The 144,179-nt window shown below is 36.5% G+C and overlaps 7 protein-coding genes and 1 long non-coding RNA gene across 12 annotated transcripts in view; 4 read left to right on the forward strand and 4 right to left on the reverse strand.

Moving 5' to 3' along the window:
• Positions 1-10,699: 10,699 nt before the first annotated feature.
• Positions 10,700-17,643, reverse strand: cmc2 (C-x(9)-C motif containing 2). Its single transcript, XM_041222328.1, has 6 exons — positions 17,569-17,643; positions 16,938-17,015; positions 14,154-14,261; positions 13,662-13,732; positions 12,599-12,670; positions 10,700-11,476 (listed from the first exon to the last, which is right to left on the reverse strand). Exons 3-6 carry the CDS (start codon positions 14,224-14,226, stop codon positions 11,390-11,392), a joined length of 303 nt encoding a protein of 100 aa, XP_041078262.1. The 5' UTR covers positions 14,227-14,261; positions 16,938-17,015; positions 17,569-17,643; the 3' UTR covers positions 10,700-11,389.
• A 1,216-nt stretch (positions 17,644-18,859) lies between these two features.
• On the forward strand, positions 18,860-24,763 carry cenpn (centromere protein N). Its single transcript, XM_041221314.1, has 11 exons — positions 18,860-19,224; positions 19,575-19,752; positions 19,979-20,024; positions 20,358-20,417; positions 21,011-21,084; positions 21,381-21,554; positions 21,742-21,843; positions 22,154-22,208; positions 22,666-22,775; positions 23,409-23,532; positions 23,858-24,763. Exons 2-11 carry the CDS (start codon positions 19,582-19,584, stop codon positions 23,968-23,970), a joined length of 1,029 nt encoding a protein of 342 aa, XP_041077248.1. The 5' UTR covers positions 18,860-19,224; positions 19,575-19,581; the 3' UTR covers positions 23,971-24,763.
• A 2,350-nt stretch (positions 24,764-27,113) lies between these two features.
• On the forward strand, positions 27,114-38,730 carry atmin (ATM interactor). Its single transcript, XM_041222214.1, has 4 exons — positions 27,114-27,376; positions 31,238-31,366; positions 31,902-32,101; positions 34,464-38,730. Exons 1-4 carry the CDS (start codon positions 27,134-27,136, stop codon positions 36,220-36,222), a joined length of 2,331 nt encoding a protein of 776 aa, XP_041078148.1. The 5' UTR covers positions 27,114-27,133; the 3' UTR covers positions 36,223-38,730.
• A 2,247-nt stretch (positions 38,731-40,977) lies between these two features.
• si:ch73-103b9.2 (uncharacterized protein LOC100150067 homolog) lies at positions 40,978-44,948 on the reverse strand. 2 transcript variants are annotated; one of them, XM_041221332.1, is made up of 3 exons: positions 44,060-44,948; positions 43,390-43,607; positions 40,978-43,093 (listed from the first exon to the last, which is right to left on the reverse strand). In XM_041221332.1, the coding sequence occupies exons 1-3, from the start codon at positions 44,082-44,084 to the stop codon at positions 42,044-42,046; spliced, it is 1,293 nt and encodes a 430-aa protein (XP_041077266.1). In that variant the 5' UTR covers positions 44,085-44,948; the 3' UTR covers positions 40,978-42,043. The 2 variants fall into 2 exon arrangements, with proteins under 2 accessions (XP_041077266.1, XP_041077265.1); XM_041221331.1 differs by having other exon boundaries at positions 43,390-44,948.
• Positions 44,949-45,293: 345 nt separating this feature from the next.
• Positions 45,294-50,411, forward strand: LOC121296713 (protein phosphatase 1 regulatory subunit 3D). The gene is made up of 2 exons (XM_041222480.1): positions 45,294-45,367; positions 46,239-50,411. Exon 2 carries the CDS (start codon positions 46,294-46,296, stop codon positions 47,170-47,172), a length of 879 nt encoding a protein of 292 aa, XP_041078414.1. The 5' UTR covers positions 45,294-45,367; positions 46,239-46,293; the 3' UTR covers positions 47,173-50,411.
• A 4,418-nt stretch (positions 50,412-54,829) lies between these two features.
• On the reverse strand, positions 54,830-62,661 carry LOC121296154 (CBY1-interacting BAR domain-containing protein 2-like). The gene is made up of 9 exons (XM_041221407.1): positions 62,585-62,661; positions 60,896-61,130; positions 60,426-60,494; positions 60,018-60,119; positions 58,415-58,420; positions 57,360-57,464; positions 56,795-56,908; positions 56,573-56,680; positions 54,830-56,168 (listed from the first exon to the last, which is right to left on the reverse strand). The coding sequence occupies exons 1-9, from the start codon at positions 62,602-62,604 to the stop codon at positions 56,058-56,060; spliced, it is 870 nt and encodes a 289-aa protein (XP_041077341.1). The 5' UTR covers positions 62,605-62,661; the 3' UTR covers positions 54,830-56,057.
• A 7,861-nt stretch (positions 62,662-70,522) lies between these two features.
• On the reverse strand, positions 70,523-84,454 carry LOC121296460. The gene is made up of 2 exons (XR_005947066.1): positions 84,372-84,454; positions 70,523-74,270 (listed from the first exon to the last, which is right to left on the reverse strand). It is a non-coding gene; the product is annotated as an uncharacterized LOC121296460 (long non-coding RNA).
• The window catches only part of gse1 (Gse1 coiled-coil protein), a 243,310-nt gene continuing 182,402 nt past the window's right edge, over positions 83,272-144,179 (forward strand). For 2 of the 4 annotated variants that reach the window (XM_041222056.1, XM_041222059.1), the window contains exon 1: positions 83,274-86,135. In XM_041222056.1, coding sequence (XP_041077990.1) covers positions 83,697-86,135 — 2,439 coding nt within the window. In that variant the 5' untranslated portion in view covers positions 83,274-83,696. Of the gene's footprint in view, positions 86,136-144,179 lie in introns of all 4 variants that reach the window. The other 2 variants (XM_041222058.1, XM_041222060.1) reach the window with 2 other exon arrangements.

Consider the following 144,179-nt stretch of genomic DNA (forward strand, 5'->3'; position numbering starts at 1 on the left):
TACAATATTTGTACCATAAAATATTAATATTTCGTTTTCCACGTCCTCGTGGAAACTGTAACTAGAGGGGAACAGGACATTTGGGAAGTAGTCCCGCTGCAGAAGTTGAAAACTGTTGGTTGATTTTGAAGGATTCCCTTTAAAGCAGGGTTTCCCAATCCTGGTCCTGGGGACCCACTGTGTCTTTTTTTTTTCTTATATATAATATGCTTTTGCTTAGCAGTAAATGTAAATTGCAAAGGACGGGGGAAAGAACATATTATTATCTTACACATTTGAATTTCATGAACTGGGGATCAAAGTACAGTACCTGCTTTGCATTAAAAAAAACAATGACATATTTATTTTTCTCTATTTATTTGATCAGGAATATCTTTAGATAAGCAGAAAAAAGCCACTACAAGGTAACTATGCTGTTAGAAAAGACAGCAAGTTATGACTTGCCTTGGTTTACTTTTTAAAATTGTATTTATTAAATTATTAAATTTAGAATCTCCAGTTATTTTAAAAATTCTCCAAAATTTGGAATGCCCAATTATTATTATTTTTTCTCCTTCGCCGTGGCAATTCCCCGCACAGCTCAGGGACCTGAAGCTCAGTGGGTGTCCTCCAATCCCATGAGCCAATTGGTGTGTTTTTACACCCAGGAACCTGAGATAGGATGTCTGCAGGCTACTGGCCTCTAGAGGTCAAAGACCAGCTCAGCAAATCTCTACCCACAAGCTCACTTGGTGCACAGGGGTCACTGCAGAACGGTGACGAGAAACGGACTAAGCCGGAGCCCCAACCCCAGGAGCACCAACCCCACCACCCCTGGAGTCCCCAGCAAAGACAGGCTGCCTTGCTTTAGAGTTTTGTGAAATTAAGTTGTATGACATGAACCCAAAATATTTATTTTAAGTAATTATTATTTTGATTTAAGGACTTTTTCTGGTTCCAAAGAAATAACTTGGTGGGGCAACTTGTCAACTCTGCAGGCCCCCAAAGTAATGAAGAATGTGGGGTCAGCAGATTTCAACAGGCCCAGGATTTGATTTTATTTGGAATCAGAAAGTCTTCAGAATGAGCTGGTAACTAGGATTCTGCAGATAATGCCATGAGGACATTTGATGGTACTTGCCCTTTCTCTTTTGTTTATGGGATATATAATAAAAAGGAAATCCCCACAGCAATGGGGCTGTGAAACTATTATTTTCAGTCAATGAAAAAGCAGTGCAAATAAAAACAAAAAGAAAAGCACTGTGTTTTTGCTGACATTATTACATTGAGATAAAATGAAAGCTTTTCAAATCTACTTGAAATTTCTAAAGGAACTAAAAGCTGTTTTTTATGTGAACATTACAGGGAGTTCAGCTTTAGAATGCCATGTAGATGTATTATTTGTTGTAAAGCTTGTGTTGGTTCACAAGATTTAAACAGTCACACACAATACCCATGTAGATATAACAAGAGGCAGATAATAAACATGGCATTCTGATGCCCGCATGTGCTATTCTTAAATGTTGATTATGTTAAATACATAGGCGCATAAATTATTATTAAATGAAGTTTCTAAATATATGAAAAGTTAAAAGTTTATTTTAGTAGCACTTTTTCTTGGACATAGCACAAGTTCTTGGACATTGAGGTGTATTTTTGTACGTGTTTTGCCCCAAAGTGGTTTATTTTTTTTTCACTTAGCACTCTTATTTATCAACCATAAGGCTATTTGTCTTGCTTAATTTATATTGTAGGCTTTTGAAGATATAGTGTCGAATTGCATGTGTTGGTGGATACGTATATCATATAATATATTATATATATATATATATATATAATATGATATATATATATAATATATATATATATATTAATCCAGGTCCATAATTAATTTACACAGTGTTAGTAATATATTGTAGATTGGTTGTTAAGCATTTTTAGATTGGTTGTTAAGCATTTTTTATTACTATTTTGTGTAAATTGATTTTTATATCTTTAAAAAAAAATGCTATTCTGCAGTTGCAGATATCAAAAGGTAGGCCGTTTCTTTGTGCAGGTATGCATGTAAATATTTCTGTTGTAGATATTTCTGTTGCCTGTTATTACAGTATATTTTCTGTGTGTGACCTTTTTTGTTGCCGTAGTAGGTAATGTTAGGACCCTTGCACAATTAATATTTTTATTTTATTAAAATGGATTATTACATGTTAGGCAGGTATTATTGTGCCAATACATTTTCACATTCATAGACATCGTTTATATTTTGTTTTTTAAAATGAAGGATATTTTTACTGTTGAGCTGTGACATTGAAAATCTCATACTTTTTGTAATAAGCCTGACTAATGTTTTTTTTTTTTTATTATTATTATTTTTACTTTTGCAAATACTATGACACATGCAGAAACATTCAAGAGCCAAGACAAGCCAAACAGATTCAAAATCACTGCATTCTTTAGATTTTTTGAGTATTCAACCAATAAAAATATGTACATAGTAAATGGTGCAGGTATTGTTGTTTTTCTGAATACTGCCTGTGTTTTAATAAATTATAATTAGGGCTGTGCAGATACTCAGAGTAATTCCCTTCAAGATGTTTTTAGTTTTTAAGTAAATGGAATAAAACATGTTAATTACTCAACACAAAACAAATCACTCCCTTAGCTGCCCTTGCTCGCACAATTATTGAGTACCAGTCAATAGCAATCTGACAGTGGGATTTAATACAGAACCTGTCAAGTTCAAACTAAAACCACTCATATTCTATACTTATCAGTACTTGTTTGACTTGCCTTTCTTTTATCATTGTGACATTAAATCATTTTGATTTCACTCTGTGGATTGTAGTCCTGAGCATAATTTAACCTCTGATTAGATTTGACAGAGGAATACTATCCCAGTGTGCATAGCGGCGGCTCATAAGGTTGGTCACATGTACATGACGAATCTGTTGTACTTGCTAGTTTTATGATGTATTTTTATTGTCAGTTCATGGCCTCTGTATAACAGTAAAATTGGGTTAAAGAGAAATTTGATTTCACTTGGCTTTTAAAGCTAATTCCCATTGATTGGTATTCATTTATAAAGGTGAGAGAAAGGCAGCTTTTAATATAAACACATACATTTAAAAAGGTGTGTTTAGTTTCATTGAATACCTGCTGAGTACTTGCACAGCTCCAGTTTTAATCAAGTTATAATCTTATCACAGTTTGTCTCAGGCAGACATAAGCATAAACCTATTTACATAACAGTAACAGAACTTTTGAAGAATAAAATCAGGACACAATGTAGTTGAAACCCTAAGTAATAAATTGTGTTCAGTTTCTGCATACTCTGGTACCATTATTAACTTAAAAGATGTATTGAAATACACCAGCTTCCATACATTTTCAAATGTACTGGCCTCTATTCCCTGATATTTTCCAAAACAAAAATTAAAAATACATAATTTATGCCAATTTTCAATCACCATAGCACTGTAGTAGCTGAAAGACAAACCTAATTTCCATTTTGAAAGCCCATTTTTGCAATTCATATTTGTTGCGCTACAGTTTAGTGTATGTATGTAGAGTGTGTATGGACTGGACGAACTCCTGTATATTTCAGTTTCTATCTTGCGGTTGATAGTGGGGATATTTTATTGGATCAAGGGAAAAGTTAAGCCAGTTTTTGCTTGCTTTTAGTACAATACAGTACAGTTTAGTGTGCCTTTCACTAAGGTGCTATTTACACACAAAACTCAAAATAATGAGGTTACAAAAGCCTTTCTTGCTAATTGTTACGTGCACAGTAGTGTTTTTTTGTTTTGTTTTGTTTTTTAAACAAAAGCCACGAAGAAATCCATTATGCCTGTAACTCTAGAATAAGTGCCACCATTTTGAAGTTGCCACCTTCCACCCATTGCTCAGGTTAGAAATGGTCCGTCAGTGCCAGGCTTATACAACACACAAAAGTATAACTTTACAGCACAACCTTTTCATCTACTAATAAATATAATAGTGGAAATCGCACAACCTGCTGATTGCATTTGTATGCCATCTAGTCGGTTTATTCAAGGATTTATTGAACTACTGTATACTGGCCAAATCTCCAAACTGTCCATTTTGTGTAAATTGTCAGTCTGGCTTTTGAGGTAATTGGTAACTGAAATATTTATAAGAAACAGTCCTAAGTATTTTTTGGTATCGTATAATAGTTTTTTTTTGTTTGTTTTTGTTTGTTTTTTTTATGTTTTTCTTCAGGAATATAACGAAGGCTTATTACAAAAAAAAGGATAAAAGAAATGAAGCAGAGTACCAAAAAAAAATAAAAAAATTAATTCAATACCAGTAACATAAACATTCAATCAAAACACTGAATTTTAATCCTACCTTACAGTAGGTGTACATTTTTGTGTTTTAAATGGCTGTTGTCAACAAAGGTACAGGATCAATATGTGTGAATTCTAGGATTGCAATTTCACGCAAAAAGAAAAGTGACTTCTAACATACGGTACCTCAGCAGAGGGTTTTCTTTAATATTCTAAAGGTAGAGGCACCCCTGTATCACAGTGTTTGTAAATATTGTTGTGATATTTAAACCAATCCTGTTACTCCTCTGTGATGAACACTGTCAATTCAAGTGTGTACGGTATGTTAGTTGATGCTCCTGTAACTAGTCTTGAACACATTTCTGGGTGCCTTAGAAGTTGTATTTTTCATGTGTGTTAAGAATATGCAGTATTTATACATTGTGAAGAAAGCTGCTTTGAATAAAACTATATGGAATTAATCAGAACTGCTTTGATGTGCAGTGGCTTTTAAAAAACATATTTTGTCCTTCTGACCTCTTGCTTTTATTTCTGTAATTGCAAGATAGATTGAATCACAACTATGAGTTTAATTGTACACGATTCTGCATGAGTTACCATATATCAAATGTCACAAGCTTTTTAGCTGGAACTGAAAGAGGTGACTTACATTAGCTGCACTTTTAAAGCTAATGACAATGTTTTATATAATGAAACTATGGGGGGAACTTGTTTTGGAATATCAGACACGTTTGTGATAGTTCTGACCAAAAATGTGTTTAAGTGGTTTTAAAAAGACATTGCATCCGTCCCAGTTGCAACAGCACACCTTTTTTTTTTTTTAAATGGAAATGGAAGAACAGTGTGGTATTGACCACAAGACCAGAGAAGTTGAAAACAGAATCTTTGAAAATTTCAATATGGTTGGCATGTGAAAACATGCCAATATGTTCCCTTTTTTTCTTTACAAATACGTTTTATATTAATTAAGTACAATGGGGCCTTTAAAAAAAAAATCATTCTTGTTTCTCTTAAAAAGCTATGCCAACAGACAATAGAGTCTGTTATTTACAACTCTGGCAAACATATTACAACTTACTTAATAGTCATTTGGTATGAATGAGGGAGATACCACCCTAGTACAGTCTCTGCTTTTACTATTGTTCATGGTTGCTAGCAGTTTCAAGCTTATCAAGAGATCCACAGGTGTATTTTAATGAGCTTTGCATTGCTTTACATTCCAATGTGCCCCATGTTTCCACTATAAATAAAGGGATGTTTAGTGTTATAATCTCAATGCATATAGTATTAGTATTGATACTATTAGATGTAGGTTGACGAGAAGTCAATGAATGAGTGAGTTTGTCATACTGTGCTTTAAAATAAGTGGAATCTCTGTTGTACACATTGACAGAGGTCGAGCCGAATACCTGAGTCAGTCGAAGTAGCATGCTACTTTTTATTAAAACCCAGCACCTTACCGAAGCAAACACAAAACCTATCATGATATAATAGCAATATCTAGAGGATGCGTAGAGACTACATCAAGTGTACTTGATTGTGTTATATCACTGTTATCTCCTTGTACAGTTGGTGAGCCATTTCATTATCACTTAATTCTAATCCATTGATAAACTGTAAAACTAGGTTTTTTGTTTGTTTTCATCTCTATACCAACCTAAAAATAATTTTATAGTGTCCTACTAGAACAGCAGAATTTAATTCAACTGATAACATATGCGTTTAGCTTCAAATAAAGTAATATGGTTCTGCTAATGTTTGTTTTTACTTTTGACAGGCAGTGTAGAGACTAGATCAATATATATTTTCTACACTATTTTAGTTTTAATTCAAATCAATTTATTTTGGTCTTGAAGTAACAAACCATTGACACTTCCTGACATGAAATTGTTTAGGTAGACAACAATTAATCTTCTTTTAGCAGAATACTGCAACTGAACTATACTATTGAAGGCAACTGGGACAATCTCTCAGTAAAGGGTCAAGCCTCTGTAATTATAACTAAATATAAAGTGCCCAGAGCGCCAATTTAAATGTTTTTGTTATTAGCAAGCTAAATTCAGAAATTATCACATCTGCCATCACAGGTCGGGGTTGTTAATTTAATGACTTGAGATTAAGCAGGATTTTAAACAAATGGCACATTTTCAGCTTTGTGTGTTTATGAAGGTGTTCATAAACACATTTTTGATAAGGCTGTTCTGAAGCTTTGACTACAAACCTATTAAGGAAGTTATAAATTGGACTCCTTTTTTTTGTCATTTCGGTGTTTTAAATGATCTAAAATATAGTTAAAGATGTAAATATTGCAAAACCACATTCAATCATGAGGTTTTGTTTTTCAAGTAAAGTAAGTTTCACTTTTCAGTTCCTCATTGGCGTAGCCTTGACAATACATTTTTAACTTTTGCTTTCTATTTTGCTTGTTTTGTCACTGCAGTTTTAACTTCAAGTTTTAACACTGAATTTAATGAGTTTAATCAGTCTTACAATTTATTGTACTATATTACAAACAGCCAATTTCCATACTCCCCCACATTAGTCTAATTTTATTGTTACCTATTTCCCTTTTTTCACTTGCATAAAATAAAGTATTTTCTATTAACAATATGACATATCGCTGCCAATATTTTTATGTTTTTTCACACATCCACACTGATAAATGCACGTTTATTTTTGTTTGTTTTTAATAAATATAGAGTGCCCTAATGGGGTAGTCCACACAAGCATATAAAAAACTAGCAAACATGTATTTTCACTTTTAAAAATATATCTAGAAACCCTGAAGTCTGCATGCCAAGGCATTTTGCACACTGGATCCATACCGTCACTTAGAATCCGTCATCTGAAAGAGCTGTCCGTCAATCCCTTGCTCACCAGGTGCGTTAATATTGTACTTTGGCGGGGGGGGGGGGGGGGGGGGGTGTACATCAGCTCTGTGAAGTACGATATTAACGCCTGCAGTGTGCAATGAATATACACACTACTTTTTCAGATTAAATTATACTTTGAGATACTTTAGAGCAGTGGTCTCTGGAGAGCCCCTATCCAGCAGGTTGTATAAGTGTCTTTACATCATCAGTGGCTAAAGATCTGGAACACCTGTTAATCTTCACTAGTTAAGCCAATAATTGGTGCAATTAAGTAACTAAGAACCAGGCTGAAACGACAACAAGCAGACCCAGCAGCTTTCCAGGACCAGGGTTAGAGACCTCTGCTTTAGAGACAACTCTTATCCTCGCTTCTGTATTCTCTTTGAAAACCATGGTGTCTGCAAACAATGTACTTTCTGAAACACACACTATTTATGAACCATTATGTGTTTTTTTTTGTTCGTTTGTTTTTTTAATTAATTATTATTATTATTATTATTATTATTATATTATTATTATTATTATTATATTATTATTATTATTCCAGTTGGTGGCCAACAGAACGATTTTGCTTATTTTCTGATGGAACATTTACTAACCTGTGGGGATAGTATTGTTTTGTGAATTGTCTTTTCCATCACAGTGCTGTCTACATAACTGGAGCATCACTGTGAATGGCTCCAAGCATTTTTTTTATTATTATTATTATTACCAATGTCTCTGAAACCAGGTCAGTAGCCAGAGAACAGCCACACAGCTTTACCACTCTTATGATGAATGCTGAAGATGTATAAATTGGCACTTAGAGAAGCAATGGTAGGAGGAGAGCCGAATAGAACAGAGGTGTAAAAGTGAAGATTTCTCTTGGTAACAAACGGTGGGCACCAAGGAACTGGCCTTAACTGTTGCTGTTAATGAGGCACCTTTTATCTTGTGGAACACAAACAAGAATCTGTCTCATTTTAGTGTTGGGAGGGTCATCACACCTCCATACTTTTATACTGAATGTGAAATAATTCTGAAAAAATAAAATGCTTTGTGATAAACTACTTTCAGTAAACATGTATAAGGTAGGGTAGCTACTTCCTAAATAACATGGAGTTTCGTCATAGAAATCTTGACTGATGCGCAAAAGTTCATGCTCTCCAGTACAGCTGTTCCACGATACAATACAATGCATACACGGTAATGTAAGCCAGCAAAATGCTAAAAAAATGTTCTACTGCACACAAATAGAAACTGATATAATGTGACAGCAATGTTTCGTTAAATAAAAATAATCAATCAAATGTAGCCTAGAGGTTGTTGAGTTTATGAAATCCAATAAATTATTGTAAGTATAACCTTAGTGCATTTATATGACAGTGGAATTCTGAATATGTGAATATTCTGAACACTAGATTGAAGATATACTTCCCTGTATTTATTTAACCAATCAGCAACAATCACCAAGTAAATACATATTGATCATGAAAGTTCAGAAGTCAAGCATGTGCACTATGGGGCGGGGGGGTATTTAAAAAGTATGTATTTTCTGTTCTGAAGTGAGCATTCCAGGTTATGTATTCAATATTCGCCTTTGGAAAACAGCTTCTCATTGTTATACCTGTTCAGAATATAATGGATTTGGAAAAGAAAAATTGCAGCACGCTTTTACCAGGTGAGCCACTCTGGGACCCCTTTGAGGTTTTTTTTTTTTAACCTCCTTATTTGGTGTATTTGTTGGCTGGAACCAGACAGGACAGTGAAAGTCAGTGAATCTGCAAAGCTTTTTTCCATTATAACCAAGTCAAAAAACTACTTCAAATTCAACACACCAGCAATAGTATAATTTAGCCCCAATTAGTTTTAATAAGACAATGCCTAGAGGTTTTACTGTGTTTTTTCTCTTATAAGGCCTGCTTTCTTCACCCCCCAACGTTAATATTTCAGAGATTTTTTTTTTTTAATTCTTGAGGAGCAGGTGGTTTTTATTGTACAATTTTTATATTTATTTATTTTTTATCACATCTGAATGTATGTTGATGAAAATTGATACACTATGAAACCAACGAGTTGCTACTGCATGACAGTTTGATGCAACTGGAACAAGTGTGGGAGTTTGTACGTGGTTGCTGTCTACTGGTCTGCTAATTAGTCTTCAGTACGTTCACAATTTCATTGATGAAAGCATTAAGAGGATATAAGGTAGTTGTTTGTTTGAGACTTTGCTATAATAAGACTGAGTAGCCCATACATTTTATTCAAAAACACAACACACACACACACACACACACACACACACAGGGCAACGTATCATAAGAATGGTTTAATACATTTCTAAAATAAACCAGAATGAGGGTTTCATTAAACAAATGAAATGGCTCAAGTGTTTGGAATGTTGAAGACTTACAGAAATGTGAGGTCTAACTGGGGGTTGAACTAAACCTCAGTTTAGTATCAGACAGTGGTTTAAATGAGTATCCTTCCAATGTACGGTGTGTTCTGACATGATCTTGAGATGATCAATAGCTATCCCCTGCTGGGATAGCACAGAGGTTTAAGACTAGTTTAGGGTTGAAGGGATTGTACCCTAGATGAAAATGTAATGGATAGGGTACAATACAGTACATCCATCCATCTTCTTAATTAAAAATAAAGTGTTATTACTGTTCATATATAGTATTATATTACCCAACCTATTAATCACATAAGCTAAAGCCTTATTACAATTGTCTAACTCAGTGGTTCTCAATCCTGATCCTGGGGGTGACCACCGACCTGCTGGTTTTTGTTCCAACAAAGTGCTCAATTACATAATTGAACCCTTAGTTGAACTAATAATTTGCCTAATCGGAGTTTAATTATTTTAAACAGATGGGGATTTCAATTTAGGTATAAAAGTGTATAAGGAACTTAAATTCTGCAACTTTTATATGCTACACTATTTAAAAAAGTCAAATTACACAAATTATTAGTTCAATTAAGTAATTGAGAGCTTTGTTAGAACAAAAACCAGCAGGGCAGAGGTCCCCCAGGATCAGGATTGAGAACCACTGGTCTAACTTTAGTCCATTTGATGGAACCTGTGGTAAAGTGCTACAAAATAAATATGTCTTAGAATGACAAGGGAATTATTTCCCACAATGATACAGTCTGTCCTGTAGACAGTCTCTGTTTTTCACTTAGTCACACTAGCAACGAGATTTATGAATTAATTAATGGTTTATAGGTTAATTGTGTGATTGCAACATGTCAGCCACTTTGGTACACCTGGATAAAAGGGTCCTGAATGGTAGTCTATGTGGGTTGTGTAGGAAAGCTTTGGAAGCAAGCAAGTAAGAGAAGTTAACAAATGAATTAAAACTAAAAGTGTATCATCAAGTCCGGCTCAAGTGGGTGGAGGATGGCTTGGACAAAGACGCTTCTGTGTAATGCAATATGTTTTGATACAGGGTAAAAACCTATTGTTTTGTTTGTTCGATTTTGTGTCAGGTCAAACATCTTAGCGGGTCTGGCATTAGACAGGGAAAAGGAAACAGTGAAGATAGTACTCTAAAATGGAGTTGGGATTTTTGTCGTTTATTTTCTTTACCTGTGAAAAGAACCTGTGATAAAAAATAAAGCACCCAATGCTTTTAACGTCAACTGCAAGACTCCCGTACCTTAAACTAAGGAAAAGGTAAATGCTGGACTTCATAAAATATACTGTATATCACCAAGTAATTATTTATTTAAATTTAATTTGCCCTGGTATATTTAACCATAAATACAAGTAGCCTTGAAAAGTTCTAATACTGAATTCCAGTGCAAGTAGACATAGATTACAATACCTAATAAGTTATTCATACCAAAGAGTTAAGAGAACAAAATAATAATAAGCTTTGAATTAAAAGTACACACCTTATGACAGCCAATCTATTGATTTGTGAGAAACACAGTGAAATGAAAGTATTGACGATGAAGCCAGTGTAATTCTCTTTAGCAGGCTTCTGGCTGAAATATCTTTTGAAACAGCTTGTGCTGTCAATAACGCCAGCATTTCTGTTTATTTGACTTTTTATTGCTTCGTATTTTAAAAACCAACACATCCATCTGTCAAGAAAAGCTTTCTGTATCCAGATGGCTTGAAGTTTAAAAAATAACTACATCTACATCCCAGTCCCCAGTATCTTGGATCTTGAGCCAAGTGTCCTGATGAACTTGGATAATAGTCCTGCTGCAAGCCTGGCAATCGTACAAAACCAAAACTTAGTTGGCATCTTGTTTTGCAGGATGGGTCAGCTTATGTTGCATCTCTTCAGCATGTGCTTGGCTCTTGGCTCTCTTCACTTGGTACTAGCAGAAAAACAAAGTAGGTACTGTGTGTACTAGATGACAAAAGGGCAGAAATATAACATTCCTTGTTCTAAATACAAAATGTTCTTTCTGGATTTTCAACAGGAATCTAATGCCACATCATTACACAAACACTACATTCCACAACTTTGATTTAAGTTCTATTGCAGTTGGGCTTGGCTTTCCGGTGATCAATGTTAATGAACCAGTATTGTTTTTAACAGTCCTTAACAAAATCAAAAGGGGCAATACTTATCTTTTTTTTTTTATTTCTATCTAATTTTACATGGTTTTTCCTTAAAATATTTTCTGAAATTGTGACTCTGTTTGCTGATCTTTTTAAACTGGATTGATTAAGAAATTGTGTTGGTGTGTGTGTTTTCTTTTTCCATTTTAACCCCCCTCACACCTTAAAATATAGGTCTCAAATGAGCAGTTTCAAAAGAAATGTACCTTACTTTCAAATGACATCTAGTACAAGATTAGGTAAAAGAAAGTTCTCAGTTTGCTTCCATTGCCTTCCACAAAATGTTACACTTGCACTTCCTACATCATTTCACCTCAGCAGTGTCTCTGAGGTCAAAGCACGTTACTTGCTGCAAGGCGTGTCAGTCAATAGGGGAAGCAGCTGGTTGGTTACTGACAGGAAAGATGGCCCTGAAGGGGTGGGGATAATTTCACCCTCCAGGTGCAACGACCATGGAAGTGCAAAGCAATTTAAAAAGCCCTGCAAACAGAGATTTTTTTAAACCTTGTGTAGAAACAGATAAACTGTTTTAAAATACATGTTTTCTCAAAGATAGAGTTCTAGCTACAATCACTTTAAATAAATTAACACTTATACAAATTATCATGCAACAAATAAAAACTATTTCAATTGTGTTGCTTAAATCACAAATCCCTCCAAAATCCCTCCATCCTTCTCCTGTATATACAGTACTGTATTGTTCTTTAATTAAAGACAACACTGATAAAGGCATTGGGTGATTGTCTGTCACTGTATAATATATTTTACTTGATAAACCATTCTTTAAATCTTTCCTGAGAAATGAACTGTTTAGGAAAGCCCTACACTATTGTAAAATAAAATATAAAGTAATGCAAGCCAATTTTTTGCCTTACCTCCTTCTTCAAACACTGCCGCATTGCTCGATCAATGTCATTACACTTTCCGAAAAATCTCAGAACGTTGTGCTGTAGGTTAAAATACGTAATGTAATTACACAAAGGAAGGAAGGATGTATTCAGTTACAATAACAAACTCTCTCTGGCTAATTTTCAATTGGGACAGGTCATGCACAATAATGAGGTACTGTAACACTGCCAACTAACAGAGCCCTGCTCATCTAGTACCAAGACAATTTTCTAGTGTTTGGTCTTGGCTCAGCTTCTGGTTCTTAAATTACACCATTAAATGTAGCCCGGGCTTCAAACTTGCCTTGGTTTTAATCCTGACGTATGAAATTATTGCTGGTTTTCATAGTTATGCAAGCATCATTTAATCACAGCTTTTAAATTAAGAAATTGCATATAGACAATAAATACTCTGGTAAGAAATCTTCATAATCAATTGTAAATATGATTCCAAAGTATGAAAATCACCAGCCTCCTTACATATTGATAAAGGTTTTTCAAATATCCAGATTCATCCAACATGTGATGGCTGTATCAGATAACTGTATTCAGCTTTAGACATATGCAGATTTAGAAAATTGTTTTATTTTCAATGAATAATTGAAAACTGTATTATTAAAGTTCTAATTCATGACCACAATATTGCAGCCATCCTAGGTTACAGGTCACAGGCTACAGTAGAATTTGCCCAAAGAGTGTCCATAACACTGAAAAATTAATTTGGCAAGTTAATAATACAAACCAGCTCAAATTAAACTACTTGGGGTGGGTAAACCGTGCCATTAGCAGAAATGAATCACATTTTATCAAAGTTCAAAAGTACATTTCCCATAAAAATCAATGGAGCAATCATCAGTATTTTTTTAGGTTCTTTAGTTAAATATTTCAGTCAATAAAAGAAAAGACAGGCTGGTGTGTGTTTTATTAACGTCTGGTGGAATGTCCTGTCCAAGAAAGTCTGAGCAACATAAAACAAGCTCATAGTTTTCTTTTCTGTTCTACACAACAATAAATGAATATAATATTAAACATGCAGGTGCAGTTTTCTTACCTCTGCGTGGCACTGTTTGAGCTTTCTGATGAAGACATTACATTCCTCTGTGTGCAAGTGGGCAGACAGGTCTGGATGCATCTTGAGTTAAGGGCTTTCTATCCAGCAAAGACAAAGCAAATAAACGGCCCACCATTGTAAAGCATTACACAGTAATACAAGTATGGCTTGAAGTTTAAAAGAGCAACAACCAAGGCTTTGTGCTCGTTTAGATTCACTTTAGTACAAAGATTACATCTGGTACACCACAGTGTAACCAGATGTGTAAAACACTAAATGTCCCTTGGCTTAAAAATCTCTCTGTGGTATCAAATTTAGAAACTCTACATTTGTTAGACTGTTTAAACCCAGTAAATTTTTCCTCAAAACAGGACTGTTACCCTTATTGTCAACCCAAGGCGATTACCAAGAACTGTGCATTACATACGGTAGTACAGTAAATGTGAAGTTATAATTAAAATACATTGAACTAGTTTATTCATTAAAGGATACTAGCTCCACCCCAAGCCATTGAATCATCAGATTTCATCTCTGCTATAGTTCCAGCAGGGTTATAGGAAAACATCAGTTTATCTACAATTGCATGTGCAGTGCAACATACTAATTGATTAAAGACAAAAAAAATGCAGATATAAATAATACCTATGATGGGAGTTTCAAATTGTAGTGTATCTCAATTAGCATTGAACCCTTGAAAAGTATGTGTGTATTTTGTAATCTTCTTAGCGGGTATGAAACCACATTGCTGTCTACTAAAATCCTTCAGCCACATGTTTTTGGTTTCCTGGGACTGTTTTGACTGGATTCTGACCTTACAAAATACTAGCCTGCCAAAGTGGAGGGAGAAGCAAGGCCACTGCTGAAACAAAAAAACAATGCCTGATATTGCAGCACGATGAAATGTAATTCAGAAAAAGCAATAATGTTCATGTTAAAGCCATTAAGCATAATCAGTAAATTATTTCAAAAGCAAAAGTTTAATTTGGAAATGATTTAAAGTATCATAAAACTGTGTCATCTGTAGTATTATTTGTTTTGTAATCTGTTTATTATTCAATACCTGGAACATGTGTTATTAACCTTATTTATCATAAGGTACTGAGAGTATGAGACTGAAGGGGATATATGAGGGTGTCTCACTGTCTGTACATTTGACTATTTACATGCATCTTGAACGTAAGAAATTATTACAAACAGTTACTCAGTAATTTGTACATATCTAACATGACAGTTTTACCATGATACTGACACCACATCCGATAGCCTACTGACATCCAGGTCTTAAATACATTTTCATTAAACAGTTCATTGCCATTTCTTGTTTTATGCAATTCTCTGTATACTGTCTACTAGTTTAGAATTAAAAGCCATGGCAGGGGATGTACAGGTAGTGGACAAAAAAATGGAAACATCAATATAAAGTCACTTAATAGGGCGTTGAGCCACCACGTGCGGCCAGTACAGCCTGTATGTGCCGTGGCATAGAGTCTACCAGCAACTTGAATTCTGCAGGAGGGATGTGGCGCCATTCTTCCATGAGAAAGTAATCAACTCATGCCCAGTTGATGGAGGTGGAAGTGGAAAACGCTGTCTCGGGCGTCATTCCAGAATATCCCATAAATGCTCGATTGGGTTCAGATCTGGTGACAGAGAAGGCCATGACATATGGATAACATCAGTGTCATGCTCATCAAATCACTGGGCGACCACAGGTGCTCTGTGGATGGGGGCATTGTCATCCTGGAAGACACCCCTCCCCACGGCATGAAAGAAATGCTGCAACATGGGATGAAGATGAATATTCAGTACCATTAAGTGGCGATTAGCATTGACCTTGCCTTCTAAGAAAATGGGTGCACCCAAACCATGCCATGAAAATGCACCCCACAACATTACAGAACCACCGGAACCCTTCACTGTTGGAACCAAGCACTCAGGACTGTAGAATTCTTCAGGTTGGCGCCACACGTGCACTCGTCCATTTGTCTAGAACATGGTGAAGGATGATTCATCTGACCATATCACATTTCTCCACTGCTCGGTAGTCAATTGCCTGTGCTCTTTGCACCACTGGACTCGCAAACGTGCATTGCCAGGCCTGTGATGAGTGGTTTGTGCACTGCAACCCAACTATGGTGTCCTGCTCTGTGGAGTTCCCAGTGTACCGTTTTTGATGACACTGGATGCTCAGGCCGTGACTGAAATTTGCAGTCAACTGATCTGCAGTCGCTCGCCTGTTTTGCCTTGCACTTCGAATTAATGCATGGATACCACAATCCTGGAGTATGCACTTCCGCCCACTGTTGCCCTTTGCTGATGAAGTCTTTCCCTTGGAGTTCCATGCAGACATCACCTTTGACACCGTTGCTCGAGAAACATCAGCAAGTTGAGCTGTCTGGGTCACTGACGCTCCTGCCAAACGCGCCCCAACAACCAACCCTCTTTCAAAGTCATTGAGGTCTCCTCTTGCAGCCATTCTAGCCACAATTATAGGCAACCAGGCCTATCCAGCATTTTTATACATGACCCTAGGCATGCTGATGTTATTTGCTTAATTAACGCATGAGTCACACATCTGTAGAAGCCCCACTACCTGTAGTGTATTACTGTTTCTAGACTTCTAACAGGGCGGAGGCTAGATGTGAACTGGTGGTCCTTCACAGTGCAAGCATGCGTCTCAACCACTATGCAAAAGACACAATCTCATCTCACTGACAGGGGACTGAATCCATAATGGCACTGCATCACACAACAATGCCTGTTACACTCTTTGGCAGGTTTATCAAAGACATCATATTGTACATCTAAAAACAGTCTTTGAGCAAGGTGGAGGTGGAAGTTCAGTATACAAATAACCACTAGGGGGCACACACTCATTCAGGTAAATCTGCACGTCTTCAGAAAAATAGTGCTATGCATATCAGTTTGTGTACAATACAAACAACTGCCTCTTTTAAACCACTCTACAATTTCTACAGAGCCCATTTCATTCTTCCAAACACAACGTTGTCAATGTGAAATGTACCGAGTCAGCCTAGTGCCAAACATGTTCTATAATTACTGGAAACATCTAGAACCATCGAAATATACAATTAGTAAATTGTATAGTAATACTATAAACCTGTCGCTTGCCAAATTAAATCAGGTTTGAACCTATTGTTTTGCTTTAGTGATGCTCTATATTTCTTTTGCAAAAGTGCTTTTTACATTATCGTTGGGAAATCATCCATCACTACTGTATCTCTCACTAATATATTCCATACTTCATGTACTTACAGGAAAGAACTCCCAGCTTTTTTCTAGAGGCACCAGGTAAGTAATTTAATGTTCTCAGTCCTCCATCAAGTACAGTTGCTATTTTTAGAAAATAATAACAATACAATAAAAAAAATAACAGGTTTAAATTAATTCTGATCATGAATTCTATAATTCATCCTTATTTTTATTTATTTTTTTTAAACCAAAAAATATAACATTGGAAAGAACATATAGTAAAGGTCTTTGCATGCGGCTACTTCAAGAATGGCCGCATAGTACCCACACAACCCGATGCAACCAGAAAGTAAGCAACCTTCTTTGCAATTAGCCATGTGGAAAATCGGAGGGATTAATTGATAGCACAGTTAATCTCCAGGTCTTGGTTGAAACAGTTCCAGTTTATTTTTATTTTTTTTATTCCCCAGTAAAAGCATTTCTCCTTTAGCATTCTGACCTTGGCAGCTATGTACTGCGGCATGCTGTCGGTGACATAGCGGTAAAATTACATTTAAAATGAAAACCGTCTATTAAACAGTACCGACTGTACTAAATACTTGCTGTGCTTTGGTTTAAAAACATAAATTATAGTGAGGGCTTCTTGCAGTGATACGAAGCGTTAAATAGCATATAAACACACAGCGATACTTACTTTCCACTTTGTGCAACAAAACACCACACTTACGGAAGTTGTAATACAGCAATTGAGTGGCATTCGGCTGAACCACTTAAAAGACAGATTTCCCTTCTAAAATAATTCCTTGGCAGGCCTTCGTTGAGAAAGGGCGGAGCTGGTTGTGTAATTTTATCATTCTTGCTGCAAAGTTGAAGGGGCAAAGTACCACACATAAATAAATAATTCATAAAAGGGGTAGCGTTTATGTAGTGATGACTTTGTAAAACAGACTAAGAGAAACATTTCTTATAAATAAATATACTATTTGTATTTTTTTTTAATATACATATCTGTGACTGGATTACTGTAGATAGTATTTCAGTTACATAATCCTACTACAGTATTGAACATACGCACTCGCTCCAACAGACATGATCCAGCACAATTTCAAGTGCTTTGTAATGAGTCCAGAAAAAAATGTGTCACCTTGCTGTTATCACTGCGTAAACGCAGCGCTCCTGAGTCACCACAAGGTGGTGACAAATGCTTCTATTCAACTTTAAGAGCCATCCTGGAACCGTGGCAAAACCAATGGGAACACAATCCTAAGGGAAGGTTTTTGTTAAAATATACAGCCAAAGATTAGATTAGAGAGTGAACCGTTTAGAGGGGAAGTGAACAGGGCGGAAGAAACTATAATGAAGAGATTGCGAGCTGTACATACGGAATTGAGTCAGCATTTTATTAGAATAGGGAAACATGTAGACGGGTTGTGTGGGGATAGTCAACGTTTGGACACTGAACAACATTATAATTTGGAATGCAGTCAATTCAAACAACAAAGAGAGGTGTTAATAAATCAGTTGAATGCATTAGAGGTGGGTAATAAATTCATACATAGCGTAGAAGGAAGGAAAAGGAAAACAAAAGGGGAAAGAAAAACATGTAATACAGTATACTACTGTTAAATGGGGACGTATCTTGATGACATTATACTATAGAAGGGTGATAGAGGGCGCTCATCATCTGCTATTGTAGTATAATACCGTTTCTATAGTCAAGCCAACTCGAGTCCTTTGGTACCATTTCACTATTCGGGCCGAGCAGAAAATAACGTCACTAATCATGGAATCCCTTAACAACACTCTCTATAAAAGCCATTGGAATAATACCTAAAGAATAGCTTATCTGTAATATAAATATGTAAAAATAAATAAATAAAAAGATTTAACATGACAGCACGTTATGCAACGTGAAATCACGATGAAGCGTTATCAAGGATTACTGTTTGGAGAGATCGGGTCATTCAAAGTAAGCTTCAAGGACCTTTTCGAAATCATAAAGTGTTTCAGAATATAAGTCAAGTTCTATTTTCTATGGGTGTGAGTAGGAATGCGTCCCAATGTAGGGAAAAATTAAACCAGTAAAATCTGAATACAGGAAAATCAAGTCGAGTTTTGAAAAATTCAGGCTAATCTGGGAGCACTTGAGTTTGCTCTCGAGTTGATTTGACTAGGTAGCATACGCCAACTTCCTTTAACCAGAAGAAGAAAAACCCTCCTGAAAGGCTGTCTGGCCTACATTTCCCAGAAACCAACGGAACATACAACTGAGCCGGAAGGAACGCCCATGTGGTACTCTGTCTTTTCTGATTGGCTTATTCAAGCAACTGCAGGTTGGCGGGGAGAGAAGGTAACTGGTGTTTTTTTCTGCGTTTATTTATCTACTGTTTTTATTTATACAAAAAAAAAGAAAGCCTATACGCTGTAATGGTCATTTACTGTTATTGTTTAAGTTATAATCCTAGTGATCGAAAATAATTACCGTATTTGAAATTGTGTGTAATTATCCAGCAGTGTTTAGTCACGGGGAGGAGAAGTTAGTCAGTTAAGATACAAATAAATACAGCTGGCAGCGTATTTGGTACAGATGGTACAGATCCATAAAGTTTGTGTGTATATATATGAATGAGCGATATATAAGGGGTATAAGTGTTTGAGTTTGTTTACATGAGTTTGTGACACCTCTCTCCATGTTTACAGCCTAAACATGGAAGATTCAGTCATACCGTTTTTAGAAAAGGCTCTGCAGAGAATCCCATCTTCAAGTCTTAAGAGTATACTGAATGAATGGGGATTCTTATCAGCACCGCAGCTCCAAGATCTACATTTTCAGCAGTCCAAGCACATCCTGCACAATAAAGTGCTCGCCTTTTGTGAGGTAACTTGTTTCTCCGAGTAACTGTATTGTGCGTGTGCTTTACTTATGAACTGAGGGATACATGAACATTTATTGCAGCTTCTTTCGATGAAAGGTAATGGCTACAATGTGCAATACTATAGGTTTACATAAATATCTATAACGCTTTGGAGTTTCTTTATTTTAGAAGACTGTTGTCTGTAAAAGCTAGAGATAATAAACATTTTTTTTCCCTTAAAAATAACAGGAAAATGGTGTGAGAATTCGACATGTAATACAACTGGACATGATATGTGAGTATGGCTTGACATGGGTGTTTTTTGTATGGCATTTATTCATCACCTGCAATCGCATCACTCCATGCCCCCAAACAGTGGCTGAAGTAACAGTGGGTGTGACAACCTCACAGGCTACCAAAGAATCAGATCCTTTTGGATGAATAGTTTTTTAAAGCTTTATACAACCCATTATTGTGTTTTACCTGCAGAAAGTGGGTTTTCCTTTTTTTCCAAATTGACTTGATGATAACATTTTATAGCAAACCCCTACAGATATATTTCAACAGGAACATATATTTTCAGCAATAATATTGCCGGAAATAGTTACATATATACTTTCTTTTACAGACAACCGTGAATACCCTAATAAGAGAAACTGGAGTGTTTATCAGTTCTCAGAACGGCAAGGTAAATATATCGCAATAGACAGTTCTGTCCATGAACTCAGTTCTGCAACACTAATGTAAACTAGCATGACTTAAACTGCACCATGTCATTTGCAGGAAGCACAAGGGTAGGAATGGGTAATGTACATTATGGAAGTTTAACAAAAATTAGCATATAGGTTACTTGTATATTTTTTAAGGAATAATGGTGTTACTGTGGTGTTATGGGTGTAATAATGGAACTCCCAAGTCAATAAAGCCTGAGACCATTATTACCAAGGAACACTCCACAGCAATGCTGTTATCACTATTCTACTACAAGTTATTTATTTATCTTTGTTTAACTGAAATAATGATTTTGTCCACTGAAATAGTTAGCTTTTAGAGAGCAGGCTCGAGCATCCATGGCAAACAGTGTTATTAATTAGTTTAATCTCAGTTGTGCTTTATTTACAGTTCCCTAAACATATAACAAAACTGCTGACCGTCGTAGAAAACAATGGCAGATCAATATCCGGTTGTTATGTAATATAAACTAATGTACTTTTAATGAAATTGTGTTGGCAACTGTTCTACCTTTTTTGGTCTCTGTTTGTTTTGATATTCTTTCCACAGATGATGCCCTTGTCTTAAACATGACAGAATTTAGTCAGAAGTTCAAAGTAAATCTGAAAGACCTTATAAGACATGTAAGTATATTAATTATTTATTTAATGGACCCTGGCCACATGGATATAATGGTGACTTACATATACAGTATCTTGAAGCCTTATCCAATTATGAAATCCAGTTATGCTTTCAATATGATATTGCTTGATAAATGCAAATTTACTTGATTTGACTGTTTCTCAATACTGGAGAAACAGAACCCTTGACCACTGAATGCAAACACTATAAAATGGCTAATATTTGTGAATAGGACCCATATGCAGGTGCTGATAGAAAATCAGTTTCAGTTGTGATATGTGATGTATTTCCTTTCAAGGTATCCATTGGCATGAAGCAATGTGAAGATGATGCCGTATGGATCCGTGTTGCCTGGGGTGACAATTTTACAAAGCCCAACCAATTTAAACCCACATACGTAGTGTACCAGTTACACACTCCTTATGTGTTCATATCCAATTTGAATGTTAAACACAGACCACTCCTTTCTCAGGTAACTGTAAAGTCTGCATTAATTTATAATGTTTGCATGTAATTGATGACCACAAAAGTGTCTACTGCTTTTGAAATCATGACCAATGTCTATAAAATGATGATCTTCTTAGCTGATTTCATAACATTAAATATTCAGTGTACTAGCAGTTTATTAGAGTGTGGTATACTTTGTTTCTATTGAACAGGCACTGGTTATTGCAGCTAAACATGATGAGATCAAAGAGATTCAGCTGAGAGGACGCTGTTTGAAGTCACTGAAGGATTTAGTGTTGCGCCGATATAAACAGGTATATGTTATAAATCCAAGAACACTAGCAAGAAGTCATTACGGGCATGGTTCATACAGGTTCTTGAAGACCTGTCTTAGGTCATAGAAAAGATGTTCAGGCAGTTGTGTTACTTGTGTTACAATGTTACTTGGTTCGACAAACTGTATGTCAGGGAAATAGCTTATGTCCTGGATTTTAATGGTCAAAGATGATAAAAAATTTGGAGGGGTGGTAGAAAATAATTGCTCTGTAAGATTATATATTTAAATAATAAAATATTTCTCTGAGTTTGTGACTTACAGTGCTTTTTTTTTTTTTATATATATAGTCTTTTCAGACTTATCAGCCAAAACCCCTACAGGAAAGAAATTCTCCAGAAAGGGGTATGTAAACTGCACAGCTCTAGTTAGTGTTAGAGAACTCCCTGCAATGTTTTTATAAGAAACACATCACTTTTATCCCCTTTTTCCATACCACAGCAAATTTTTTTTCAACATATTCCTGATTTAATGTGATGTTTTTTTATTCACATATCCTAGGTTAAGCATCTAGAGTTTTTATTTTGTTTTGTTTTTTTGTGAACCGTTGCCAGTTGGCAACATATATTTAAAAACATAATGCTAAGATACAGACAACACGGGACACAGCAAAGGTAACCTAGTGCACATTCAAATTTGCAGGGTGTTCTATAACACTTTCCTAGTATATTTATCTGATGTGAATTTTACAGCTCATTTGCTTATCCCCTTGAAATCAAAAGGATTTATTTCAACTGTTATTTTAATGAAATATATATCTGGTAATATACTTAAACTGATAAATATGTTTTCTCTGTTTGAGATCAAGGTATTGTACATGAACATGCAAAACGTTTGGCTGACCTGAAGGAAGTAGCCACACAAACGTTTGGAGATGGGCCTTTGCCGAAATTAGAGACTGCGGTTTTTAAGGTTTGTTTTATTTTCAGTAAAGTGAGTCAGTTTTGCTTTTTTCAATGTTTTGCCTGAATTTGCCTATTTAGTATATCATCTAAGAATATGCGATATTTTAAGGGGCTCCTGAGTGGCGCATCCGGTAAAGGCGCTCCACGTGGAGTGTAGAATGCGCCCCTTATCCTGGACGTGGCCAGTTCGAGTCCAGGCTATTCCATTGCCAACTGTGGACGGAAGCTCCCAGGGGTCGGCACACACATGGCCGAGCGCCGCCCAGGGGGTGGACGGCTTAGGTCGGCCAGGGTGTCCTCGGCTTGCCGCGCACCAACAACCCCTGTGGTCTGACCGGGCGCCTACGGGCATGCTTGTAAGCTGCCCAGAGTTGCGTTGTCCTTCGACATGTAGCTCTGAGGTGGCTTCTTGATTAGCCTGAAGTGTGTAAAGAATCGGGCAGCTAACGGCACACATTTTGGAGGACAGCATGTGTTAGTCTTCGCCCCTCGCAAGTCAGCGCAGGGGTGGTAGCGGTGAGCTGAGCGTAAAAATAATTGGATATTCTAAATTGGGAGAAAATAATAAAAATAATTGAATTAAATTACAAGTGTGTATATATACTCTGGGTGTATCTCTCTTCTTCTCCACCCTACACAGCTTGAAACCAAGTTTAAGGATCCTGAGAACAGAATACTAACAAACAGACCAGAGCCTTTTAGATGCGCTGTCAAGTTTTCAAGCCCAAGCTTCCTGGAATCCTTAAAATCTTTAGTGACACTGGGTATGAGCTCTTTTAACTGTTTTCACAAAAAATGATTCCACAAAAGTTTAATATTTGGTACTATAATATTGAGATGCATACATCTCATTTTGATTTTGACCTTATATAGATACGATTTTCAATATAATTCTTGCATGTTCATGTCTATACAAGTATTTCTCATCATACAATATTGTTGTAAATATTAAATAATATTCATTCAAGGAAATGTGCCGTCAATTATTATAATCTAGTATTGAAGGAACTACACAGTAACCCTGTATTGGTACTCTGTACATTTTATTATAGTAACGGGTGTGTGTTTGTTTTTCTTCTGACCTTTCAGGTATTGCGAGTGCCCCTGTTTCCCCGCTGCTTTCATCCATACCACAAAAGGCAAGAAATCATTTTGTAATCTCAGAGAAGGGAACTGGAGTACCCTCCACACCTGGCCCATAACCTTTTGAAGACAAATATTGGACATTTATCAGCCTAATTATGGATAAGCTGCGCACGCACACACACACACACACACACACACAGATGGAATGGTTTCTTATTAAGAGGTTATAACTAATGAAATAGATCAATTTATCTTACCTGTCTAGTGCTTCCATTCTCTATGCCGATTTCATATGTGAAAAGAACTGCAAATGCACAACTTGGATAGTGAATGGAAGTGCTTGACATGTAACTTTTAAAGAAGTATTTCATTAGTTACTTTAAGTTGTTAATTGTGAAGTTGTTGGAGTTTTTTTTTAACAATTGCACAAGATATTCTCAAGTGCAATGGGGCTGAGAAACTGAAACTGGTTATTAAATGAGATTACTGTTGCTGGTAAGAACTCCCTTATTGCTTTTAGCTTTTTAATTGTTATTACACATCATTTGAATCGTTTAATTAAACTCCTGTATGATTAATAATTAAAAAAAAAATAAAAACTTTCTGCTGACTTTTGTTCTTACTCTGGGATATGGGGTAAAGTGCGGGGCAATGCATTGCACTATTTTTGTATAATTTTTTTATTCTAGACCCCTTAAACTTTGGGACATTTCATTTTCTGTTATTGCCATATTGCCCAATTCACTTCATCATTTGCCTAAGCTGACTAGGCTGCAGGTAGTTTGCAAGCTCCCATACTGGTGGGCGGGGTTTGGAGCTTTTTAAGAGAACCTTTAAATCATGTTGAGTAAACTGTTGTAATGTGGTACACTGTTTAATATTAAATTAAAAGAAAGATTCTCTCCTTTGTGTTTGTTGTACATAAATGAAAATGTTATTTTATGACAGATACTTATTGGCTAGTAGTTTGAAAAAGAAAATGTGTGTTCCTGTTGATTGTTTTAAGTATAATAGAAAATTAAAACAAATGTGGCAATATGATTTTCACAGGGAAGGAAGCATGTGTCTGGACTGTAAACATTTCAATCGTGATGAGCACCTGCTCTAAGTAGAAAAAAGGGAAGCATTTTGTATGCAGGTGTCCAGCATGAGAAAAATGCATTAATTACACAATATATTGATTTCAAAAAAAGTCATAATTTAATAGAAATTTTGACCCATTGTCTTTTTTTATAAAGTGCTGGTGCATACTCTGGTGGTTATTGTATATGGCTTAATGTATATGGTTTATGTGTATATACCAAACAAATATATATATATATATATAGATATTATCTATATACTATATTATTATATATATCTATATATGTGTGTGTGTGCGTGTGTGACTGAAAAAATTAACGCAACATGTAAAGTGTTGGTCCCATGTTTCATGAGCTGAAATAAAAGATCCCAGAAATTTTCCATATGCACAAAAAGCTTATTTCTCTCAAATTTTGCACAAATTTGTTTACATCCCTGTTAGTGAGCATTTCTCCTTTGCCAAGATAATCCATCCACCTGACAGGTATAGCATATCAAGAAGCTGATTAAACAGCATGGTCATTACACAGGTGCACCTTGTGCTGGGGACAATAAAAGGCCGCTCTAAAATGTGCAGTTTTGTCATACAACACAATGCAAATTTCAGATTTTGAGGGAGCATGCAATTGGCATGCTGACTGCAGGACTGTCCACCAGAGCTGTTGCCAGAGAATTGAATGTTCATTTCTCTACCATAAGCCGCCGCCAACGTCGTTTTAGAGAATTTGGCAGTACGTCCAACCGGCCTCACAACTGCAGACCACATGTAACCACGCCAACCCAGGACCTCCACATCTGGCTTCTTCACCTGCGGGATTGTCTGAGACCAGCCACCCGGGCAGCTGGTGAAACTGGGTTTGCACAACCAAAGAATTTCTGCAGAAACTGTCAGAAACAGTCTCAGGTAAGTTCATCTGCGTGCTTGTCCTCACCAGGGTCTTGATCTGACTGCAGTTCCACTTCGTAACCGACTTCAGTGGGCAAATGCTCACCTTCGATAGCCACTGGCACGCTGGAGAAGTGTGCTCTTCATGGATGAATCCCGGTTTCTACTGTACCGGGTAGATGACAGACAGCGTATATGGCATCGTGTGGATGAGCAGTTTGCTGATGTCAACGTTGTGAATAGAGTGCCCCATGGTGGGTGTGAGGTTATGGTATGGCAGGCATAAACTACGGACAACAAACACAATTGTGTTTTATTGATGGCAATTTGAATGCACAGAGGTACTGTGACGAGATCCTGAGGCCCATTGTGGTGCCATTCATCCGCCGCCATCACCTCATGTTTCAGCATGATAATGCACGGCCCCATGTCACAAGGATCTGTACACAATTCCTGGAAGCTGAAAATGTCCCAGTTCTTCCATGGCCTGCATACTCACCAGACATGTCACCCATTGAGCATGTTTGGGATGCTCTGGATCCATGTGCACGACAGCGTGATCCAGTTCCCGCCAATGTAGAGCAACTTCGCACAGCCATTGAAGAGTAGTGGGACAACATTTCACAGACCACAATCAACAGCCTGATCAACTCTATGTGAAGGAGATGTGTCGTGCTGCTTGAGGCAAATGGTGGTCACACCAGACACTCAGGTTTTCTGATCCACGCCGCTACCTTTTTTTTTTTTTAAGGTATCTGACCAACAGATGCATATCTGTATTCCCAGTCATGTGAAATCCATAGATTAGGGCCTAATGAATTTATTTTAATTGACTGGTTTCCTTATATGAACTGTAACTCAGTAAAATCTTTGAAATTGTTGCATGTTGAGTTTATATTTTTGTTCAATGTGTGTGTGTGTCTATATATATATATATATATATATATATATATATATATATATATATATATATATATATATATAAATAAAAATAAAAATAATAGTATATATATATATATATATATATATATATATATATATATATATATATATATATATATATATATATACACATAATATACACACATACACACTATAATTATTTTTTTTATTCAACATATTTATATTGCTATATACATTCCACTGCAAAATTGCATTTTCCACGATTCGATTTATTACAATAGTGGAAGAGTCATAATATGGCAAGCCCTTATTGATAGCACGTGTTCTGAGCCGGTTGTTAAGAATGGTCCACCGGAAGTGAGTAAGTGTTTTGCTGTTACTGTTTTGGCTGGCTCAGTAATAGAAACATGGCTGCCTCTGCACCAAGCCGCAGAGGAGCACATCTACAACGCAGTAACACGACTGATATTAATCCCAACAATGCAGAAAGCCGGGAGCCTCCGCAGCCATGGGAAATGATAAAACCCTCAATCACGGAGCTTACCAAAGAGGTACGGACAAATATCCTCTGCACCGTAGAAGGATGTGGAAAGATCTTGCCAAATACCCCTGCCCTCAACATGCACCTCGTCAAGTCACACCGGATTCAGGTAAATTGATATTTTAAACTAAACAAAAAGTTTATGTTATGTAACTTCAGTCTCCCTACCAGAGAGCTATCTGGTAATTGGCCTGTAGAGAAAAAACAAACAAACAAACGTGTTATCATAAATACGCAAGTCACTGTAGTAGATTTGGTTGCTAACGCAGTCATTTGTTTTTCCATGCATTTCTTTCTGTTTTGGAAACTATTCACTTAGTAATCATTGATTTTTTTATGGAAATATATACACCAACCTGTAGTTCTGTACTTGGTATATTTTGTTGTTACTCTGGTGTTTTTTTAATTGCATATCAAGTTGTATATTTTGTTTGACAACATGTTTAAAACTCATTGTGACAACAGTGCTTCATAATTAAACGTTCGATTCAAATTGAGTATAATATTCCTAAATCTGCAGAAAAAAAACAAACAAAAAAAACATTAAAAGGTCATAGCTATTCTAATAGTCATTCAATAATTTAATAACTCCCATTGCATTTTGATTTGAATTGTAACCAGGGTGCGACTTGTCTAATTTCCAGTGGGGAGGATCAAATAAACAAACGACAAAACATCCTGGCAAGCCTTGCTACGTTTGTAGTGCACAATTGCCAAACGCGATTTGCCTTCCTTGTCTCAAATCGAGCCTGCCTACACAGCCTCCGATTAATACTGCCTGCTCTTCAAGCCCCTGAGCTCTCCGGTAATAGTGCCGGTACACACGGGGAAGAGATCTGCATCGTTACTTTCATTTACCTTGCTGTAGCTGCCACCGTCACGCCTTTTTCCCCACTCTGGACAGCGGGTAACAGTCTTTTTAGAAGAAAAAAAAAAAAAACGTACCATTTGATTTTTGGTGTTCTCTCATGATTTTTTTTTTTTCTCATAGCATGGTTGCACTTAAGATACAAAATAATACAAAAAAAATAAAATAAATGTTAATACAATATGCTACAGATCTTAAGGTCTGACATGTTTAGATAGAGCTATTTGAAGTAAAAAATGCAGCATACATCTATCATTTTAAATATCAGGTTTTTAAAATTTCCCTAAAAGTCATTGTATATTCAAAAAATTTTATGGGGGTTCAGTGGGTGCATTTATCACCCCCTGGGATGACAACTGAAAGTGCAGTCTCAGGGATAAAAAAAAAACAGGGATTGTAGCTTTTAGTGCAGTACAGTTTCAGTTCTTCTTAACCTTAAGAGTTCTAATGGCTTTTTATTTATAAGATTACAAAAACAAAACGTCAACACAATAAAGTATATATCCAAAGTACTATAGAAAACATGGCTGGTTTCATTTACCATAACCTTATTAATCTTTCACTGCCTAATGTTACCTTAATTAATAATGTTGTCCAACGCAGGTGCTTGAGGAGTGAAACCAGCTGATGTACTATATCAAAGAAGTAGCTGCACATACAATTTTAATTCTTTTATATAAATAAAATCTCCCTTCCTATGTGTGCAGTTTGCAATCCTTTGGAATGATTCTGGATTCAGTTGCTCCAGGACACTGCCATGTTTCATTAAGTCTGCCTTCACCTGGTGCTGAGCTTGAATGGAGATGGAACAACTTTGCTCACTCCATTGAAATCATGTTTGGTGAAAATGATAGTCATCTGCATTTATGATCCTCCAAATCAGTGTTTTCACTGAAATGAATATATGTATACTTTACAATGTGATCCTGCATTTTGGATTGCTCCTACATTGTTTATATGGCGACCCCCTTGAATGCCTCCACACATTGTAACCATGTGTTGTATTACTTCCAATAATGAGTCTTTGTGCTACTGTTAAACAGTAGAGACCATTGAGAATCTAAAAAAAAAAGTGGTACAGTTATGAAGATTAATTTATAAAGATGTATTTGTCCAATAGACTGTGAAGGGTACAATTCCAACCTCTTTGTGCTTGTAAATGAAAGCAGTCAAAGTTAACAAGATCCCACAATCCTTTCCTTGTTTACAGAGACCGTGATTTCAAAAGCACTCTCTTCCCCCAGAGCTCGAATGATGCATTTTTTTATTAATTCAGAACACAATATTAAATCATTTTGTGATGATATATGCAGTGATAATAAAGGTTTGATTTTATCCTTGAATAGCAGCTTTGATCTATAATTCTTGCACAAGTCAAGGGTTCAGCTGTTTGGGCCTAATCCAAAAATAATTACTATAAATCATAATGTCCATCTAAGTCAATCAAAATGCTTCCCCTGCATTTCTGTACATCTTAGTTTGTCATGTAATGGCTTTTGGAGCATGAAAAGTAATTGTCACATTCTCATGGAAAGATGTGCTTGGACTTTAGATTAATTAGATTGGGTTGCAAGCCACGTAGCTCATGAACATTTCTCATTTTTTACAAATTTGTATGAAAGAAAGACTGTACTTGGATAATTTAAAGTGGGAATGAGGCTTGGAATTGAAATGACTGGCAAGAGTGCCATAGACCTTGAATCGTATTAACTGCTTTCTCACTGACCTTGGGCAAGTGAATGTTGCAGTAATACTACACTGGGCAAACATTTAAAGCCAAACCCCACCAGTGTTATTGTTCATTTTGAAACCTATACCAAAGTAAATAGTTTTTAGTAGCACCCTATAAGCAGGCTGTATCTGATGACAGTGCATGCAGCCGTAACCACATTGTCAAAGGCAATAAGGTTAGCCGAGATGAGCCACATTTGGAATTGAATATGTTGTTAATCTTTCTTTGCTACATCCTAGTATTGTGCCTTGGACCTCCTACTAAATTACTGTCGTGACAGGGGCTGTTTTAATTAATTATCAATGCAATGTGGTCTGCTTATTGTTCCTTGAGTATAGCTAACCTGATATTCACTGACAAAACTGAGCATTTGTTTTGTTATTCTCCATTGGTGCTTTTAAGGCTACAGAATCAATGTGGCCTGCAAATCGGGTCAAGCAAAAAATAACGTAGTGGATATATGGCTATAGTTTTATTTACTTATGTATTTATTAATTTGATATTAATTATGTAAAGCTAACTCTTAAGTAACTAATACTCATTAGCTGCTGTTTTCCTCAATTAGGAGAGTAAGATGTATGATGCAGCAAATATGTCATAAAAATGTAATGTACTGTATATCTGAGAGGACATATGTACTTTACCATTATGTGTACACTAGGCTTATATGATTTTAAATCATATAAGACTAGATTAAATTCAATCAAATTTGTTATTTGTAAGACGTTCCTGGTGTATCTTCTGACTAATACACTGTAAATCTCTGTTGTAAAATAGTGCTTCATGAATGATTGAAATGTGAAATAATTAGGGAGCACTGCAATTTTAAGATTGAAGTATTTATCCTAACCATATAGAAATGGTTCAGATTTCTCCCTTGATCTTTCATGGGGATGTGTACAGTAGGTTCCCAGAAGTCATAAGTGATTGACTGAACTGTTAAGTGCTATAAAATTCAACAGGCCTATATTTTGCATGCCCTTACAAGGAGTTATTCTGTGCTGTGAATATCTTAAACGCCTACTTTTTCCTACTACTGTTGATTATGAATTTTAAAGAAAACTGCTGACAGTGATACATTTTTAGGCAGAAGCTTGTTTGATTTTTAAATTTCATCTGTGACGTTCAGTACTATTTTTTCAACTTTGATTTTATAAATGCAGTAAACAATACATAAGCCTTTATAACCTTTTATTTTAAACTACTGTATCAGTATAAAGGGCTTTAATTAAATACAAAAACATAATTCACCATTTTGTAAAACCCTAAACACTTCTTTTTGAAACTGAAATTCATTGACCTGTGTTGACAGCAGTAACGTATGGCTGTTGTGAGGGATGTAACTTGCTTCCCCTTTAATTGTGTTCCAGGACGGCATGGTCAATCCAACTGTGCGAAAGAAAGATATAAAGGCATCGCAGAAACTTTACTGCTGTCCAATAGAAGGATGCCCAAGAGGACCCAGCAGACCTTTCTCACAGTTTTCTCTGGTTAAACAGGTATTTAAACACTACTGTATAGTTCTACAAAAGAAGCTGTAACACTGCTATGCAACCTGTGTTGTTTTCAGGATAAACACTTGGGTTAGGTTGTGATTATGCCACCAAACGAAGGCTATGCCCAGAGCTTTTAGTCTGTGTAAAGTCTTTTAGAATAAGATGCTTAACTAAGAGAAACCTTTTTTTTTTTTTTAGTTCAAGTTCTCAGCACCAGCAATTTGTTTTTAAGAAAAAAATGTTGCTGCACAAATCTAAATTAATCTTTGCCAATTATGTAGATTTTCTTAGTGAATTGCATACTGGATTTTTCAAGCACTGTATTGCAAGATTTCAGTTTGAGTATAATTCTTACCAGCTAGCTATACCAATACTATTTATTAATATACTTATTCTTGGAAATATGTATTTTTTTCTTTAATTGCATTGTAGTTGAAAAAAACATTTTACTACTTGTAGAACACCAACCATAAGTTATGTTATGACTTCTGTATCCTTTGCAATCACATGTAAGCAATAAGTTTTCTCCTTCTGGCAGCATTTTATGAAGATGCACGCTGAAAAGAAATACAAATGTGCCAAGTGCAGTAACTGTTATAGCACTGAGTGGGACTTGAAACGGCATTCGGAGGACTGTGGGAAGACATACCGGTGCACGTGTGGATGCCCCTATGCCTGTAGGGCAGCATTGTTGTCACATATCTACAGGACAGGGCATGAGATCCCTGCAGAACACAGGTCAGTATAACCAGGTTTTTCCTCCTGTTGTCTTTGGTCCGAAAGTCATGTGGCATCTCGGTCAGTCTAATTAATACACATGAACCCCTCGTATCTTTTTGAGCACCAAGAGGTTGTAGAGGATTTAAAGTGTTGCAGAACACCCTGTAATGTTTAGAAGAAATAGTGTTACCGTTGCTGTGTCCCGTGATTTTTATTGCTTCACACATTTTTACATATCGAGAGAACCATTTTTTGGATATTTCAAATGTTCAATTTACAGCAGGGTTGAGGATTCTTCTTTTTTTATAAGCTACTTTTTGGTTGTATGAAATACTTCTGTTGCTCTCCATTTAGGGCAGGGGTGTCAAACTCAGCTCCTGGAGGGCTGCAGTGTCTTCTGGCTTTCGTTCCATCCAAGCTGTCAAGTATTTAATTGGTCTAATTATTTGGACACATTTAACACTTCTCTTCAGGCCTCAAAGTGTTTCATAGTTAGTGTACCTTGAATCAAGTGCATTTTTAAAACCATGAACTGTAAAAGAACTTAAATATTAAATATGTCAAATTCAACAAATAATTAGGTCAGTTATGTTAATTGAGAGCTGAAGTTGGAGTGAAAATCAGAAGACCCTGCGGCCCTTGGATTGGAGTTTGACACCCCTGATTTAGGAGAACATCGCCATTCCTAACTTGTGTTTAGCCCTAATTCCAAGGCAATTTGTGAGCTAAATGCCAGTCTGCCAAGGTTTTTAAATGGCTTTAAAAAAAAGATTAAGAGTTTTTGACGATTTGATAATGAGGGCTGTATTTATGTTTCTTTGATGATGCTTGCACTCGCTAGTCATCTTTTCTGCTAGTGCTAAATTAATTCAATTTTGATTCGGTAGGGTCATTTGGAATATGACTTATACGATGTACACAACCCTGTGCATAAGAGCAGCTGATAGCAGCTTAAAAAATAAATACATTCTGTAATTATTCTTCAGGTGTGATTAGCTCATTTATCATTTAACTTGGTAATGATATTCATTTGCACAGTACAGTACTTGTGTAGTATTGGCAGTTTTCATATAAATATTGTGAATTCATGCAACAAAGTGAAAATATTTTAGGGATTTTTGATTATCAAAACCTGCAGTTAAATGGTATTGAATAAAATGTTTACTGTAGTTTTATATAGCAAGCCCAAAAAAAAAAAAAAAAATTAAAAGCTCAAGTGAAATGGATTATGTGCAGGCTGCAGAACGGAAATCTATTTAGGATTACGACTCCTAATTTAGAGCTTCTGCCCTCATCTGGTTTCTGTCATAGGTCAGGTATTCTAATAAGGTTATTGGTTGACTAAAGTAATTTTGGAGAATTAATTTTTTTTCATGTGTTGGATATGCGTACGGCTTCAGATTTTAAGCAACAACAAAAAAAAAAAAAAACTAACCATGAGGGAAGCTTGTATGTGTCTGTAATTTCACTGCCACTATTTAAGATGGCAACTTCATATTTTCAGTGTTGGAAACTCCTGGAAAAATCTAACGGCACACTTGACTTTGTCCTGTGACCTAAGATTACCACCATATTGGGATCATATGACCTGTTTGGTTTTCTGACAATAAGGACCGAATGCTTTGAGATACTACTTTCCTACTCAGTAAACAGTTGTGTTCTCTCACCTAATTTGATTGTAGGTGTTGTATAAAAAAAAAAAAAAAAAAAAAAATAACCCTTTTGTGCACAGTGTCAAAGACTTTTATCACAAACCATTTGAGGTAGTGACTTTATTTTTACAGGGTTACATAAACCCTGACTGTTCAATGTGTTGATGTCCATGACATTGACCTATGACCCAATAAGACTGCCATATTGAGGTTATGCGTTTTTTTTGTAAGCTTCTTTTGCATAAAGACACTAGGGTTAATGTTTGATACACAAACGTTTGATTTTCTTACTGAAGTTCCTTACCCCTTTCATGCCACCTCTGACCATATGAATTATATAAACAACATGCTTTGGTACATTGCCTTCATTTTTGGTACCCGGCTGTATTCTGTTATTTCATTCTTTACAGTTGTGTCCAGTACTTGGAGTATTAAACATTTCAGGATCTTTTTACATATCCATTCATCTTTGTTTTATTTTTGTACACAAAAGCTCTTGTTTTCAAGCTGAGGTTGACTGTAGTAACCCCACTTAATCTTGTAGAAGTCCTTGCTGTGTCAGGCCAGTGATAAAACCCTGCTTGAAAAAGTAGTCATTTATAGTCCAGCTTGGATTTTTATTATAGTAAATCATGAATTTCACTGGCTATATATTTGGAACTGGCTTTACATGGTTAAAAAACACATCTATGTACTGTTGTAGGCTAAACCTGTATTTTTTTTTGTAGATATCCACCAGTTAAAAAGAGAAAGATGGAAGGGTCATTAAGTGGAGCAACAAAACAAAGACCCAACGACCAGATGTTTCAAATTGTCAGCATAGAACAAGAGCTGTCGGAGGTTTATGTGGCATCAAGTGGTCCCTGCCAATCCACTGTTGGGAACTCAAACCCTACACCAAATAAAACTATTCAGAAGCTTCTCTTGCCAAAGCCCAGAGTAGCCTTGGTGAAAATCCCTGTGATGCAGTTTGCCCATGTGCCAATCATTGTATCCTCAGCGGACCACTCAATCAAGCCAGTTGTAGTGGCAGTTGACAATCAAGGATCTGTAATAAGCACTGTGCATCTCCTTCCCCAGTCAATGGGAACTTTGGACACAAAAGCTTTGACCTTCAGAGATACCATGCCTATGTCGAGATTGGCCCTGGAACCTGTCAGTACTGGAGTGCAAGTGAATCTGGAAGCTATGGCTTCCAACCATAACATTTTTACAGAAATGGGTCATAGGAATAAGAGCATTTCTACAAACATTCAGACCGATATATCATACCTTTCAAAGGGCTCCACACAAGCAAGTTTTTGCCCCATCAGTGATTCATCTGTGTCATCTTGTGCCCAAACAGATATAAGTGTTAGTGCTCAGGTGCTGTTGCCCATCAATGTACAGACCCAGACGTTTCCCTCTCCCTACAAAATTACTTCTTCCATAGGTGCCCAGACTGACGCTTTTGGCCAAACCTATTACCCCTCCTATGCTGTTACCAGAAAAACCCAAACAAACGCTAATCTAAGCGCTATGGAATGCAGAGAGCAGCAAATGGACCAAGCTGTAATGTGCGCAGACATTTTTGAGAACGACTCCTCTTACAGTGTCTCGACACAAACCAGTTTAAAAAGCAACTGCTTAACAGAGAATGTGAACCAACACTTGACTTCCAGTAGCAACCCCAATCTTTTTGATGAGAAATCAGTTGGTATTATGTGCTTCAGTGCACAGACATCTTTGCTCCCACAGCACCCTGTGGCAGACAATCAAACACAAACAATGAATTTATTCAGCGATCTTGAAAACATTCTATCAGATAGCATGACTGGTCACTCCCTGGACAACCGTGGCCCATTGTCAGATGCCAGCACAAGCTCTGAAATTGGCTTGACATCTGTCCAGGAACAAAATACAGGAATTGACTTTGACTTTGAGGAGTTCTTGAATGCAGCTCACACACAGACTCAAACTGAGGAGAGTGAATTAGGCACTTTAAACTCTGAGCCAGTCTTAGAATCTCTTGACATTGAAACTCAGACAGATTTTTTGTTCTTTGATGATCATGCTCCCAATTACAATAGCAGAGTTCAGTCAAACTACTTGGGGCTTGACACCCAGACACAAACTGACCTAAATTTTCTTTTGGACACCAGCAGTCACATACCACTGGGCAATTTTCTGAAACAATCAAGTTTTTCTATGAGCATGGAATCCTCTGATACAGAAACACAGACTGAGGTTCATCCAGCTCTTCGGTGTAACACCACCCATGAAAGCCAAGTGAAGTCAAACAGCACTGAGACCCAGACTATAACTAGCTGCTTTGGAAGCTTGGGAAACTTGTTCTTAACCAGCAATGAGACCCAAACTGTTATGGATGACTTTCTGGTGGCTGATGTTGCTTGGAACACCCTGGAATCCCATTTCAGTTCAGTAGAAACTCAGACATGTGAGGAACTCTCTTCACTCTTTCATCACTCTGACAGAACCAACAATTGAATCTAGCAGCTGTGATCCACTGAACTTCTTGGTGACTTGTAAAGTTGACTTACCGTGAACTGATGAACTGATTGATAGAACTACCGGTACAAAACCAGATCAGTATCTATTCATTGTGTAAAAGGCTATACAGTTCTGGCAAAGAGATAGTAAACAATTTCATAACTAACATGGACATTTTGCCACATTTCTATTATTGTACTGTATTTATGATTGAACTAGTAGTCAAGCTCAGTACTGCACTAACCCAAAAATGTTTATGGTTAAAGTTTTTCTATAGATCTCATTCTACAACTGGCAACTAAACCTACTGGAGTTAAGTAGGACTGAAGCAGCTACACATTCCCCACACCTTCAGCCTGTCTGTGCCTGCTATTCAATCACCGGCATCTTTGGCCATATCTGGTGTCGAAAGGTATCTTAAGGTCCGATTTCTGCCCCTCACGAGCTAATGCATGTGTTCCAGCCACTCCTTGTTTCCCGTCTTGCTATGCAAGACAAGTTCAGCTCATACACAGTTATACTGCTTTGTACCGTATGTTCAGTTACTACAACCCCATACATTGTTAAACATTATTGTTGCTTCATGTTGCCTAATCACTTCATTTGCTGTAAGTTCTTAATAATCTTGATGTATACTAAATACTTGCTACTACTAATATTAAGAACATGTATCTGCTTTGGTGAGAAGGTATTTCCACTGTAGAATATGATCCTGAAAATTTCTTTTTGCCAGTGCTGTATTTACAAGTAATATACTGAGGGATTGTATTTCTGATTTAAGATATGGTAATAAGTTATTGATTTCAGCACTAGAAAAAAAGACACCATAGAAAATACATAAACAAGTAATTTGTGTTTTTCAGCAGTACTACCACTGTGAACACAAACTGACCTGCTGATAGATTTCTATTTATTCATTTTGCACATATTGTATTGCAAACTGTTAAATTGAACATTTCTATAAGCACTAATTTCCAACCACAACCATGCATGTTATTCAAGCCTCAGTTGAAACCTATATTTTATGTATTCATCAGAAAAGAATACAGTGTGCACTTTATTTTTACCAGTATACCTGTTATGTGTTCAATGCATTTCAAAGATGCTATAAGGTTGTTCTAATATGTAGCATTTGCTTACAGTATTCACTATATGAATGGCTGTGCAGGAAAGCTGGTAATGCTCTTACATAATACTCATGGCTGTTTGTTTTTTTTAAGAAGTAGGTTCAAATGCAGGGCAGTAACAAACAAAACAGAAGAAAATGAAGACACATTTTCAAGAATGGTATGAGGGCACAACTCCTTGTATGTTTTAAAAAAAAAAAAAGCAGTAAACAAAAGCTGCTTGAGACCAGAGAGAAGTCAAAACTAAACAAAACCTTAGCAATCTATAGCTGTATTTTATACTCTTGCTGAGTTGCAAGTGTTTGCATTCTGTATCATGTACACACTTCTCTTATAAAATAGAAATATGCTAAGTCTTGTTGTTTTAATTCACTTGTAAACTATAGATCATTTACCTATACTTTAATGTTTACAATATGCCTTTTTGTATAAGGGGATTCAGCATCTTAGCATTAGGCCTACTATTTGAAAAGCCTTTTTATAATACAATACCATAATATTACAAGCAGATGTAGTTACACATTACAATCTACAAGAGTCCATTATACAAAAGTCTATTATCAAATGTAAACTTTGTGTTTTTAAAGCAAGCTTGCAGTAGTTTTCGCTCTTGCAATGTAGTAAATCCGTGTTACTTTTAGGCTGCAGGTCAACTATCCAAGTCAGTCAGACTCTTCCCAATCCCTATTAGTCTGGTTACTAGATGCTGCACTGTACTTTTCTATGAGTTTCTGGTTTTTTATATGCAACCACAACTCATTTCTGTAGAATGTTGCCATTCAAATAACATGTTCCCATTTAATCATTATAAAAGCTTTGTAAGTAACTAAGTACTTTCCAGATGTTGACTGGATGTCACTAATGCTATGCAGTACCACACACAGCATGATATATATATATATATATATATATATATATATATATATATATATATATATATATATATATATATATATATATATATATATATATAATTTGTAGACTACATGATTGTTTAATTGCTGTGCATGTGGAAAAAAGCAGGGAAACTTTAGTTTAAAGAAAAAGACATGCTGTACACAGCTACCATTGACACTTGTGTACATATTTTTTTCTTGTATATAACCATAAACATATAATACTAAAGTAGGTGGTTGAAAGTGTAAAACTACTGTGTGTATTGTAAGTGCTTTGTCCTCCTATGGGGGAAAAAAAATGCATGCAGATGTTTTTGTCAAGATTTTTTTTTTTTTTTGTTGTTGCATTTCAGTTGCCAAAATTTGATTTGACAGAATTTTTGAAGTAATGTATTTGTTTTTACTTTTGAAACATTCAAGATCCAGTTGTCTAAGCTATGCAGTTCAGTTGCACAAAATAAAAATGCATTTTTTTTGGGTCACTTTTTTGTGTGTTTTTCTTTGAACCAGTACAGTATTTACAAATAGAATGGTTTATTCAAACTGGTGTCATTTGACTTTGAGACGGTTGCAGGTACGCAGTAGCTTCACGTCAGATGAATGAAGCCGTACATTCAATACAAAACAAAGGTGTATTGACGTTTATAATCTAGATCTTTGTCATTGCAGTATGAGCAATTCTCAAGCATTGTAAAAGTGATGAGAATCTACATTAGGCCATGGTACTAAGCACAAGCTTAATTAAACAGTCCTGAATATACAGTAACAAAAAGCTTTCAGCCACTTAGATTTTTAAAAAGCATACAGGGCACTACATTTGTTGTTTTTAGATGACAATGTCTGATAAATGGAAGAAAACAAAATAAGATTCGACTCCACTTGCACAGAACTTTATCAAAGTTATTCATCTACATACAAACATTGCCTACATAGCAGGCTGTAAAAAAAAAAAAAAAAAAAAAAAAACCCATAGAATTAAATACACCAATGTAGTTCCTAGAATAATGACATTTGTTGACTGATATTTTGGTATACAGTAGCCAGGATATATATTCTGCCAATTTTTTATACGCTTTATCTAACAATTCGGTTGTTTTCTTAAACTACTTATTGCTGTCTAAGAGCAAGAACACTAACTTACACAAAACATCTAGTTCTGTAATGCAGGCATTTTAAGGTCTTGTGTGTGGTTTCACAGACCCTGACTAGTAATAGTCTTGGATAAAGTAGTCCAGGATTAGTGCTAATCACAATCCAGTGAAATTACCCATTAATATAATAAAAACACCAGTTTTATCAGTGGTCAATTGCAAAGAACTTGTAGAAAATGTAGTTCTTTGTTCATACTAAGCTGAGTTCTAGTTAGTACAGTACTCAATACAGACTTGCAAATGTATATTGTAAAACTTCAAATTAAAAATGTTTACACATGATTTTGTCTCAATGCTTGAGGTAGTGCATTTGTAGCAGTAGCCTAACTTTTGTCCTGTATAGTTGAAGTGTTTTTTTTTTTTGTTTTTTTTAAATGAAGTGAGGTAATATTACCTGGATGGATTTGCATGGCAGTAGCAATCCGTTACAATATATTTGTGTTGTAATTGTCGCCTAAGAAATAGCAGCACCCGATAACACCGTGTGTAACAATTTTATTTATTTATTTTTTGTTCCCGGGTAGTAAGTGTTATTTCCTAATTGCTTATGCCTCAAAAGTATAGAAAATTGCTATTATTCCCCACAAACTTTGCTTTTGTGACCAGGACAGTGATATTTCAAAATATCACTATTTCCAATGGGAAAACGGGCGAATGTGTGTCTTTTCGTTCACATAAAGTCAGAAAAAAACAACATATGAATCCAAATTAACATGTATTTATACTAAAGTAATACAAAAGTTAATTTGGATTCATATGTTGTTTTTTTCTGACTTTATGTGAACGAAAAGACACACATTTGCCCGTTTTCCCATTGGAAATAGTGATATTTTGAAATATCACTGTCCTGGTCACAAAAGCAAAGTTTGTGGGGAATAATAGCCATTTTCTATACTTTTGAGGCATAATCAATTAGGAAATAACACTTACTACCCGGGAACAAAAATTGTGTTACATAGTGTAATGGTATTTAACAAGAATTCGGAAGCATTAGAAAATGCCTTTACTAGTAGTATCTTTAATACACTAAATGTTATTGATATGTGTAACATAAATACACTTTAAAAAAAAAAAGTGCATGCATGCATTATATTTAGAGCCAAACCCTTTAAAAGTGGGAACTAACACAATTCAGTCATGGGCAGTAGTTTCTTACCTCGACAATGTAAAACCATGTTTTACAGTGCAGGATAATGAGTAATTGTGGTGAAAAGCAATGCATCTTTTAAATAAGCACATACGTGTTAAACTGACATGCACAGTGCTATTCTGACGTTAGAGGAATGGGTACTTAAGCTGTTCAACAAATGTTAACGAAGTATGTCATTGCTACAGTATTTCCGGCCAGAAAGAAGCTGCATCCTACAACTCAAAGCTTATGTAACAGTGGTGTTGCAAGATGAGTGTTTAAAGCAGCATTATATATATATATATATATATATATATATATATATATATATATATATATATATATATACATACACACACACACACACACCTCAAATATATATATATGTTCAGAAATACATGTTCATATATCTGGAAAATAACCACAAGTTCATATATCTCTTGAAATACACCGATGCAACAGTTTTCTTTGTTTACCAGTATAATGTTATTCTTCAAAACATTTGGATCTATTCAATTGATTTTAAGCAGTAGCGGATCTAAATACCGCTATCTCTTAATCATTCAAATAGGATTAGTTTTACAGAGAGAAATACACTAAATAGAATTATATTTTGTGTTTGATTTGATTTGTACAACCTTGGCAAAATAAAAAAAGGCATGTTTTAATTATCTAAAGACTGGCTGGCTTGTCCTTGTACAATTGCGTAAACCATGGCAGCCTAGAAGCATTTGTAATTTTTAAAAAAATATAATTTATTTATTTATTCATTTTTTACTGTTGACTGTAAAAAATATTGCTTAGTTATTTTTACTGCTAGACCTAGGGGTTAACAGTTCAGCGAAGTTTGATAACCGCAGCTCTATAACAGATGACATTTCCGTTCATCTTTGGGGAGCACGGTGGTTTAATTATTTTTATTTTATTTATTTTTTTAAACTAAGATGTTTGAGTTCAATAGTTGTTGGCACAATTTTAAAGTTGTAGTTTATCGGTGGTCTTTTACGTACTTGCTTTTAAAATTGATTCATAGCAGGAATTCATAATAAATAATCTTGAGAAATGAATGGTTGATTGCTACGCTAAGTTTATGGGATGGTAACATGTATTTTATTTTTTTAAATGGTGTTTTGTGCTCTAAGCTGCCTCTTTATGTTTGGTAAACAAATGTCAATGCATGACAAAGACTAAATATATGTGGAAAGGGTATTTATTGAAAGGGTATTTAGTGTGACGGTGAAACTACGGTTATACGGCTAACCGATAGAAATCAAATAGTTTAAACTGATTTCTTATTAAACAATATTTACATCCCTAATATTACATTTTACTTTGTTTATAAAGAGTGGTTGGAGTTTGAAAGCAGTTTTAACAAAGCAATACTATAGTTTCTTAGATAAATCTAATTATCTGGATTACCAGTTATTTCAAGGGCATAGTTATCTTAAAACAATGTTAACCCTTAATCACAAAATACGGTGTTAAAGCCTAGTTCCAGTGCCACAATAATAAAGATCACAGCAGTCGATGAGATGATACAGGTATCGGAACTCTAGTTCCTGATAGTACTGGCAATGCCTGTTGTGATGGTGGATTGGTTCCTCTGATTATATTTTTGGGCTTCAGCCCGAATAAAAGTTTGTGGTTCTGGCCATTCTTATTAAAAGTCACTGTACTTAAATCTTCTTGCCTAAGATTCCTTCCACTGCTCTGTGTAACCCGCCCATGCAGAATCCCAGTTGTACTGAATGAGGCCTCAGTTTTCTTTAAGGTATGAATCCTGTAAGCAGTCAGAATGTGTTTGCTTGGAATGTAGGGGGATTGAGTGTGCCAAAGCCCAGGTTCAGACTGAGCAGGGGACCTCGGCACAAGAGAGGCAACTGTAATCTCTCTGCTCTGGGGCTGATTCAGGTCCTTTTGTATACCGGGTGTGTCAGCTTTTCTCGCCTCTGCCTTGGGTGTTTTATCTGATCTGCTACTAGCTGTCCTATTGTTTGCAGTGCTAGCAGAGTCTATAATCTCACTTTTATTTGCTGAAGATAGCCGCCTTTGATAACTGGGACCAGCTGGTTTCACAGGTGGTAAGACAGCAAAACTGTTGATAACTAGAGCTTCCGAACGGCCCGTCTCCTTGGCTGACTTGCATCGTATAAGATTGTCATTTAACTTGTTTGCAGTTTCTTCAGGTGCACTCGCTTCAGCGTCTTCTGATTTTCCTTTGCACAATTGAGATTGTTCTTTTGCTTGTTTAGACAGTAACTGGTTTATAGAATTTGTGTTTAAATTGGAATTGCTTCTAATTGGAGTAGAAGCGGCAAATGATCTCCTTCGGTAAATTACAGGCGCAAGGAGGCTTTCAGTTGGAGCACTGTCAGCTGAACAGCAGGCCGGTTTGGAAGATTCAAAAGCTGCATTTGCTCCTTTAGAAGAATTTTGTTCTGACAGTTGTTGTACAGCATCTAAGCAAAGCAAGCAGTGGTACTCTGTGTCTGCCTGCTTGGATTTTCTGCTCTTTTTCTGAATTTGGAAACAGGCAAATGGAGAGGACAAACCCCAACCTTGAGTCTGTAGGGAAAGAAATAAGTAAAATTATATATTTCAGTGTGTTATATTAAGGAATCAAATAGCCCACTACATGTGTTGCAAATTATACATATATAACATGTCTGGACAACAAATTTATAAATATTTATAACTAAATCCACCATTCATCTAATACTAATTTTCTTACACTGGATTTTTAAAAAAAAGGAATGATGTGAATCAGAGTCTAATTTGGACTGATATTAAGATACATTGTGATTCAAAATCTAATGTTGCCTTAAAAAACAAAACAAACAAAAAAAACTAGCATTACTTACTACATCTCCCCAGCCTGAGTGAACGTAACATTCAAAAGGATCTTCATCCCTCCTATTCAGTTCTTCGCTGAAATCTAAAAGTGCATCAACACATTTTCTATCGAACTCATTCACTTCGATCTCTTCATCTTTCTCAGTTTTTGCATCGACTTCAAGGTTCACGTCTCTTTTGTTCTGGAAATCCATCATATTTTGAAACTGGGATTTAATAAAACTCACTAATGAAAAAGCAGAATAAAAATGACATGTTTGATCACTTTTACTAAATAAATCTTGAACACTCTCATAAACTAAACATAAAAAACTACAGTTTAGCAGTATGTGCATTGTTTTGTTCAATTCTGCAAAAATACACATGAATAGTTATAGATTTTAACCTTTTTTTTTTTTACCTAATGTATGTCAATGATACACTTTATGGAAACAACATAATACACGTTTTAAATTACACAACAGACAATGCATTGGTTGTGTAAAGATATGCCAGCAACCCTGTCCTATCCTAGCCCTTTAATTATGTTATTGTGAACATCTGTTTTCTTTTTTAATGTGAAGAACCGAAAAACACATACTACTATAAACCAATTTCACTGACAACTGTAGGATATACTCTTCAACAGTCAAAACTCAACTTTACAGTTTTTACAATTTAACACAACAACAAACTTACCTCCAGTCAAAGCGAAGATGGTCATTAATCGCACTCAGGTACCCACACTCATCAACAAAGGCAACCCGCTCTATACCACAGTTGCGAGTGATTTATCGCTACATACGTGTTGTTGAATTATTAATCTGACTAATATTAAAACGGTGTAAGAAACAATATCCGAATATGTTATATTAGAGTGGCAGAGGATACAAAAACATGTTCGGTGTCTAGTAGTGGAAGGTTGTAGCTCTGTTGCCACAGCAACCAACACAGCGAGAGGCACGCATTTTGGGTAGGAAGTGACGTTGAAACACCCGCAAACACACACACACACACACAAAAAAAAAACAACAGCAATGTGTTGTAAAAAACATTTGTTTCCCCACGAAAAAGTGGTTGTCATCAGATGTGTTACTGTATAGATGATCTCGTTATACTGTTGTTTGTTTATTGTTGCGGTGCTGGTATAATTTCGTTAAAACTTGAAATGAATACGGGTACTGCAGTTCAGCTCAGACTGATTTACTCAGTGGAGGTATTTTATTCATTCGTGAGGAGCAGTAATTCAGGGCAGGCGCTTATCCTCCTGATAGTCAAGTGGTATGAATACAGAATTCATGTTAGTTAAAGTTATTTAGCATGTGATAACAATATCTGTGTATTTACACATCTGCTGTTTGTAAACATCTCGAAAGCTTGTGATTAATTATTATTTAGCAAGTCCAATAAAAGGTATCACATGTCCTTCACTTTGTCTATCATCTTTGGACTAATACGGCTACCATTTCATATATCAATTAAATAGTGACTGCAGCTTCGATTACCTTGTAAGTGATACATTTTTTAACATAAGAACATAAGAAAGTTTACAAACGAGAGGAAGCCATTCGGCCCATCTTGCTCGTTTAGTTGTTAGTAGCTTATTGATCCCAGAATCTCATCAAGCAGCTTCTTGAAGGATCCCAGAGTGTCAGCTTCAACAACATTACTGGGGAGTTGATTCCAGACCCTCACAATTCTCTGTGTAAAAAAGTGCCTCGTACCAGGTCCCACAGCCACCTATAACTTTTCTTGGCATGCTCGTTTGTCCGTTTTTCACACATTTAATTTATATTATATATATATATATATATATATATATATATATATATATATATATATATATATATATATATATATATATATATATATATATATATATATATATATCTTATATATAAAAATCTTGGTAATCCTGGAGTGACGTCTCCGCAATTAGTTGCTGCAGTTCCACGACTTGCCGCTGAATGTTGAGCTTCCATACTTCCTGGATACAGACAAGACAAGGTAAGCTTTTAAATATTATTTATCAAACAATAAGAAAACATACAAATACAGTATATACGTGTTTATTATTGTCATTTTTATTGACTCAATTGCGTACAATTGTCTTATTAGAGTTAGAGGAATTAGAGTAACAAAAGTGACTAAAAATACAGGAAGTATAATGTCTTTAAAAAATGAAGGTATCGCAGTGAAACAGTAAACATTTATAAAGAGCCAAGTTATGAATCAGCTGTATAAATCTACAATTAGGAACGTGGCTGTTTATAGCAGGAACGATACACGCGGTGTATATTATATTTATATTACATTGCATACTATTTATACCACTTATGTTTACAATCATCCGAATATTTATTTAATTTAATTTCCCTAACCAAACTTAGTCATAATTAACAGTTATTACTGGGGAAAAAAAAAAAAAAGTACGGGACTAATGAGACAAAATTATTTTGAACACGACTGTGGTAAATGGCTTTTCTGGATACGCGGTAGAGCAATTGTGTTAATGACTGTGCGGCAGAGCCGTGCACGTTATCACGATTCTAAGCAGTGAAATACCCTCACTGACCTTAGGTATACATGAAATAACAACGTTTATGACGTTTTATATTATCGCGCAATTTTATTTATATTACAATAGATGCCACTTTTTGTAGATTGCTACAGATCAGTAAATTAAATTAAATCATTTTGAATACATGACCAACAAGAAAAGAAAAATAACCGGATTCCCCCAAACTCTGCAGATGCGTCAGTTGCCTGAACAATGACAGGCATCTAATTGGCGCAGAATACCGCAGTGTCACACAGCAGCAGCCTTAACATTCACTAAAATAAATGTACCATTTTTTCTTTTTTTTTAAACGGCTAGGATCTGCAGGGTCGTTTTTTCCCTCAAGAAGGCTGCGGCGCAATCTTCAGTAACCATGCCGCATCCGAGGGACTGCATACCGAGGAATTACAGCTGCATAGCAGCACTGTTTGGGAGTGTGTCAACCGCTGATCAAAGCAAAGAAGAGACGGCCAAAGAAGGCTCCGGGGAATGCACAGAAAACCATGTAGTTCAAGAGAGACCAAGAGGCAGAGAGACCGTCTATAAGCCTAATGTAAGTCCTACCTTGCGCAAGAGGGCCAAGTCCCTGCCGGCACCATTAGAACACAACAAACTTGAAATAAAACGGGCACCGAGCCCCGCTAGACAGAAGAAGGTCAGGTTTGCTGATTCTTTAGGCTTGGAGCTCATTTCAGTGAAGCATTTCTGCAATGCCGATGTACCAGAGGTACCAATTCATGTCATGGCCAGGCTGGAGCTGCAAAAACCACCCAACCACCTTTGGAACGTGGATGTGCTCAGAACACCTACGCAGTCCAACTTTTTGGAAACCCAGTTTGTTAACCCTTTGCAAGCCCCCAGATTCTTAGAAAGAGTACAGCAAATGAAAGTGTCTTTGGAAACAGTGGGCACAGATGACTTCAGCATCAACGGGGTAATCAGAGTCCTAAATATCTCTTTTGAGAAAAAAGTCTTCGTGAGGTATACTGTGGACAATTGGTTGTCTTTTATGGACGTGCCAGCTTCTTATATAAATAATTCCAGCAACGGGATAACTGATCGATTCTCTTTCAAGTTAATTATACCTACTTTTCTGGAATCGGGAGGTACATTGCAGTTTGCCATTAAGTACTGTGTAGGCGTAGAAGAGTATTGGGACAATAATAAGGGAAATAACTACGAGATAAAAAGCCACAGGATGAACGTCTCGCCACCAAAAGAATGGGAAAACGCTTGGATTCACTTCGTGTAATCCTAACACTTTGTTCAACGTTTGTATTGTCCTTTTATGCATTACCAAGTAAGTGAATGTTTGAGTTACCGATATTTGTAGAATGTATAAATGCATACTAGACGTACTGGTTCCTAAAACAAATTGTGCTTTGAAAAAAAGGGGAAATAAAAAGATATACATTTATATTTTTCCCAGCAACAAGTTAATTGTGAGATGTGTTTTTCCATACCATGCTGCATCCTAAGGGCCTGGCCCTGTTTAATAGCAGGCTGTATTTCTGGGTGTTTTATCTGACTTGTGGTTAAAGCCCAACAAAATTATTTAAGTTTATTTGTGTTGCCTAAAACAATTACATAAACGGTTTGTGTGTATAATTATTATTATTATTATTATTTTTACCACAATGATTGTGTTTTTAACAATTCTGCTGTACCCCGTTTGTCAATATGGGTCCATGTAATTATTCAAATGGATATTGAAATTAATTATGAACCATAACATGATATTTTTATATGAGTGTTGGAACCTGGAGTGCGTACAATATGCACTGTATGTTTTATAAATGTAAATTAATTAAATATAGCCTATACTTTTGTGATTGGGGAGCTACTGTATTTTGCCACCAATACAATACCGTTTTTCTTATATAATACCAGTTGAGTTTATATCCCAGACATGCAAAGGGTTTTGTTAATAAGAAGTAGGACTAAACTTCTGAAGTGTTGCTTGGTAGCAGGACCGAACATGTAGTTTTGAGTAATGCCAAATCTTTGATTTATAATGCTGTAATTATGTTAGTATTCACGGAAAAACAACACGTGTTAAAATATACAACACAGTAACATATTTTTTTAACAGATACTTTATTTTTCGGTGGATATTTACTTTTCATTGTATTGACTGTAAATGTTTTATGTTTTGATAGTACCTGAAAATGCATGTTCTCTTGATTACTTTTCTGTATCTCTTAACAGTTAACAATTTTGTTTTTTATTTCAAAGGTATATTTTTGGGAGGGGGACTATCATTTCAGAATGAATGTGCCAAGTATATGAAAAAGGGTTTATTGACAAGTGCAATATTAAAAGATTGTGGTATTATTTAGTTTACTGTAAGGATGCAAGCAAATGCTTTTCTTACCTTCTTGTTCCCTCATGTCTTTACCAGGGTATGGTATCTGATTTGTAAATATCAATTTTTACTAGGGAAGCAACGGTTAAAATGAAACTAGGCAATGCAAAATGTTCGTAAGAATTCCAAACCGGAAGTTACCGACAAAAGACCATATACAGTACCTGCTACAGCCATGGGTATTTCCATATCTGTTTCATTTCTTGTTGGGTGGCCGGGGGGGGGGGGGGGTTTAACCTGCTCAAAACCAGTGCAATAGGATATACACATTGTATATAATTTAAACAACATCTAATAATGGAGTATAGCATTGACAAGGCTTTCATTCTGCAGTATTTGTACCATTCAAAAGAAGTGTACAGGCATTGTACAGCACTGGTGCAGACAAATATTAAAATCTGACCCGACCTAATGACTCAGTTTAAGAATTACAACGTGATCTAGCAAATTTTTTTTTTTTTTTTTTGGCTAAATATAAAAAAGTTGAAAAGTTCTACATGCATTATTTTTTTAAGAAGCGCTTTATGATAAACGTATTTGTTACCGAAATCTGAACATTTGTAAATTTAAACATTTAGTGATGGTTACAAAGTTAATATTCAGAACGTATGTCTGGTAACAACTAGGCAAAGATTAATGCTAATTGGGATCTGATAGCAAGAGAGAAAACACAACCCTCTTCATATTTTTGTTTTATAAAAAAAAAAAAAAAAAAAAGTTCTCCACAGCTATGTGCTTTTAAATGTGGTTAAATATTTGGTTTATTATTTTATATGTCGAGTTTGGGATTATTTATTTTGTTTGTGAATCCTGCTGTTCTTGTATTCTGCCTAATATGTTTAGGGACATTTTGTGAATCATTTTCACCGCAATTTATATCTGTCAATGATATGTCTGCTGTAGTGTGGTGGAATGACCCTTCTATGGCCTTATCTATAGCAGAATTGTAGCCGCACATAACACATGTAATCACAAAATTTGTGTATCAGCAGATCTTACTTAAATCAATACTCTTCTGTAATTTCCTTTACATTTTTCTATTTCCTCTTTTGCCTTCCGCTGCATCGTATGTTCAAGGTTTTATCCATGCATGTGCTTGCAAAAAGTATTATACTGTGAATTTTAAAGAAGTTGGAGAGCAAAATGAAATTTAATGTATGAAGTCTTCCATGCAAGATTATGACTTGCAAGTTCATGTGAGGTTTCTGAACATGAAACTTGTTCCACGGTGGAACACCAGACAACAAAAGACAACATGTTTGTTGGTTAAAGGAAGTCAGTCATTGGCAAATGGTATTTCTCTGTACTTAACTGTTAACATGCAACTGTGAAACTTCTGTCCTCCTAAAGTATTTTTTATTGAGATGTGGCACTAGGGTGTGGTCTTTTCAAATGCAAATGAGTTTACCTCAAAAAGAAAAAGAAGAGGTAAGAAGACATGGTATAGTGCAAGTACGTAACTTGGGTGTGGGGAATGTGGGGAAAAAAAAATAGAATTTTTTAATTTATTTTTTTGTACATCACAGCTTCCCTGCACTACATAATTCCTAAGGAAGGGCTAACAACCAAAATATGATTTTTAAAATTAGTTTTGCATATACACTTATACAGTTAATTAAGATGAATATTTTTCTTCGTATTGTTATTTTTCTGTATAGTGTTTTAAATGTCCTCTTAATAGAAAGTATATTTTTGTGTGTTTATTGTTGCATATGATTGTAAAGCTGTATTTTTTTTTTTAACTATGCAAAACTAAAGAAAAACTTTCTTGTAGTAATGCAAAAATAATTGTTGGGTCTCTGTGAAGAGTATATGTTTGTTGTTTTTGTGTATGTAAGCTCATTGTCAACTGTGTGAATGTAAAGCAACATGTGTTCTTTATGCATGCACAGTAACCTATAATATGTGGAAAATCATTGTATTTTTATGGTGAATTTATAATGTATACTTCATATTAATAACATATATTAAAAGGCTTTGTGATGAGAGCAATTAAGAATTGTATTGAGATTCATTACTTATTTTAAGAGAATATATTTTTCTTGTATTCATTGACAAATTAGTTTTGGAGATGTTGCATACTGAGTAGATGTACTGTAGCGATTAACCCTGGGGAACAATCAAGCAATGGGGGACTGTGGCAAAGTGCCCGCCCCTGTGTGTATTTTGTGTTATATGTTGTATGTTAATGTTGGTGTATAGTCATTGGTACACAGGATTTAAACAGGTCTGTGTAACACAAGTGTTTAAAATGTATATTTGTATTTAGGCACGAGGATTGCACAGCACTTCACGTGCAAGTAAAAAGTAATAATATGTGAGCACGGGGAATTGCACTTATCTAAAGTAGAAGCAGTCAGTGAGAGTAAATAATTGGAGGTGAGAAATGGACTTGAAATTGATCAGTTCTGTCAGGATTCTCCCATGTGAGATTTTGTATTGCTCGACCTTGAGACGGAAGGACAAATGCCAAGAAGCCATGTCTATTCTGAGATGAAGACCTTATTTAAAAAAAAATTGTTTTTTCCTGAATTGTTCTCTGGTTTGATTTATCAAGGTATTTAGCAATTTGCGTCATGTATGTTAAAGGACAACACATCAGTAATGTTACAACAATAGGAAGTTAAAAAGATATATATATACATACATATTATTTTAGTTTTTCCTCTGTAACGCAAAGGCTAATGCAGTGCTTCCTACGTGCTTTAAAGCACCAGAATTTTTTTTAGGACAATCGTTGCAGAGTATGCTCACCAGCCATAGTTGCTGCAAACTATAGCAAATGCATAGTGTTGTTTTGGGGAAAGAATTGTAAAACTGTAAAATTACAGTGTAAATTTACCTTGATAAACATTTGTTTAATACAGAAATGACAGTAATTGTTGCTAAAAATGGTCATGAAGAATGCCTCTAATTTAAAATAAATGTGAAACTAGAGATACAGAGTAAAGTAAATCTGACCCAGATCTGGAGTCTGGTCTGAAAAGGATAGCTTTGCTTAAAAAACATTTTCAATGTGAGAGAGTGAAAAGCCCGATTTGCTTATTGTAACTACTAGCAGAGCCTTTGTGAGAAGCGTAACCTGACACAACAACATCAGAAACCGTGGACACTGTTTAATACACACCACTTAACAGTTAGACTGTGGCTGCTGATTGGTAACAAACAAACACATGCAATAATCAGGAAACTTAGTATACTGTAATGGCTTCAAACAACAGTGTAGTTTTGTTTTTATTCTTGCCATTCTCTGTTTGTAGATTCATACAAAGTGCTGGCACCTCTGTTTTGTTAATACAACCCCAGAGCTGTGGCCAGACTGGGTTTTTTAACTCAGCATCTCTTCAGTGTAATGCTTGTGGTGCCAACCGAACCCGCAGTTCTGACAGTAAGTTTGTAATTAAAATATATAGTCTTAAAGTTATGAAGATTTTACCAGATGAGTCGTGACTCCTGTAAATTGTCTTTCCATGTAAAATATTACAACATGATAAATGGTGTTGGAAAACATGGATTGAGAATTGATTAGGGGTTTGCTACGCATGTGGACTAGCAGAGCTATACTGGTGTTCTTTTCTGAAAAGAGACTAATATTGCAGATAGCAGACTGTTTGGTTCAAATTGCATGTACTGCTAACCACTGATAGAGACGATGCGTCTACAAACTGCCCAACAATGACTGCAAGCTAACGAGATAACAATGCTGTGGACTAGAAGGGAACAGGCTCTAGACTTCAGAGAGATCAAAAGAGATAATCCCACTGGCATCAATGGGGGTCGCAAGGAGATAACAAAAGGCAGATGTATGGACCTTTTGTCTCCAGGAGTGTGAAGAATGCACTGAGTTCAGAGGTTGTCACACTAGACCACACACACAGACACACACACATTAACACTCACACAATAAATTAAATTACCTTGACCATTGGTTAATGTCAGAGAAAGGGGAGGTGGACCATCTATACAGAAGGGTATTTAATGTCACGCAAACATTGTAATTTTGAGTGTTTTGTCCTGTACCTGGGACCAGACTCCCTGCATATTTCAATAAACCTGGCAACTGATTGAAGAAAAGGACTCTGTGCATTTTCTTGAATCTACTTACTCACCATCTATTTTTTAAGTACTTCAAATGGAATCATAGTATAGATATAATATATTATGCAAATCTACACAATGGCAAATTCTACTAGATCCTTATGTTATTTTCACTGTAAGCTAGCCACATCTAGGGAATGTCTACAGAAACCAGTATTTCAAGAGTTTCTTGTGGAGATAATATTTATCTTGCTTTGGGGGGACAAAATCTTCCTGTTGTTCTTAAATATGCTGTATTGTTATCGTATTTAGTGATGGCTGGCCGTATTTAGACTCACCACTGTTTAGATCATTAAAATAGACCCTATGGTCTTATGTCTTACTTACATTTGGAAAATTTTTCTGGTCTTTTAGAGGCTACATAGGCTAAGCACATCCATAACTATAAAACACTCAAGTGACATATTTAGTCATTTTAAAAGAAATTTAAAAAGTGCCATGTCAGACATTATGAAGACACTGAGAAACACTTCCTTTCAAACAGATGGTTTCATAGACCCAGGTTAGTTCCAATCTTGGATTACTTTACCTAAACTAGCATTAGGTAGTCCAAGATTAGTGCTGATCTTGGTCTGTGAAACCAGCAGTTAATGTTTGCCAGAGATCATCTCTTAGTATTACTACTTATTCTTAAAGGTAGGTTGTATTTATTACCTCACACAATACTGAAAATTGTGTTTACAGTGTTAACAGTGTACAAAAACACAAATAATGGAAACAAAGAAGAAACAACAGGTCTTTTTTTGTTTGTTTACATTTATATTTTGCTTCTCTGAGCTAGAATCACGCTTATGTGTGATTTATATTGTAGCAGGTAGTAGCAGGAGGATGGGTGTTTAATTCAAAGAGGGATACAACTTTTGTGCCGGCTGCAACTAAAACTAGTAAAGAAATCTTATTTTAGTGTAAAATTGAACGTGATTGTTGGGCATGGCAACTTTAATTTACAAGTCACTTTTTTAAATCAAGCTGTTTTTACTCCAGTTCCCTACTGAATCAGTTCTGTTCAATATCTGCTGAATTAAGGTTTCTATAAACACGGCTATAGAAAGATTCAAATAGAACTTAAAATACTGTGCACTTCTGACAGCGTTGCCCAGTCACACTGGCAACCCTTTAAAGGGAGTGAGTGCTAATAAAAGCTTGGACAATAATTTTTCCATGTCTTGTATACTGCAGTTACCTGGGTTTAAAGGGATCAGCACCAACTAAATTAGACTAGTTAGGGGTGATTCTACAGCAAAACCAAGCTTTGGGGTTTTGAACCATACTCTATGGCTTTGGATAGGATTACATAGGAGTTTGTGTGAGACATGAAGTTCCATGGGTTGGTTCTTGATTTTAGAGTGAATATGTAGATAAACTAGGCTGCATCTCATGGGAAAGGTAGCTTGAACTCATTTATCTGGGGCCTCAATTTACTTTGGGCAGCTTTTTGCTGTGTATTCTGGGAGATGCACATTCAAGCAAATGTGGCCTTATCTTTCAATATTAATGCCTTCCAAATAGCAGACTTTCTACATGTTTGATGTTTTAAGCCAACATAAAATCTACTCATTTACATCAAATTAAGCACTGTAAATGGGATATAGATGCAGAAGGTGTGTACTCAAGGTATGTCTGTAGACACTCTGCTTGGGTTTAGTCCCCACGAAGGAAAGGCTACAGATGTGTGGAAAGGAATATACAGTAAGCCTTTTTTGTGTGTGTAGCTAAGCCATCTAATTAGTTGAGCTAACATGAGCAATCTTAATTTGAAAGTCCCTCAAGACAGTGCCACCCACCACTCTCATTCCCAATGAAGAGAGGCACATAATTAGGTCCATAGTGCATTGCATTCAAAATAAAGGACAACTAATTAGATGATTTAAAAAAAAAAAAAAAAAAAAGAAGCAGCTGCTGCGTTGCTCTGGATGATCATAGTAAATTAGTATTTGAAGTTTTGCCATCTTGTGAATCAAGTTTCTAAGGCAACCTCTGTTTACCTCCCTGTCACAAATTCTCAACAACAGAACAGCACCTACTGTTGTTTATTTTCTGTTGCAGGTCTTCAGTGTGTGTGCAAGGATGGATATACTGTGAAAGATGTGGGCTCGCCCATAGTGGAGTAAGTGCGGGTGCACCCAATTTTTTTGTTTTAAAAAAGAATCTTTCAGTAACATATAAAATCTAATCAGATACTTTCTCAATAAAAAGGCACAGTACTATGTTGTTTTAATTAGTTTTGCAACACTTTTTCCTTTCTTCCAGTAAAAAAGTTGTGCAATTTTTGTCCTGTTACAAAAAGTTTAGTGAACATTTTAAGGTCAGTGCTCATTGGCAAGAGAGAGAAAGGGAATTAGAAAATAAACGTTGCATAATAATTATTTAGAGAATAGGAAAATGTGGTAATGCTTTATTTTGCATAAAATGTATTTAAAGTACCATATTTAATTGAAATGCAGTTACATATTTATTGAAGTTTAGATACGTGTTAATACATATTTATGTCTATGCAATATGATTGTTTTTAATTACTTTTTATTTATTAAAGGATTAGTTTGAATTACAGCACATGCAATGATTAGGTCCCAGGGAGAACAACTTTCCATATTTTGTATTGTAGTTGAAATAGTTTGAATTTTAAATAGATCCAGATATCTTAATGGTGGACCAACAAGAATTGATCATTTGATTAGTTTTGTTATACTGAGCGCATTTTACAGATAACAGTAATATTTAGATATTGATATTTTCAACATGGCTTGCATACCACGTGAACCACTATGTTACACTTCACAATGCCATTAAATTAAACTGTGTCGTGTTTTTAGACAGAGTGGCACAGTTTCCCAAGACAAAAGAAGATGCTTGTATTGTGATTTAGTGCAGTAGGACTTTAACAATTTAGTATCAACATGGCCTACGCACCAAACTACAGTAGTGACAAACGGTCAAATATCATGGGAGCACTGAACTACAACCAGCATTCTCATCCTGACAGCATTCATCCAAAATACATTATATTTAAAACAATTCACACAATTTGGGGGAGTATTGAACTATGAAATTGCTACAGCTTCATGGCTCAGCATTCATCTCTTAAAGTAAAGTATGTGAATGCCAGTCACATCAATTTGTGCGTTCTTGTCTAGCATGAACAGCGATTTACTAAAAATTAAGCCGATCCAGGATCAAACGTGGGATCCAGCTGTAGGAACCCAAGTTTCCACCCTGAACATGTTTTTTACAAGTTAAATATTAATGGTAGGTCTTCCTATATACAGTAATCTTGCTTAAACATATACACAACACATTCATCTTCATAAAAAATAAAACTGTTTTATTGACTTTCTGCACTGGTAAAACACACACAGACACAAAACAATGTTCCTGATGCTTTGATGAAACCTTCACACTACATATTTTAATTACAATGGCACCCTCTATAGGACCAAGGTTGCACCATTAAGCAGCATACAATTAATTGGGTAGCTGAGTAGAAATGTATCTGTCTCAATGTAAAAAAAATTAAAAAAAGATCTACTGTATGTACACAACCAAAATAATAATTGCAAATACAGATTAAACAAAGCATCATACACATTATTTTGTGTTTATTAATATTACAAATAATACTATAAACTATATATAAAACTAATTTAAATGCAATTGTTCTTTTCTCACAACAATTGTTATCTTCTGATCCGTGCGTATTCTTCATCCAGGTCCTCTAAATCATCTTCCTCTTCCGATTCATACTCATCCTCAATTTCCTGCTGTCTACGCAATGTACTCTGAGGGTTCTGTGTGAGAAAAACATTAATACAGTGTTACCAGGTCAGAAATGTCAGACACATGGTACAAAGTAAGTGCCAGCTGGCAGTACCGTTGGTAGCCAAAATGTGTCATAAAAGCTTGAAACATACACCCAGCTATATATAGGTAGTTTTATGCACCAATGGAATAACTAGGATAATAAAACAAAAACAAATATATACCAGACCCCTATACCTTATATATATAGGTAGGGCTTTGAAAATATTCTCCATATGGTTCTAGAGGCACATCTAGGTCATGTATTTCTATTTGTGAAGCAGCTTGGTGCTCTGTGGTGCATGTGATGATACCTTAGCCTTGGTATTGCATATCTGAACAGAGAAAAAAAGCACATGCTACTGTGAGGAATGGATACAGTAGTATTACTCACCCTCCGGGTTGGGCTTGGACCGCGTTGCATAGAAGAAGTGGATCTACTGGTTGGTAAAGCCATGGAATCAATGGTACCGTCATAAATATGGACCCTTGATCTGTACGTCTGCAAAATCAGTTACAAGCTAATTCAAAATGATCTCATTAATAGTACAGTACTTGCTTAACAATTTGTTTGCCATGATGTTTATAAATCTTAATTTATTAACTCTGCTCTTACCTCCAAATCTTTCTCCATATCGAAGTTTTCCAGGTTTTGAAAAGTGCTGGAGTAAATTTCCAGGGCTTTTGCATGGAAAAGCATCTCAATGGTTAGAAAGTCTGAGAAAATTTTCTGAAAGACAAGGATGCAAGACCAGCTCGCTGAAAACACAAAACGGTATGTAGGTACGAAGGTACATTAATTAATAATCTGATCCAACCCAAAGCAATAAATAAATCATGAAACATAAACAAAATGATTCTTCCTATAAATGTACAGTACGTTTATTTGTAAGCACAACAAGTGTTAGGATATGGAGAATTTGGCTAAATAAAAAAATGTGCTGAAGAACTGAGTGTCTATAAAACCACACGGTTCAATTATCATAAAGAATAAATTAATTCACGTAGAAAAACAGTTCATTCTTTTTTCTTAATCCAATAATTACTGTCATTACTTCAGCAGCATTTCTCTCCATGATGTTTTTCAACTTTCTTTCTTTCAATGTGTAAGCTACTGAAAAAAAAATGTTATTGTGTAATGATTGTTATTGTGTTATTCTTTCTTTTATGTTACACAGTACCTTGATGTCTTCCATTTTTTGTTTCTGGAAGTCATTCATGGTTTCTTCAAGCTGGCGCGTGGTGTGGGAAGCTTCAGCTGAGGCTTTCTGGGCACTGGCTTCAGCCTGGATAAAACAGGAAAGGATCGTAAAACTAGACGACTCAATACAAAGGAGGATATCATGCTTAATGTGCTACACTTTATTAGTGACAAGAAAGAAGAAAATGTAAGGTATTCTTATAACTGATATTGTTTATAACTAGTTTAATTGACAGGGTTATTAAATAATCTGGCAGGCAAAATGGCTTCTCTTTTTTTCAAGGTAAAGACAGAAATAAACAGACAGCCATGACATTTTGTCCTCCCCATTTACTTCCTGTGTTACAGGTAATAGGATCCTACTAGCCCCTGTATAGTTTTCTGTTGGGTCTTGTTAGCTGTAACACAGCAAGGGTTGTGACAGGAAAACTGGCTTCACCTCAGTCAAAGAGAAGTCTGGAAAAAAGCTCAACAGCAAAAAAAAAAAAAAAAGTGAGATTGTGGTTTGTTAATGAGAGGTAAGAATGTGTGTTTTTTTTAACTATTGGTAATGCACTTTTAAAAATATTTAAGCCATAATTCTATTTTTTTTTATCTAATGTTTTGTAACATTATATAGGTATTTTTCTCCTTTCTAACAAAAGGTGCAAATTTCACAGACTGTAGAAGTAAAAGCTTTGTCAACAAAGCCGTTTAAGGTTAACTACCATTGTATTAATGATTTGTTAATAAACTGTACTGGTGCTTCTAAACTCCAGGTCCTGTATGTACATAATGTAACCATAATGTTTGAATGCTTTTTGGGAACCAGCTTTGATGATGCATGCATCACTGGACGATGTGTGTATAAAATGTGATGTTGCTGTTTATAAAATCAAGGTAAAATAAATACAATCTTTTACATTAATTTGTCAATCGCTTTAAGAAGTCCTATAGTCTCATCGTTAAGGAGGACTGAACCTATATGCAGGAAAAAAAAAAGACTGGAAACTTTTCATTGCTGCCTTGGCATTCCTCATTGATCAAGATGCATACCTGGGACTGAAAAGAAAACTGTTAAGGAAAATCTATCCTTCTTGTTGTTAAACACAAAAAGCTGTTCTTTTGTTAATGCATATCAAGTAATACATTTAAAAAACAGATGCATACAGTAGTGTGCTGCACTTCTGGAAGGTAAAATGAGTAGCATGAAAGACACAACATCATAACAATTACAATAACATTATAATTGCAATTAATATAAAACAAAAATCCAACTAACACCAATCATCATTCAAACTAATTTAGCAATCCATTGATGTGCCTTGATTCATTAAATGCACCTGGCACATTGTGAACCACAAGTGAATTGATTCTCAACTGAACACCTGTAACTGAGCATTAAGATAATAAATAGTACAACCTCTACAGTCGATGTTGTGATCACACAAACCTCCTGCTGATATAATCTGTAATGTCTCATTAATATCTCATTCATGGCTACATTGATCGCTGAAATGATGATAATGTGAATTAAGGTAGCACTATCACAGCTGCTGCTTATGGTAATAAACCATCACTGATAATACAGAATTTGGCTTGTTTTCTGTTTAAAAAAGAGATGTAACCTTTTTAAAAGTAACTGAATTTTTTTTTTTTTAAATGCTACTGTATTAGAACAGTGTATATGCTTGTCTTTATAATTAGTCTTTAGGCATGTGATATTTGGCTTGGATTTGTACATTTCTGAGTAAAGTATTTCAATTATAGGCACCAACAGTTAATGTGAAAGTAGTGAACAGCAATGCAGCAATTTCTATTTGACACATGAGTTATCCTGTTCACACTTAAATGACGTTGTTGCACAAAACACTACACAACCAAACTACTGGCATCCCCCGATTGTGCAATTTGGACAGTTGGCACTGATTTCACTGGTTTCATCTTGTTTACAAATCACCTATTTGAGCTGTATTTGCATCTGTGTGTTGGATGTGCTCTGAATCATGCTTGTCTTTTGTTTTCAAAAGCACCTACTGTGACATCTGCCAAATCTTTTAACACATTTGGTTTGAGACCTTTTAACTTCCTCCTGGTTTCACGTTTTTTTTGTTTGTTTGTTTGTTTGTTTGTTTGTTTGTTTGTTTGTTTTTTCTGGTGTTCATCATGCTTCCAAAAGCAGACGACTGAGAAAACAGCCACCTGGAACATGTCACAAATAGACAACCAAATAATACAACCACCTGGAACAAGACAAGTAGCTAAAGCAGATCGCTTTGAAATAGAGCCCTGCTCTACTCAGCTTACCACAGTATTTTTGCAGTTTTCCCATGCTTTTCTGATGGTTATACTATGCATTTAACATAGTTTGCCATGTTTATTAATATGCTTTACCATACCTTGCTATTCTTTACAATGCTCACCTATGTCGTATCATGCTTTCACTATGCTTTCTTACACTTTGTCATGCTTTTAACTTTTCTTGGGGAGGGTGGACATCAATTTATGCAAGTTAGTTACCAGCAGAAAGTTCTGCTTTTCAACTGAACTCATATTGACAATGTCCATGAAATACAAATTCGTTTTTTTAATAAATAAATAAATAACACAACACAATACAATACACCAGCAGAAATGTCGTGAGTTTTCAAAAGGATACAATCCCATGTCTGTCTGAGGGGTTTTTCAGCCTAATCTTCTCCAGTTTTTCCAGTTCTTTCATCTCATGGTTCCGAATACTGTTGAACTTCTTCATGTCTGCCTGGAGAACATGACAAATAGACAATGAAAGAATAAATACAAATGTTGGATGTCCCTACAGAAAAGTTAAAAAAAAAACTAATGAAACTTGTATTCCTGCGCACGCCCCTGAGGGCAATCATTGTTAATTATCAGGCTGTACATCCAGGAGACATGTGCCACTATGTACACTGATCCCACTATTGTTTCATAGTGTATTAATGCAGAAGGGAAACAAGATTCTTCTGAATAGCTACTCAGTTACTGCTCCTCTATGTCCCTTGATGTTGCTAATGATAATCAGTCATGTAACCACGGCACCATTTACCCGTTTTTGTTTGATAATGTCTCCATAAGCTTTCAGTGGCATGACAACCCTGTTTTCCAGTCTCTCCACCTACGAAAACAAAGTCCTGCTGAGTTAAAATGTAATGCAATAAGGCCTAAGGCAGTTAGCTGTTTGTTCGTTGGCTATAAAATTGGTAGGAGCAAGACTAATCATAATTAGAAATGGGCCATGATAATGTCTGCATCGCCTTTGAAAATACAGTATTACCTAAATAAATTCACAATAATCCGCAGTAGGTAAAAATAAAGAGCCTTTTCCCATGGTTTTGAAACCAAACTTCTCTAACAGTACATGTCAATCTTGTCATTGTCTTTTTGTCTGTAAAACTATGTACGCCAACATTAGCAGTATTTAGATCCTCCACTGCTTAAATGAATTGTGCAAACTTCAGGACACAATCTCCTGGCTAACTGAGTTCTGATTCAGAGTTAATCAGTGAGCTGCCTTACCTCTGCCTGTCTGTAGTCCTGCACCATGGCTAAATCATCAGCTAGGCTCTTCAGACATGTTCTCAGCTCAGGATTCTCAGTATTGGCAAAATCGCTAAGCTGTTTAACCAACAGATCTGCCTTGTCTCTGAGTTTGGCTGTTTTCCGAGTGTAGGAAGCCATCAATGTGCAGAACTGGCCCAGATATTTCTCAGCATGGCCTACTGTGGTTTCCATGATCTTCACTTGGGATTCCCTTAAAAAATGTAGGATCATTCAGTGACTGATATGACATTCTAGCAGGCTGCTCATTGTGGTCACATATATACAATTAAAAACTAATTATTAATCTTGTTAATTGATAGATAAATAGCAACCAGGCTGTTGTTAGGAGGCACATATTTCGTTTAGTGATATGCATTGCATTGAGAGCAGTGGTTTGCGAGTGTGGGAGATGCAGTTGCATTATCAATACAAATTCCTGGAGGGCAACAGCTTGGCCTCCAGGGCGTATTGTGGGGATGAATGAGGAAAGGCATAGTCGTATTTTAATCTATATGATATAGGCATGTTTGATGCAAGATAGAAAACATGCAAATGTTCTGGCCTGTCAATCTGCTGATTGTATCTCTTTAATGAAGTCAGTGACCTGAGACATCATTAGCTAGCTGTACTGTATGTTTTTATTTCACTGGCTAGCAGGAAAACTTACAGAAAAGGAAAAGAAAGTAAATTTAAGTTTGATATCCCTACTCGCAATAAAGTAGAGACAATGCTGTTTCCACTTTGAGACAATTACAATTTGTATTTATTTTGAGTAAAAACTAAATACATTATCTAACAAAATAACAAATATCAATTTTGTTTGTTTTAGTGAATGCCCTAAAATACAACAAACTTGGAAAACAAACTTCTGCATGCTTGTTCCTGGTGTCACTGCTGGTAAAACTTCAATAGGGTCTCCCAAGGGACAGCAGAGAAGTACCAGTCATTATTGGAACAAGCAGAGAGGCATTTCAGGCAACCTTTGTGGGTATGTTTGTATTAATCTGTCCAAGCAGCCCTCACATTTCTGTTTGAGGAAAAATCTCATAGCAACCACTTAGCCAGGACGCTGCAGTTTTTGTCCTTGTGTTCAGGTGCTGCATACTTTCTGCCAAAACACTCGCTCGAATTAATGTGTCAAACAAGGCCTGATGACACCAGGAACGGAATGTCAGCAGCTCTATGGAAACGTGTATGAAATGATATCCCTGAAGTGCGACACGAACTTTAAATAAAGTATACCGTGGTTTTTACATGCTTTATGAAAATACTGTGCGTTTACAATGTTTGGCATTTTATTTGACAGCGCTTTACCGATAATGCATTTTTAAAAGTATCGTGATATACCACATTGAACTTTTTAACGACGCCGGGTTTGCAGCCAGCTGCAATTAAATTGTAGATGTTATTTAGAAGCCACCAGTGACGGTTAGAAATAGAATACGTGTCATTCTTCTTATATGAATAATTCTGCTATATTAAATCATTATTATGCACTAATAAATCAATTTGTAAACTCAAATTAACAGGTGTATATTGAGAGGTCGGTACTTTGCAAATCACATCTAAAAATAGATCGACATAATCGTTTAACAGAATAAACCTTACAAACGAATGTCTGACACTGAGTATATTTAAAGACATTATTGCAAAAAGTATGCTTACCTGGAGAGGAGGGTGTTCATGGTGCTTGAGCGAAAAATATACTTTTGCCTGAAATGAAATGCAACTAGCCCAACACCTGCAACAGGTAACGCTGCAAACGTGTTGCCATGGGAATGTCAACAACATTCTCAAGCCTCTTAGCTTATCATTTGAAGAATACATTTTCAGTTCGCCACAAGAGGGAAGCACGTTCATATCTTTAAAATGACTTGCAAGGTGAGATTTAATATAGGCTAAAAACAAACAAACACACACACACAAACCGCAATGAGCAGCATTCGTTTCAGTGAAATCGGGTGTAACACAGAATGCAACTAATATAATATACATGTGCCAGTATAGATTTAAAAACTTGTGGCATTTATTTTTAAACACGGTGAGTCAGATACGTAAATGCTAATGATATATGTTTAATCATTATGGTATACTGTAGCCACAAGTGTGTTTTGATATTATATACAGTATGCACCCTACTTTACTCAATGAAATACTAATCATACAGGAATTCACCCAACCGTTACCTAACAACTCTTCTTCTTCTTCTTCTTCTTCTTCTTCTTCTTCTTCTTCTTCTTCTTCTTCTTCTTCTTCTTCTTCTTCTTCAGCAGTGCAACAGGCAAAACAGTCAGACTTCATAACCCTTTAGCTTTTAATGTATTGTATCATACTTAGTTATAGATGATGCACAATAAATGGAAATGTATTATAAATGTTCTTAAAAAAAAAAACACAATTCTTCTGTTGGTTTATTTTCCTAATCTAAAATAATTGCATATAATAAATGTGGATAGCATTTTAAATGGATGATTACCAATTTATCAACATTATTATTATCATTAGTAGCAGTAGTAGTAGTCCTCATAGTAGTGGTAGTATTTTCAAGGTGAAAGTTAACAGTGTTCCTTGCCATTTTGTCTGTTTGCAACCTTCCCTTCCTTGATCTATCTGGACGTGTGAGTTACCATCAGTTAGGCGTGGAGGGGGAATTATGTTTTGATGTTTCTGCCAATTTTCCCCTATGGACAGGAGCTATAATCTGCCATGATATACGCTTCAGACAAGCAGCCTCAGAATCCTTCCCACCATGCAGGGCTTTTCCCTTCTCCATTTACATGGGGGAAATGGAAACAATACACTGTATTCAACTCCCTGCTTTATCAAAGACAGCAAGACCTACTTTTAAAGCATTAAGCTGCTATAAAAGCCATTACAATCCTCTGCATTTAGGTAACAATAAGCAGGAAAGGTCTACAGGAAGGAACCTCCAGAACATGACCTGAGCTTGTTTTAATTGTTCCTTTGAATATTGTCAGAGCTGCTCTCTCTCTCTCTCTCTCTCTCTCTCTCTCTCTCTCTCCTCTCTTTCTCTCTCTCTCTATCCCGGGAAGGTTAAGCTCTTTTGCACATGCCGGCAGCGTCTGTTTTTCTCATCTACCCTCCTGTGTGGAGATAACCCCCGACTGGGAGCTTGTCGCTGGAGCTGGCTGTAACTTGATGCTACAGATTAGCTGAATCTTAGCTATGTCAAGCTTCAGAGCAGGTTAGCTATGTTTTATAGCGTCTTCCAAGAAAGGGGGAAAAATCACATTATCCGATTCAAATGTCAAGAGTTAACATCCAAATTGCTGTATTATTTCTACAATACTTAATGTTGTAAGGTGTACACTTGGGAAAATCTAAAATTGTACATGCCACTTAACTTTTAAACAACATAGCTAGTTAGTATGGCAAGCATAAGAAAAAACGAAAATTAATAATGGTAGAGAACACATGCAATAGGAAAATAAATGGGTAAGAAATAAATAATATAACAATGTTAATGATACAAAGTATTTAAATGTAACTAATAAAGACAATGATTATTATATATATATATATATATATATATATATATATATATATATATATATATATATATATATAAGCATTATTATTATTTCAATAAGCATGGAAAACAAACCTTCTCTAACCATTAGCATATTCATCCTATTTTTAATATTTCAGTGGAAAAAATAATCTTTAACTTTGAAAGAAAAGTTCCAGCCATTCCCAAGAGCCTGTCTTTAGACCATCTGTAGCATCTCTGACTATAAGACAGAGTTCAGCCATCACAATCCGAGCCTTCTGCTTACTGAAGGCCTGGCTTGGGGCAGAGTTTGTGGTTGTTATAGCTTTGCCAATAGTAACAACTCAAAAGAGTTTCTGAAAGAGGGCTTTTCACAAAGACCCTGCATCCCTTCCAGAGGGAAGGATTCTAGTTAACCCTAGAAGGCTCAGTGTTCATTTGAAACCTTTGTCCCTTGTTTGAGATTGGCGACATTGCCAGGAAGCTCTCTGCAATGACAAGTTTGACAACCTATAAATCAAATAGTGAAATTATGACCTGTGTCAGCTCTTCAAATGAGCTCACCAACACCAGACCTTTCTGCCACTTAAAAAATGTATTGCAAAAAACCTAAAACAAAATGCTTTTGTACGATTTTTTCATAATAGGCAAGTTATCCCCATAAATACAGTTTTGGATGACACAAAAAATAAATGTAGCAAACTGTGGAGTAAACTGCTTTCATAAATGTTTGTTATTGCTGTACTAACTTTAGTTTGTGTATATGTAAGCTGTAACACATGAAGATGTGTGGTTGCACTGAGGCAACCCAGGTCTCAGATAAAGTAAATAAACAGTTTGAATAAGGAATGTAGCAGAGCAATAAAACTAAAGAGATAGCCACCCTGACCTCCAGAACTTTAAAACATAAAGTATTCTATGAGAGTGTATTCATATATCACTTCATTTGCGTGGTTTGTGGATATAGATAAGAAGGCTACATTATAAAAGAGCAGATAAACCAACGTATAGGCACTTTACAGACCACGCTTTACCGATTTTACAGAGCAAGAACTATTGAAGAAAACAGTGGTATTTGCTGCTGTGTCTGCAGTTTTGAGCCACAGTAAAGCTAAATGTCAATGTGGCTGTCATGGCCAAAACAGTGCATACCCAAGACTATTACTAATACAAGCAAAAAAAAAAAAAACACAACAAAAATAAGTGAAACTAATTAATTAGAACTATTTTGAAAAGCAGGCTTCTTCATGGTAGTAGTTTCCATATTAAAATGTAGGAAACTTTCTTGGACCTTACATCAGTATGTAGAAAATAAACAACCTTAATTGGCCTTGGAGCCTCATAATTCTAAGATTTCATTGACTTCACCACTAAGATGGTCCACAGAAGTAGTGGCGGAACATATTTCCATTCATAAATCCACGTCAAGAATTTGTGAACAGGACTGTTCCTTAATTGTAGCCCACCCACCTCCCAGGCCCCCAGGTATATTTTATAGTGAGCAGCAGGGTAGAAAACTGCATATTCAAGCCTTTTTGTTTTGTTTTGTTTTAAATGAGTTTTTACTGGGGTCGTCAGTATGGGGGTTGCATCAAACTTAACAACAAGTTCAACTACCCCAGAATGCATTGTTTATATAGCTGCTGATAACAACTGGACATAAAGCACTGTTACTTTTCAGTTTTGTTGAAAGGGATATAGAGGAACATGGAATTGAAGGTGGAGCGGAGAGCTGTGACATCATTGAGTTTAATTGCACTCTAGGAGCCAGTACATTGGGGATAAGTATTTCAATTCTTTAGTGAAAGTCTGTAAAATAAGAACTGCAGATGTTTGATAGCTGTATGTGATGCACAATATTCTGGATGAACAGTTTTCACAGAAAATCCTGCCAATGTGCATGCAAACGATTTCCCTCATAGATCTATTAAATGCCAGTGGGTGTGCGTTTCGGGTAAACACTGTTCTACGGTATTATGACAATCTCTCATTTTTTGTGTTTCATTCCCCCACCTTTATGAAAATAACAATTTATTTAATGAATCCAACAAGTTGTTTATAAGTTATACAAGTCACAAAATAGAAATTAAGAAAATAGTATGTAAAAAAAGGCTAAATAAAATAAGATTCGTATTAGACTGATTAAAAAATATCTCAAATACAAAAAGATACATGCCAGGCAGACACCATAAGAACAGCACTTTCATTTACTCTTTTACACATAATTGACAAACACAGGTAAACACATTTATAAACTGTTAATTGCATACAGTTGATACTGCATACATGATCAACTATAGACAGCTGTTGAGTAAGGATGTTTTCTAGACCCAGATGATTTCCAGACATTTAAAGCTTAAAAGCATATGTTTTAAAAGGACTTCAGGTAGAGAGGGTCTGGGATGAAACAGCATCATGAACTCCATTGTCTAGCGAGTTATAAATCCTAGGCAAGCTGTTTCCAGTGACCCAGAGTTAATTGCGTACACAGCTCGGCAAGGAAGGCAGCATGTTTGTTTTGAACTAAATGTATAGTCTCACACTTCTTGACGACCTCACATCAGCGTTGGATTGGCTGCCAGTTTCAATGGCTGGATGTTTTTTGATGAAAAAATAGCCATATGTTTTAAAAAACAAAGACGCCAGTCAAACCATTTTGAAATGTAAACAAGAGAAGGACGTGCTCTATTGTTTTAATCCTCAGTGAAATGTTGTTTCCTTCTTTTTTATTACTTTTTTATTACTCAGACAGCTTTTTGATCAGAAGATAGGCAGTGGGGTGAATTTATGTGAACCACTAATGCAGCAATCCAGACAGTGGCTCAGAAAACAGCAAACTTGCCTGGCAACAGGTTTTTAAGGATGACAAAATGTCACTTACATGTAAAACAATTCATGACTAATATTTTCTTTTTCTAAAACATGCCTAGTTAGCAATGTCCTTTCTTTTAAAACATCACTAAGCTATCAAGTTCAAGGATATCTTTGAGAAAACAAATTCTATTACTAAATGTATCTGTATTACTGCTATTAGACCATATATAAATATATAGACTTAGGTTTCTTCAGTTGGTTAAGCTGTATTACAGAAAAGTCATAGAAGCAAGACAAGCTGTGAAAAGCAAGATATTTCAGTGGCCAACTGAGCCACCAAGCTTTATGGTCAGCAAGCTGTTTCTCAACGAAGCATTTTTTGGGCTGCTGCCAATTGCCAAAGGCCCTGTCAGGGAGTGAGACAGAGAGGGGAGAGAGAGAGAGGGAACCCTTGACTGACATTATTTCAGTGCTTGGACAGTAGACTCTTGTACGTCTGCCAAAATCCCTCACATCAAAGGGAAGACCAAGTAAAGAAGTAATTTAGAGCTTGCTGTTCAGCAGAAGCACGGTCCCTCTCTCCCACTGGGAGCAGTGCTGATACTGCGGCACATGTCTCAGTTGAGCTGTTGACGCAGAAGATGTAACAAGCGGAGCTGTGGGGTTTGTTTGCAGTAAACTCTGTGGAAGACAGGAAATAATGGCATGCGAGCTGCAGTTGCAAGGAAAAGGTCATTTACAGGAAGACTCTAAACATACACTTCAGGTTTTATTTACTCCAATGTGTAATTTGCATAATTTTATGATAGTTACTACATTTGAAATGGACAACTGAGAAACCCAGTGCACACAACCAATGGTTACCCCACTAAATATCACTTTGAAAACTGAAAGCTTTAGGAGTTTCACAGGAAATATATGCATATTTGTCAGAACAACACTTCTGTGTTTTATTTTAGTAGGGCATTGGTAAACTCCTGATAAAGTCAGCTTATCGTTGTCATTTTTGTTTAGTCCATTTGAAGTAATTTATGTCTGAGTGTACTGAATTGTGAGTGAAAATAGGTACAAACTGACACATAGCTTTGATAATATATTTTCAGTAAATTTCTCTAAGATAAACCAAACAAAAGACCTTATTTATATGGGAACACACAATATTGGAATATGGATTTCTGAAAATTGTAATGCTTCTTTTCAGCTGCAGTAATCACTTAATATATCATATGTGTCTACAATTGAAAACATATGAAGCTATAATACTAGGAAACTTTAAAATGCATTAAATCTTTTAATCTCCCAAAAAGTAATCTGCCTTTGTTCGCTTCTTGCTTTTTGCAGGACTATTGTATTGATTAAAATTTGCTACTCAAATAATATTGTTCGGAAGCATTTATGACATCTCACTATTGCTCTCTGGCAAATCAAAAGTTCAAATCTTTTATGGCGACTACAATGAAATTAAACTGTCTGATCGCTGTGTTTGTTTCAGGGCGGAGTATAGGGGTTTAACCAGCCTGGAAGAAAAGTAACCTTTTTTTATTGTGCCTTTAACTGTGTATAAAAACTCCAGTGCAGAAATAATTTCTTTAATAAGAGCGATATTTAAACACAGAGCATTGGCTGTTTCTTAGCAGATATTTGTTTAAAAGGTTCATATAATTTCATTTGAAGTTAACAAAGCAAGGGAACTGAAATAAATTTACAAATCTGGCTGCTATCCCAGGTTTATGAGTGAGGAGATGTTGAGAATATGCTATGGAAATGATCTGGCTTATCACATTTCCAGTGGTTCAATTACAAATTAGTGTGCTTATCCTGGTATATCACTGAAAAGAGGGTTTCAAAACAATGTGAACTGGAGAATACATGGAATTTCAATACTTTACAAGGCACCAATACAATATATCTCACTTATCCTGTACTTGCATTTGTTACATGTACACACATGTATTTTCAGTTAAAAAATGAACTGGTACTATGCTAGGTTAAAGAAATCTCTGTTTGTAAACCTTACTTTCAGGTAATCTTCCACTTTTTTAACTATTGTAAAGCATGCTAACTGAGAATTTACTTTAACCTGCTGTGACGCAAGATATTAATTTTGTTTAAATAAAAATATCTTTCAGAACAGTGCATGTGAGGCCTACATAGTGAATGGAGGCTCACAGCAGATGCACTTCTATTGAGCTCTAGAAACGAAGCGTAATTTCAACTTGGTATAGACCGCCATCAATCTACACTCAGTAGAGCTGAATATAAAAAATACTTAAAGAAACTTAACACATTTAATGCCAAACGTTTTGACTAGAAGTCTTTTTCCAAAGAAGTCTTCCAAATATTTTATTTGATATATATAAGCTGCATCTCCCTGTTGCAGGGAGATCACGATGGGCAAATAAACTGATTACCACCTCTAATTGGAGGCAAACATAAGAAACCCATTCCTTTGCCCTTCCATAATTTCACTGGGGTAACCGGAAACCAGAATTAATGTTATTCAGATATTTAAATAAAAACTCCTAATAGCAATGGACAGAACAGCATTATCTTGGGATGTGTTTTTCAGTGTGGTACTGAACTTTTTCCTGGCTTCATATTCAAAGTACGCATCATTAAGACATATCCTGGGATTCATAGGATTATTTTCTGTGCCAAAGTTAACCAAAACTTGTTAAAAACAGTTTGGAAGTAGCTTGCTGTAATCAGAAACAGGCTGGATTTGCTGCATTGCTGTTGATTGCGGTGCTTATAAGAAGCACAGTCCTGCCTAGCTGGCGATTCATTCAGTCCTGTTTCTCATTCATGCAATTTAGCACCTTTGCAACTTCATGCTGGGACCACAGTTTTTAATTTTTTTTTTTTTGAGAGTTTGTTACAAACCAATTTCAATTCAAGATGCTTTATGTGCCAATTAAACAAATTGTTTTCATTTTCATATATTTTTTGGGGGGGCTCCCTGATTACTTTGTTATGATAGTTACAGTTTGGTTCTGAATACAGGCACTAAACTACTGTGACTAAATTTGTTTCATAAGGTAAGGCATTGAGTTCAGAAGCTGTTCTTCAATTGTTGTTGCCAGCCATAGACATTTATACATAGATCAGCCAGCGTGTCTTTACAATATGTTCGTAAACAAGTGCCATCTAGTTACCGTTAACTGTGAGTCCTTTTGTTTTGCTGGGAATACAGTGTTCACTAGATGGCGCTGGTGCTTACTAGTGAAATGAAACATTGATGTTACATGTTACATAAGTCCTAGAAACAATACATTAAAAACAATATGAAAATATAATTTACTATAAAGATAAAAATGGGAAAAAAATAAACATGTGGCTATGTGAACAAAGGCATTGCTTCCTCAATTCCCCTCACCATGTGGCAAGGTAGAAAAAAGGAACGGAGAACATACAGACACATAACAAAAACAAAACTGTAACTAAAATATAATTCAACGATACTAACAATGCGCACGTTCGGTAGCTCATGAAGGCTCCCCATAAAATGTGCAATAAGTCTGCTGTTGTAGATCCTGCAGCATGGAGGCCAAGCTGTCTACTGCTGTGAGCTCCTTCACAAATCAGCCTTGGTCCAGGTGGCATGGTGTGTGTATTCTCTGATAATTCTCTTTGAGTTGCATTAATCTGTTGTTTGCTGTGGTTCAGTGTTTTTCACATTGTATGGATAATGAATCTACAGCTGAGTAATGTGTATTTGTGTTTGCTCTACATAATGCCCCCTTTCAGTTGCTTTCACCACAGATTAATATGCTTTGCCCAGCATTTGCTACAGACAAGTTGTCAGCTATTTTCACTAACAGCTTTTAAAGATTGCCATCAGTAGTTGACAGAAGTGCTGACAAGGTATCATCCAAACCTAGCTGGGATTCAGATACAGTTTGTAGCAGATGCTTGGACTTGCTAGGCTACCTCATTTCTCACAACCTATCATCTGCACCTGTGCATTCTGTTCGTGGGTTGATGAAGTTAAATAAAGCCTTTCAAGTTTAAAGGGATAACTCTCCAGTTTCTCTTTGTCATGAAAACTAATAATCTTCCACTGAGGATATGTCACATTTCCATTTTCTTACATATCTCTAACCAGTTGCGATGAAACTATGGTTCTGTGATATCAAAATCTGGGGATAATGGAAATTAGGATTACACAAAATGGGGAGAAATCTAAAAATGTATGCACTTCATGTTTGTTTGTGGTCAGAAACAAGTATGCATGGAATGGAAATCCCTCTAGAAGGTCAATTATAGGGATATACCAGGTTGAAATAAATTAGCTAATTGATTTTTCTCTATTAGATAAAATCAAGCCTGTGGCTCCACAGCCCTTTTTTTTTTTTACCCAATTTCAAATGTCTAATCAGAATGTCTCCCAATACTGATTAGAAGGACTGAGGATCAATGGGCAACCCCTGTCAAGCGAATCACCTCTGCCAATCTTCTGAACCAAGCTATTCTGAACCTTAGAGACAAGGGCCCAGCCTGGGAAATCTCTGCCTGGCTTTGGGAAGTGCCTGACCAGTCATTGGATTCAAACCAGTGAGCTCCTGATTGCATGACTAACTCTTCACTCCGGCACAGTAAAACCTTTCCTGGATGTGTCACTGGGGATCATTTAAAGAGGAGACATATCCAGCTGTACATGCTAACAATAGAGAGACAGAGGCACATTCAGAAATGTAATATTTTCCTACTTCAGTAAGGCTCTGGGGTTTAAAAGCTGGCTCCAATGATGTGTTTATATGGAATCAAATTAATTGAACTATGCCCTTTTTAAACAGCTTGTGTACTTTCTCTTTATTTTGTTACACTGTGACTTTCCTGAAAACCTCCCCCTAGTTCTCCCTGTAAAGCATTCTGTGTAGGGACAAGATAACCTTTGTTTATTCATGCCGTACTATAGTTACACACACTGTATACAGACAGGAACAAAGTACTGAGCCTAGTGAACTCTGGCAGTGAGGGGGTACAGTGTGACAAGTTTATTGCACACTCAATGGCTGTATTTACTCTGATACTTTCATAGTGAATAAGAATTAATAATTGAAGTCATCACTTGAAGTTTCTAAAAGTCTATGATTAACAGTTTTATAATAATATTTCTTATTTACTTCAGAACTTGTACTCTGTGTATTACATGGCTGACTCCAGGTCTGTTATTGGGTGCTAATGGACTTGAAAATAACCTGCATTGCGAACTATACAATTTGAGGTTTATTATCACAGACGGGTGCAATGTGCTTCCTAAGGTATGTTTTTCCAGGACACAGTCCCTTATAAAGCTTCCCCATAGTAAAAGTATAATAAAGTGTAATAAAGCATTATAAAAGCATGAAATATCATCGGTAAGCATGGTAATGCCCAGAGAGGTATGCATAGACTTAATAGGGAAAACTGCAAAATGTGGTTAAACCTTTATGAGGGGCAAATGCAATCAAGCTACATTCTCAGCTCTCTGATGACATAAATGACCTCAGCTGTATTGGTATTTTATTCTGCCCTCGGTCAGCTGATACACTATTGGTCTTTATTCATATGGCAAAACAAGATGTTCAACAGATTAAATGTATGGTAACTGGTAATATTACGAAATATATTTAGAATATCAAACAAAAACTAAGCTACTCTTGGGAATGGACCAGTCCCCCTACACCAGTGTGTATGAATGGACTGTATAATTTATGTTGAACAGACTACCGCTAGACCGCTGAGGATGACTGTTTCATGATTGTTTCTAGGACCTTTCAGAAGGTGTCATGTCATCAGCATTTTCCTAGCACTTCTCTGGGAGGGGATTTTCTTCTAAGGGCACCCTGCCAACAATAACAGCAGATTCCAGCAGGTCGGCACAGGAAGAGAAGCTGGAAACTGATTTGCAAGTCTCCCGCTCTAGAGCCAGAATGCCTTTATTTGAGGAGGCCTCGGGAGAGCCATACAGCTTCAAGAAGGCACATTCCATTCACCTTATTTCTTATGTCCTTTATGAGGAGCTTGATTCTAGTTTCTTTTTTTATGCAGGCTAAACTGTTTTGTGTAAACCTATATGACAGATCCTAGTGTGATGTGATTCTCTTTTCCAAGACAAGCTCATAGTTGAAGCCCTAGAGGAGGAGCGTGACTTAATGACCTTGGTTCACAATGAAGAGACAGGTCATAAACATGGAAAGCGCCCCACGCACACTGTACCCTACTAATGCCAGGCTGCCAAGAACACAATTTTTACACCCTGATTTGAAATGCCCAATTAGATTGTTGCCACTTACTGATCAGATACTGAAGATCAACAGGTGACTTCTCACTGTCAAACTAATCGCTTCTTTTCACTCACCTAACACTAAGCAACAGGTTTTAAAGTGTAGAGAATGATATGTAGTTGAAACATTCATCAAAAAAAGTGTACTAAGCTTCTTTTAGTATTAAAACAGGTGACTTTCTTTGCAAGTTTCCCATCCAAGCATGGACCAAGCTCAACCCACTTAGTTTCTGAAATACAGGGTTCATTATTGTCATGTGTCTTTACTGTTGGCCTAATACATGTGTCTGGAAACGTATTGTAATCTTATTGATTGCCACTAACATGTGTAAGCCTCTGATTGACTGAATGGTTAAAGGGAAGGTTGGCTTGACATACAGTATATTCTATTTGCAGAGTAAGGGAAAACATGTACTAAAAATTTACAGTGGTAAACTTGGATTACAATGGAGAACCTGCTCAGGGGGCTCCTGAGTGGCGCATCTAGTAAAGGTGCTTCATGTGGAGTGCAGGATGTGCCATATAGCCTGGAGATCGCTGGTTCGAGTCATCGCCGATCAAGGGGATGCCGCACAGTTGGCCGAGCAGCGCCCGTGTGGGGAGGGTTCAGGTCGGCAGGGTAATCCTCAGTTCACCATGCACCAGCGACTCCTGTCACTATGGGTCTGGTGCTAGTTGTAATCTGGCATTATGGGTCTGGTGGCTTCGCTGTAGACCTGCAGTGCGGAAAAACCCAGTTTGGGAGGACATGTGTCTGTCTAAATTAAAAAAAAAAAAAAAAAAAAAAAAAAAGTCTGCTGAAAGTGAAATCAAAGACTTTTAAACCAGCAAGTTGGGGGTAATAATTTAAAAGTTAAAATTTATTACAGATGTATTATGGCTATAAAAATGAGCTGTTTTTGAAGTGTTGTGTTCCCCCACTACTATTAAGGGGCCTAAAACAAGGATAAAACCAGCTGGTGCCAGTGATAAGGTTATTAAAGTTAAGAGGAAAGAAAATGGATTCAAGCATATTTGATGTTACTCGATTATTGCACACACTCAAGCAGTTAATTTAAAAATGCAGTTAAAATGGTTTTATTCCTTTCAGAAAATATGGCTTTACTTTTGCTCTCACCTTATCCATTGTCAGCTGTTTCCATACTCTTCTTCATCTATTTAATACATTGCTCTGTTGCCAGTGTGTAGTGTTTAATGCTCTTGAGTAGAGCTTCAGGAACATAGGCCCAATATTAAGTAGAACATGTTTTTATTGAACAGATTTGTAAATACAAAGGGCAATTAAATATTTGACTTCTTGCCTGCTGCGCTAAGTGAGACGATCACTTTATAGAATTTAGGGTGATTTGAGACTCCCATTATAAACCTAGGGGCTGCTGTAGAGGCTGAGAAGAGGATGGAGAGATGTTGGCCGACTGCAATACTGTGAATCCATACCATGATGGGAATAATGCAGCACAGGGGAAGTGACGTAGTTACATCTCTCTTCCTGAACTATGCTCAACAAGAACCATTTTAACTTCTCTTTTTAAAACCAGTTTTGATAGAAACCCCAACTGAAAACTGAGAGCAATTTTAACTTGCAAAAAAGAAAGATTCACTGTACTTAAGTGAACATACAGTCAACTGTAAAATATCACTTTTTGTACAGCAAAGTAAAAAAAAAATTCAAATAGATGTTTTATGAACAGTGAGTATGACATGGCCATTCACATCACAACAGTGGACCTATTTCTATACATTGCATAGTGATAAGTTTCCAGAATTTACTGGGTACCCCCTAGGTAAGCTTTGAGAACTTTCAGGGTTCCCTGGACTCCAGACTGAGAACCACTTCTCTAGATACCTCTTGATTATTGGGGTCAGGGCATTGTAAATTTTGAGTAGTAAGTGATGCTGTGGTGGTGAAGCAGGCAGTGTACCAGCACTCTACTCTGTCATACTGTTCTAACCTTAAGAATATAAACAATATACACACAATTAATAATTAAAATAAATAATAGACAGACTAGATACAAATCACCAACAAAATACATACCTTCAGGCAGCCAGCCAGAAAAAAGGGCTGTCTCTGTGTTTATCCATTCTGGCATTTTCTTTTCATTCGTGCTTCTTGAAGGCACATTGCTGGTTTGCTTATCACTTTCAATTCGGTCTGTGGTATTTAAGACATAGCGAGAAGTTTTATAGACCCTGCACAGCATATTTTAAATACCCTCAAGCTGTCTGCAGATGTCAGGTAGCTGGATTCATTGAACACATCCTAGGAAGTTCAGTGCTTTGTTTTCTTCACTACAATGACAAGGTGTTTTCAAGCATCTAGATTTCATTGAGCTGCCGTCTAAGAATGCATATTGGGTTATACTGAGAAGCATTAACCTTGAGAGATCTGACCTTTCTCAGGTGTAATTCAATAATTCAGTAACACTTTAGTATTGGTTTTGAAATTCTTAACCTACAGGTCATAAGAGCCTGGGTATAATGAATCAGAAATCAGAAATGTAGAGAGCATGTCTTACTTTGGGGTTTTATCCCTGTTGTGCATCCTTTATGTTTTTGCTGTATTCTTCTTTCATTTAGACTGTAGATGTGCAGACTGCCAGCATACATTTTATACATGCAGGATGTTTCTACATTTTCTTTGTTTCTTCACACATACTGTAATAATAATTCCATATAAAAATGACTGAATTAATGTGCAAGGTAAATTTGCACATTAATTCAGCAGCTCCCCATGTAGTTCCCAACCCTATAATATACATTCAACATGCATTACCATGGTATCAGTTTACCATGTTTCCCATACTTTTACATTACATCTCTAAGTATTAACAGCCATTCAGTGTGTTTTTTGTTGCTAAGCGTTTATCATGGTATTTCATTCTATTGTATTACTTAGCCAGTGGTCTATGCTGAAGGGAAGTGTGTGCCTTGTGGAGCTGTAGTGGTTTTGAGGGATTTCACCATTATTAAACTAAACAACAGAATCAGCTTGACTTTGCTTGTGTTGTCAAAGCTGAGGCATTCCTTTGATCAACTCTTACCCTTCTGAGGAAGCAACATTCCTTAATAGAAAAAAAAAAAAAAACTTTGATAGTTCACTGCTAAAGCTTTCTGTTCCATGTTGAAGTGCATTACAAAAATGCATATATTTACCCCTTGTACTAAATATCTTGGCATCAATGAATATATAATCATCCCATCTTTGTATAAATAAAAATGCAATCTATCCCTTGTTTTCTATCCCTTCAAAAGCCCTTGTATGTACTCCTTTGCATTAAGATTAAACACACCTTCCACTGTGTGCCATAGTTAGGCAGAATAGAAAACCTGTCTGAAAGGAAGGAGGAGAATGTGTTGACAAAGCTGATGAAAGTTCTTTCCATTATGCAATGTTTCCTTGCCTCACTGTATGATTTGATTGCATTTTTTTTCATAATAGAATAGGGGAAAGAATGTTTTAAATTAAACATTTGCACTGAACTTGATGCGCTGGTTTCTAAAAATTGCCCTTCAAATCCTGCATGGCTCCAAGCAACAGCTGGAAAGAATAAGCAGTCGTCAGTTGCTTTGTAAACTAACAGTAATTGGACAGGATGCTTTAGTGTAAGCCATATATCTTCACTACTGGTTTGTCATCTCGTGCTAATGGAGTACCTTAACCAGCAAATGACATAAATCAGTTTGCTCTTGCACTTTTTCATGCCTCCTAGCAAGTTCATTTCTTCAGCGACTGTAACTCTGTGCCCAGGAAGAAAAACGGTATTATTAACTAGTTATAATATACTGGTATTGTTGTCTTGCTTTCAGAATATATTTTGTAGTGTGGTAATGCTGTGATCTGCTAATAGTTCTGCTAAGATTTATTTGGGGGAAATACACTGGTATCATAAGAGTGTTTTCTGTATATAAGATAAGATCAAGCTGCCACATTGATTTTTATTATATGTGTCTTATCTGTGTTTCTATTTGACAGCAATTGAATTCAACGCTTGAGTACAGTATATAGATATTGTACAATACATACACACTGTAGGCTCTTGTGGTACATGATTGTAGTTTGTTGTCTAGAGGATAGCAAGAAGATTCTTGATCATATGACAAAAAAGAGGTATTTAATTTCTCACAGATGAAATGTAATTATTTTAATGATACATGCACTGCTAAAATTTTGTGGCAAAGACTCGTGGCTTGAATTTCCTAAAGCTGACTTCATACAGTCGCTTTATTCAAACCCCATACAAGAACGTTTGAAAGGCTACGTACTTAATAATTACAGCCACCATATGCCTTTGCCCAAAAAACAGTAAGAAGGTAGAATAAAACACAACTATTGCTGAGACAAGGGTCATAATTTAACAACGGGACCTGAGAAATCGGCCTTTAAAACAAAATGCCAAACAATTAAGATATGGCCCTAACTAATGCTTGTGCTCAAGTTTTCCAAGGCTATACAATAATTATTTTTGAGTACATCTTTACGGCTTGTTAATTTTATTAAGTTCATGGTAGTTTGTACTGAAAAACAAACAACAAAAAAAGCAAAACATGCTTTGATATGTGACCATCATAGATGTCCATCTCTGGAAATATTTCCTGGTGTGGTTGGCAGAGTTTCCTAAGTGGTTATACTGAACTGAAGTGCTTCTGCTGGCTTCAGTTTTACCACCTACAGTTCCTCGGGTTGAATGGGGACTGTTATTTGCATAAGCCATAATGACACAGCTGCATGAGACAAGATTCTACAAACTCAGGAGCAACCTGACTTTCTTTAACACACAAGCTAATCAGATACTAGTTAGTAACCTCCTCAGCACTGAATGTGCCTAAAGCCAGAAAAGTAAAGCGACTGTGTATTAAGATAAACATAGTAAACATAAACAAAAGTTTAGGAAAAGGTTTTTTTAATATATTTATACTTATTACAGAGCTTTACTCCTCCCCTTCTGTAAATGCGGTAAAAACTTAGCAAGCTCAGAAAAAAATATTTGATTATTAATTATTCACCATGTTTCATGTGGAATTTCAGTAACTCATTATTCAGCAGTTTTGGGAAAACTGATGTTTAGCAGTAAGGAGAAATTTCTTTCACCATTTCATACAAGGTATCTTTTTAATGTGGTCCAGCTGTTCTAACAAGCAGATCATTGTACAGCATGTGTTCCTGTGTGCCTCACCATTAAATCCATCTCAGTCAAACACAGATCCAAACCTAGACAAGATTCAACGATTGCAGAGCTCTCTCAGAACAAGTATTCCGAAGGTTCCAAGTGACTTCTCTGCAGCAGATTGCCTTGGTTTAGAAATAAATTAGACTCATCTGTGAAGCAGGTGGCTCAAGACTAGATCAAAGACATTAGGCCAGAAAATTACCTTTACCAATTTTTACAGCTTAAAGAGTTTGTCTTTGTGCTGTTGTTTGTGAGTGATGGGTGTTGTAATAGAAGGAGTGAAATATGTGTGTGTAGGCAGGGACCAAAATTGAAAAGCTGAATGGTCTGTCTCATTTTGCTGTGTACCTAGGTGCTTTAAGACATGTCTTAATTAATCTCATAGAACACAAAGCTGCAACTGATATCATGAAGAGAAGATAAGACCCTAATTCACTTCCCTCAATATTTCACTATTTTTATTTTTTAGGTGTACATCAGATAGCAAACTTTAGAGCCAGCACTGATGGAAGGAAGCCTTTTTTGAGTTGAATGGTTGCCATATTAAGCATGAATAATGTTACGTTAACATATCGAATTACATACTGTTTTGTATCTTTCCATATACTGGAAAAATGTGAAATTTTGAAATCTAACATGAGATGCTGTACAACTATTATTGCTCCCGGTAGACTTTTGCGATATCATTTTGTAGTTTCTTTGATAAAATGATGCTAAATAAAAAAATCATATTGTGTGCTGTTCATAATCGTGAACTGTCCACGTGTGTTATAGTTCTCTGAATTTACTATATGGTTTCAGATGTATTTATGTTAGCCAGCTATTTCTCAGAAGTCCCACAGTGGCCTTGGTTAATTTCCTCTGATATTTTCTCAATTTATTCATGATAACATTGCAGTGAGTACTATGACATGGTCATCAAAGGCAAGGATATGATTCATGCAAATGGAAAAAAAAAGTGAGGTTGTAGTCATGTTGAACCCTGACCCTCCCCATATTTGTATTACAAATCACTGCAAGTATGAAAGTTCATTGTGGGCTAAAGTGAATGGTTTATTTTCAAAGAGAATGCAGGGGATTGCCAACCGGATAATGTTCTAGGCATTGGGGGAGGGAGAGCAACATGTTTGGTGGTGGTGATGGAGGGAGAGAATCCTGAAAACAAATGACAGGTTCAGTAGGTAGCTGAGGGAGGAGTGAGCATTTCTGGAGAGCAGGACAGAAAATTAGACACAGGATTAGATAAGATTATGAGATGGGGTTGTCTCAGTACCCTTCAGAACCAAGCCATGAATACAAATTGTTTTTTAAGATGGTTGTATTTGATCTACACCTCCAGCAGCAGCTTGCTGGTACACTGGCTCAGAGGGGCTAGCTAGTGCACCCTACAGCACCGACAGTCACTTTGTGCAGCCCCCAATTCTCCACAGAGCCCCTCCTTTCAAGTACCACTACAAAACCAAACCCAGTAATAAAATCTGGCTTTAGGCCTGTGCTCAGGCCTTCAAACATAATTACGAATGTAAAACAGTTTACACAAGGCAGAGTGTATACACTATGCGAAAAAAAAAAAAAAAAAGTTACCTGAAAGTCTGTTTCTTAGATACCTATTTTATTAATTTTTTTAAGTCAAATACCTATTTGAGGAACTAGCCAACTTTATATGTTTATCTTCACTTTTGTAATTAATCCAAGTTAGTCAAATTTAAAAATCTAAACTGTTGGTAAAGTGTAACTGCTTTCAATAGCAAACAAACAAAAACATGAAAGTTACCCAAGGAGTTTATTGGAAAACATAACCCAACAGCTCCTTAGTAAGTTTCTCATTACAGGTGGGTTCCAGTCAGTGCTATGGGGAATATGTAATACTGTAGTAGAGGTAACAGAAATACTAAATATGCTTACTATTGTGAGTCTTATGTTTCACAGTTCAGTTTGTTTGGGTGGCTGTCAGTAATTTTGAGCATTTACTAGAAAATCACTAGTTAACAAAGTGCTTACGCCTAAATTACATGTAAGATGAGAGTAATGGAAAAGTATAGCTACTGGAAACCAGGTTATATACAATGTGTTGATTAACAACAATAATAATATATTAAATAGAATACACAAAAAGTCTAATAGCTAAGATAGAACATTATTTTATTTTCCTGTGTGGGAGATGCATATCCGTGGTGACCTGAACATATAGAGGTGAGGTGCCAGTCTATACATATGCCACGCTTATATTTATACAAGCACGTATACTGTGAATGTAGGTCATGGTGGTCTATGTATTCATGTTATTGATAGCTCTAATTTTGCATTTACAGCTATGTATATTACTGCCTTATCTGAGTAAAGTTGGGACCTGCTTGTAGGGTACTGATATTCAGCGAACGTCTAAATCATAATGTAGGGTTAAAAATGTCACAGATACCATTACAATAAATATCACTACTCAGCTGAAGCACTGAACTAAAGGTTCAAGGTAGTAGCACAGCCAACATAATTGATTTCTTTGTCTCTGAAAGTGCCAAATAAAAAAGGGGAACAGGACATTATAGCTAGTGAAATAATTCCATACTCGCCTTACTCTTCCAAGATCTTACATTTTTAAAAGAAGCATGTGTTAATACAAAGTTGTAGATTCATTAAAAAAAAAAAAAAAAGATAGCTCGACGCAAAGAAAGCTCTGTTTGCGCCTCCTTGGTCTATAGACTGTCTGAAAGTAATGCACGCTTTCTTTAACCCAGTATGGGAAAAAATTGCAATAAAATAAAAAGGATGTGTTTTTATAACATGCGCTTCTTTCAAAACTGCAAAGTGCATGACAGGTTAAATTTTAGGAATTATTGAATTAGCTCCTTTAAAAATGCAACTGAAATAAAACAGTGATGTTCCCCTGTGCCAACCACTGGACAGAAGCACAGAAAAATCACAGACATGGTAGGAGACTGAAGAAAGACCATACTGGTAGTCCAAACTATGAGGTCTTTCTGGGACACCTTTGTGTGCCTGTTAAAGTTTGAGACAGCTAAAACACCCTTTGAGATCACACAACTACAGGTGGTAAAGCGATTGACCCAAACAGACACTTAAAACCGACCTTAGCATTCATGTATAAGCAATAAAGGCATCACGTTTAAGGTCTTAGAGCACACACATTTGAGATTTGATTATATTCACTAGAAAATGGAAAAGGAGCAGCAAGACACAAGCGTTGCAAACGGTAAACTAAAAGCTAATATGAGGACTAGTAGTTAACAAAGCTCTGGTGACAAAATAACCTTCCGTGTGTTTATGTATGATTTAAGATGAGAAAGAAAAGTGAAAAATCACTTTACTTTGGCCACACCTCTAAAGGAAAGCAATAAGGAGCACAGGAAAGATCCTGCAAGGGATGTCAAAGAAAACTTGCATTTGCTTATACAAAAAAAAAATAATAATAATGGTGTTTTGCTTAAAAATGTATTTACACAGACTACGCTGTGAACAAAGTATAACAAATTCAATTAATTTGAAATAAGCAGCACATATATTCGACATAAAATTTAAATAAACGCACTTTTGTCTTTGTTGCCACTACCAATTTATTAACAAAACGTTGTATTTTTGCTTATTGCGTTTTTGTGTCGCAGTTTATTAAGTGAGTTTTAATATACATTTTCTAATTAATAATACCATTGCTGTAATGAAAATGGTGTTGACAAAACACCAGCAACACACCCGTTAAATGTGTAAATACTTACTGTACACTAGGATTTTATTCAAACGACGCAGTCCAGCCTAAAAGCCTATTACTACCCCAGGACTGGAAATGAAATGTCACACCTTATATTTTCCATATATCTAGAAAACCTCTTATCCAATTTTCATGAAATTTGGTATCAACACAATTTAGCATCCGTTATTAAGACCAGTTGAGTCCGGGGATATATGACAATGTATATCTATCCGTACAGCCGTCTATCTGTACGTCATACTTACATCTTACATGCTTGCATAATCTGGAGAACCTTTATTCCAATTGTCATGAAACTTGGCATTAACATCGTTTTAATGTAATTCAATGAGAATAACAGATTCTGGAGTTATAGGGGTTGTCTGTCAGAGCCCTGGTGAAATATGTATGTTACTGAGATTTCATAATAATAATAATAATAATAATAATAATAATATAATAATAATAATAATTAATAGTGGTAGTATTTTTGTATCTAAAAATTATCATATCGATTCATATCGCCTAAAAAACTGAGTAGGAGTTGTGTTTTTTGCATTTTAAGAAGGCTTTTCTTTTTTATTTATTATTATATTTTTAACGTTCATATGCCGATTAACATAAGGCAACTAACAAAACAACAAAAGTACTAGACAGGTCTACATTATTAAAACGAAATTAAACTTGTTTAACTTAAAGATGTATTTATTTGATGTTTTTAATATGTCTAAATAAAAAAAAAAAGCCGGTTGCTCAAGTGAGGGGAAAGGCTTATGTATCACACCTCTTTACAGAACAGCTGGCATGATTCTGTGATATTAGAAAAGCCTGTGATACTAGATAGAGCCAGCCTGCTTATTTTATGATCAGCGTGGTTTGCTGGGAGTTGCATTGTGGGTCCCTGAAATTGATCCAGTAAATTGGAGATGGCGCTGCGTACAGTGTGAGTGAGTTAGCAGCCAAAGTTTGGAGAGCACGGGAAAGTTAGCTGGAGAAGCGATCTGGGATACGCATTGCAAATATTTCCAGCAATAAATGAAATTTGGACGCTGCTATCCAGAGGACAAGAACAGAAATAGATTAAAACATTCCCTGTCATAACTTGCGAATTGTACTCGTCTGGAAAACGCAGTTGCTTTGATAAATCCTGTCAGTGATTGCTGCTACATGGGTTAAATTAAGAATGTGCATTTTTAATGCAATACCTTAGGGCTGCTGCGGGACATTTGTGCACATTTTTTGTAAAACGGCATTAACTATATTTAAAATGAAATATCGACTAGGAAAACACCTCCGATTTGAATGAAAAAATGAACGACCCCCGAGTTGATAAAGACTTTACACCGATCTCCAGAAAACACCGACTCATGGCCGCAGTTCTGCCCGGCGAAGAGAGTGCTTTGCCCGGTAGCAGTTCCAGATCAGACCGTAATGGCACTGCGATAGTTTATTGCTTCGTTTGTGGTGGGGGTGTTACGTCTGGAAAAGAACTGAAGCTTCGAGTTAATTATCAGAGAGAGAACTTTCCGTTTTTCCCGTTTTTGCAGCACCAGGAGCCAGCGCCGGGGGCTGAAGAAGTGACTCCCGATGGATGTGTCACAGTATGCGCCGTGTGTCAGTGTTTTCTCGGGGAGCAGTGGAACTCCTTTGAAAGGACCAGGACCCCTATAGAAAAACGAATGTACTGGCTGAAAAGACCCTACCAGTGTGACTCAAGAAGGATTCCCCAGGAATGGAACACCTCCTACGACCTGGAGAGAAGGATGAGCGTGAGTAGCCAAAATTTTGACGCACATGATTCGGATTTTTCATCTCTTTCTGATAACGAGAATATGTCCGATCAAGAGCTTGATTTTGTTGACAGACCAGTTATGCATAAAGAAAAGTGCACCAGAATCCCCACTAGCAACACAACTTCTAAAGAAGAAATTACAAAATATAACGACATAAAAAGTTGCCATGATTCGCAGATGGGAACCCGGTACCTTGTTGGTGGTTATGCCGCCCAGGGCGCACAGAAATCGGATCTTGCTCTTCAGCCTGTCCGCTCTGTGCAAAGTATGAATCACGCAGCTCAGTCGTCCGTATCGCTGGCTCAGTTCCAGGAATTCCTTCCACAGCGGTCCTATGACACCCCTTCTACCGAGACACCTGTGCAAGACAACGGAATCATTATACGCAACAAGCAGTGGATACCAGAGGAGAATGCCAAGCATCCAGACTCACGCCAGCATACTGTCTATAGCAGCTGTAGTACTCGGGATCCCCTCGTTCTGTTACAAAGTCATAAAGCACCAGATGTTGCAGATGCAGCTGCTTCGTTATCGCCTGTGGGCGCCTTGAACGTTTCAAACCGGGGCACTGCTGACAACCAGTTCAAGTTTAATCACAGCAGCCACAGCAACCAAGGCGGAGGCAATAACGAATCAGACAATGAAATAAACATAACCAGCGATGATGACCAAGAAAAAGTGTTTGAAATCACAAGCAGCAGGGAGCATGTAATAGCGCTCAACAGACAGATAAGGGAGACTGGCAGTGTAATAGCAAAGTCCCTGAGCAACAGCACTGCAGAGGAATGTGCCTGCTATATCTGTGGAAGTAAACTATCCCAAAATAACCAGCAAAAAGTGTATGTGCAGAAACAGGAGAGCATCTCAAACCAGCCCTTTTTCCCCTTTCTGTGGCTCCACAGCCCGCCCCGAGGGGCCTTGCCTCTCAGCCCAGGTGGGAGCACCCTGGTATGCGCTTGCTGCCATTCCTCCCTCATGCAGCAGTGGCAGGGCTTTGAGTTGGCTAATGTGCCAGTTCTGCAACGCCTATATGTGGTCCCCTTGAACTCTGGCACTTCAGTTTTGGCATCCAGAGACAGCGAGAACCACAAGCTGGAGAAAGCCACTGCTCGTGAAGCTTGCTACCTGTGTGGTGAAGATTGCTGCAGAGATCTTAAAGTGACCTGTTCCAAGGTTTTCAATGGCAACCCAAGTACCATGCACTTTCCCTTCATAACTCTACTGCCATGCCCTCCTAATGCCAAAGCTGTTAAGAATGGGAAAGTACACTGCTGTCAGACATGCTTTAGCATTTTAGAGGATATATGGGTTACCTACAAAGCATGTTTAAGTGAGGAGCTTATCACCTCCGTTAATAGCTTTTTGAGTCGGTACCACCAGGCTTTCACAGGGGCAGCAACCCACTCAAGCAGCCTGAGCCACCAGTCTTCCAGAATGGGCCACACATCGGTTTGTTACCTGTGCGGTGTAGAGCTACCAGCAGGAAGGGAGTTTCAGCTGAGTGTGAACCCACCAGGCAGGTGTGGAGAGAGGGAGCCTTTCTTCCCCTTTTTGACTGTCCATCCTCCTGCACCCATGTCCAAGCCTGCTGACTCCACTGGCCTGGTGTCCACCTGTGTGCTGTGTTACCATGACCTGTTAAGCCAATGGGTTCAGCATGAAGGCCGAGGCAACCAGCCAACCAGCAGCCCATGGTCCAGGCAGTACAGCGTGGACACTTTTGTTTGCTTCTTCTGCAGACAGCAGAAGAAAAGGTGCCTGGGCTTAAAAACAGTGCAAGTTGCACGGCTGCCTGTCTTTCTGTATGCCCCTCGTGTGAGCAATGCTCTGGTGGTGGATGATGGGAAAAAACTGACCATTGGATCTTGTGTGGATTGTAAAGCTGTGGTATTGGCTGGCCAAAACATGAAGCAAAACTACCTATTGGACAGCGTCTCTCCTCCTGGGAAACACAAAGTAAGTCTGCTATAAAATTTCATTGAAACAAACATTGTAATGGGTTTTAAAATGTGGAAGTTGCCAGATATCTGTAATGAAGAGAATAACTTCTGATAAGTGGACTGAGAAATTCCCTTTTACTGATAAAAAGAAAGATATAGAAACAGGATTGAATTACAGTTGTTTGAACCTTTTTTTTTCTGCCAGTGCTGTGACGGAGGTAGAGCTAATCAGCATTGAGGGTCCCTAGAGGTAATTCAGCTTGTAGCATATGAGATAAGGTTTTGCTACACTAGTTATGCTTTCCATTAAAAGAGTTATAACTGACTTAATCTGGCTAAACTATGTAATCTAATACTGATACTGAGTTGCATGGACTATTTAGAGTAATTGATTTAAATTGTGTCATTTCTAAATACGACCTTTGTTTACATCATTCAAAAAAAAGAAAAATACAATAAAGACACATTTTTTACACTACAGCAGATGTCTTCTATAATCTTGCTATTCAGCTTCAGCAAGGTTGGCTTTATAAACTATGGTCTCGTAGATTGTTTGCTGTGTTTTCCTGACTGTTAAATTGGAAAATAATCCACTGTTTGACATGCTATATATTGATATTCAGTTCAATTTCCAATCTCTTCACCAGTTCTGAAATTTTTATGGAATCACCCTTTTGTTTAACATAACATTTTCCTCAAGCTGAAAGAAAGTAGCCTTTTCTACAGTATCCAGAGTAGGCTAGTTATTCTGATAGCAGCAACTCTGCTTTATATTCCAATATAGTTGAGTGTCTTATTGATGATTGTGTCTAGTACTGTAAGTACCAGGTGCCTGTATGTACGATTTGCAGCAAAGTAGGACCTCTGATTTTTTATATATATATATAGTGGCTCTCAAAAGTATTCACCCCCTTGGACTTTTCCACATTTTATTGTGTTACAACATGGAATCAAAATGGATTTAATTAAGAGTTTTTGCCACTGATCAACACAAAAAAAAGTTTGGTTTCTATGTGTCTTTGTTCTTAGCTGCAGTATAATCTGGTAAAAGCTTAATAATGTCAATAATGTAATACAAAGTAGGGCATGCTCAATGAAATAATTAAACTGTTTCAAATGTCTTTAGGTTTTAATTTCTAATTTAGCAGAAATGCATCAAAGTCTAAGTACTGAGGATCTTTTAATTCCTTGCTTGTTTATTATGCGTTAATTTAGGTTATGTAGATATTTTGAATAAAACTCCTCCCTTCCTGTGCTGTAGGTTAATTTTACTCCCTTTGACTAACTGGAGGTATTTTCATGAATTTTAAAACTTTTCATAAAAAGGACTGTCCCCACTCACATTATGCCATCCAATGTTTGCCTGTCAGAGAAAAATAAATGGATTAGTAGCCCCTATGTTGAATCTAGTGCATTTGCATCCCTCTACCTCCCCCCTCTTCACCTTTGTAACTACCCCTTGGTACTATTTGTCATGGGACGCCTACAGCCTCATCCAGTTTGCCAGGTGGTGGGCCCTCTAAATAAACATGCATGAGGAAAATATTTCACACAGTATGTTGTTTAAAAAACACTGTTATTCAAATTTCTGTGTTGTAATTTGTCTGGAACAACTGAATATAGAGTTGTACTAGAAAAAAAATGGTACAAATTAAAATATTTTAGCAAAAAAACATTGTAAAGCCTTGGTAGAAAACTTTTAAAGCCATAGCTTTCACTCCTTTAGGCATGGGGTGGAAGCACTGCCAAATGTCTGTATTTCAGGTGAACCATTCTGAATAAACTTTATTTTAACTCTCAGGGGACGTGTCAGCTTAGTTAAGGGACAGCCGTGTCTCACAGGCTGGGCAAAATGAGCACTGAAGATGAAGTCACTGTGGCCTTACTGCAAACTGCATGACTTCATGGTTTTGGAAATGTAACTGGGACTGGGAAACAGGTGCTCCGTCGTGGAATGACACGTGGTCTGTTGCAGAGCGGGTCTGTCCTCGCTTTCGTGTCACTATAAGGCACACATCTGCTTCCTCTGTTTCCTGGAATATTTGTTATCGGGAGAAAAAAAAATGGATTTAAGTATTGCTGACAGCGGCCTGCCTTTGAAGAGATCGAGCATTTCGTGCAAGAGTCAGTGCTGCATTCCACCAATTAAAAACAGACCCACTACTTTAAAGTGCTTTCCTTTAGACATTCATTTCCACTACAGTATAGTGTAGTGCTTGCCTTCAGTATGAAACAGACCTGTTCATATTTTTTTCTGATATGATTAGAGTGGCTTTTTTATTTGTTTCATATAACACCTACAGTCTCAAAATGAAATGTGATATGGTGACACACGGGCTCTGCTTCGATATTCATTTTGGAGAGATGTGACATGTTGCCTTATAAAGAAGCCCTACACACATGCAGCTGGCTTAATGCATCTACCCTTATAAAACTTTTCCTGTGGTAACCGTTTTTGGTAAAAGCACAGTCAAGTATAATGAATTATGCATAGTTATGGTAATGGTACAAAAAAAGTGTGTATGGATAGTGGTTTCAGTAAAGATCTGCCTAAGGGAGAACAAGAAATGGGTTGAATTGTTAGGTGGCATTGTTTCATGCAGTCCAGGTGATCCAGTTGAATGCCATGCTGTATGTGTGCAATGATATATATGTCCTGTACTTTAGCACAAGTACAGTCTGCAGCATGTGTGCCTCAAGGGGAAGGGTGAGGAGCGGTCATGTTGGGATGATGACTCAATTGGCAGGTGACAGAATCCAGCTGAACTGTAGAAAGGAACAACCAGGCCAGCTTCTGTTGAAATACTAAATTGAACATTGGACCAGACTCCCAACATTATTGACTGTTTTAAGGGAAGTACATTTTGATTAATTGCATCAAGTTTGCAGTTCTTGAAGACTTTTTGAACCGTTTCTGAGAGAGTTTTACTTATTTTATGTATTTTTTTTTTTTTTTATAAAAACAGTTTTTTATAAGAAAAAAAAAAGTGTTTTTTAACTACTTACTCTTTAAATGCCAAAATACATTGTCATGGGCAACCAAACACAATAAAATGTCCCTGATGAGAGATTAATTTAGGTTTCCTAGAAAAAACAAAAAACAAAAAAACTCTAGGCAAATATATTCTTTGCTCAACTATAATTTAGCAGAAGTTCCCAGGAGACAGGGCAAGAGGTCACTCTGGAAAACGGAAATGCTTCCATAACCGGTCATCAGTCATTGTTTATGCATAACAACAGCAAGGCCCCCAGAAGAGAGTAACCCCGTCATGTCTGCCAGTAAAGTACAGTGGCTGCCTTCTCTAAAGGAACCGGGTTTCCTTCTCTGGGTTGATGTTGGCTGACGTTCACGCTTGCTAGCCACATTAATCAGGGTTTCACGCAGGAGTCAAGCATTTGGTGTTGAATTTACACTGCTTTATCAAATAAATTGTGTCAAGTTTTTAAAAGGAAATGTTGTTTCATGAACGGAGCCTGGGTCTGTAGATTCATTTAAATGTGTATCTGGTAGCCCTGAGCTACCCAGAATTGCAAGGGGGTGGTGGCGGGGATACTAGACTGAGTTTTACTGACTGTCGCATTGAAAACAGAATTGTAGGACTTCTTTCAGAATAAAAATAACTGTGGGGTAACGGCTAGTGTGAGTATAAGGTACCTTAAGATATTCAACACCGCTGTCTGACAGTGTCATAGAGCTGACAGAAGTTGCTGCTGGCTGATTTGAAATTTAACTTATCTCATCATCATGGGTTAATGGAGATGACTGTCAAAGGTTGCAGTACTGTACAAATGTTGCTGTACTGTACATGTCAAAGATAACAGTGCAGAGAAAAAATGTAATTCAAAACCACTAACAACTCTGAAGTGGTTACATTTTACATCATGTAATATTGATTTGTATGGATAATCAAAAACGCATTAACAACAACTGTACTTTGTATAGTTAGTATACATTATATTAATGTATAGAATAAAGTTAACACACAAGTAACTACTGATTATCTATAGCTAGTAACCTATTATATCATGTTAGGCATACACTATTAAATAGCTTTACAAATCATTAAATTAATGCAATCCTGTAGAACTGTAACACCTACAGTTAAGGTAATGAAATACTGTAATTAAAAGGCAGCAAACTTGGTACTATTTGTTATGGGGCGAATCAAATACAATTCAGTACGACTTTGACACATTACAGAACTTTAAGAATCATTAAACTTCAAAAATTCAGTAAAATGTTTCTATTCTTTGATACTTACTGTTAAGGCATTGTAATAGCATGCAATTGAAATTAAATTAATACAATAAAAGTTCTTCTCTGCTTAATAACAGCGAACACCAGCCCTTCCTGACAAAATAGAAAAGTCAAGAATGACTGTTTTCATTTGCTTAACTGCAACAATTTAAAAGCACACAATGCTCCATCTAAGGTTTTGGTGTTGTGAATAATTCTGCAACTCACATTTTTCTGCAACGTATCTTTTTTTGGAAACAACACCTCCATGTGGATATATATATATATATATATATAGATATATTATTATATATATTATATTATATATATATATATACACGCATCACACACACACAGTGTGAGTCAATTATCTGATCAACCATACTGTTCAATCAACCAAAAGTACCTGTAATCACGTGATTAATTAAATGTCACCTATAATATATTATTATATAATAATAATAATAATATTATAATAATATTAATAATATTATATAAACGGCCTAACGATATACACTTTTAGTACTGATATCAATGTATACATACTGAAGTTGATATATATTTACAACTGATGTTTTTTTAAAAATTGCCCTTAAGATCGGGAAATAGCTTTTTGTAAAATTATAATAAAAAATAGATAACCAATTATTATTATATTATTATTTATTATTATTATTATTAATCATAATAATACTAATAATAATAGTACATGCACTGAAGAGATTTAGAAAGCAAGGGTCAGTTAATGGTCCTACTAGTATTTTTTAATCTTATGTTAGGGGTGACTATAGAAAACAACCAATAACCCTATACTGGAGTGCATTTCATTTTGTACTGCTTGGTATTTCAGTGCCAGCTGTGAAGGTGTTTGACATGCAGGTCAGTTGTATTAGAGGAAGAGATAGAGAGTTAGAAAAAAGAACTGACAGTCCTATTGGGTGCTGAAGGCTGAAGGCCTGCAGTTCACGTTTAGGTGACACATAGCTCTCCTCTGAACCATCTGGTTCACACATTCCTGCACAGGCCTTGTCAAAGTCTCGTCATTGGCGTCTGTGCAGTCTAACTGGGTAGTGTTGTCTAGTCAGTGTCTTCATTGAAGGCTACAGATAAAGCCATAACTCTGAAGAAAGGAACTGATTTGGGGTAAATGTACTGTCATAATTGAACAATGAAGCCCACTGAGGCAGTAAGGTCTTATACTGTGAGGGCAATCTCTTCAAGCCCTACAGGGGTATTTTTAAAAGTTTTATATTGACAATTTTATACTTACATTAAATAAAGTCACATTCTTTAAGTATGCTCAAAATGTGATTTCCTGCATAACTTTATAACAGAAATATACTTGACACAAGTTATCGATCTCCAAAAGCTTCCCCTTCACATAAAACCACACATAATTGCAAATGTAATTATTTTTACTATGCTTTCTGAATACCTAATTCTTCTCAAATCCACTTTTACCTGGTGAATGAACCTACAGTATGTGGTAGAGGTGTTGGATTACATTTAATTTCCTAAACATTTAAAACAAGTTTAAATGCTTAGACTTTAACATATAGGGGAATGTTGGTAACCACTTAACAAGAAGCACACTAACAGTGTATAAGGCTGCATATGTACAACACTAATGAATAAACTATGAATAAATAATGAATATTAAATACATAACATTACACTGTATAGATACTACAGAATAAACACTACGGACAAAATCTACATTTTACATATTTCTTAGAACATTTAAACGCTTAGACACAATTCAAGACATGTACATTTGGATAGTGAATACTTGCTTCAATGTGGCACCCGTAGTACTTGATCTTGAAAGCTAGTATTTTTTCAATGTCTATATGTTTGTCCAATAAAAGGTATCATCATTTAAATATAAACAGCGTGCCATTCAGTGAAAAACATATACAAAGTACAAAATCAGATAAAAACAGTCTACCAAACGGTTCCTGAATAATGAATTCATGTGATTAAGAACTGATATGAATAGTTCTATATTCTTGCTCCTCATGCAGAGTAACCCAAGAATCAGTTTCATGTATTGTTTGGTTTAGTTGCTTTAATGTGGAGTTACACTCCTAAAAGCATCTACAATAATTTTTCTTTTTTTATGTGTATGGAGGCTGAATGTCTAACTAGAAAGACATTATAATCAGATACCATAATTACGCATCTAAACAGAAACAGACAGCAGTACCCAATGCGTCTTTCGGTTTGTTCCCAAAGCATGCAACATATGGTTAGAATGTGGAAGCCTATGAAGATCCACTTTGCACCCTTATATCACCACTAATCTTTTGAACTCAAACCACAGCTGGCTGGCTCTGTAGCTCTAGTGATTCTTGATTACGTGTGAATCTTACTGTTAGTTCAGCAATTATCTATTGAAGTAAGGAGGAGCAGGAAGGCTTTTGCTACAAACTGGATGAAAGCAGACAATGGGCCAGTGAATGAGTTGGAGTGCTGGAGACTTGGCAGCCTCAGACAGCTACATATAGGTTCCCAGTCTCTGAACACAGCGTTTCTTTCTTAGTGTTGGTCGAGGGCCAAGCCCCTGTTTCTCTCTGCTTTATTATAGATGAACTGTTAATTCAGAGCAAAGCTGAATGAACACACTCTGCAAATGGAACACATATTGTTTACAGACAGCCAGCGCGTCAGAGATGCAGGCCCTGAAATGAGTTTCACAGCGTGAGGTGTTTATTCCTGTTTTGGCTTGTGGAGTTTTCTGGCACCAAGGAGCAAAAGGCTTTTAATTACTGGACAGGGTGGCGGCAATAACAAAATAAATAAAAAAATCTCTCTCACACTTTTCACAGGGAGAACGGAGCAAACTTTTTTTCATGGTTTCCCACCAGGGACCCTGTGTTTACAGAACCATTAGTCTCCTACCCCCTTTATTTTCACTCTTTAGAGTATCTTCTGAATTTGTCATTAAATGGGGGCACGTTAGAAAGAGTGTCTAAAATGTGGATGGACCAATACAGTTTTATTTTATTAATTTAATCATTTATGTATGTGTTTAACAAGACCGTGTTGAAAAATGTGATTAGGTTAAAAGTTATCTGTGGCATGCTGCTTCTAAGCGTGCTTCCTAACAGTGAAAACTACCTTTGGGGAATGTAAACAAAACAGAATGTCAACAAAGGCAAGTCACAGAATGTTAAATGATCAAAGAATATGATAAACAGACACCAAGGTGCATTCGCAGAGGGAAACCCTGTTTGTCAATGCCATTTCACCTTCACTTTTCATAAACACTAAATCCATTTTATATTACATGTAAGGGATCTAAGATATATATATATATATATATATATATATATATATACATATATATATATATACACACACACACACACACACACACACACACACACACACACACACATATATATATATATATATATATATATATATATATATATATATATATATATATATATATATATATATATATATATTATATTAGAGAGGTTTGGGGGAACCACTTTACTACAACACAGAATTGTTTTTCTTTATTTGGCCTTACATTGCATACTAACTAAGAAGCTGGATATAATTACTCTGTTTTGTCTAAACCTCACTTTTTTTGGTTGGATGCCATTTGGTTCCTGGAATCATACAGAATTTGTCTTGAGAAATAAAGTCTAAATTGCTTCATTTCTCTTCAGCGGTTTTCTCTATAACTACTGACTAATCAGCTGACTAACAAAGTGCATGAAATGTGACTCCAGTAAGAACAGTAAAAATTATGTTACACTGAGATTGGGATTTCGATGAACAAAGAACATGTTATACCTTGATTTACATGTGATGATCAGGCATATGGAGTGGGCTATAGAACAGCAGACCCCATTGTCTCATATACCTGCTGATACTGCTTGTCTTCCAGGTGTCCTTAATCATTTTCTGTACCCACATAGCTACAAATTGTACGGTTCCCAGGGGTTATAAAGTTTCTGGAGGACTAAACAGCAATGGTGGAAGGTATTGGTCACAGAGCACTGAAATCTGGTAAGCAGAGTTGCCACATTGCGCACTCCATATTGGTACTGGCATTCGCCTTGCAAACTCAAGTTTGTTTGTTTTTATGACCATAACATTTAAGTACCGTACATGGTTGCACTTTATTTTAATTAGAGCTTTTTTAAAAGTTTATTAACAGTTTACTAATATGTCAAAAAATATATATTTTTTTTTTTCTTAACGGTTAACTTGCATTTTGGGTTATGTTGTAGTTGAAAGGGTTATATACAACTTGTACATTGATCACTTTTCTGAGAATTACAGTTTTTTGTTTCACATCAATACACTGGGGGACAGTGAAGTTAAGTTTGTTCCTATTTTATTATTAAACAATGTTGGTATAGAGTGACTACAGGGTTTCTGAAATATTCAGAGAACAAAACTTGGTATTAATGGCAAGATTCTGAAAAGGGGATGACACTTCAGATGAGACATAAAACTGAGGTCCTATTGTAAGTGACTCTGCAACAGCAGTGGTTGATGCTGTATCATTAACCCCCTAATCTCTGTAAGTCGCTTTGGATAAAATCATCTGCTAAATGACTAATTAATAATCATTTTTGAAGAAAAAAATACCCTATAGGTTAAGGGTTAAAACAAATTCAGTGCTTGACTGGTAGAAAATGTGTACATTCTTGGAAAGAATTGACTCCGGTTCTCCTAACTAATGTTTTGACAGATGTTTCAAGTCTACGTTGGGATTTATAGTTTATGTTTGAAGCCTGCGTTAGGTTAGTGTGATTCATAGTTTATGTTTCAAGTTCCCCATATCTCTTTGACCAAGTGACCCAAATATTCCCAGCAGTTTCAAGACCTACAAAGGTGTAGGGAATGCCCCCAAACTTCTATCTTTAAGGCCTTTAAGGTTATTAGAAAAAGCACCATGGAGGACACCATGTTTGTATACAGCAGCTACAAGAGAGTGACATGAAAACTTGAGCCAAAATCAGAAGCTCTATACAGGAAAACCATATAGTAACATTAACTTAGGATAGGAAAACCATGTGAGATGGCTTGTCACCTAGAAATACAAACATTACTCTTCCTTACTTTGGTATGTTCATGCATGGTTACCTGTGGTGTAAATACTTCTAATATATTGAATTCAATACCTGTTACTATTTAACCTAAGGATACACAGTGTCATACAGACTGACAACGGATCCCCATGTTAAAAGTATTTGTACAGTAGCAAACAAAATAGTTTCATTAATCGTACTTGTTGTGCACTTCTATTCAGTATCAAATGTGCAGTTTTAAAATAAAAACATATTATATTTTACATTTGACATAGGGTACTACACTATGTAAAAGAAGGTTCTCAGTTTGCTTGGTTTGCCTTCTAGAAAATCTGTTACCGCTTCACTTCCTAGAGATGTCTTCTGAGCAAATGCTGGCTGCAAATCATGTTAGTCACTAGGAGAAGCAGCTGGCTGGTTACTGACAGGAAAGACAATTTCACTCTTCAGGTGAAATGACCAAGAAAGTTTAAGACTATCTGGAAGAGAAGTCTGCAAGCCTGAAATTCCATTGTATTTCTTCTCTATCTCTCTCACGCACGTCTGTTCAAAGTTCTCCCTACCAACTTTCATTTGCGTTCCAAATATAAGTTTTCTGTCAACATTTATCAGGGGAGAACAACCACTGTAATTATTCCTAATTCCACTTATCATAAATCCACTACCCTCCAACATGCATTCTAAGAGATAAAGAAGATGTAACTATATTTAAACAGGAAGAAAAAAATGAAAAGTACAATTGTGCTCATAAAGATTTACTTTGCTCCCCCATACTTGGAAAGGAATGCAACTTGAAGCTATGAAGACCGCTAAGAATAACTGAGTGTGTTTTTATGGGAGGGTATAAAAACAGTACTGGTTTCCTTTTGGAGCACACAATCTGTTTTTTTTATTGGCAATCGCTTTGGAAAATCACATTCTGGCTTGATGGCGGTGTTCAGCTATGTGAAACGACAGGTGGATTGACATGACAGAGAGGCATCTGGGAACTAGGGCCACAGTGAAGCTATGGAATCAGCACAGGCTGTGAAGTACATGATTGTATCTTCACAGAAAGATGAGGGCAAGAGTGGCATGGGGGCAAAAAACATTTGATACAATTTACATGTATGTAGTTCACATTAAAGACAAATGGCCAGTTTCACAAACCCTGATTAGCACTGGTCTTAGACTAATATTACCTTACACTAGGTAGCCCACAATTAGTGCTAATTGGTGTCTGTGAAAACAACTCAGTAAACCTTATAGGACTAACTCAAAGAAAGCCATACTTCACACAGCAACTTTAACACTACAGACAATCCTGTTTCTGTTTTTTCTTAATACAAAGAAAGCAGTAACAGCAAGTAAAGAGAAAACTTGAAATACTTTTTAAAACTAACAGCAAATATATGATTTTTGAATTGAACTGTATTTATGTTTGCAATGTATTGTAGGAAACACTAATTCATAATCTGTCCTACCCATTTGTTCATCTTAAACCCTAACACTGACAAAAGCCCCCTAGTTTTGAAGAGCGATACAATATTGCAATACAATTACTTGGAACGTCTTGATATGTTGAAGTTTACTTGAAGTCAGCTGACTTTATTGAAATAATGTGCTAAAATTATCCCACTCAAAACAAAAAAAAAAGACAAAAACATTCCATCATCTCGTTTCAAAGAGCGATTTGCGTCGCCTTCCCAGACAGCCAGGCATCCTGTTATCTTGGCATTTGTGTGGGACCACAAGCCCTCAGTGACACACCATGGAAGGGTCAAATTAAGTTGTCCTTTTTTGTTTGACAGAATTACCCATTTCTGAGAGATTACTCACCCTGACTTGGATTTTTCACTTGGAATTGGTTTAAATGCGTGGTCAAGTTTGAGTGGCTGCTTTGTGCTTTTCCTCTGTGATTTGTGAAAGCTTGTGTCATAGCTTCTTGCCCACAGGCCACAGCTTGCTATTTTTCTGGCAGCTGCAAGTTCTGCTCATGAACTTTCCCAGGGCTGTTCCCTAACTCTGCAGGGGTTGGGTGTGGGGGTGGAGGAGATTGTTTTACATCTTTCTTTTCTGTCCTTTAAAATAATTAGCCTAACACAACAACCCAATTACTCTATGAACACTTATGGCTGCTTAACACAGTTTCTATTAAAAAAAAAAAAAAATCTAAAACCTTAAATTATATATAAAAAATAAAAAGAATAGCCTGTGAATATAAAATGGTTTTGAAAAGAAATAATGCAGTGCAAAGCATCATCTAGCTCAAGTTTGCTCTTTTAAAAATGCAAACACCATAATGTATGAATATTTGAGTATTTTTTACAGTAAGTGTGAGCCTTTTCCAACAACACTAACCCTGACTACTTCACAGCTGCTCAGCTCAGCATTAAGACCACACACTTAAGAAGTCTGGTTTAAAATCCCACTTTGACCCTTGAGACAACGTGTGACATAAGGGTGCCCATTGACCTCAGTCTTTTCAGCTAGTAAACTGAAATTGGGCGTTTTTTTTTAAGTTGACTAACTAACCCTTTAAGTATTCCTGATACTGTCATTGGTGGTCCCTGTTTTTAAACCAAGTGCAAAGCCAAAAGCAGGTTTTCTGTCAGCAATGAAACAATTGTAAACAACAACAAGCAGCAGCTAATCGCTAATACCAGATTTAGTCTGTTAAAACTACTCTGAAAATGTGAATGTTGTTAATATAATCGAAACACTTGCTGGCTTGTAAGAATACAAAGAAAGCCTCATTCACGTTACTATGTTTAAAATAAAAACACACACCTTAAAACTAATTAGATACAGGACTACAAATGAAAAGTTTCTTCATAGTGCTTTTGAAAAATGACCATTCCAAATACATTATAAATGATACCAATTAAAACGTTTTTAATTGTACAGTTCTTACATATTCTTTTGACTCACAGCCATGGACAGAGACTTACCGCCATTCATTTCATTGTGAGTGCAATTGAAGTCGCATGTTAGACATTTCGTTCTCCAAATCCCAGCTGTATGTGTGTGTTTTTTTTTTTGTCGCACAATAATCTGTTTACACAACACTTTTAAAGAAGAGCTGCTACTTTGTGACTTCCATTCCAACTAGCACTGCAAGAGAGAGTGTCAGGTTCTCAAGAACCAAATTTGTATTATTGCTTTATTGTTTTTTTTAAATCCCTACCACAATTAATATCTATAGTACATGAAGGTGCTGGATGCACTTCCCTCAGTTCTCACTAGATGGCAATATCAATCCTTGTAACCAGTTTGCCTCAATATTACTTATCAGATAAGCTAACTGCAGGGTTCACAAAGAGTAAGAATGACATTTTATTAAAAAAAAAAAGTCACTTGTTTCTACACCTTGAAAATATATATGGATGCTTTTGAATGATTTAATTAAAAAAATAATAATAATAACATTTTTCACATGCAATGTTTCTGAGGGGATTACATTTGGTGTCCAAACCTTGCGTTGGCGTTGAGTTATGAGGTTCAGTTCTTAGGAGGAGTTTGTGGAACTTGAAACTTCACACATGGGACTTCAAATCCAGCAGGCAGAGGAGGTTCAGGGCTTTTAACAGAGGATTGTGATTGTTATCTACAGGGAGACAAGCTGGGAACACACATAGCTCTGCAGGGCATCTCTATGTTTATTTCCCTGACAGTTATTAAAAGGTATTTGAGTAGTATTCAGTACTTAGTGTTAATTATTTCAGAAGTATTCATTGTCTTGTTTATTATTTTGTAAATTCTTCTATTTATTATTTCAATTAAAAAAAAAAAAACGCTAAGCGATTGAAATATTTAATGAATTGTCTACTTCGAGTTCCTCTGTATGTTTTTGTAACCCTGTCACCGATATTTCAACTGCTCATATTGACTTCGGGGGTGGGGGACTGTGACCTGTGACCTAAGACCTAAGACCTAAGATGACATATTGTTATTTTGGGTTTCTGGTTCATTAAAACCTGTATTTGTGTTTTTCCATTGCCATTGTTCTCCGTGTCACTGATGCAGACCACACACTTTGAAATACTCGATCTAAACAGCAGCTGACCTATCTACAAAACTGCTATTGGGAGGATATCAATTTCTGTACTGCAGATATGCAAATCAAACACCGGACTGTGTATGTGAGTCTCATTAATGCAATCTGTACTTGTTCACACAGATGCAATATGAATGTATGGTTTATTAAATTAATGTCATGATGGAAAACTGAGCTGTAAAATTATATATCGAGTTGAGATAAAGATTTGGATTTTCCATCCATTACAACCCGCCACAAAGCATTCAAGTATGTTTTCCAAGAAGGCACTCACAGTGGCAAATATTTCTTTATAGCAGTCTGCCCCCGAAGTTGACATCTGCCTTTGACAATGTGTATCATCCAGGTCATGTGACAGAGAATTAGAACCAGAGGAATAGTTTCCGAGCGATGCGATGACATCATAAGAGCAGCACAGATTGTGAAGCCCATGAAGCCCTGTGAAGCTCACTGTCTGACTGATTTAAAGCCACAGTACTGCACACCCCCACTGGTTGCTATTATTATTATTTTTACACACTGTGAAAAATCCCCTTTGGCCACTGCTATAGCGTGCACAATTCTATATGACCAGGGAGGATATCTTAATCAGGCTACACGTTCATGCCTTAATAATAATTTATATAAATAGTTAAAAATGGTTTTCTGTAACCGCACCGTATTAACCTGAAACCAAATATTTTGTATGCACCATCCCAAACCTACATTTGTGCACTGCTGCGGTTCCACAGACAATTTACAATAAAACACAGTACTTCTGCAGATTACCTGCCAGTGGAAACAAAGCACTTTGCACCTGGAAGCTGGCACCTGTGCAACACCTGTGCATCATTTTAGCAAGTCAATTTATTACAATGCAACATAATATACAGGCTTGCATTTTTAACCCTGGCCTTACACAATGTTAGTGACATTCCCACATTACAAAGTATTCTGTAAACTGTCCTCAATGTAATGTATTTTAAAAATATGCGGGGGGGTATGGGGGGTGGGGGTGGGGGGGTCATATGCCAGTATCAGGCAGCTATACAGTAAGTTTATTAATTTAAACAAGGGAATAACATTAAAGCATGCTGAATCAGCTATCAGTAACACAAATGTCTATCACATTATATTGTGTTGCTTGCCTCCCTAGGTTCATAGTACAGCATTTCTATGGTCTAAGTTTGCTCCCCAGTGACAGGACTGAACTCCAGTAGCAGTGGTAATTAGTTTCTTGTTTACCTTGTAAGATCTGCCTCCCAGCCAGTTAGCCTACCCAGGAGTGTTTACATAACAGACATCAACATTCTCCTTAGTCTTTGCTGAAACAGAAATTATTTGATTGTTCTCTATGAAAATAGAGGGACTGGCACTGGCTAAAGTCAGGTACGGTGGTGACAGGCCTCCCCTCACAGCTCTGCAAGCACACCTCAAACCAAACCTTAACATCCTAGTGGTAATTGTGCTGAAAGTGATGTGGTTAAATGTCCACTAGGGGTTAGACTGAACCCGCAGAACTCAAGCCAGATTCAAACGCAGGCCTCCAGAGATGAATGACACAATGGTGTGATAGGTTTGTGATTTATTCACGTTAGTTTTTTGCAGTCTTACCTCAGAATATGTAAGAGGTGATTTAACGTTTGAAATTATTGATGAATAATTCAATACATGTATTGCCTTTCAGTATTATACAGAATTAAATATTATATGGATTTTATGATTAAAAGTGAAAACCATACAATATAGGGACCACTAAGAATAGCAGCCTTCTCTCTTTTTTTTTTTTTTTTGTGGGCTGCTGTAAAAATAGCACTTGGTTTGAATTAGGAGCCAGGGGTCCTGTTTCTTTCCTTTAGGAATTAGCAAGGCCACATGTTGCCAGGCCCCTTTTGGCTGGTGGAGGCAAGTGAAGGCTCCAGGCAGGCGAGCGGGCGGCCGTGCAGATGGAAACTTGATCACCCACGGCTCAACAGATTGTTTGATTTATTTTAAAGCCGAGCAGATGGCTGCAACAGGAGTTTGTTTAAGTTCGGTTCAGAGCTGGGCTTGCGGCCAGGATCTGCGAGCAGGACTGCCAAAAAACTGTTCAGTGAATCTGGACGCCAGCCCCCGCCCTTTATTCTCCAGTCTTTTCCTCTTCTTCGACAAACACACACACACACACACACACACACACATACACATGCACACACACACACGCACACACACACGCGTGCGCACACACACACACACACACACACACACAGTTTTTGTTTGTTTTTTTGGCCAAACGAAGGTTAAACGTATGTCAACAAGACATTCTTCCAGCAATTTGCAATCAAGAGGGCCTTTTGAAGTAATAGTAAATAATTGTACCCAGTAGTGGCAAACCCCTGAAACTATGTATACATATATTGTGTGTGAATCTTGTCTTTATTATCAGTTTGGGATTAATGTGTTTCTACTTTGTTGCATTAGAAAAAAAAAGGGGGTTTGTTTCAAGCTCCAGACTTGCTGGCGAGTTTGCTACTCTGAACAGCCTAATCAGTCACAATCATAGAAGCACACAGCCTTCTAAAGTGCAAGTCATTTTACTGAAATGTGCTGATGTCAAGTAAAAAAGGATTTAATTAAACCTTCTTAGACATGCAAGATGTAGGAGTTATTTAACAGCAACAGAGATTCCAGAGTGCTAACAGTATATGTGACATATCTAGAGAGTTGCTTATGAAATGGTGAAATGTTGTAAGGACATTCTTTGGCTGAAGTCATTGAGAAAATCAGAATCTGGGATTTATACAGGCAAAACTGACCACTTACATTTTTACTAATTGTGATGGAATTTGGTTAGGACAATCTTTAGCTCATGTCATTGAGAGAATTGCATATATAGCTGGGCCCGTACATTTAAACTATATCTGAAACATCCCTTGTAAAATACAGAATACCAAAGTAAAAGCATAGCAATACTGTAATAAAGCATCAGGAAATCATGGTAAAGCATTAGCATGCATTATAAAGCATATTATATGACGGTGGTAAACTTTTATAAGGGATAATCTATTAATTTACATTGCAGGTATTATGCATTTTCTTTTTCATAAATGCATCCAGCCTTGTCAGTTTTAGATTATAATTCTCCATCTTCTATTATTTCCTTTCCACTGCTACTATCAAAGAATGCAATGACCTGCTGTGTGGGGTTGAGAGCCACCGGGGTACTGGTGAGTGTGCCCACTGATGCAGACTCTAATACAGTCTTCTGTATTAGGTAGGAGCGAACCTTTTTAGAATATGTCCAAAAACATTATGGATGGATTATTGTGAATTTAGCCTCGTCAGATCTACCCACAACCCCTGTCCTGCAGTCAAGCTCTCTTGCAAGGAACCACAATTAGTCAAAAGTCCATGTGTTTGATTGTAGGAGGAATCTGATCAAAGGAGGTGGCTGTAGGGAATGACTGCTCTTTCCATATTGTGGGAATTTGCAGCAGACTGGTGCTAACAGGCCAGGAACTTTCTCCCCAGTGCCCCGTTTCCGAATATTGCAGTACTGTATCCCCTAATAAGTATTAATAAAGTACTGGGACATATTCTATCAATTTACTAGGAATGCAGACATACTGAAAGTACCCCACTCAGAAATTTGCTCCTTAAATATTACAGACTTCTGGGACTGGTCCCACATTGAATGTCATGCCACTCAGTCACAAATACTAAAATTATCTATTCAGGGTGGGGCAGTTAATAGTTGAATTAGTTTAAACTATTAAACCTTTGCCAAATGTTAGAAAGGCTCATACACATGGCTATAGATATTGATTTTCACCTTTATTTTAATGATATTACCATATGTCCAGCAATATTTTGATTAATTAAACACACACAACAGGCTTCTACACAAATACATGCTGCAGTCATACGTTCATGTGCTAAGGTTGTTGTTGGTCAGCATTAATCTTTCTCAACTCATGTTAGGGTTGTGTACAGTATGTAGTCTTTAGTTTTAATTTGTTCAGGGCTTTAATTTCTAAACTCTTTTCAGTGTGAGAATATAAAAAATATAAGACAGTTACATCTGGCTGTAGAAGCTTCATACAGTGGTGCTCCATGACCTCTCTGATTGGTCCATGCAGCTGCTTGAAATACATTGTCGAGTTGGTCAGGGATGAAAATTGATTCCTTATTAAAACATAACAACAAAAAAATTGTAGCACAAGCTTTAGAAAAAAACGGACAGGTTTCCTGGATTTAAGTAATTAGAGCTGAAAAATAGAATGGAAGTAATGCAGCATACTTTTTATATAGCGACCGCATCATTCTTTTATATAGTGACATCATCATTCTTTTATATAGTGACATCATCATTCTTTTATATAGTGACCTCATGTCCATAATTCTGATGTCCTTCAAAGCAAATATCACCTGTGGGAGCATTCAAATAAATTGCTACCACTTGTTTAAAAAAACAAACCGTATGCTTAGCCAGGGTAACAAAGCTGCAGCTGATGCAACTAATTGGCCTTAATCATTTCACTTAGAATTCACTTTTTTGTTGGAAAATAAAAAAAGAGACAAGGAGGCTACCAGGAGGAAAGGAATTTAGTCATAAGTTAGCCTCCTCTCGTCTAGATCACATGTATGCTTACCACAATTCTCCAATGAGGAAAGCTTATGTGTAACTTCCTTATAGCGAATCAGATTGTGACATATAATAGATGTTCATGCTGTCAGCATCTGCCCACTCATTTACAGATTAATGGAGCCAATGAAATACGAACAATAAGCTAATTGTCTTCATATGAAGTGGCAACGCATCTGCAACTGTTGCGCAGTTAACAGGTTTCATGAAGTGAAGAAACAGAGTTGGCTCCAAACAACAGCTCCTAAAAGGAGGTTTATTATGGCGTTCTTGGAATTTGTAAAAAATGAACCTGGAATAGTCCTTCTTACAAACTGCAACATTCCACTGCTGAAGGCACCACCCATAACGTTTGCCTGTTTGAGTTCTTATAAGGTTCACCTTTTTTACTGCCTGCTGTAGGATTATTTTACTTGGTCGCACAATGGAGGGGAACTATTGCTGGACCGAGTAGCCACCTCCTCGTATGTAGCATTTTTTTTATTTTCTGGACTTGGTGGGCTGTGTTGTTCCACCCCTCTCTCATCACACAAATAATTTGCTTAATAATATTCCTAATAACCATTGGCTCACAGTTTCCATCTCGGTAAGAAGAATGAAAAGAGAGTTGGTCATATAAACTCTTAGCTAAGCTGAACCTTTAGATCAATAATTATTATTATTATTATTATTATTATTATTATTATTATTATTATTATTATTATTATTATTATCCTGGAAGCTACTGTATGAACATGTTGAATAACCTGTGTTTACCGGTAGTGTATTACCGGCAATTCTGGCAAATGTTTAGGCTACCTGGTTCTTCAGCTAAGAGCAATGGTGGGAAATGGTGTTTGCTTCCCAATTTTATATGTGAGAGAGTGCCCCCTTCCATCTTGTTTTTCTAAGAAATAAGTATTATTTCGCTTTGTTTGTTGGAAAACCACTGAAAAGAGTGAGGCTTTTGGGGTCTAAGCAGAACATAATATTCTGAAGTCCTGTCTCTCCCCTCTGGAGTCTGTGGATCAAATCTGGGTTTGGGATGCAACCAAAATGTTTTGGTGGTCTCGGCTCAGTCCCTTAATTGGCCCATTTTCAAGATCACGAAACCACACTGTAATTTGGCAGTCATCTTTAGATAATGTTCCTGGTTAAAGCTTGTCTTGAAGGGGGAGGTATACCATCAGCTGCTGAACCATATATGAGGATTCAGCAGCATTTGCACAGAAGTACTGCATTTGCCGCTGGTTTGATAAAGAACTAAAAGTGTCCAGTTCTGGATCAAATCCAGTTTCCTCTCCAAATTCCAGTTACTTGTGAGAGGGTAAAACCACTAGATCAATGGACACAAGGAATAAGTAACCCTATACACAAGGAGTATTTTAAGGATTTTTTTGTGAAGGGTTGTTCTTTTTAAGTCTGTTTTGATTAATCTAAGAATTAAAAACAGTCCAGTTTTTATGATTTGCCTTTGATGTTTTCAACATGCAAGGAGTCACCCTTGCATGTTGAAAACATCAAAGGCAAATAGATACTCTTCCTTCTTCATAGTAGCCCAAAGTAAGTGCGCTTGATCGCAGGACCATAATGTGAAGATTTACTCTGGGGCTATTAATGATTAAGACTATAAAGGAGGTGTGTCCATTATTCCATGCTAAAGGTGAGCAATCTTGACCTGGCTTGCTTTTGCTTTGAGCATTTTAGAATGCTCAAATATAGTTTTAGGCTTGATCCTCAGACAAGTGGGAAGGAGTTTTTTTTTTTTCTTCCTCAAAGCGTTATCAATTGGTTGTGACAGTTAAGCACCCTGGCTCTGGAATTGTCAATTGTATAGTAACAGAACTGAAGCTTTTTTTGGAATCCCAGAAAGATGTCCACTCAAGGTTCCCGAATACATCCAAAAAATAAAACAAGAAACACCTGCTACACAGTGAAACAAGGTGTTTCAATTTCCCGGAGTGATGCGTGTCCATTCTTCAGTGTACACCAGTTTTAATTGTCTCCAGAATGGTCAATACTTTAGAATATAAGAACATAAGAAAAGTGTGAGAATTAATAACCAATCCATTTAGCCGTCAAGAATTGAATTGCTTTTTTAAAAAAATATTCCTAGTGTTTTAAATCTTACTAGTACTTCAGCTGCTCGGCTATTTCATGCATTTATAACTCTGTAGAATGATGCTTTCTACCCTCTATTCTAAACTTGATTTTACTCAGATTACATGTTTGCCCTCTCTTCCTATGGATGTTTGCCCTATGTGAATATATTTTCTGTTGTCATGTATCTTTTCCAAAAGCTCTTGAGGTAACAGTTGTTTCCTCAATCAGCTGGCAAAAAAAAGACTCCTGTGTAACAACACTTTCAGGCTGATATATCTGTCCCCTGTGTACATTTTATGCAGTAAGTTGAATGGTGACTTGGGTGAACTTTATCTTTGTGATGCGTAGGATTTTATAAAATATTACTCGTCTTTTTTCTAGGCTGAAGAGTTTTAATTATTTTAACCTGTTCTTTCCTCGTAGCTCACGCCATTGTACCTTCTCAAGTGCAATAATGTATTTTACTCAAGAAATCATTTTTGCAGTCGTGAATATGAAAGCTTCCTTTCCAGCTACTATCAAAGTGAATGTAATCTGCAGCCTTTCCTGGTTGAAACTGACATGCCTCAGGATTTATGTAATAAAAAGAAAAGTTTATTTATAACAATACTGTATAAGAGTGTGCTAAGGATGGCAGGTGTGTATTTTTTGACAACTGTATAAACCTGAAACAGCTGCTGTGTTGGCAGTGTTGAATTTGAAGAACAAACTGAATCTGAACTGAACAAAGAGTGCTCTGTCTGCACTTTGTAGCAATATGTGAAAACCTGAGATGGCGAGACCCCTGTAAAATCTGCAGTGATGCTGTCAGAGGAGTCACAGAAGATCATAAGGAAAGAGTGTTTGCTAGCTGCTAATCAGCAAACTCCAAACTCCTTTAAGAAGCTTTGCACTGTGGTGCCATAACCCAGGGACAACAGGGTGCCATGACAACAATATATTGAGTTAAACATATGACACACGTTGGATGACTATGATAACACAGGAGTTCAATGATTCATGCAACTAGTAACTGTCCATAAATCAGATTGTCCCTGCATTATTTATTTATCGGCTATACTCAATATATATCAAGCTTTTGGACAAAATCCATTGCATGGTCTATGTGAATATATTTTCTGTTGTTGTGTACCTTTTTCATAAGCTCTTGAGGCAATAGTTTTTTTCCCCAAACCAAATGGCAAAAGACTACTATATAAAACCTTTTCAGGCTGAAATGCTTGTCCATTCTATGATAATTTCTAAAACCTAGTGGTCATTTAAAAATCACCTCAGGAGTTGAAAAAGCCTGGTAATTAATGATGTAAGCAGAAACGATTAAAAAGACCTTTATACAACGTTCCCATAGTAAAAATATAGCAAAGTGTAATAAAATGTAGTTAAAGCACAGGTAAGCATTGTATAGCTCAGAAAGGCATGGTATAACAGATTTAAAAATGTGCAAACCACGGTGTACTATATTAAATATAACCATGGGTAAAGTATGGAAAAACTGCCAAAATTACAGTGGCAAACTTTCATAATGGGAATTATAAAATACACACAATATAATATTAAACAGGGAAGCTATTAAATATTCCAAAAATGTAGGTGATATTAAGTAGTACGCTGTACATTTGTGGTAAGATTATTTTATAATATTTTCAATATCGGCTAGTACATGGTTTGGAGTCCTTTGTGAGAGACAAGTTAGGGGTTTCAGAGTGATTGTATGAAACCCAGAGCTTTTTAAAAAGATCCTTTCCATAACAGGCTGCACAAATCATCTGTGATTTATAATGCACCCCTTTTCAAATTAGAATGGAGGATGTTTATAACAGACAGAAACCTTGTGGAGTTTTAAAAGCATTCCAAATGTAATAGTAAGATTACAGTTTACGTAAATCGGATTATTGTGGACTTTGAATTACCATTATACTGTACTTTTGGAATGTTCAGAGACATTTTACGAGTTAAAATAGAAAATCAGGGGTCAGAATACATTGTTGAAGGAATCTCATATCATTTGTCTCATCTCTGTAAATAGACTGTTCGTCTAAAATATATTTAAATGTGCTGTGCCCCTTATGGTTTGAAAAGAAATACACTTAAGAATTTTGTCACTGTATGGTCTCTTTTGAAAATGTGTTGAAATTTGCTTTGTTGAGATACACTATAATACATTGATAAAGGAGGTTATTTTAATGATCTAATCTAAACCATGGCACTGCCCTTTTTATTGTATATACTAATGCTAATAAGTAGGTCAATACATAACTCCTTGGGGAAAACACCAGCAGTAGTTAAATGGTAAAAGTTGACCCTTAAGAATTATAGTTGAAACTTTGATTATTTCTAAACAAACCACAAAGAGAATAATCTGGTTTCTGATTACTGTACATAGATTGAGCATAATTGAGGGTTCACTGCAGCTTTAAGAACCTGAAAAATTTCGAAATTGGCAGCATTTGATTTAAAAAAAATACAGGACCGCAATTGTCTCCTGACATTGTTTATAAGTGTTTTTTGGCTTTATTTTCAATGTAGAGTGTTATGAAAGCATTAATTTGCCCATGAAACATGTATAAACAATGTTTAAACAGTACAGACTTTCAAATACATTTCCAATAAGCAATTGTTTGTATTTATGAACAAATTAAAGCATATTCTGGAATCTTATAGACTACTATGTATGGCAAACAAGTCAAATGTACTTGGATTATAAAAAAAATAAATAAAATAAAATTTTTAAAAAATTGTCAAACTAGTGTTTTCCTATCTGCCTGTCTTCTCTTTTTGCATGACCCCTCCTCAGTTCCCTAGTTGTTATTGTTAACAAGGTGTTATCAAACTGACTGTTATAGCACGGTTTATCACAGGTAAGCATGTGGTCATGACTCTGTATTTACTAAATGAACTTAAGCATACTCCAGCTTTCAGGAAACCAGTTAAATGGTGCTTAAATGAACTAAAATGAAATGCATTTTTCATTAGAATACCCCATAGGCTAAGCAAGTGTTATGAATGAACTTGCTGTTTTCAGGGCAAGTAGGTCTCAACTTGGAAAAGTGGTTATGTTGTTTTTCTTACAAGGTTAAGATGGAACGCTAGGCCACAGACCTCATTTCACAGGTCCTGCCCTGACTGGCATTGCCTGTGCCCAAGACATGAAGGGATGTCTCCCAGGGTCAAAGAATAGGTCTGCATAACAGGATGACATGAAAGCTTAAAGGTGTTCAGTAGTTTCCCATACATTAGTTAAATATGATTTACATATGTTGTAGTATCATAAGCCTGTTTTAAAGCATAGGCACTGTTTATATTATATTGTCAGCACAGTTGCAAGACACCTGCAGTTTTTAAGCATCTTTAGTGTTGGCATTTACTCTAATTAGCACACATTGCATTGTTTTCATAACATCTAAAAGAGGCGTTCAAGTTGTGAGAGATTTTGTATTATTATTTTTTTTGATCTCAGGCATAAGGTACCTACCCTCTAAAAATGCCAGATTTGAAAATCTTTTTTTTCTGTTTTGTGTTACTTTTAGTTGGGAAACTAAAATTAGTCCAAGATTTTTTTTTTATTATTATTTGAAAAAAAAGGGAAACTTCTAATAAAAGTGCTGGAGAAAGGGGGCGGACTGGAGCCCCTTTCCCTCGTCGTGTTTGAGAAGCTGGAAGATTTCAGGAAGCTGGGAAGTAGCGATTGCCAAGTCAGAGCTGAATTCCTGCCAAGACCCTACTTGTTTGCTCGTCTTGCTGGAGCCAGAGCCTGACCTTATTAGTTTGGAGGGCAGCCGTCTTATTAAAACACATCTGGTGGAGGGGGAGCCCAAATAATCCTCATATTGTCTTCCTGTCTGCTCTGACCTTGTGTTACCTTGCAGGAATGCTGACAAGGGCTTCACGCATCTGTTGAGAATTTCTGTGTTTTTTTTCTTGCTGTCTTTTTCACTGGCGCCTGCATGATTTCTTTCTTTCTTTCTTTCTTTCTTTCTTTCTTTCTTTCTTTCTTTCTTTCTTTCTTTCAGCTGTTAATGGAGATGCTTGCCCAGGCTAGCTGTCTTTGTTCTTATTACACTAATTGGAATTTCCATTGTTTCAAGTAGGTAATTAACTCAAATGTGTAGCTTTTATCCTCTCCTTAAATCTCTCTCTCTCTCTCTCTCTCTCTCTCTCTCTCTCTCTCTCTCTCTCTCTCTCTCTCTCTCTCTCTCTCTATATATATATATATATATATAATATATATATATAGTATATATATATCTAGAATAATATATATATATATCAGACAATAGTAGAATAAAGTTGAAAGACAGGGACCGATATCAGTCTTGGGGTTATTTTCAGATACAGTATTTCTACCTGACTACTACCCCTCTTATAATATTGTTGCTGCTATTTTTACAACTCAATCATAGCACTTAGTTGCTGCTGCTGTTATTTCTTCTCAATTTTAGCACTTACCAATGCTGTTTTTAATAATTGCAGTGTACTGTAATTGAAGTACCATACTATGCATTGAGAAAGGCCTTGTCAGTGTTGTCAACAGAGCATGTGTTGATGATCAGCTGTGTTTCAGTCTCTATTGTTGTTTCACTCTGACCTTTAAATCTTTAACATTTCTTTCTCAAATCTATAGATCCTTCTGGCATCTGACCATTAATTACAAAAAAAGAAAGCCTCAGCTGGTTTTGATAAGAGCCAGCACTGAAACGTAAACTTGAGGGACGGCCTCCAATATATTGAAGACTGCAAATATATTGAAAAATAAAATGCAACATTTAAGATGTATTACGGTTGTACAATATGGATGCTGAAAAACCATAGAGAACTGTATTGGTTTAAGTATATTGGACAAAAAAGGAGGGGTGGTGGGCTCACATCACAAGGCGTTCTGTTCAGATTTTTGTATTTTCTAAATGGCTGTCATGAGGGGATAATTGCACAGAGAAGCAGTTAGAATTTGAAAAAAAATAAACATACTCTGTGGTGCAAGCTCTGTCCAAGTATGTATTGCCAGCAATAGAAAACTTGTATCCAAATTAGCTGTTCACTAGATGGCACTGGCTGTAAAGACTGGCTGATCTTGCCGCTGTACTGTATGTCAATGGAAGACAGCTAGAATTGAAAAGCGTCTGATCCCAGTTGAAAGCATGTTAATATTGACTAAGAATAAAAACAAAAGACAATATATGAGTATATGTCCAAAAAACGGTAAGAGGCCAAACTAGGAACATGAAAGTATGGTTTTGGAGTAACTTATTTTTTTCTATTTCATTAAACTGGAAAAGCCGTGCTGCCCTGCAGAATACATATTGTATCATTTTAAAATGTTTAGCTCTCACTTCACATTTTATGTACAACAGAATTGGAAGACAAATGTAATAATTTAATTAATTAAAGTGTTGTGATCATGGTGTGTTTACACCTCAGTTTAAGGGTGACAGAGGACATTTAGATTAAGTCTCCCCTCCACTGCAGACAGTGAGTTGTCCAAACAGTAAAACAAACACATACTTGCTAATATATCTTATTTATGTAGTGTTGTTTGTGTAGAGTTTTGGAAGGTCCCTGATGTGAGAATACCGGCTGTTTACCCGTGACTGTATGATCTGCACTGCCCTTTGTTCATTTAGCTGTGTTTTGAAATTGTACTTCGTGCTTTTTTTTTTTTAACAGAACAGGTCATTTGTTTATCTGTATGCTGGATTTTTTTTATTTTTTATTTTTTTTTTTTTAGCTGATTAAATTCCTCAGCAACAATTACAATTTGTTTGCCACCAGGCTTATTCAGAATTTCACAATTTACAACATTTACAGCAAGTCTGTTTTAACTACATTTGAACCCTGTCTTGCCTTTTTAAAGTGTTAGGTGCTACTTTATCAGTGAAATAATACCGACTCAGATGTAGGGCCGGTTTACACTAGTCGATGCCTGCCAGTAAATATTCCTCGTTATAGTTTCTGGTAATTATGTTTTTATATTACCATGTCTTCTAAATTTAACATGGCAGTGTTCAAGGTTGTTGCAGCAAACTTTCTTAGTACTCTCCACAATTCAGTGGCAAATTGGGTATTGGCAGTCTTTGTTAACAATAATAATTGTGGCAGCTGTTCCATTTAATTGTGGCTGAAACAGTAAAAAGATATACTGTACAATAGCAGTGCCAACGTTCAACATCTAATAGCAGCTTAAAATGAGGCATAAAATTGACTATAATGTGCTACCTCTCATTAGCATAACCACTCTCTCACAAGTCCGTAAGATTGTTTAGAGACTGTATTTTCACTTTGACTAAGATGTATGCAATTTTTTCTCCAACAAAAAAAAAAATCACTTTTTTGTCCAAGTTGACTTCCTGTGCAGCAGGTAATAGGGCCCCACCCTAGCTTCATGCTTTGCTTCATAAAAAGACTATGCTTGAAATCAATGGTGTCATTCACACGATTTTTTTTTTTTTTCTCTGAAAAGACATGTCTTTTAATGTTATGTTTATTTCAATGCATGTTTTTTCTCTTCCTAGATTTTTTTCCCTCTGTGGGGTCACTATAATTCCAAGTCGATGCTGTACCCAGTATTGTATAACCCTAGCATAGTAATTGACCAATTAGTAGATTCACTGGTGCCCTGGTAAGTTTCAATGTGTGACGCTCTGAGAGTTCTGGCTCCAGTGCGGACAGGGTTGTATTTATTTTGTCTAGTGGCTTGGGAAACACAGGGGGTGACTGCTGAGAAAGCCTCAGATCAAGATTGTTTTGTGTGTGAGGTACGCTTTGCTGTGGTAGTGGCCACAGGCAGTGAAAATTTAAAACAAAAAGTCTCTAACCCTAAACTGATCTTCCACTGTAGCCAGGGCCCTGCTAGGAGTTACAGGGAAGTTAGTTAACTGTGCTTGAGGCAACTTATCATTTAGACTAATTAATCTTAAAGGACGGAGGAAATAAATAGAGGGGGTGCTGGAAAGTAGCCACCCTTTATAAAAGAAATCTGTTTAGAAATAAGAATGCGCAAGACTGCTGAGGGCTGGGTGTGGTCTTTTTGACCCTGATGAAACCTTGACAGATTTTTAGGATTAGACTCAATGGAAACAGCAACAGAAACTGACAAGGCCATGACAATTTATGACATTTTGCTAAACAAAAAGTTCTGCAGTGCAAAAGAAGAAAGAAAAGGTAGTTAACATTACAGGCTAGGGTCTTGAGATGTGGCTTTTTTAGATGTTGGTAACATTGAATTGAGTTCTGCTTTGATCTATTTAGGTCAGCCAGGGTGTCCTCAGCTCACCGCGCACCAGCAACCCATGTAGTCTGGCCGGGCACCTATGGGCTTGCCTGTAAGCTGCCCAGAGCTGTGTTGTCCTCCGACGCTGTAGCCCTGAGGTGGCTGCATGGTGGGTCTGCAGTGTGAAAAGAAGCGGTCTGCTGACGGCACACGCTTCGGAGGACAGCGTGTGTTTGTCTTCGCCGCTCCTGAGTCAGCGTGGGGGTGGCGACGGTGAGCTGAGCCTAAAAATAATTGGTTATTCTAAATTGGGAGAAAATGATAAAAAAAAAAAAAACAACTGGCGACTACTACATTTTAAATTTAAAAGGCAGTTCTGAAAAAAAAGATGCTGACTGGATTAGTGGATTTCCTGACTCACTGAATTTAAGAGCTTTAATTTGGTCTTACCTTACCGCCTTGAGAGGCAAAAAGAGAAATGGCTTCCATGGAATGACAGTTTTAATCCCTCAGTAGGCGGAACTGAGGGAGTCATCCCAGGAAGGGGCCTATCGGCAACTCTGGTATAGAGAGCTCAGAAAATATCTACCAATAGGCAGGCGTATCCCATATATAATGTTTTGGTGGTTGTCTTCAAATTGAATGGGAAACACCAATTACAAATAAGAAACCACTGAAGTCAGTTAAACCTGATACATGTTTTAGATGTTTATTTCTAGTTTGATAACTAGGGTGCGTTGTGTTAAAAAAAAAAAAGATAAAAATAAATAATGAGGATTTAGAGTGAAAAACTTTAAGAAAATATTTGATTGAACTTAGATATACAACCACAAGTACCAAGCACAAAACCAATTCATATTCTTAGACACCAGTAAGGCACCTGCTAAAAGAAATTCCAATGAGTATAAAAAAACAAATGAACACACAAAACACTTTATGATCATGTTGCTTGAGGGGGTGGTGGTTCATTCTTGTGTCCCCCTGCACACGTACACACATACACACACACACGCACACGTACACTCATGCACACACACCACCCACACACAAGCTTGGATGGGGCTCCTCTCTGTCTCAGCGGATGGGAAGTAGAGGAATTCCAGTAATCCTGAGGGAGGGAGCTGCTCTGACATTCGCATTCCCTTCACTGTCTCGGATTTCCAGTGCCCCCCCTGTTTAATTGTTTAAAGTTGCTGAAATGATTTATCAGAATTAAAATTGCATGTGTCATGACTGGGTGACAGAAGAACTGCTCCTGCACTCTTTGGTCTGCATTTCCTCATATTTGGTGGTTGGAACTGGTTCTGTTTATTTTCTTACAGTAACCTTCCAATCTATCCTGAGCAATTCTCCTCCTGGCAGCCTACATATCACGAAGTACTGTAATGTTAAATTCGGAGGCTCATTAGAACTCACATCTATCTTTGAGTTCTTTTAGGTTTATAGTGTATAACAAAGTGTAGTATTGTAAAGCATTGTAAAGGTATTTTCACAGTAATGCTTTATTTGAATAGGAAACTATGATGGATTCATAACATCTTCACAAAGACTGCATAACATGATATTACAGTGTGTATTATTATTTTGGATCAAGGGAGTAAAAATATTGTGACAACATATTTGACAAAAATGTTATGAATGTGCAGGTTATGCTGGTTTTCAAAATGATTATGACGGAATATGTGCACAGTTTTATATAATCACTATAAAGTTGTTATTAATGCTGCGCACATAGTGTCTAATTGAATTGAAGCGCTACAATAATTTTATCCTAACCCATTTCAAACTAGCTTGCCAGATTCTGGTAAAAACATGATTCTAGCATTCAGTTGATATGCAAAGTAAATTCTTATGGGCTTTTCAATAAATGTCCATATACAAAGTTAACATATAAAGCTATTCAGTCATTTATCTTGTGCCAATGTGTCAGGCCTGGCTACAACAGAGACACATTACACGTCTCCATGTCTTGCTACAACTGTTTAAATAGCGTACCTGTAATTTTGCTTTTCATTGTTAACAACTTTTTACACTTATAACTTTAAAGTCTGTATCAAAGCTCTTTTCAAAATAGGCACGCTAGTGCACTGATTGTGTAAGGATTAGTGCCCACATTGTCAACCAGGTAACGCAGCAGTAACGATCCATGATGTGGTACCAAACAGAAAAGAGCGCTTGTTATGTTTTTTATTTTTTGTTTATTTTATCACTCTTCCTGCAGTGATTTAGAGGACAGATCTCAAACTCTAGTGCACTAGAGCAGACATTCTGAAAAGAGCTTTGAAACAGACTTGAAAGTTAGAAGTGTAAAACGTTGTCAGGATGTTGACAATGAAAAGAACAATTACAGGTATGTTATTTAAGAAGTTGTAGCAACATGTGGGGACGTATAACACTATATTTTTTGGTTCCCTGCTACTTACTCTTTTAAGGAGCTCATACAATGTAGAGTTGAAGCACTTGAGTTGGGATCTGGTTTTATCTCTAATGTCTAACCACAAGAAAGCTACTGGTGCTACTAGATAAGCAGTTCAGCATCAAACATCCACAGATCCTAATACTGTCCTGCTGTTGGATGAAACCCTTCCATCCCCTTGTAACAGCTGTTTGGCTTCAGTTTAAATTTCCTGAACTCCCCACTGGCTGAGATGTGGCCTGCTGATAAGGTGTTTTCAGCAGCACTGGGCCTCCCTGCAGTAACAGCTGCTAAGAGCATGAGGCACACATTGGTTTCATTAGCAGTGCCGTGACACCCTGACAGGGGCCAGGGCTCAGTGGCGACACCAGGATTTTTAATGCCTTGTCAGAGTCTGCCAGGAGCTGCGGTTTGGTAGGCTTTCCCTTGGCAATCGTTCTGTGAACTTTTTTTTTTTTAGTTATGGGAAACATAATAATCCCTAGTAGCCCATAGCTACTACAAACAGTGCCAAACAATATTAAAATTCATGATTTTTGTTAAAGTCCTGTAGAGTGTTTGCACACAGCTTTTGCTTTATTGTTGGAGAAACAATTACATTCTCTTGTAGGTGGTGCTTTGGACAATGTGAAAATCTTTTTTTTTTGGGGGGGGGGAGGGGGGGGAGGGGGGGGGGTTAGGGTTAGGGGGGGGGTGGGCCGCACCTTAAAGATGGAAACAACTTATGGAGACAACAAACAATATTAAAAAAAAAGAACCTTTCTTATTTCTCATATCAAACACTAAAGACGGCTCTCACTTTTATTTTTTTTTTTTTCCTGGCCACTTTTCTTTTTATCTGTTGACTATTTATTCAGCCTTTTTTCCATTTTAGAATTGGGTGAAACCCATTTCTCCTACCAAGTACATGCGCTCCCTCTTCATCAGTCACCACTTCAAGCCCTGTGTGCAGCCAAGGAAGTTTTGTGTTTCAGGTGGGAGGGAATTGGAGGGAATCTACTGGAGGGAATCTATAGTATGGCAGCAGGTTAAATGGACTTCAACAGGCATAGTCAAAGTAAGAAAATAAAGTCTTAACAACTAAGTGGCATACAGAAGATTATTGCAAGAAATGTGATAATGTTTTTTTAACACCTTATAAATATTAATACTCCCCATGACTATAAATACATTAAAAAACTCCATGGAACAGTGACTGGACAAAAAATTATTCAGCAACAGTAATGGGAAAGCAAAATGATCTCTTTGATCTCACAAGTGCCATGATAGTGGGTTCCCATTACAACTAGTGGTGGCAATGACCAAAGTGTCCCATCACGAGAGTTTCTAGAATAGCGCAGCTTGCTGACCACCGGAAAACTCAACTACGGTTGCAAACTTGAACAACGTATTTTGACAAGCAACAGACATGAAACAAGACTCGCCTGTTTCCACTTGGAACAATGAGCCACATTTTGTGGCTTCAGTTGCAGCTCACCTCTAAGGTTTTGACCAGTCCGTGTATATAGAATATAAGATTATGACCAGGCACTACTGATATTTTATCTATTCATAACAATGAAGCTAGACCTTCTATAGCTATTCTGACTAAATGTTTCGTTTCTTATACTGGACTTTTCTCGTTAGTCTATTAAATGCTGCTGCCAAAAGGTCATCCTTATAAATTAGAGGATATTTGTCAGACGGCCTATTCAGTATAAACATCTCCGATCCATAAATAAACAAGACTCCTCCTAGTATGCAAGCTACTGGAGGGATCCAAACTTATTTTTTATAACCATCTCTTGCACATGTCACAGTTGTTAACACCTACAGTCAAACAATTATATAAGTTTACAGTTGCTTTTTTCTTTTGCTTTTCCCATAGTTATGGTATGCATTTACCATAGTTTACCATGGTTGAACCTGGCTAATGGAATTTAATAACCACACTTTTCAGTGTTTTATATGTTTGCATTTATATAGAAAACAAAATAGCAAAAGGGTATGGAAGTACAGTAGTTTATTTATTACATGTTGCTACCACAAGGTGGCACTACCATTCAGTTGCCGAGCAAGAATTTATTTATTAATTAAATCAGGCCACTGATGGACATATTGAAAATTGTATTTGCCTTTAAGAGTACCTGCACACAATATAAGTTATCATGTATGTAGTGTGTCTTTTATTGCATAAGAGATGTCATGCAGTTTGGGTGAGAGAACTGTGAGGTTGTCTGACTGCTCAAACTGAGAAATGATACCTCGTACTCTGCTTTAATAGACACCCTACCTACACAATAATAACATATTATAAATCACTAAGAAACACACTTTGTACTCAGGAACTGCTATTAAACAACAAGTTTTTTTTATTTTATTTTAATTTATTTTATTTATTTTTTCCATAATGGTGATGAATTGTTTTCTTATATTGGTTTATAATTAATTTGGGTTACTTTGATGGCATTTACACGTACCACTGATGAAACCTTCACAGAACCATTACAGACCATAGCATTGGCAACTCCCACCTACTCTGGAATGACATGGTCAGTGAGTAGATGGGGTTGGCAGAGTTGAAGGGTCGTAGTGTCACATGATTTGTTAGGAGGAATGCTCAGTCCCAGACCTTAGGATTCTCCAGTCAAGCTCCAGTTAAAGGCATATATATATAGCTTGATTTTTTTAAACATTTACTTTACTGTTTTATGATGCAGGAGTTGCATTCACTGTTTTAGTGGTTCTGGGATTCAGTTCGAGGCATTCTCCAATTCAAGTATAGGTATATATTATAACTAAAAAAATTTTTAAAAGAGAAATGAAGCATTCAAAATACACTATAAACGTAAGTGAACATTCAAAATACAGTAAGATATTAAGTGATGTTTCGATATATATCTATATATCATTATATATTGATAAATATATACCTATATAATAGGTGGACATTGGATATATATTATATATAACCTATATAAATATACTATGAGAATCCCAGAACCATCATAAAACAGTAAAGTAAATGTTTAAAAAAATCAAGCACATGGCACATGCATTTCAACCCCTGAGTTGGAAAACAGAGCATCATTGATTTGAAAAAAGTTGTGCACAAATACACGTTTTCTTGAAAGTGTACTACTCCCTCCACCAGGTGGTGCTAACACACTGCTAGAATTAGATAGAGCCGTTCACAGAGAACATTAAAACCCAACAATTCAGCGAAAGCCACTCTATCAGCTAAACCTACTAGTTCATATCTGGGATCCTTCACTGGCTTCTTTCCAGTATTCAGTGATACCGTGTGTTTTTATAAGGTTGTGTTTTTGGTTTTCATTAAACCATTTGTGGTAAGTGGTACTGTATATGGTACATTTGGTTGGTAAACATGGATAAACACAGTAAGGGCATACTTCAGCTTGAAAAAGACAACATTACATCAGCAGAGTTACCATGCTAATAGTTTGGTACTGTATCTGCATACACATTGGATGTATGTGGAAAATATATCAAAATAGATTTGCTTGCTTGTCATAACAACATTTTGTAACAGTTTTTAAATGATTTGGCCCACTAAACTGTTGTAACACTGTAATCCTATTCCTATCAAACAGTGCAAAATATTCTGTGAACATTTACAGCCGTCTAGATAATTGAAGAACAAAAAATCCTCACCAATTGAAGAACAAACAAAATCACAGCATTTTTTGCATTGAAAAATAGATGTCTAAGATATACATTGTTACATGATCTTATCAGAATTTTGCAGTTTTTGCATTGTGCTTATAGGGGCTGGTAAATTTCCACAGTAGAAAAAGAAAAAGAAAAAAACAGGCAAAGCTTTTTTAAAGCTGCAGTGTCCCATAATCATTTTCAAGTTTACACTAAAGTGTTACTTTTCAATTTAGCAACATCAATAAATGATTAAAAAACATTGCTTTTTTATTATGCTTATAAAGGGAGAATATTAACCGCTATACAATTGAGCCAGGCTTGTTTGCATGAACAACAACAAGCTTTTGACCTCATATCACAGGCAGGGCCATCCTGTTACATAATTATGTCTCAATCCTAAAATTCCAGGAGATGCTAAACTTTTGGCCATAACTACATGCGTGCTTTACACTGTGATACTGTATGTGCAGGAGATAATCAAGGGACCTATTGGAGGTAAAACTGGAAGAAGAAATGTAAGAAATGTGTGTTTTCTTCATCAGTGTCCATAGGAGACACAGCAAGCAACAAGCAGTCACTGTGTCCTGAGTCACTTATTTAAATGACAAAAACATTAATAAGGTTCCTTCTATGAAGCTGCTCAATATAAATTATTTCAGTTCTTGTAATTTAATTCACAAAGATTTTTCCCCTCTAAATATAATTTAAAAAATTCACAGCCATTTACTCCAAGTTGTCATTGATGAAAAAGCACCAACTGAAGTCCCAAAACGTGAAACAGTTCTAATTGCACTAATGACGACGTGTCTCAAAATAGCTTTGAGAATCCATCTTAGTGTATATTACTGTGTGTAAATAAATACACAGTATGCATAGTCTGCTTTACAGTGGGTCATAAAGTATTTACTTATAAGTAATAATAACAATTCCGCTAACAGTTTATCTCTAAAAAAAAACACAATGAATTACAGCACACATTTTTCTGACCTCTGGGGAAGAATATTCCTTAATTTAGCTCGGCATCTCACTTTAACAAAGTTTTAGAAAAGGGTTTGTGCATCCTAAACAAATTCCTGTGAAAATGCTGATCTAGTAGAAATCTGATTGGGGACTCTAGGGAATGGGAGTGATTTTTTTCTAATTGGTCTCGATGGAGAACTAAGTATCAAAGATATATACCACAACTTATACCTCTATAGAGCCTGCAAAGCTTAGCAAGCAAAAACCGAACCTGGATTGTTCTTGTCTTGTTTTTTTCTTTTTTTAATGCAGGTTTAAATATCTTGGTTCTATATTTAATTTGCTTGTGTGATTATTTTCTTAAAATGTCATTTTTACCTTCTGGTTTTTATATATATATTATATATATATATATATATATATAATATATATATATATATATATATATATATATAGATATCGTATAATATATGGATGGCTAATATGATATATATATATAGACTCCAATATATATTATATATATATATATTCCCTCGCACCGCATAAATACCTATTTATCTAGATGACACAATTATGCCAGCGGGACTCAACAGAAAAGAATGAACTAATTAATTCCAATAAATATATAAAAGTTAAAAATAATTAAATAAACAAAATTAATTCAAAAGTTGTGCATGCTGATACGCTGGGGAGACCATATCAAGGCTGATCCTCAGAGCCAGCATTGCATGATAATATAAATATAAGTTTATATAAAATAATGTTAATTAGAGTTAATATAGATTTAAAGATATAAGTGAAAGTGATGTCACATATAGAACACCATTACATCATGGAAGAATAAATCATGGATTTGAATATAAACAATAACAAGTAGTTGTCATGCCGTCAAACACCTATAAATACCTCCAATGTTTTGATTCAAACACAGGCTCCCTTGAGAAAGATATGCACAACATATCGAAACGTTGGGCAGCTGGCTCTGAGCTAATATATATATATTAGTGCTCTTTTTGCAGAGTAGCCATACAAATGATTGTATTACTCCAACTACCTGAGAGAATTCATTACTTTCTCTCCCCACTTAATCAAAAGAGCAACCACACCCTTATCCACACTCCCAACATTGCGGGACCATACAGCGGTTCAGTTTTGAAATCATCAGTCTATTGTCACACGAAGGAGTAATCAAACAACAGGTAGTTAATAGTCAAAGCTGGGATTTTGTCGAAACACTGTATTTTTGCAGTTTTCTGCCTTTCCCATGGTTATATTATGCATTTACCAGCTTGCCATATTTTTTGCTTTGCCATACCTCTGTGTGATTTACAATGCTTATCTGTGATTTACTTACTGTCACTGTGCTTTTTTACACTTTGCTTTGCTTTTACTATTGAAAACTTTTATAATGGCTGGGGTTGGGGGTTGCACTACGCATACTGTTTATCAATGTTTTCTTGCACTGTGTTAGTGAAGGATTGTGATCGAAAATGTGGATGTATAAACCATGCACAGGTGCAGATTGATTTAGCAATGTATTGGTGTTGGTGTTCCAGTTTCATTTCTACTTTCCTCTTAGGCTTTGTTTCATTGTCATGGTTTCACCCATCGATCTCTTTTCCATTTGGATTGTAAGTAACCCAACAGGGACTCTTTACAACATCTCCAGAGACCTGGTGCATTTCCCAGCAGCCCTGGCAGTGTATTGCTATTCTATTAACCTGTCGTTGGGGCCAACCTTTTCACTGCTCCTTACACAAGGGATCATGATTTACATTGATTACAGTCCAGATGAGGAAGACAATCAAGAGGCATTTATTTTGTGTAAAGAAACAAGATAAAGGGGGGCATAATTAACCCTGCATTTAAAAGAAATAACAGTGTTCTTTTGTTGGCCTGTGTGGAGTAGCTTTAATGCAGTCCTTTGCAGCTCCTGTGATAATTAGATTGCCCATTGTATCTTCCAATGCAGTTATTTTTCCACCCACTATTGCTTTGCAGATACACATAAAAAAGAAAGAACTGGTTTGTGTGCTGTTACAACTCTCTATTATGGGCACCAAGGAATACATGAATATAGTCCTGCTAATCCTCTATTGGACCTTTTGCGCTGCTTTTTATTTGATATGCAGTTACATTTTAATAAGCGTAAAGCCATGGGATGATTAAAGGTCATACAATGGCTTCCATTAAAAAACAAAAAAAAACTTTGTCTTTGTTGAGCGTTTGCTTTGACTGTGGAGAAATCCATTTCAAGGGCATCTCTTTATTTTCTACATTAGAAGCCTAGGGGACGCAGAGAATTTATCTACGTCTCTAACCCTTGACCTTTCACCTCCTAACCCCGGGTTCCACATTCAGATCATCAGGGGTCAAGTACATGTCATCACTGTTTTTTATTGCCCCATCAAAAATTTCCGTCACTGAGTTTCCTTTGATTGCTAGTCTTATTACAGATGGCCCAGCAAGTAATATTAAATTAGGAATAAAATTGTTTTTTGATGGTGGCATAATCTACCCAAGTGCCTAATTCCCCTCTCTGTGTAGCATTCTCTGTTGTTTAAATTCAAAGTGTCAAACTCAATTTTAACAATAATTGGAGGCCAGAAAAAAAAAAAAAATGTTATCTAGACTGTTCATACAACACATACACTGTACAGTTTGTCATACACAATTTTTGCATCTACAGGACCTCTTTGTTTCAGGCATACTTGTGTTTATAAAGGCTATTTAATAACAGTTCATCTCAACAGTTCATTGTATTGTTGCAGGTCAGTGTGTACATTTCTATATCATATGTTTTTTGGCTATATATTGACGTCAGTGTGACGCTGACGCACGCAGTCACGTTTGTACTGAGACCCCATGGGGATAATGAATGCTATTATCATCCTCTTACTGGGGAACTCAGAATGTAATGATAATTTCACTGCTGTGTAACAGATGTTTTATAGTTGTGCACACTCGTGGAAATAGGTATTCGTTAATCTTTCTATTGTATGCAAAAAAATCCAGCTTGTGGATTGGAATGCACACTATGCGTTTGGATGCATATCAACTAAGTTTTCCCAACATGGTTTTCATAAGTTTCTGGTTAGCCGCAGCATTTGATATTTGTTCATTCGTTTGTGAACTTAGAAGGGAGTTTCCAGTGAACTCAGGCTGCCTGGATCCCTCTTGCTGAGCCAAGCCATAGGTAGGTGCAAAGAGGAGGTCTGAGCTATTCATACCCACGCACAAGTGCGGTATATTAAGGTTTGAGAGGCGTGAGAAGAGGAAAAACCCTCCAACACACAGGTCATGTTTAATTAACCAGTAACCAATGAGCATCACACAGTTGCCTACCCTTTATTGCATCCATGTATATATCTGCCTTTGAAAATGAGATATTGTACCCCCTAGCCTAATGTCCTAAATAAATGTCTTGTCCAATGTCCCGAGAAGATTTGAGGCAACAGTTTCATGCATAATCAGTTCATACGTACATTTCTGATTCATGTTGTCCTGTATTACTGAGAATGTGTTGATGGCACAACACTCTGGGCTTCAGGGTATCAACCCTCCTTAGCATTAACTTACCAGGGAGTTACTCAACTTGAGCTACAGCCCCAGATTTAAGTCATATTGTTGAACTAGGAGAACCAAAGTCAGGTGACTGACTGAATGGATACTTAGCTGAGCTCTGCAGAAGAGGTTTTCCTAGTAAAGTTCTACCTTAAGGAAGCAAGCAGGGAGCTCATTAATTCAGTCTCTGTGGGTGAGTCATCACAGACCACAGAGTGCCTCACCTTGTCTGATCTTATTATCACATTCTTGCTTTCTGAATATCTGAAACAGTGAGGCAGTGTAGGAGGTCATGCTTCTGAACCTCCCTATGCAGGTTCACCAAGGGGGGAGCAGAAGTGTACATTCCTGGTGATGGGTGGCAGGTGGGGAGGGGGGAGTGAGTGTATGGTGTGTATGATGGTATTAAAAACACAAATACAGCTGAGAAAAATGAGGTGTTGCTTTTCCCATATTTTGATAATTAAAAATCAGCACTCCAAATTAGCCTTGTATTTCACACAGGAAAACACAACTGGTTCAGGCCTTCCAGGCCTTTCCAAACAGAATCAGCAGAATGTTCTAACTAAGCTGACACTAAACACTACTTTTTAATTAGTATTGAAAGAATTTTTATATTTGGCTTTTTTACTTGTTTCCTCATCTCATTGTTGTATTGTAAGTGTAAAATACAGTTTTTACATTTAAAGATGGTTGTTTGCTTATTTGCTTGAAAGTAATGAGACGTTGATGACCCAGCAGAAACTACTTTTGTAAAGTAGATTTCATCTATTTAAAAAATAATTTAAAAAAAGGAATAACACAATTAAACCTAATATCAGTGCTAAGCATTACTACACTACAGTAACAAGGCTAAATTGAAACAAATTGTGTGTTTTATTTATTGCAATCATCATTCACGCAAAATGAACAAAATGTGTTTATGTGTTAGTGAGATCGCTGTTATCAATTAATATATCTAAAATGGGACTCTTGAAATAGAAGTATAGACTGTACGTGAATGACAGATAAATGTAACAATTCAGTGGTAAAACTGAACACTGCACGTTTGAAGAACATTATATCAAACCAAAGAGCTACAGTTTCTCCACATGTATGCAGCACAAGCATACAGACCATTCTTCAAAGTGCAGATAAGCATGTCGGACGTCATTGGTTTATATCTTTACCGCATTCACTGGGCCCCTTCTTTGTTACCATTAGAGGCTGTTATTGGCTTTGTTAGTGTCTTTTTCAGTTGCTGCTGAAGATGCGCCCTGTCTGAAAGGTGACCCTTGACCCTGAGGTAATGTGAAGGGCACAGCTCATTTTTCCCAGCCACATTCCTGTCAGCTGCCCCTGACACCACTTGTTTCCATGGAAACAGGTTGCCTGACAGGGATAATGCTTTCTGCGAAGGAACCTTCCCCCCTCACTTCTTGACCTTAAACAGATAAAACACATTAAAACAAAATCAAAATGGTTATAACAAACTACAACTAGCATGAGTTTAGCTGGGTTTAATTTAATCCAGAGATGAATTCCTTTAGAGATTCCCTGAACGAATGTCTCATTAGTGTTAAATATTGGTTTTATGCAGTATATTTGCTGTCTGACTCTGTTTGAACTATTTTTAATGAATCTCTACTTGTACTCATATGCGCAGTACACTATGTTGTGCGCCTATTGTATTTAAGCTTTATATTGGGTGAATTGTTTGTATTGCTAAACTTCTGCATTTCTCAGCTGTTTTGCACAGTCTTCAAATGATGCCTAAAGCAATAAACTAATTGATGTTTTGTGTAAAACATATTACTCTGTTCAAGCAATGACAGTTGTGTGCTATTAAACCTGAAAATAAATATAAAAATGGACAGTATGTTCAATATGAGCTCATCAATAAATAGGTTGCCATGACAATACTCTCTAGAATGTATGCTAACAGACACAAATTAGATCTCTTTCTAGGTATACAAATCTAAGTGTGACAAAGGCAAATACAATCCTTCTTTTGCTTAAAGGATCAGTGAATCTCACCCTTTTCAGCTGACCTTAAGTATAATTGAAAATAAAAGACAAAGTAATAATACAGCATCGGCACCTTCCATTTATAGACTCAGATACCTTTTCTACATCACATCACACAATACTAATTGTAATTGACACATAAATTATGAAAGTAACTATCCCTTTTAATTACTGAGATTTAATGCATGACAGTAACAAAATACAACAGAAAGTCCTGTAGTAAACTGAAAATAGCCTGAAAAAAGAAGGCATTAAAGAATCACTTAAAGGTTATCTGGTGTCAAATTCTCCTTTATGATCTTATTGCCTGGGTCCGCGTGGGTGCTGTGTGTTTTAAGCATTGTATGGAACTTTGGAGACGCTCCCTAACAGGCTGCCAGCGCCATCTGAGATGTGAAGAGAGCAGCTGCTCATACAGTCTCCCTTTGGTAAACAGAACCTTTCCTCCGACCTAACATACCGTTTTGACACATCAAGAATAAAACACATTTGCATGTTTATCCTGCTGCACAACAGGCAGCATCTGTTGTGGGCTAGGTTTCTATTGTCATCAGCTTTTTAAAAACCCGTAAAATAGACACACACATGCACGCATACACATATATACACGTTCATCCGCACACACACACACACACACACAAACAATATAATATACCAAAACAAACACAAACCTGAAGGGATTAGGGTGATGGAAACACAGGAATATTAGGAAACAAGCAAACAAGAAAATTCATAATACTTTAAATACAGAGAAATGTATAATACATAAAACAAAACAAAACAAAACAAAAACAATGCATAATACATTAAATACAGTGGAAAGTGCATATTACATGATAATAGCATAATACATGAAATAGTACATTAAATATAATGGAAAGTACATAATGCATGATAATAACATAACACATGAAATAGTAGCAGCAACACAGCAGCTAATAGCAGATATCAGGCTTAAAAAGCAAGAGAGCACAGGTGTGTCTTTCAAGTTGATTTAAACTGAACGACCGTGGGAGCATAACACACCAAAGCTGGGAGAGAGTTCCAAAGAGTCGGAGCCATGAAGCTAAATGAGCGTTCTCCAAGTGTTGTGCAGTTATGTTTGGAATAACAAGCAGGCCAGAATCAGAAGACCTCAGCTTGCGGGTAGGGACATAACGAGTCAGCCGGTATACACACACACGCGCACGCGCAACAATGTCTATAGCCATAGCGCATGAGATCTGGCAGTGATTCTCATTAGGCATATTCACACTCAAATCCCTTTTTTTACACCAACCATTTGGTTAAAAAAGAAGCCCAAAGCTGCATGCCATGAGGCTCATTAAAAACCTTGTAACAATGGGTATCAGACATGCAAAACATTCACCCATTAATAACAATACTGTACACGTCTCCAGAGATTAGCCTTCTGAAATGGTGGCCCTGCTCAGCCCATCTGTGTGTGGTGTTGTTATGCACCTTCTCTGATGGGATCTGCTGGTTAAGCTCTGGCAGCTTGAACAGTTAACCATTTATTATATTAATAGCACTTTGCATAACCTAGAATGTAAATTTGCAATATGTGTGTGACTGGACTCTATTAATCAAAAACAAATTCCTTACTAGTAGCATCAGTGCAAATACACCACTAAACATGTACAGTATTGTGAAGCCTTCAGGGCTGTCTAAATTCTTGTTGTACAGTATGCATTATTATATTTATATACTGTATGTATTGAACCTCTATTTTGCAATGATTTTGTTTTGTTTGCACTTACTGTAACTTATTTAAATAATAAAGCAAGAGGCTTCTCAATACATTACTAGTGACTGTGTTTTGCCCCTTCTACCTTTTCATCATTGTTTAAAGAACAGAAAAAAGAACTACAGCGACAAGTGCCGTTCATCATATTTTGTGATTTTTGAATGTTAATATATTCCTGTAACACCCAGTGGCTTAGGGACTGCGCCGCTGCAAGGTAATTCTCAATGGGCTCATGCATTGCTGTTGCTATGGGACTAATCCTCCCTCTCTTGGCATTGTTTTCACATCGTTTTTTATCTCCCCATCTGATAGCTGGCTAGCAACAACTAAGTATTTAATTTAACTTCTGGGAAACCATACTTTCCAATAAGCCTCTTGTCTCCAAACCCACAGTTACCTATGCTAGCCAACTGGTATTGCTTGCTTTGATTGTATGAGTATGCCTGGCAATGTTGATACAGTGGAATGTCCACACTTAATATTACTGTTCTCACATCAATATAATGTTACCATCCAAATTTGATTTTACAAACACCTGGTTGGGCTAGTATATACTGCTGCCTCACCTGGCATGTTACATCATTGCCTGTATTATTATTATTATTATTATTATTATTATTATTATTATTATTATTATTATTATTATTACCTTTAATGACAGAAACCAATTGTGTCTTTCAATTAAAATAATTACAATATTTTGCCACCAGGTGGTCCCAAAGTCTCAGTAAATGCAATTGGCATGAAAGGCAAATAACCCCCCTTTTCTGGTCAAGGCAGAATGATTTCTCAGTGAATAGAATAGCAACTGCTTGAATATCCTTTTAAAGGGGGGCTACTTTTAGCTGCAACAGACCATATTCCCTGCTCTTATTAAGGCTGAAGTCATCGTATTTTGTCATCGTTCTTAACTGTACTGTAATTCTTGATATGTATTTTTTGTATACAGCTGTAAGTCACCCTGGTAAGGGTGCCTGCTAAGAAAATAAATAAATAAATAAATAAATAATAATAATAATAATAATAATATAATAGTAATAATAATAGTAATAATAATAATAATAACACTATGTAACACAATTTTTGTTCCTGGATAGTAAGTGTTATTTCCTAATTGCTTATGCCTCAAAAGTATAGAAAATGGCTATTATTCCCCACAAACTTTGCTTTTGTGACCAGGACAGGTAAATTTCAAAATATCACTATTTCCAATGGGAAAACGGACAAATTTGTGTCTTTTCGTTCACATAAAGTCAGAAAAAACCAACATATGAATCCAAATTAACATGTATTTATACTAAAGTAATACAAAAATGACTACAAAAGATTTAGAAGTGAGTAGTTTTTCGAGATTTACGATTATACTGTAAATTTACATTTTTCTCATTGGAAATAGTGATATTTTGAAATTTACCTGTCCTGGTCACAAAAGCAAAGTTTGTGGGGAATAATAGCCATTTTCTATACTTTTGAGGCATAAGCAATTAGAAAATAACACTTACTACCCAGGAACAAAAAAAAGTTTGTGGGGAATAATAGCCATTTTCTATACTTTTGAGGCATAAGCAATTAGAAAATAACACTTACTACCCAGGAACAAAAAAATAAAAAATAAAAATTGTTACACGGTGTAATAATAATAATAATAATATAAACATAATATAATAATAATAATAATAATAATAATAATTTTACTTTAAGGACTGTTTTAAGGATTGTTTGAAGGTTTTGAATGAAAATAAACTAATTTGATATGATCCCTAATTATGCCAGATATGGATAAACAAATGAAAACAAAGCTTGGTTTTGAGTGACTTTTAACAACTTTAATCATTGAAAAGTAATTTAAAGCTCTCACCTCACCTTTAGGCGAGGCTTATTTTTATTTTCATGTCTGTCACGGCCTACACATCTCTTCAACCTCTACCGTCTTTTTGGCTGGGAAGATGTATCTGCCTGAAGCAGCATGCCTCTATGGCTTTCATAGCACAAAGATAACCAGTCAAGCAAGCCATATCCTGAATGGGTGAAGTAACTATTATTATGCCAGATATGGATAAACAAATGAAAACAAAGCTTGGTTTTGAGTGACTTTTAACAACTTTAATCATTGAAAAGTAATTGGCTTCCATGGACTTTGTTATAATGAGGTAGAGCTGCACTTCAGTGGCTCTATAAATATCTTTTATTTTCAGTACTAAGTAACAAATAAGAACTAATTAAAAGGTGTCTCATGATGAAATATAAAGTAATGCAATTGCATGCAGTTTTGAGTGGAGATTTCTAGTCCTCTAGGCAAATTTGAATGGTTAATGTGTTCTACGAATCTCAAGATGTGTCATGGTATAGTGCTTCACTTATTTAACTAAACACTGGGATTCAAGAGAATGGCAATGCAATGTTCTCTACTAAAGAGTACAAGGGCAGGTCCAATGGCATGAACCAACCAATAATTGACACACAGTGGTGCCACATTTTAGTATTTGTGAAAAGAAAAGCATGAAAATAATTTGAACCAATACCCGTGTCTAACCGTATCAGCACTTAACTGACTACTGCAAGCAGCAGGCACCAATAGGCCAACCATGGGGAAACGTGCAACCAAGCAAATTGCCACGGCAAGGAAGGGGACTATCTGGTTGCCCTAACGACTAAGTGAATTAAAGCACAGGATGGATAGACCCTAGTTTACTATCTCCTAGTTTAAAGGTGAAAAATTGAATTTCTCTGAATGATCATAGAAGAGCTTGCTCACTAACTTTCATTTTGCGCCAGAGCAATACCCCACAAATCACATCTCCTCTCCTTCGTGCGTGGGTAGGAATGGTGAAATAAGCCAAGAATGCTTCACATATTGTACAGGTGCGACACACCTCTAGGGACACAGACGGCCTCTCTTCACTTGTTAAACCAGAACTGTAAGTAATCACCAGATCAAATAAACTAATCCCACAGATTCCTCCTGCTGTGTGTGCCCCTACCATATACCTCCTGATAATACTGACTTATGAGGAGTGTCAAGGCAAGGTCATAAATAGTGACTGGAATCCCTATTTTGAAAGCAATACAAGGACAGTAATAGCAGTGTCTTGCACCGGTGGCCAGCAGGTAGAATGATATGAGCCATTTTTTTATGTTGTGACAAAAAAAGAATCGACGCAAGTTTTCTGGCTAAATATTGTAATATTGATACACCGTTGTATGATACACTCTCAACCCATTTAACCCTTCGCTGAACATTCAAAACAGCTCATTTCCTTCTTTTCAATGTCCTAGCAACTGTCTGAGGGGCCGTGTAAAAACTGTATCAGACAGTAAATTACATTTCAACAGTGTGTAAACAGACAGGCGAGTGTTTGTTTGTACAGTATCTCTCGAAGCAATGCTTTATTTAAACAGACGGTCTGTATTACCCTATATACCCTACAGTACATACATCTATTGACCAAACTCTAACTGCCAAATGTAAAGTTATGGATTTCCTTGGTCAGTATTTTCACATATTTCGCATATTTTCAGTTTATGGATATTCATTGTTTGTCCCCCAAGATCAGGTGAACAAAATAATTATATCTCAGCAGTACTTGCCACTTCAATGCAGTACAATTACAATACTCGGTAATAATGATTTTCAAATATTATAATGATTTTCAAATATTAGAGCAGAGTATAATGTTGGAATCCAGTTTCCCTCACCCTGAGAAGCAGCAGTAGAATCTGTTCAATCACTGTATAAAAAAAGCAATCAGTTCCAGCAACCTATTGCTGTTAATAATGTGTTAATCAGACCGAGCACCCTGGTATGAAAGTGAATCTAATCCCCCAAAGTTACCTGCCTTTTAAATCAGTCATTACCCAAACAGCTGCTCCCCCCAATGACATGTATTGCAGCCAGAGTGACAGAAAAAAAATGTGGTATCATTTTTATAAATATTTATTTACTATTATATGTGCTTTCAAAACTCCACATGTAAAACCTACTGGAAATGCCCAACAGGTACAGTTTATGCAGTTATTTTATTAGCTGTAATCTCCCCCAAAAAAGAACAAAGCAACTGTTTCATAGCAGAGTCCAGAACAAAGGAAGGTCAAGGCCAAAAGAAAACAAGGGGAAGGGGCAGGCAGACGGATAATAGCAGGAGAGGGGAGCACTTACCTTGGTACTGCATCCAGCAGTAATAAAGAAATTTTGTTTCATGTTTCACGTCAAAGTAAGGCCATGCCAGATAAATGCAATCAGCACTCTAAAAAGTACTTAAAATGTAAGAAATTGAGGATATATATATATATATATTATATATATATATATATATATATATATATATATATATATATAAAAATTTGTGTTGTATCTGATAGAAATTGAGTACTGGGCCTTAATTCCCCGAGCTCTCGACTTTATCGTCGAGTGGTCACATTTACCCCAGGATCACACTTATTCTGTATCACCACAATAAACATGCTCCACATGAATATAATTGGTTTGAAAGTTTGAATGTAATATAACTGGGCCGTAATAAGTCTTTGACCATTTGGTTTGATATTATCCTCTAGATGCTGTGTTCTCATAATGCTATTGTGAAAGGGACAAGGCTACCTGGAGCAGGACTGCAGCTTATTTTTTTGTTGTTGCAGTTTTTTCGTTTTTTGAAAAAAAATGGACCAAGGTCAGGACGTCAGCCTGTCCTGCCAGTTCCATGTCCGCGTCCGCTCCTGGCCTGTTCCACACCGCCCGGGGTTGCCTGTCCCACACCGCCCGGGGTTACCTGTCCCACACCACCAAAGGCTGCCTGTCCTGCTCCACCCGGGTTTGCCTTTCCTGCCCCGCTGCCAGCATTTACGCTGCCACTGTTGCCTTTGCAGCCTGTACATCCTGAGGAAGCAGCAGCAGTTCCTTTGCCACAGTGCCCTGCATCGCAGTCATCATTGCACTTGTTGGCCACACATTCGGAGGAAACAGCCTTTATGCTGCCAGGATTGCCCCAGCTGGAGGAGCCAGCTTGTGCGCTGTCAGCATGGCCGCTGACAGCATTGCCGCTGTGAGCTTTACAGCTGCCAGCCTGCCCACCGATAACATTGCTGCCCATGGGCCACTTGATGCCTGCACTCATAGCCCAGGACTATCGGCAAGACTTTTTGAACTTTAAAGGGGGAGGTGGCTGTGGGGGCTATGTGGGCTACACACATGAGGGGAGGTGTATAGCAGGGACAGGGTTAATGTCTCCGCCAGCAACTACAGGTGTGGCCACTCTCCAGTTAGTGTAGATTGGTGCTAATTGGGGAGTTGCCACCTGCATGAAAGCAGGCAGAAATCATGTGTCTGGGAGAGGGAGTTTGGTGAGTTTTTTTTTTTTTTTTTAAATCTGTGTGACACTGTTTGTTTAAATCTGTTCAGTGAAGGCAAGTACCCAGCCTGACAGCATATTTTTGTGTACATCTGTGTATTTTGTTTAAACCTTTTTGTTTTGGCCCATGTGCCTGTTTATTTGTTCCTGTGTTTGGTTTGTGTTATTTTGTTTATTAACTGTGCGCTTTAGCACTTACACTGCAGCTTTCCTTTCCTCTGAGTCTCTTTCTTGCCACGACCCTACTACAGCTACCGATTTCATTAGATTTTTTTAAAAAGCAAGCATATTATGCGACATGGACGTACAAGGTGTGGACGAGCAAGATGTGCAGTGTTTCTCAACCTAATCGTCTCTGAAGTCTTCATGCTGCTGCAGATTGTTAGCTCGTGCTCTGGGGTTGTCTGAGCAGATTTTCACCTCTTTGTTTGGGAGGTGACAAGGACCAGAAAGGCAGGGACCTGTGGCTGGGTGCAGTTGCCAAGAAGCAGAGCGTAAGCAGAGCTGTCAGTCCAGGCCAATCAATCACATACAGAAGGCCACAGCGATGTCAGCAGTATGCAAGGAAAAAACAAGAGAGTCCCCTGTGATAAATGAGTAAGAAATCCAGAGATTGAGATGTACATTTTGAAAATACCCAGTTTGACATTTTAAGCAGCATATCACTCCTCTGTTGTCCGCTGGCAGTAGTGCTTCTCTTGAGCATGTTAGCATGCAATGCTGTAGTTTCTTTGGCCAGCGTCAGTGCAGTCAGGGTCACAAAAATCTGGTTGGCTGGTTCAGCTGCATGTAAGAGCATTACCAAAAGTAATCAAGAGTTACAAATGCTGGCATTTAGTTTATAGCTACAGTTATTGTCTTTATTAAATGCATTGTGCTCATAATAAACAGACCACTCTAGTAGAAAAAGCATTTCTTGCTTTATGATTTGTAGGATTACCAAGTTATTTAGTATAATTTCATGTTTTACCCTACTGTAATTTTAGCTCCAACCCTTATCCCAGTCATAACTCAATTCATTATTTAAACTTATTATTATGAAAATTGAGAACACACTGTTATTTTGTGCCTTATAAACATGACCAGTTATTTAAGTGAAATACACGCTTTAAAAATGATACCAATGCAATGCTCTTTCACTCCAGTTAAATCACATTTGTTTTTCATGTTTCACTTCTGTGAAATAAATTAGCAGCTTCTTTGCTTCTCTTCTATATTGAATCCTATTTAAAAGGGTGTCCTTTATTTTAATTGGGTAGACATCAGCTGTGCCGAGCAACAGTTCACTGTTATAATGAGCTTCAGCACCCAAGTTTTATTAACGAACACACCTCCTTCTCCAGAGATTCAAAAGTTGTTAATTGATTTCACAGGAGTGTTCGCCAAGTATTAGAGAGACTGCAAAACTTGTTGTATTCTGTCTAACCTTAGTATATCAAAATTGAAGCTAATATGTATTAACTTCTTGTTTCCTCCATGGATTGTATTTCTAAAATATTCATATATGGGGTGATTCATTAACAATGCTGGAACATGTTCAAATTGGCCTGGGACTTGTTCATTAGTTGATTTCAGTTAGCTAGGACATTACCCAGAATGTTTGTGTGCTATGCTAGCAGTGTTCTTTGGTTTGTCAGTGTACCCGTGGTACAAGTCCTTGGTTTGTCTACATGCAATATTTCATTTTTTAAACTACCTGCTCCAGCAGCATCTATACATAAACTGATGATGTCATGTCAACTCCAAAAATGCAAACCAGCCATCAGCATGCGTCCTGGAATATCTTACCTTTCAAGATTTTTAATTTGTTAATTGTTAATTCTACCTTGTTCCCTTTCACCAAACTTGACCTCAGTAAAATACAAGTCAAGCAAAACAAAGCAAACCTTGGCTTAAATGTGTTTTTGCTTAGAAAGATGTTGAAACTAAACCTGGCTGTGCAAAGCCATCGTTCTACGCTGGGGATTCCACAAGGAATATTGCATTGGCTGTGACTGAGTCATTTCATCACATTACAATGGCCCGGCTTTCGGTGAGATCAGAGGATGTCTGCTGACCTTCAGTAGTTCTCTTGAGCTGTTTTGGGGAGTTTCTGTGGTGAGGGAACATGATTGGACATTTTAAATCGGAGAGAAAAAAACAGGGGTAAAATAATTGGGCACACTAAATAAACAAATAGATGTATAAATAAAATAATCTTGAAACTGAGAAGAGAAAACAGTAACCATATTTGGTTGCCTGTATTTTTTTTTATGTAAGCTGTTAGGTTACAACTGGCATATCTTAGGTGATATGCGTTTACCCTGTGGAGCCAGACTCCACCTTGACTTGTTTGAAGTAATATTTACATCTTCAATGTTAATATTAAGAAGACAGTGACAGATTAGTTTGCTTTTACAAGAGAGGGTATTTTACAAGCACCTGCAAACTGCACACAGCAGGTGCGAGAGGTTTGGGAATTTAATACCATGAACTACTGTGTTTCAAAGCTCTACCATTGCCAACAACCTGCTATAGTAACAGGACCACCAATCATTCATCTTATTATAAAGGAATGCTCTGAAGAGGTAGTTAACTAATCTCTCGTATGAGTACATACGTTTATCGAGTGAATGTTTTTTACCATGTATCTTCACCCAGTGGGCCATATTTTGAAGCAAGGTTAAATTACTGAGAGAAATAAACCAATTAAAATCTAGCAAGACAAACATTTATTATTCTGTGTATCTTGTTAGTTTTATACTGTTTTTTTTATTTTTCAAAGGCTCTATGTGTGCAGGATACAGATATAGTTAAGTATAGTACTGACAAATGGTATTGCGTGGGACTTTCAAGTGTCATTAACATCTTTCAAATGACATCCAAAAATTTAACTTGATGAAGACATTTTGCAGAAGCATTTGCCTAATATTTACTTAGTTTCCTGTTGGCTGGTTTCACAGATCAGGATTAGACTGCTTATAGTCATTATCAGTGCTACTCAGGGTCAGTGACCCTGGTCTTTTCAGATGTCACAGTCTTCAGCAACTACCTTTTAAACTCCAATAAATCTTTGGTTAACTGCATAGTCCTTGTTGACTGCACAGTTCAGCTTCCTGGTTTGCCTCCTTTGCTTAACAATGTGCCAGATTTATTTCCTATTAATATAGTTAATTATTTCCTATTAATATATTTAGTTCAGCATTTTGCAGGCTGTTTATACATTCAATAAAGCAAACCCTATTTTTGCCCTCAACTTAGAGTACTAAACCACTCTTTTGTACTGGTACACCTGTTGCATCTCCACAACATACTCATGCAACACTGTTGGCAATCGTTTGTCCGTTTTACATAGCTTTGGCCAATCAGACAGTTAGGAGGTTACCTGCCAAAGCCTTTGTTTAGTACAATAGGTATTATGATCCTGTTGCTTTTACTATTATTTGGCAAACAGAAGTCATTGTATCTTCTGCAGCACCGGACGTGTATCACTTGAGATTGTACAGCCCTGCTTTCAAAGTCGCAACTCTCTTTATTGCTTTTGATTTGGTTTGCATTATCAGTATATTTGCCATTTAAGTAATGTCCATAGGGTTCTGTTTCCTGAGAGAAGAGGAAAGATCAAGTCAGACCGGCAGTACTTTTTTCTTAATGTTGTCGATTTTGTATTCTTTAGGAAAGAACAAATTTGCTGCCCATTTGAAAATAGTAAATTTAGCTAGAATATTTAATACTTTAATATGGTTTGTATTAGTCCTGTATGCTGTAGATGAATCTCATGAAAGATCAACTAAAGGTAAACACTATGTCAACAACATGGAAGCTAATTTGCTTTGTGCCTCATGGTGCCTTTAGGGGTGTGATTATCTCATGTTAATCACACCCCCTAATGCTTAATTATATTATGCCTACACTAATTATTATGTAATTAAGAATACCTAAAAGTACTTTGCATACTCAAAAACATTTCTACATCTGCAACAAGTAATCATAGTTAATTGTCAAAATAAAAATCACTGTAATCTTTCTACTGATGTTTCCAATGTGGTTACATTCCCACTATGGCTCATATACTATTGTAGCTGTCTTTGAGATTAGACACTGTAGTGCTATTTCTGGATTGACATTGAAGATTATTTTGTTAAAGCACTGAGCATCATTAGTGAGTCAGGTAACAATATAGTAGTAGCTGAACACTGTCCCTGCCTCAGACAATGTTGCATGATTCAAATAAAAAACTGATTGATTTTCAAGTAGATCAGTCTGGTCTTTTTGTGATTAAAGGGAAATGCAAATGCTGCCCTCTCTCCCTCTCGCTTTGAACTTTTTGACTGACTGTGAACATCAGGTTTGATTATCTGCGCTGTGCTGAGGGAAGGAGTTCTTTATATGATGTTACAAAAAGATTGAGAAAATTGTTTTTCCATTTCTCCATCTTGTCCATTATCGTTATCTTACAGTCTGCTTTAGGATGTCCTTGATCTTCACTGGATGCTGTTTATGCTGCAGCAATGATCAGCTGACACAGGTTTCACAGAGGAAGGCTTTTGAAAAGACAATTGTACAATTTGATTTGGCAGGTGTTTGGCTCTGTGGTTTGGCAGGAGGAAACAGCTCAACATGTGTTAGCAGCTGTATGAAAACACACTGGGAAAATGACACAAAATGTGCCAAAACTCTTACACAAAAAGAGTGGCCAGTATTTTTACAAACAATGTTAATTGACCAATATCAAGGACTTTATGCAATACATTGATTGAGTAAATCTAAAAAAAATGCTTTGTAAACCATTACCGTGAAGAAATCTAGCAAGACCACTTACCAGGCTACTGAAATAGCTGCATTTGGAGCTAATATCAATACAATAGCACACTTGTACAGGTATGGTAATGAAATTGATGACCAATGTAGATTCATATCATTGTTCTTACTGTAGTACCATTCTACCCATTGCCATTATAGTTGTAGCTCCACCCTTGTGCTACGATTGCATTGTCATAGTAGTAGCAGTGCATTGATCATGTGAAGAATTGTTTTTAGCTTGCCCTGTGCTTTACCTGCCTTATTTCCTAGTTGCTGGAATCATGTTACTCAGGTGTATTAGTGGGAGCCTTAACCTGCCTGTCACAAAAGCAGCCATGCACAATACAGCCCTGCTATTGAAGATGCAGTATTGTATTTTAATAGCATTTTGTTGTCCCACATGGGATATTAACAAATAGTGCTTTATCAACAGTCATATATATCAAATTATATTTTACTTGCATGCATTAGACCATTTTTTGTCCTGTCCTTTTGGAATAGGTGTCCATTTGCCCATCCAGCAGATAAATACTTTGAAAGGGCCAAGTTAGCCTCAGCATTTCTACAAGTAGCTGTCACAAATGTTGGTTCCAGTACAGAGTAGAGGCTGACAATCCTATTAAGCACTGGCAATCCAGCTATGCATATGCCCTGGCAGCAGCTGGTGAATTTGGAGTGGACTGTTGGATTTCAGAGGGTTAGTTGTTATTTCCTCATTTTCTAAAAAACACTGGTCAACTTAACATCTCAAACCAAAGCATGAGTTTTAGGAAAATAATATATGAACGAGCGTTGTCATCATTTTTATCTTACCCCAAAGTGCTATCTGCAAGGGTGCGGGAGTGAGCTGGAAAGAGTGGCCTCCCTCTTTTTCACAGTGGTACAGCCCACCTCGGGCAGAACTCTGCATGTGAATACACATTCATTATCTAATCTCCTCTTTATGTTTAATTTACAGGCTTTTGCTGCTCAAGCCATATGTTTCTTTTGTTTTCCCTCGTTCTTTGTTGTCAGCTTTGGCTTGCAGCCCCTGATTTGCCTCTGACTAAAAGACAGCCCCACAGTGGAAGTACATGCAGGAAAGCCCCCCTTAAGATTCCCTTTTAAGACTTCAGCCTCCTCTTCTGCCCCATCTATTGATTAACAGCCAGAGGTGTGGGTTGTATGTGTTGTGTACTGGGGGATCCACGTGTGGATAGGACTGAATCAGTCAGTTTGATTTAAGGTGAGACAGAAGCTGTTTTGTTTTCTCTCCCTGTCCCTCTCATTCTCTCTTTTGCTTTCTCTCTGGTTAAAGCTCACTGCTCTGGATAGCTTGTGACAGAGGTACCAGTTTGCCTGCCTCCCTCCCTGTGCTCTGTGCCTTGTCTTGTCTTTTGGGAGATTTTATTGAAATGGGGTGGGGGGTAGGTGTAGGATAATGAACAATGGGGATTCTTATCTTGTGCCAATGTAGTAATGGTTTCTCCTCGTCGCTGCTACTTGTTGCCACGGGATGGAATTCTCCAGAGCAAACTGGAGAGTTTGCACAATACTATGTGATTGTTCTTACTACCCTTCAGCAAAGACTAATGCTCTGCAGTTTTGCAACTTTGTTTTATTTCTGTTTTAACATGTCGATAGCGTTTTATGGGTTTTGTCAACCTTATTCCGAGGAGTGTTGTGTCTTGTCTGTTTAGATTTTTAAATTATTGAAAAGACATGCCTGCTTCTTTGCAACATGCTCATTTTTTAGCACTACAAAGCTGGCATCTGCTTAATACTAGATGTTTTATATAAGATGAGACTAAAACTCCAGGTTTCGTTAACACCATTTTTTTCTGAAAAAGAAAAATATCCATTAATCTTATACATTTTGTAAATTCAATGGGATTTCCTCATTTGACAAAGTACATGGCTTTGGAGATTTCCATCTAGACCTTCAAAAACCATTTGAGATGCCATCTTCATATTTTAATCTACCGGCACCCTTCAATTTGACTTGTGTGACCTTTTGTGGTCAAGTGACCTTTTCATTTTGCTTATGCTTTGACACGCTGGCATTTCATTTTAGTGATTCTTATGGTCAAGTTTGAGTGTATTATTTATTTATTTATTTTATAAAGCTGCCAAACAAAGTCTTGTATCTCACAGACTGTCTGAGATAGCGACTTCATATGTGCAGGGTTATTCCAACACTGTATGTTAAATGTGTTGCCAACCATGATATCAATCTCTGGCCTGCCATATTTGGCTGTCATATGTAGGTCCTGCTATAGAGACAGAACACTTTCCATTTGGTTAACAAATACTCAGTGTATTCTATGATTATTTCAGTGTTTTTCAGGAAATGTTATTGCAAAATTGTTTTAACCACTGGCCATATCAATGATACAGATCTTTTTCACACATCCATTTTACATCATGTTTGCAATCGATTCCTTCCTGCCACTTCCCTTACATCACACCTCCAGGGATGCTTTGCTTTTATTCAGAAATATCTTCATTTCTAGTTTATTCAGGACTGACACCTTGTTTACATGGGTGTCCTTTTGTAACAGGGTGAGCATGAACTGACAACCATGCACACCAAGTAAACATCTTAACCACTATGTGAAAGAGCCAGGTCATCGGTCATGGTAGTGCATCATTAAATGCTGTCAGTTATGCTGGCAAGGTAATCGACAGCAGTAGCTGCTAGCTCCTCCTTTGACAACCAAGTAATACTTTAAAACCAAGTATTAAATCAGAGATGAAAAACATTTAGACTGTGATTTATTCTTGAGGTTTAGTCATTCATCCATAACGTTTGCCATAATCATTATTGATGTCCCTGCTGATATATTCCAGTTTCTCTGGTCTCAGCTCTTGTCTCGGTACCATAATAAGTCCAGGTTTATGTTTCAACCATGTAGTGAATGTTAATGTTTGTCATACTGCACAGCACATATCCAAACTGTTTTGCAGTGGACATAAAACATCAGTCACAGACAGCCTCTTTGTAAATTATGTGCAGCCAAAAGAATTGCTCTCCCCTTAATGTTTTGTTTGTAACACTATAGTAAAAGCATACCAGTAAAGAACAGGGGAATGTTGTAAAAACATAGTTAACCAGGTCATATACATGGAACACTGCAAAATGACTGTGCATGATTAACTCTGATATGGGATAAATACAATACACATTTTCAAAGAAGGATTGCACCATAAATCTGGTATGTTGGGGGTACTTGCTGACTATGACAACAAAGTATTGTACAGCATAGTAGTTTAATTACAAACCCAGTAGTATATGCTTGTTTTACAGTAGTTAGAAGTTTAATGTTTTTTTTTTTTTTTTTTAATAAAAAGTTGGCTTTGGAAAAATTGGAGCATGTTTTCTTTCACTGCACTGTCAGGACAAATACACTTTATAGAACAAGTTGAGGATATTTCATAGATACTTGTGGGTTTTTTTGTGTGTTTTGCTTTTTTTTTTTTTTTTTTTTTTTTTTGGTTGTTGCCACATACAAATTAGCACAGAGTGGGACTAATAAAACAACAATTAAAAATACTATGCGACATTGAGACACTATACAGTCTCCTCTTGTGGTTGATCGAGTGAATCTAATAGCTTTTACCGAGCAGGGCTGAACAAATTCCCTTAAGGGCGGAGGGGCCAGTTCATGTAAAGACTTAAAAATCAGACATGCGTTGGAAAAATGTATAAAATTATCAAAACTTAATGTGTTATATTTCTTAAGAATGTGACAGTGATGATATTTTGCTGGCTTTTTGTCTAGAACTTTCAGACTCTGTTTGTATAGAGAGTGAAGTGGTTTTAACATAGTTGACACAGCCTGTGACCATATAGTTATACAATAGAACATGTTGGATAAAATCATAGAATGCAAATACATCTTAGCAGCAATTGTAGGTAAATAGTTTCGAATGTATCTAAAATTGGACAGGTTAAATTTCACAGTTTTGATTACTTTGTTTATGTGTTTCTTAAAGGCAAGTTGCGGATCGAGTATAATAACTTAACACTTAAATTCTGAGACAGTGCTAATCATCTCCCCCTTTAAAAAAATGGGGAACTGATTCTGCATTATATGTTGCCTAATAGAAAAACACATTCCCACTGTTACATTTAGACAACTTAGATAGTAAAACAGTACAATTAACCGTATCGAAAGCTTTCTTCAGATTCAAATCTAGCTGTGGTCTTTCATTCCTGACAACTGGCATTTTCCATATGTTTTACAAACTAAAGGAAGCATACAAATAAAATAAAAAATAGGTATAAAATAATTTTGATTTATGTGGTATAAAAGTAGCAAGAAATAATGAAGCAACTAAGTTGTTTCTTGCTCAATTTATACCATTACAATTGTTGTATTGCTCTCAGAAATTGTGTCTTTGCACTTGCCATTAGTGTTGAAAAGCCTCATTGTGCTGGTTAAGATGCTACAGGTTGCGTTGTGACTTGTGACCTCAGATTTCCGTCATTTGCATGCTTACATAGCAGGGGCTGCTTGTGATTGATGCATAAAGTGCTGGGATGAGACAAGTCTTTCATTTGCATTTTTAGGAGAGAGAAACAGAGACAGCTTTGCATTTCTCAAGTGTTTTTAGACTGTGGTTTCAATCAGCAGTGCAAAGTGCCTTGTGATATGCTGCTACTTTGATGTCAAAACCACCACAACATGTGTCATCCTTAAATGCTTCAGATATACAGTGTGTGCTGTGTATAACTAGTATCTGCTAGAGTTCAGGCCACTGCACTTGTCTTCAGGTTTGTACAAAGCAATTAACAGAACACTAATCCTATTCCCCCAAGTCTTCGTTTGATGAGGTAAGTGCTTTCACAGAGGTTCCACTGACAGCCTTAATAATAGCAGAGGCTGTTGAGTGCAAACTTAGCTGCATACTATACATTAGCTCTGGAAAACCAGGAACAACATTATTTGGGATTATTTGCCTTGCACCAGGCCTTCCATATAATAATTTGCTGATGGCAAGTTACCAAATGACAGTCCAGTGCACTAGAGACGGGAGGTCTGTTAAAAGCGGAGAGCAGTCAATGAATTATAATCATAATGAGATATATTAGAGTTAGGCAAATAAATTGATAAATGGCAGTTATACAAAATTGTTATGCCAAATATGGCCCTGTTTTGAAGTAGAGAGATGTATGTCAATACACAGCTGTTTCGTGCTAGTTTTACGGTTTGCTGTATTTGCACTTCAAAATAGGACCAGGAGAGGCTTGGGTTCCTACAGCTGAAACTACTTTGCACAATATAAACAGTCACTGTTTCACTTTCTCTTAAAGAAGAGTGCTTGAAAAGCTGAACTATTGAAGCATGCAGTAAACAGATGTAAATTAATTATGTTGTGTGGTAAAACTGCCCTTGTTTTATGTTGTGTTAGGCCAGTCTCAGTATTTTTTTTTTTTTCATTTACAGCCTTCCGGGGAAATTTGCAACTGAAAAAAAAAACACCCCAAAAAAACTGAAAATAGTCAATTAGTGCGATTAGTTGTGAAAGCCCTATTTCCTGGTTCAAACAAAAGTGAATGAAATTACTGATGTGATGGTGTGCTAGTCGCAGAAGAATTGACAGCCTTTGCCTGGTCCCTATTGTACACAAGCAGCCCTGACTGGCAGGTTTTCCTTTTTTTTTTATTGAAAGGCATCATTATTGCAGTAAAACAGTTTGTTGTGCCTAGCCTGTGTGACACCTGACTTTGTTCTTCCATCACTTATGTAAAGATTTGTATTGTACACTGGCTTATTTAATGAAGTTAGTTAATAAAGTTGACCATGAAAATGTGATAATTACTTAAAAATCCAATGACGCTCTTGTCTGCAGGGTCTTATATAATCTATTAATCACTGGAGCAGTTTGCTCTAAAGGGGTTGTACAGTACTTCGGTATCTCTAGGCAACCAAAACTGTTTTTTCATTGTGGTGGCAGGAAGGTGTTCTTTTCATTATTAAAATGTGTTTTTCAGCAGTGTGCCCTGGAAGATTACATTTTTGATTCTTGTGACAGAGTGTGGGGCAAAATAAACCTTGGCTTCGTTAATGGGAACATGTTCGCCTTGTCATTTTTTTGGTTTTGTTTTATTGTAACAAATGTATATCGTTGAGCCTGAAGAAACCAAACCACTATGTTTTTATTTTAATACTAAACTGCCAAGCTCAGTGTGGCCTGCTGTTTCAGACTGCAATAATTTGTTCAGTGGGTGGTCAAGCTGTCTGCTATAAACTGGACCCTGGAAGTAATTGATTGGACAACAGGTTTGATAGGTTTGCTTTTCAGGCCGCTCATACAGGATACATTTCCTGTATTTTTTTTTTTGGCTAGTTCCATTGTCTACTGTAAATGGAGTAACATTAA

The sequence above is a fragment of the Polyodon spathula genome, chromosome 21 (genome assembly GCF_017654505.1).
Source record: "Polyodon spathula isolate WHYD16114869_AA chromosome 21, ASM1765450v1, whole genome shotgun sequence".
Lineage (NCBI taxonomy): Eukaryota > Metazoa > Chordata > Actinopteri > Acipenseriformes > Polyodontidae > Polyodon > Polyodon spathula.

Coding starts and splice junctions, on each gene's coding strand:
- cmc2 (XM_041222328.1), bottom strand. CDS start 14,226: ATGTTTTCCTATAACCCTGCTGGAACTATAGCAGAGATGAAATCTGAT. Junction 13,733..14,153: donor AATGGCTTGGGGTGGAGCTA/GTATCCTTTAAT, acceptor AGATGCATCCAG/ACCTGTCTGCCCACTTGCAC. Junction 11,477..12,598: donor GGCAGTGTTTGAAGAAGGAG/GTAAGGCAAAAA, acceptor TTTTTCTGCTAG/TACCAAGTGAAGAGAGCCAA.
- cenpn (XM_041221314.1), top strand. CDS start 19,582: ATGGAAGATTCAGTCATACCGTTTTTAGAAAAGGCTCTGCAGAGAATC. Junction 19,753..19,978: donor AAGTGCTCGCCTTTTGTGAG/GTAACTTGTTTC, acceptor TAAAAATAACAG/GAAAATGGTGTGAGAATTCG. Junction 21,555..21,741: donor ACAGACCACTCCTTTCTCAG/GTAACTGTAAAG, acceptor TCTATTGAACAG/GCACTGGTTATTGCAGCTAA.
- atmin (XM_041222214.1), top strand. CDS start 27,134: ATGGCTGCCTCTGCACCAAGCCGCAGAGGAGCACATCTACAACGCAGT. Junction 31,367..31,901: donor AGTTTTCTCTGGTTAAACAG/GTATTTAAACAC, acceptor TCCTTCTGGCAG/CATTTTATGAAGATGCACGC. Junction 32,102..34,463: donor GAGATCCCTGCAGAACACAG/GTCAGTATAACC, acceptor TTTTTTTTGTAG/ATATCCACCAGTTAAAAAGA.
- si:ch73-103b9.2 (XM_041221331.1), bottom strand. CDS start 43,746: ATGTGTATTTTTGCAGAATTGAACAAAACAATGCACATACTGCTAAAC. Junction 43,094..43,389: donor ACTCAGGCTGGGGAGATGTA/GTAAGTAATGCT, acceptor CTTTCCCTACAG/ACTCAAGGTTGGGGTTTGTC.
- LOC121296713 (XM_041222480.1), top strand. CDS start 46,294: ATGCCGCATCCGAGGGACTGCATACCGAGGAATTACAGCTGCATAGCA.
- LOC121296154 (XM_041221407.1), bottom strand. CDS start 62,604: ATGAACACCCTCCTCTCCAG. Junction 60,120..60,425: donor ACATTATCAAACAAAAACGG/GTAAATGGTGCC, acceptor CATGTTCTCCAG/GCAGACATGAAGAAGTTCAA. Junction 56,169..56,572: donor GTCCAAGCCCAACCCGGAGG/GTGAGTAATACT, acceptor TTTCTCACACAG/AACCCTCAGAGTACATTGCG.